The sequence below is a fragment of the Diceros bicornis genome, chromosome 15, assembly GCF_020826845.1.
Source record: "Diceros bicornis minor isolate mBicDic1 chromosome 15, mDicBic1.mat.cur, whole genome shotgun sequence".
Classification (NCBI taxonomy): Eukaryota; Metazoa; Chordata; class Mammalia; order Perissodactyla; family Rhinocerotidae; genus Diceros; species Diceros bicornis.
This window is the reverse complement of record NC_080754.1, coordinates 14465665-14609843: the sequence shown is the minus strand read 5'-3', so window position 1 is coordinate 14609843 and position 144179 is coordinate 14465665. Positions and strand designations below refer to the sequence as shown.

The 144179-nt window shown below is 39.8% G+C and overlaps 3 protein-coding genes across 6 annotated transcripts in view; all 3 read right to left on the bottom strand.

Moving 5' to 3' along the window:
* The window catches only part of TAGLN3 (transgelin 3), a 13639-nt gene extending 9313 nt beyond the window's left edge, over window positions 1-4326 (bottom strand). Inside the window, exons 1-3 of the mRNA XM_058555773.1 lie at window positions 4144-4326; window positions 3662-3843; window positions 2376-2550 (exon numbers count right to left, since the gene is read on the bottom strand). Of these exons, the coding sequence (XP_058411756.1) occupies window positions 2376-2550; window positions 3662-3841 (355 nt within the window). The 5' untranslated portion in view covers window positions 3842-3843; window positions 4144-4326. The remainder of the gene's footprint in view (window positions 1-2375; window positions 2551-3661; window positions 3844-4143) is intronic.
* A 6261-nt stretch (window positions 4327-10587) lies between these two features.
* Window positions 10588-24442, bottom strand: ABHD10 (abhydrolase domain containing 10, depalmitoylase). The gene is made up of 5 exons (XM_058555772.1): window positions 24175-24442; window positions 21871-22054; window positions 17218-17329; window positions 16691-16828; window positions 10588-11298 (listed from the first exon to the last, which is right to left on the bottom strand). The coding sequence occupies exons 1-5, from the start codon at window positions 24314-24316 to the stop codon at window positions 10954-10956; spliced, it is 921 nt and encodes a 306-aa protein (XP_058411755.1). The 5' UTR covers window positions 24317-24442; the 3' UTR covers window positions 10588-10953.
* A 2220-nt stretch (window positions 24443-26662) lies between these two features.
* On the bottom strand, window positions 26663-132078 carry PHLDB2 (pleckstrin homology like domain family B member 2). 4 transcript variants are annotated; one of them, XM_058555769.1, is made up of 18 exons: window positions 131704-132078; window positions 112328-113676; window positions 91686-92069; window positions 86028-86171; window positions 84827-84964; window positions 73528-73656; window positions 68053-68208; window positions 66981-67091; window positions 65457-65546; window positions 62075-62218; window positions 59323-59463; window positions 58015-58114; window positions 43169-43376; window positions 37060-37150; window positions 35734-35880; window positions 33652-33871; window positions 29615-29700; window positions 26663-28677 (listed from the first exon to the last, which is right to left on the bottom strand). In XM_058555769.1, the coding sequence occupies exons 2-18, from the start codon at window positions 113660-113662 to the stop codon at window positions 28537-28539; spliced, it is 3765 nt and encodes a 1254-aa protein (XP_058411752.1). In that variant the 5' UTR covers window positions 113663-113676; window positions 131704-132078; the 3' UTR covers window positions 26663-28536. The 4 variants fall into 4 exon arrangements, with proteins under 4 accessions (XP_058411752.1, XP_058411751.1, XP_058411750.1 ...); XM_058555768.1 differs by lacking the exon at window positions 131704-132078 and adding an exon at window positions 131374-131582; XM_058555767.1 differs by lacking the exon at window positions 131704-132078 and adding an exon at window positions 116369-116390.
* Between the last annotated feature and the right edge of the window lie 12101 nt (window positions 132079-144179).

The window sequence follows — 144179 nt, the reverse complement described above, 5'->3', positions numbered from 1 at the left end:
ATGGTAACCAGCTCTGGCCTGGGCCTCAGACAGTGATCCTGGGGGATGTTAATCCCCTTCAATGCTTAGAATGAATCTCCCTGAACCTCAGCTCAGTCCTCAGTTGCCCCTCCATGGATGGGGCCACCAGGCCATGGGGCCTCTAGAGGCCATTTGGACACTCACAAGCATCTGCTTTCCTATTGCCAGCTATCCCTACCTATTGCATGTCCTCCCTAGGGCAGGTCAGCCCAGCACCCTTGGAGTGAGCCTCCTTCCTTATTTCCTTTAAAGCTCCATCCTTCTTCTGCCCTGAGGATGAGAGCCCTCAGTGTCTGCCTTGTTCCCTTCTTCCAGGAGTATTAGCCTGCCCTGGAGCCCACCTGGCCATCACCCTGTCTCAGGCTAACACAGTCACACTCATGTCCCTCAACCTTCCTCTTCCCGAAGCACCAGGGCTGGGCAGGTGGTGTAGACCTCCACTTGCTCTGTCTATCAGGTCTATCAGGGACCATTACTCGCTACACCCCGCCCCCCTCTCTGCCAGCACCTCCTGGGTGGAAAGTTCCCTGCTTGGTCTCTGAAAAAAGGGGAAAGGCAAGTAAAACATCCTCAGTAACATAAAGACAGGAAAGCACCCTCTGGATCCCCACCTCCCACCCACCTTCCAGTTCCTTCCTCCCACACACTTCCTGTACTTGGGGGGCGTTTCAGGGCCGCTTCCATTCACACAAACCCCTAGTGCAGGGGCTCTAGCCTTCTGTCCCACAGAGCCCTGAATCCTCCTCCTCCTCCTCTTCATCCTCATCAGTCGCAGTTATGACTCAACAGCACACGCATGGTACAGGGGAAGGGAACAGCCTCCCGGCAAAAGCATGGCAGACTGGTTAAGGGCCTGTCCTTTGGCAGCCGGGAGTCCGGGCTTTAGTCCTGGCTCTGCTATTACTAGCCAGCCGTATCATGCACACGAGTAATCGTGGGCAGGCTTCACTTTCGTCACCTACGAAATGGGGAAATTAAAAACACTTATCTCATCGGATTGTTAGGAGCATTGATCGGCATTATGCAGTAAAGCACTTGTACCACGCCTAGTGTACGGGAAAATATCAGCAAGCAGTAGCTATCTTTATTAGCCGGGGAAAATCATCACAGTTTTGATCTAAAAGGCAGGGAACAAGTCTCAGCTGTGACAAGACATGGGGATTTGGAGGCAAGCGTCCAGGAAGTCCAGTGGCCTGGCCTGAGGCTCTGGATATCTGAGTTTCTAAGTAATGGCAAACACAAGGTACACTGACTGGCACCTCAGCATTTTAACTACTCATCTCTGAAGGAAACAGGAAATGTCAGCTCTCTGCCTGACACAGGGGGGCGTGAGGATTAAGGAGGCAATTGTTTCTTTATAAGTTGTTTAGTAGAATGGTCCTCTGCTAGAAATCTATTTCAGCCACTATCTGAATACCCCTTAAAATACCATTGTCCTCGATCACAGGAGAGTTACCCCATTCTCGCTGTCAGCAGAGCCATTTGAGTCACTGCCTCTAAGTATTGGGCCACTGATGACAGCCAGTGACCACGAGCATGAGGGAGAAGACTCCACCTGACAGACCTGTCAGGACTGGTCTGCATCTCCCGGTACCCACGCAGGCCTGTGTGGACCAGTTGCACGGATGGGCATGCAAGTTCAGTCCCTGGGGGATACTAAGCACTACGATCGTAGGTCCCAAATTCTCTAGCAATGTCTCCATTCACATCATTTTCCCCAATAATAGTGGATTGTTAAATATATCCAGAAGTGTGACTTGATTATTATGCCTCGTAAGATTTCTTAAGCAAGTCAATTCACAAATGTGAACAAAAAAATCATTTGTCACATTCTCTGAGCAGAACACATATCTGGAAGGTATTGTCACCAAGCTCTCAGATAATAGTTTAATAAAATGCTGGGGTGTTATTTATTTCTCAGACTGAGTGACAAAATTGCACCAGGTGGCTTTGTCTATAAGCCCCACTGCTGGTGAGTCAGACGCACACATGCCCCCCTTCCCCCCTCTGCCAGTAGCTGTCATTTGTTCCTGTGGGAGGGGTAACAGGAATGAAAGGCATCCATGTAACCATTTTAGCCTCCTCTCCACGGAGGCTTCTGTTTATGTGTTACTTTGCTGAGATCCCTGCTGTGTCCTGGGCTGTGTGTTCCCTTAGAGGAGGGTACCCACAAAGAGGGAGGCTAACAGCACCCCTGGGATGACAGCTGATGCTCCCGCCCCACCACATACACACACACAGCACAAACACACCCCCACAGGCACAGGGAAGAGCACTGGGAGCAGGTTTCACAAAGAGATGCGCAAAGGGCAGGGGAAGGGGAGAACAATCGCAAAGGCACGAGGGCTGTCTACCTTCCCATAGATCCACCGTCTGAAAAATGTCAGTGGTCCTGACGCCATAGACCTCCGCAGCTTTTAGGAACTGGGAGATTTGCTCCATCTGCTTAAAAGCCATCTTTGACTCTGAGATCTTGGGAATGGGCTCTTGTCCTGGTGGGTATAGACTGTTTATCAGCTTGCACAGGACCTGAAGGGAGATGGGGAGACAAAATCAGTGTTTCACTTTGCATTTACCCATCACTAACGCAGAGTTAATCCTGCCTCCCACAGGGCACAGCTCACAGGTATGGGCGCAGGCAATCTTGTGCCCCAGAAAGGCTGGGTGGCCAGATTCCCATACTGAACCCAAAAGTTCCTGACTGCAGGGAGTCCAGGAGCCTGAGAATCCCCGTCCCTCCTTGCTCCTCCCTTCCTTTCTCTAGCTGAGGGGAAGATGTGAAGGACAGAGAGCGATGTGTGGTGACGAGGCCGTGATTCCAGACTTTCAATGGAGGCATGAGTTAATAGCTCCCAAAGAGGTATTTCTTCTACCAAAAGGCAGATCAGAATCAGGCTTCAATAACTCATCCTCTATGTGCCAGTGATGTGTAAAAGAACTGAACTGGGTACCCTCTTCCCAGATACCTATAACCCAAGTCCTGGCCAACCCCACAGAAGTGTGTGATAGCAGTTATGTAACAGAAAAATCACAGCCTGCGGAAAAAGATGGGCTCTGAATCAGCAGAGCCTGCCATCCCCAATTCCCCAAACCACAGGAGCATCCAGTCAGAAAGGCCGTTATCAAATAAGGATTCTCTTCAGTTTCACGAGAACCCTTCCATTCAACAGACAGACACTGACCACCCCCAGGGAGCATAGCTCCCAGAGGGATGCAAGATGGTTAGTTCCTCCTCCACCTCTCCCTTTGTTTTACTATGTAACCAACCTATTCCCCGGGGCGGGGGGGGGGGGGGGGGGGGAATGGCCCCAGGTGAGCTGCTGCGCCAAGAAGGCTGGAGAGATCTCAAGGAAATAGTATCTCTATTCTCACTGGAAAGAGCAAAGGGGGCTCTGGATTTGCCAACAACTCATTAGGAAGCTGCGATGTCTGGGATGGGTGGAGAATCCTCTAAGATAGCTGGGAATTGTGCGGGGAGCCCAGATCTCCCGACTCCAAGGAAATAAAGGCATTCCCGTGCCCTCCCCGGGAGACACGGGGCTTGACAGCAGCAGCTCCTCCGGCAGCCGCACGTTGACAGACAAGGCGCTGGAGGGGTTCCGGGCCCATCGCCCCCAACTGAGATCGTTGCCGGCCTTACCGTCCCGTCCATCAACCATTTCTGAAAATGGGCCCTGCCGGGGGGCGGGTGCTCTATGTCCTCGGCGCACTGCAGGATGATCCAGTCCACCAGCTTGTTCTCCAGGTCCGCGTCGTACTTCTGCTCGATCTTCTCCTGCACCTCTCGGCTTAAGCCGTAGCTCGGGCCCCTGTTAGCCATCTCTGCAAGAAAGGGGGGACACGTGCGGCATCCACACAATAGCGCAGCAGCCCCGGCTCCCTGCGAACGCGGCTGGGATGTGGCTGGGCGGCCTGGCCCAGCAGCGGCAAAGCGGGCAGAAAGCCGGGCGTGGTTTAAACCAAGGAGCCAATGAAGCCACTGGGGGCTCACCTACAAACGGGAAAGAAAAGCGCAGCCACGCGCCGGTGGCTCTAGAATAAAGCCCCTGCCGGTCCCGGGGGGCTGGAACCCCCCTCTCAGTCCCGCCCATCAATGAGACGCGATGATGTACAAGGACTCACAATCAAGGCTGAACCCTCAGGCAGCAAGGAGGCTGGGTGATGGTCGTTTCTTCCCCCTCTGGTAGCACTTTGCAAAGGCAGGAACCCTGAGATGGGAAGAGCAGGTAATTAGGCAGGGAGGAAGGCCGCCTTGCCCTTCAGTTGCTGATGCTGCATGGCGCCTGGGAGAATGGTACACTGATTCGATTTTCTCCCGGCTGAGGAGGGTCAAACTAGGGCCGTTGCTAAGAGCCATCCAAAAAGCCAGCCCTCTGCTGTGTCAGTCAAGCCCGCCCACCTCCCTCCCGCTGAGAGCCTCTTTCTCAGCTGCACAATTCTCCCCCTCCTCTGGGGGACACAGCCGGCTGTAGACAAGGCCGGCACACAGCTGCAGCGGGGATGGGGCCTGAGAGGGTCCATTCTGTCAGCTGCCCATCTGTCGGGAGTTGCCAAACCACTTTCCCCCTGCCCTGAGGTAACAGTTGTCCAGCGGGACAGGAGGGGAGGGGCTGAGAGCTGCAGCTATTAACTTGTTCAGCTACCAGCCAGATTTGTTCCGGAGACTTCCATCCTATTGGGAAACTGTTGTGCGTCAGTTTGACTTATTCAAGGAATGTAGCTTTTTAATGCTATTTTTAATCAAAAGACACTAAGAGCAAGTTTTATAAATTAAACAGAGCTTAGGGTACTAAGAACTCTTGGAGTGAAAAGTTTTGACATAGTATAAAGATTTCATCTGTTTAATTAAGGACCACGAAGACACAACCGACATGCTATCTGTGGTAACTGAATATTTGGTATGAGCAAACTAGACCTCGGGAGAAACCACTGGACCTAAGTTGGTCTGAAATTTTTATCACTTCTGAAGGCCTTGGCAGCTGGTCCTCCTAGGCTGAAAGCCGCTTGGGGGTAAAGATTGAATCTCATCGGTGTTGAGTCCATCTCTGGGTACTTTTCATGACAAAAACACCCCAAAATTTGTTCTTTGGTTTATTCAACAAATATTTTTTGAGTGCTTAATTGTGCCGAGTACCGTGCTGGAGAGGAATAAAATATAATTCTTGTCCCTGGAACAGATAGATCAATTGATTCAGGCACGTTAGATAAAGCAATTCTAGTACATGGGATGGTGATCTTTGTCCTTGTGGGGAACTGATTAGAAGCTATGCAGGAAATGACTCCTCAAATAATACATGTATTGAGAAAAATCTCCTGCATGCTGGGGCCTGGACTAGTGAAAATTTAATTACTTAGCAGATATATGGGCCATTTGCCTGAGAGAAGACTTAGTGATTGGTAGTTGAAGGCCTAGGAGAGAGAACTTGGTGAAAAACAAAGGGTGTGAGAGAATCAGAGCTTTTAGGAGAGAGCGGCAGGTTTAGAAATCAGCAGAAGGGCTGACTAAAGCAGGTCTCGATGATGTGTGGAATGGTCAGTTGAAGAAGCTCTAACGACAACAGAACTGTCTCCAGAGATGTGGAGCTTAGGGCAAGAGTTTACAGCCAGGATATTGTCAGCAGAACTTTGGGAGTCACTGAGTTGCATCTTGGTGGCAGCAATAAGGTCAATTCCAACTTGGAACTAAGAAAATGGAGGCCCAAACAGGAAGCATGTTACTTTCTCCGGGCCTGGAATTGCTCTCAGGAAGATGTTGATTTGCTAGATAAAGCCAGAAACCATTGTAAAAGATGTACATTTGCCTTCCTTTTTTTTCTTTCTTTTGTAGACTGTGTTTTGCAGATCTTTTATACCCAAAGATTTCCTCCCATTGTAAGCAAATAGCTGGGGTGCTTTAAGTGAATGATTTGAGTTCACAGTTCTGGAGAGGATACAGTGGCAAAGAGCAGGGGCCACAGCAAGGCATAGATTAGAAGGGTCCAGAGATCCACAGGAAGTCTTTAGAGAAAAAATGCTGATCCCCTGGGGGGTGACAGTGGAAATCTGCTTAAGTCGACATTTACTGAGTGCATACTTCTAGTATTATAGTTAATTTTTTTCAACAACTTTTTTTAAGGGCCTATATATCTGAAATAAAAAAAAAAAATGAATGAGACATGGCAAGATGGTCTAGTAGCAAAGTGAAATTTGTAAACAATAAATGCCAGCCAGGTGTTGTGCTAAAAATCTGCACAAGGCACTCAGGTGCCGTCATGCCTAAGGAAAGGGGTAGGGGATTAGGGAAAAGGTTTACAAATGAGATGACTTGAAGTCTCGAAAGATGAGTATGTGTTTGCCAGGTGGATGGGGTGAGGCAGGGGGGTTGGGAATGTTGCTGGCAAAGGCAGCTTATTTAAGAAGGGAAAAATGTCTAGCACTGACAGAGCATAGGGTTAAAGGGAAGAGACACACAGAAAGAAAAATAAGGCTGGAATGTGAAGCAGGCTCCAGATCATAAAGCAGTGTTCTTGCAAATGTCCATGGTTAAATTATCAGGAATTTTGAGGGCTAGTTGTTAAACTGAGCCACTATAAGCAATTAAATGATGTAAACTTATACTTAAATTGTGTAACAAACAAAGGTTAAATACTCAAAATGGATTACTTCTTAATTTATTTTGCTACATTTTACTATTACCTATGCTTTTGAGGATATTTATGTTTATGGTCTATGTATGGGGTAAATACTATATAGTGGTGTGCTACTGGCCACTTCTTTCCAGCTTCGTCGTATTCAGTGATGTCACAGTGGTAGCTTGAAACCAGCTATGATGGGAATATTTATGCCATGGATGTTGGCAAATGCTACATATCAGGGCATTTTTTTTTCCTGGAAAGCTGGTTGTTAAATATATACCGGCCTTGCCACTGGTATCATGCAAAACAGTTTGAGTTTTTCCATAGGGAGAGAGAACCATCAGATCTGATTTGGGTGAAGGAACAACAGACGGTCAGAGTGACTCACAAGTTTGACTTACGGAACAGGGGTAATAGTGGCACCATTTATTGTAAGGGGACTGGGAGGCAGCAGGTACGTATAGGGAGAAAGATAAAAGGGTTTGGACTTAATGCATTGGGGAGGCCACGGTCCATCCCAGTTCATTAGGCAGTTGGTTTTATGGGTCTGGAGCTCAAGAGAAAAATCTGGAATGGAGGAATATACTTGAATCATTTGCATGCAGGTAGCAGTTAAAACCAGGAACATGGGTGAGGTTGCTCAAGGAGAATAAGTAAGCAGCAGTGTGAAGAGTGAGAGAAGAGAGCCGAGGTCAGAACTCAAGGGAATTTAACCTTACAGGTGGGTAAGGAGGAGCAGCCAGCACAGGAGCTGATGTAGCATAGTCAGAGACACCTGGGGATGAACAATTCCGAACAAACTCCTGACCTCAGTGGTCCTGTGAGAGGGAGGCTGGCACACAAACTGAGAATTTCGAAGCAGTTAAGTTCTATTGAAAAGGCATGAACAGAATGCTGTCCATGAGAGAGCACAGAGGACCCAGCAACAGACTTCTTGGAAACAGAGATGAGGATGAGTCAGGAAAGGCTTCACCGAGAAGCCCACATTGGAGCCTCCTTTTTAGTAGAAGAAAGTTTATCTGTCAGCAAAACCCTGAAAGCCCAAGAAAAGGGAGAGCCCAAATGGGAAAGGATCATTTCCTCAAAGGACACATTTGGTTAAAAAAAAATTGCCTGCACTTTTCTAGGTATATTCTCTAAATGTACTTAAGCATCCCATCTTTTCATCAAAGCAAGTTACACATACTACATGATTATGTCTCTAAACTAAAAATTACTTTAGATTTGCATTTAAGGGGATCTAAATTCCACTCATCTTCTTCCTTCCTCCACAAAATAAGAGCTCTTTAGTTTTTTTGCACCGTTCCAAATTTAATGAAAACCTGACATATTCCCTCTGGGCACTGCCCTAGGAATGATTATGTGAGTGGTGTTCTCCTTGTGCTCTCTCTCCGTGCTTTATAAAACTCAGCCTTGCCCTAAGCTCTTTTTTGCCCCTCCTCCACACAGATCTTCCTATTGGTCACTCAGAGAACAGCATACTGTTTAGATTTGTGTCTGGATATGCCTCTAAACTCAATAGATGCAGCAAAAGCAAATGTGGACTGTGGCCTCAGTTAGCCTTCCTTTCCATTGGTGTTTGCCTTGTCCCTTCCCATTGCCCATGCTGATATTGTTTAGAGGGATCATGCCCCTTTTTTAAATAATGCAGGAGTTTCAGAGAATAAGGCACTCAGGGCAGCTTGCTGGCTGTCCATGTGTTTTCCATGTCACTGAACACAAGGCATGGAGTGGTTTTAGAAAAAAAGACCTTTAGGGGAAAATAGAAAAGAACACTAAAGTAATTAACAATGTACTAGAATATACTAAATCTGCTTCTAACTCATTTGGAATTTGTCATGTTACCCTCTCCAGAGCTAGATTAAATTTTAAAACGGCTTTTCTTATCTTTAGATAGTGAAGGTTCCTCCCCTCCCCCTTTTTCTAACCACTGAACATTTGAAAGCATATCCCACAACTAACATTGATTTGGGAACTTGAGGTTAGGAAGGTCCGACCCAGCTCAGCTTTAGAAGCCTGAGCCACTTCCTTGCCTCCACTTTCCTTCCTAAACCCCCATGAATTGTCCATCAGTTTCTCACTGGACTGTGCTCCGTGCATAATGAAAATAAAAGCAAAAAGGTAGTGACTACTATGTATCATTGTTCTAAATGTGTTGTGCTTATTTAATCCTTACACTTTATTATCTAGGTTTATGTTATGACATTTTACAGATGAGAAAACCTCAGGGAGGTTAAGTGAATTGCTCAGTCACAGGGCTAGCGAATGGTGAGCCAGGATTCAAACCCAAGCTCTAGAGTCTCTGTCCTTAACCACTACGCTGTACTGCCTCTACAGATGAATGAACCTCAAATCATATTTATTACATTTTATTATAATTATGTCCAACCCTACAAAACACTCATGGCAGGGGCCCTTTCCTCCTCTTCCTAATTGATGTGCCCAGCAGTGCCTGGGCAGAGACTGGCCACCCTGCCATCCTCTAACAACCCCCTCTAGCACCGGGCACTGTGGCAAACACAGATGATTCACATATTTCTGATTTGTAAGTGATTTTTGTTTGTTATAAGAGATAACTCATAGATTGTAGTTTTAATGCCCTGTAGGATATCAACCTGTTTTGTATCTGTCAGGGGTCCCCAAGACCACCCCCAGGTTTGCTGATGTCAGGCGGACTCACAGGACTCAGCAAATCGTTCTACTCACAGCTGTGATTTATTACAGTGAAAGGCTACAAAGCAAAATCAGCAAAGGAAAAGGCACATGGGGTGAAGATCGGGGAAACCAGGCGCAAGCTTCTAAGAATTCTCTCCCAGTGGAGTCAGAGAGGATGACCTTAATCCCCCAGCAACAAGTTGTGACAGCACATGTGAAATGTTGTCCACCAGGGAGGGTGTTGGGGACTCAGTGCCCAGTTTTTATTGAGAGCTGGTCACTGAGGCAGGCTCCGCCTGGCACCTACCAAAATTCCAGACTTCCAGAAGGAAAGCAGGTGTGCAGGACAAACCATATTGTTTGTACAGGCAGTTGAGGCAGAGTGAGCCACTTTTAGCTGTTCCAGGAATGGTGGACTCCTCCTAAAATCCAAGGTCCCAGTCGCCAGCCAAGGGCTAACACCGTAAGCAGGTCTCTCTGAGGATAAGCAGTCAGGCCTCCTACGTTAACTCTTTGCAGACAGGAATTTTACCCCAACATTCTTTCTTTAATATCTATACACGTTTCTTGAATTGTCCTTTGAACCAGGTTTACCAGCTGCTGGTTCCCTCATTAACAAGTTAAATAAATCTTTGACACATGCTCATTATAGATGTGAATACATATATATATATATATATGTATGTTGTACTGTCAACTTAAAGAAGTTTTGACAGATAACCTAAGAGGGCTAAATAAAGTCCAGCCAAACTTATAAGCTAAACGACACCAACTCAATACTATCAAGGCTGATTACCGCACAAGTTTATTTTAGTTATTTAAAATCTTTATGTTTGCGTTTCATCTTTTCTTACTCTCTCTACACTTCAGAAAGTCCTCTAATTTGGATAGCAATCCCTTGGCTATCTGTACTGAAGGCACATATTAATACAAAAGGAATGCTTCTGCAGGTAGGCAATAATAGAGAAAGATGAATTTCCTCTATGGAACATGAAATATGAAAATACTACATCATTGTTTAAGAGGAAATTTTCCCATTTAAATATATTACATATAGGCCAAAAATTAGAAATGATATCTCTTATATCACTGTAAAGTTTTGAGCCTTTAAAAAAGGGTAACCTTAATTTTAAGCTCAAATATAACTTGCAGAATATAATATATAAAGTAATATCCTTATTTTTTGAACTTTATTATGCTTCAGACATTTCTCTAATCATTTCACATTTCAATAAACACTTTCCTATATTTTGTGAACTGCACTTAAAAATCAGAAGTAACTTTACAAATCTCCATATACAATGATATCAAGCAAAAAATTCCAGCTTTATTAACAATTCTAAGTAGAAGAGAACATAAGTAAGAGCTGGCATGGTTAACATAAGCATTAGAAGGTAAACATCTCCTGAATAAAAAAATAGGAAATATTTTAATGAAAAAAAACATCAAAGATCGAAGGAAGGAGAAAATTTTCCAAACAGCAGCTGGTCCTTTCTTCACAATTTGTATCACTTGTGCAAATACATCATTAAATAAATACTCACGTGATATTTACAAAACAGAGATAAGAGGAAAAAACTTTTTAAGTATCAGGGTCTTTCATTTGTTATCCTCTTGCAATCTTCTGGGTCCATTAGTCTACATACCAACTAAAAATGTGATTCTAGTTAACTTCAGTTGAAAGCTTATCAATTAAGTCATCAATAGTGTACACAAGAAGCTGAATGTCTGCTTTTTCCTTCATTCGGTGATCACTGTGTTTTCGGAGGATGACATCCACATCTGTGCTGATGACTCGGTCAGCAACCTGCACAGACGTGTGCCAGGGGATGAGGTCGTCCCTCATGCCGTGGAGCAACCTGATAGGGCAGTTCACAGGAATGGGGCTGTGCAGCAAGCAGTGGTGCTCAGCCTCCTTGATGAAACTGTACTGAACGTGATACACCCCTTCCTCACTGTACTTGGATGGCATGCTCCACACGCCTTTCATCTCTATTTCCTTTTTTACCTATTGGGAAAAATGAGGAAAATAAAAGTTTTTATGCAACATTAACCCATGCAATAGTCTTAATCGAAGGAAAGCAGTCCCTGAGGAAGAGGAAAAGAGACAACAAAAATGTAACAATGATAATTATAATTAAATACTATGTGCAAGGTACTGTGACAAGTATTTTACACATAGCATCGCATAAGATCCTGATAATAATTCTGTTATTATTTCATTTTTACAAAAGAGACTATTAAAGTTTAGAGAAGTTAAGTCACATGTTCAAAGGTGAAAGGCAGTAACTGTTATGGCTAGGATTCAAACTTAGATTGATCCAACTGTATCAGGTAACATCTTCAATCAGGCGTTGCTTCATCCCAACCGAAAGCAAAATTGAAGGGAGAAAAATACAGTAATGTCTGGAATCAGTCCAGGTATCATTCATATTACATAAAATCAAATCTTAGCAAGAAAAACCGTTTAGAATTCAAAGTCATAAAACTAAAAGCACCTCTACGAGAAGTTACGAAAAAGGGGCGGGGGCAGGAAGAGAAGAATCATCAAGCACAGAACTAAAAACGAAAAATAAGCCGGTGGTTGCTCTGGCACAACCAAACACATGCAATTTCAGGCTGACTATAAAAAAAATGTAGTTTTTGCCTTCCAGAATCTTACGGAATGAGAAAAAAATTTTGTTGTTGTTTTGGATGACAATGAAGTCTTCCAAATACTTCCTGAAATCTGAGCAATGATATCATTTCTACTTATTTCCTTAAAATGAAACACTGGGTATCTTTTGATTCTTGAAGAATTTATGTAGGTGATAATTTGTCTTAATTTTTCTAATTAAAGTAACATATACTCATTATATCAAACATGGGCAATATAAAAAGTATAAAAAGAAATAAATCACCCATAATCCTACCTCGTGGATATAACAACCATTAATATTCTGGCTTATTTCCTTCCAGTATTTTTTATATGTATTTGGTTTTTATATATATAATATATAAAATGTTTTTATATATATAATATATAAAATGTTTTTATATATATAATATATAAAATAGATATCTTTTACACATTCATATATAGTTTTCTATGCCACTTTACTTATTTAATACATATATTTCTGCATTTTAAAAAATTCTATCAGGGGGCCAGACCAGTGGCGTAGTGGTTAAGTTTGCACGCTCCACTTTGGTAGCCTGGGGTTCGGATCCCAGGCACAGACCTACACACTGCTAGTCAAACCATGCTGTGGCATCCCACATACAACATAGAGGAAGACTGGCACAGATGTTAGCTCAGCAACACTCTTCCTCAAGCTAAAAAGAGGAAGACTGGCAACAGATGTTAGCTCAGGGCCAATCTTCCTCACCAAAAAACAAAACAAAAAAATTCTATGAAAAGATTTTAAAGGCTGCATAATAGTCCACTATAATTGATCTAAGATAATTAACTTGACTATTCCTGTACTGCTGGATATGTTCATGAACATCTTGGAGCATAAAGGTTTATCTGTTTATAATAAATTCTTTGAAAAGATTCTCAGAACTTAAACTATAAATCAAGATGTAAATAGTTTTAAGACTCTTGCAACCATATAATATGAAGGGCATTTCAGACTAGAAAAACAGGTGGACAACTTATCAATAATAAAAAAAAAAAATGAAAAAAAGCCACATATACCATATTTGAAAAATTCTGTATTTAAGTTTTTAATAAAGATATTATTTTTCCATGTTTAAAATTGTTAATTTATTGCAAATATGAAAAAGAAAACAAGAATTTAAACAGTAAAATATGTACATTATAATCTATATATATCTGGGCATTTTAATGTATTTTTTAAAATTCCAGAAGGATTACTGATTCAGTGAAAAAGCTGTATATCTGAAAGCTATACTTCTAAATATGTCTCCAAATGATTTGAAATTAATGCAATTCTAAAAAACTATAAAATGTACATCTATATTAACATCATGGGGTTCTCTGCATTAAAAAACAACGTGTGAACCAAAAATTTAAAGCAAAAATGATATTCATTCATATATCCTCAAACTATTCAGGATTGTTCTTGAAATTTGTAATTTCAGTAATTAGAATTTAGTTTCATTGGTTATTAGATGAAGTGGGAACTATGCTCATTACTGGAACACAGTTCATAGTAGTTGTATTTTATGCATCTTTGCCCCCCAACGAGCTGTTATCTGCCATTGAGTTGCATGAATATTGTCCATTTGAAGAAAAAACTTAACTTTGCAAAATGTTATATGTCCCAAAACCTCAAAAACAAAAAGTTCAGAAATAGCAAAAATAGCATTAACCAAAGAAAATACACAATACACATAAGCTCTACACCAAGAAGAAACTGTATCAAGGCAATGTGGTTGAGAAGTTTAGGTTCCAAACAGCTGCACATCCGGGCTGCCCCAAGGCAGAGTGGTTAAGTGCTCGCGCTCTGCTGGCGACCGGGGTTTGGATCCCAGGCGCACACGGAGGCACCTGGGGCTAGGTGTCAGGCCAGGCTGTGGTGGCGTCCCATATAAAAAGCAGAGGAAGATGAGCATGGATGTTAGCCCAGGGCCAGTCTTCCTCAGCAAAAAGAGGAGGATTGGCATGGATGTTAGCTCAGAGCTGATCTTCCTCACAAAAAAAAAACCCAACAGCTGCGCATCCTGTCTGACGCCCTCTAGTGTCCAAAGGAGACAATGATTAGAGTCAGTCAACAGGTAAGTCAAGTTCCCACACAACGATAAATGCTGGGTCTTAACATTCCCACGGCTCAAGAAGATAGTAAAAAGTCTCCAGTTCTGCTCCCTTGACACTGTTGGGGCTAGCTGTTTGTGTGGAGAAGAAGAGTCCCTAGGGTCCTCTTTTCTTACACATGCTTTTAAGTTAACAAGGGCTCAACATGTTTCCGTTAACAACCACCTGCTGGTCTGATTTAGGATTAGCAAAGATATGCCCTGATTTGCAGGCTATAGATCTTCTCAGTCACTTGGGGGTATCTACCATATCCCCCCCCTCTAAGCGATGTGGATACCCGCACATAAAAAGAAATGTACACAGATCTTGTCACTTCCCAACAACCAAAAAAAAAAATTGTTTAATCAATTCCTTTCCAATCTGCCATGTTCTTGAAATAACTTCCTACCATGAGAAGCACTTGAGTTTAGAGGATGGAGTAAGGGGTCCAAGGTGTAGATGCAGAAAGACAGAAAGACACAGTGGTAGAAAAATTTAGCAGCATGAGGACACTGAGCAACTATGTATGAGAAACAAGCAACAAAGTGAAAAAAATTCAGAAACAGGAGATAAGAGCAAGGAACACCAGCTTTGTAATTTTAGCCCTGACAGGAAATCATATGAAGAACCTGACTATGCAGACAATGCCGTTGCTTAAGGAGCTGGGAAGAACGTGAACTAAGAATAAACTTAGATAGAATATATGGCACTGGATGCAGTGCAGACCTTGAGGCAAAAGTTAATGACATTCTACTGTTCAACACTACCTACGCTTTTTTCTTCTATTTATTTCTTCTCCTCCTCCTCCTGCTCCTCCACTGTCTAGAGCAGTGGTTCTCAAACTTCACCTGAGGGGCTTGTTGAAACAGACTGCTGGGGCCGGCCCGGGGCGGAGTGGTTAAGTTCACGTGCTCTGCGTCAGCGGCCCAGGGTTTGCAGGTTCAGATCCCGGGCACGGACCTACGCACCACGTATCAAGCCACGCTGTGGCAGGCGTTCCACATGTAAAGTAGAGGAAAACGGGCATGATGTTAGCCCAGGGCCAGTCCTCCTCAGCAAAAAGAGGAGGACTGGCAACAGATGTTAGCTCAGCGCTAATCTTCCTCACAACAACAAAAAAGAAGAAAAAAAAACAACCCAGACTGCTGGGCTGCACTCTCAGTTTCTGATCCAGAAGGTCTCGGAGCAAGCTCAAGAATATGCATTTCTAACAAGTTCTCAGGTGATGCTGCCACCTGGGGACTACATTTTTTGAACCACTGCTCTAGACCGTTTTTCTTTCTTTAATTTTCTGGGCCTCAGGCTTGTCAGGATCTAGTCCCACAGGTGAAATTTAGAGACCTAGGAAAAAGATGCCCAAGAAGAACTCAATTGAATGCAAAATACAAAAATTAACATATACAAGAATAAACAGCTATTACCCACTATTCCTTTATCCTTGCAAACAACTGAAGTGCTTAAACATATGTCCAATAATAAAGTATAATAAATTATTTACTTTCTCAGTTATTTCAGAAACCTCATTTCTACCATGATTTGCTGAAGAACACGCTAATAATGAAAAGCACTTTTTTTTTTTTTTTTTTGTGAAGAAGATCAGCCCTGAGCTAACATCTGCCAATCCTCCTCTTTTTGCTGAGGAAGACTGGCCCTGGGCTAACATCCATGCCCATCTTCCTCCACTTTATATGGGATGCCACCACAGCATGGCTTAACAAGCGGTGCATCCGTCCACGCCCGGGATCCGAACCCGGGATGCCAGCAGCAGAGCGTGCGCACTTAACCACTATGCCACCGGGCTGGCCCTGAAAAGCACTTTTTTTTTTAAAGGTGAGAATTAGGAGTAGAAAAAGAATGCCAATTAAGTGTGTAAGCCAGGAATGTGTGCTAATTCTCGTTGACTGAGAGTATGTACTTGGAGAGCTCTGCTGAGACAGGATCTGAGGCTTTCAGGCTAAAAAAAGAGGTTCATGGGGCCGGCCCAGTGGCGCAAGCGGTTAAGTGCGTGCGCTCCGCTGCGGTGGCCCAGGGTTCGCCGGTTCGGATCCTGGCCGCGCACCGACGCACTGCTTGTCAAGCCATGCTGTGGCTGCGTCCCATATAAAGTAGAGGAAGATGGGCAAGGATGTTAGCTCAGGGCCAGTCTTCCTCAGAAAAAAGAGGAGGATTGGCATCAGATGTTAGCTCAGGACTGATCTTCCTCACACACACACACACACACAAAAAAAGAGGTTCATAATCCATTAGCCAAGTCTAACGTGCTAAAAAAAATAGGTACGATTTCCCACACGCCACAAAATAAGAATAAGAAATACAAAGAGACATCATGATGTATAACCCAAATAAGTAAATGTGATTAATAAAGAAAATGTTACTAAAAAAGAAACTAAAAGTGTGATTTCATTAATGTGGCTAATATTTGCCAGAATGATTTGAAGGGACTGTGAAGAAAAGGAAAGCTTAAATAAGAGACCTAATAGTTAAAGGCAAAGAGATACACACAAATAGTTACAACAAGATACAAACAGTTACAAAAAGATACATAGTTAGAAAAAGGCAACTTAGAAGATGGGCCAGCATAAGTCAAAGGACAGATGACACTTGAACAAATATTCAAAGAAAGAAGGACAGGAGGTCGACCCTGAGGTTGCCTGTGACGTACCTCAACAGGAAGCTGATTAAACTGTGTCACTAGGCTATCTACAGCTGTAGCTACACCAATAAGGGCGACAACCTTCTGTGGCCGAGCGATTGCAGCATGAAGCATAAGCCATCCACCGAGGCTAGATCCAACTAGTATCTAAAAATAAAAATATGTATAGTTTTAAAGAGGCATGTCTTCTTTTCTGTAAGGGGAGTAGTTTAATAGAATGTATGTACTTTTTTTCTTTTACATTCAATGGCTCCCAGATTTTTACTATTTTTCACAAAATAGAATTAAAATTATGATTACTTTTTGCTAAAGTATTAGGTCTATAATAAAGAATTATAAAAATAAAATTTGTAAAATGAAAGGTAACATGGTACATTTTATGAGAAAGTGAAAATGATAGAACAATTTTAACTCAAATATCAAAATTGACTGTTAAACATTTAAAATATTAAATAAATTTTTGTATCTAAAGAAACAGCTCAGATATCATGAGGTTATAGCCAACAACTGCCATCATATTGAACAAAAACAGTCACCTGTGGTCCTACAGCTACGTCATCAATTATAGAAAGAACATCTTTTCTCCATCTTCCCACTGTGCATTCTTGGAAGTTACCATCTGAATTTCCAACTCCTGAGTAATCGAACCTGGAAAAAGGGAAAATATAGACCTATGTCTAGGTATCTATGTGTTTGTTTCTCTGATTTTGAAGGAAGATAGCACATTAATCATTATTACAATGCCTAAAACATATTAAAATAAAACACTGCAGGGGGCTGGCCCGGTGGTGCAAGCGGTTAAGTGCGCGTGCTCCGCTGCGGCGGCCCGGGGTTCGCTGGTTCGGATCCCGGGCGCGCACCGACGCACTGCTTGGCAAGCCATGCTGTGGCGGCGTCCCATATAAAGTGGAGGAAGATGGGCACAGATGTTAGCCCAGGGCCGTCTTCCTCAGCAAAAAAAGAGGAGGATTGGCGGATGTTAGCACAGGGCTGATCTCCTCACAAAAAATAAAAAATAAATAAATAAATAAATAAATAAAACACTGCAGTCAATATATATTTCAGCAAACCCTTAGCAAAATCCTACTTTATTTTCTTCATAACGAACGTTGCTATTCATTTGTGGTCTGTCTCCCACACTAGAATGGAAGCTCCATATTCACACAGACTTTGTTTTGTTCACCACTGTTTTCCCAGTGCCTAGATGAGTACCTTGCAAATATAAGTGTCTAGTACATATTCACCGAATTAATGGAAGGGAAAGAGGAGACCAGAATCAAATTCATCACTGGCCTACCCGCTTAGTTTGCTTCTCTAACTTCCTAGTTCTCCAGGCTCAGAGTCTGTCTCATCTCTGAATTTCACCTCTCCTTCAAGGTCTCAATTCAGTAAATCATGAAGCATCCTACCCCTCCTGCAGATGACCCTAAACCCTAGTCACAGGGAGCTACTCCCAATTCGTGGCGAAGCCCTGTCATAACTTTGAGCCTCTGCCTGCTGCTCCAGCACCTAGAAAGCCTTCCTTCTCCACCCAAACTCCTGGTCATCCTTTAAGCCATGTCACCTCCTTTGAGGAACTTTCTTTGACAAATATGCCTGTTTGGTACCAGTCAGTCACTTTCTTTTGTACGTACTCAATCAACACTGCTCATATGGTGTGTTGTAATCAAGTATTAAATATCTGTCTCCCTCTGTCTAGAATGTCAGTTCTTCACGGGCAGACCGTTCTATTCAAGTTTATTTTTCCAGGGTATAGAACACTGCCCGCTCTGTACTGTCCTCATTCACTCTCACTTCTCACATTCATCCCTTTCTCCTCAATTAGGTAAGACCAGTATCTTGGTACAGGTCTTTGTCGTCTGAAACTCAGCCTATCTCCCAACCGCATCTCCATGCCTCTATTCTCTCTCCAAATGGGTCCACTCTATACCTGTCAGGTTTTCTTCTGAAACATTGTATTGATATGGCATTAACTTCAATGGCTCCCTGTGACATGCAACATAAAAATTTAGTGCTTTAGCCTGTTTTTTTAGACCATTATATTCTGGTCATCTCAGACCAACCTTTTATCATTTCATCAGAGGAAACTACTGCTTGAGCCAAACTGATCAACTTGTTCCTAAAACAGGATCTTAGTTTTCTGTCTCATCTATTTCCTTCACCTGGAATACCTTCTCCCCTCCCCCTCATTACTAATATCCTCTGCCTAGAGCTTAGTCCAAATGACCTTTTCTTGCTGGAAAGCCTTCCCAGATAGGTTGAAAAAAAAAATCTATACCTAAAAATGAATCCTATAGACATTTCATTATCAGTCACAATCAATTTATTATTTATTATCCTGCTCTCTAAGACACTCTGTGTGTATATATGTGTCTCATCATTCCTATGAGACTGTAACATCCCAGAGGGGAAATACCATTATCCTACTTTTGTCTCCGCATTCTTCATGGTGGCTAGGCATGTAAACCTCACACACTGAATATTATAATACACACTGAATATTATAATACATATTAAATGAATATAAGTGAAAGGTAAAGGTAAAAAGAATTACTTTATTCAAATTTAAAGCTTTCATGTTTTTCTGATTCTTAAAATCTGGTGAAAATTAATAAATCCTAGTGATTTAGTGTATTTATAAGAATATATATGTGATATATAGTGTATACGTATTTTCTTAGAGATATGAAGTGAAATGATTTTGGATCCTTGGGAGATAGTGCAACAAGGCAGCTGCTGAAGTCTAAATCAGTTATTGTTTTTCCTCAACAAGAGGATGTAGAAGATGGACTGGGGAGAATAAGGGAGAAAGACCCCAGCTAATCCTTCTTCCCCCCCTTTAGTGGGCAATTGGGTATCTCTATTTGCTGCATCTTTGACAGCTGCCTTCCAAATATATGGCGAGGATACAAAATACACGTAAAGCTCCTTTAAAAAGGAAAATATAAACATTTAGTGATATTAATAGGCTACAAGTAAAAAATATAGTTCATTCTTGCTGAACCCTAACCAACAAACAAAGATAATTCAAACACATTCAGCAGTTTAGGACTTTTAAATACAGTCACACAACTCTACCCTAGCAGCCTCAATACTCTGCGACATATTCCCAAATCCAGAATTTAAAATTCTATTAGAAACAACTATGAGAGAATACTAGCCCCAAAACGACATGTCATATTCCTGAGCTCTGACTCAATCTTATTTTAGGCATGGTGACAGGACATTAAGACACCACTTTCATACAGGCATACGTATTACATCTTGTATAATATACAAAATTAACCATTTCCTCATTCAAAATCTACATTTTATACCCAAAATCACAACAAAAGTTAACTGAGAAATTGGAGTATAAACAAGATAAAGTCTCTTATAATAAGGTAAACTGCAATCAACAGTTAATAGTGATTAGATTGCAATGAAGTTTGATAAAAGCAAAGAAAAAGGAACTTGATCAAATAAAAAATTGTAGTGAAGGGCTATACTTTATAAGGATTTAGAAAGATACACTTAGGCTACATTTTAATACAGCACTACTTAATAAGTCTGCACATATTATAATTTCATCATGATTATTTAATACATCTTTAAAAAGAAAATGTATTTTCACAGCATCTAAAATGCAGAAAACCCACAAATGTCTTATAAGGGGACAGGAACCGGTTATAGCTCTGGTAGTCTCAATTTAAATTCACAACCTGGGTAAAATGGCAATTTCTTGATTCAAATTCTTTTGGGGACAAAAAGGAGAATGATGGCAATTTTCCTGATATTATCACATTCTGCTCAGGGTAGTCCCCCTTTCTGGATAGCTCCTCCTTCTTACCCAAATCCTAATTATTTTTCAGTATTCCTTTATTAAGTTTTTTCTATCCACTTCAATCCCCAGTTTTCTCTCACCATATACAAATAAGCATACCGCTCTTTTGACACAATCCCATTCTGACGAGTATTTTTGCCTCATTTCTCACATGTATTTTATCTTGTGTTTTCCCACCCTGATTAAAAGATCCTTAAGGGCAATGACCATGTTTCACAATTCTTTGTATATTTCACAGCACCCAGTATAGTGCTAGAAAGTCTACTTGCAAAAGATACTTTGGTCTTGAGAATAACAGCTCAGAACAGATTTTTTAAGAATTCTAAGCATGAAAATAAAATAATTCAGTTAATTTTATAAGAAGAATAAGACTAAATCCATAAGTGACATAATTTATGCTAATATACTGAACAAAGTCTAAAAGTTTTTTCTATTTATATTTATTTATTATTTTATTTCTAAAAGTTGTATTTTCTAGATCTATTGAGTGAATATTAGTGAAACTCCTCTTCTAAAAATTTGGATGAATAGATTTTTAGGCTGTTAGTGCTGGAATAAGAATTCAGATTGTCTTTAGTTCAACCTCCTCCTTTTTTATGATGAAGAAAATAGGTCCAGTGTTTATTAGCTGACTTATCTTGTCACAGTTATTGCTAGAATTGATTCTAGAACCCAGGTTTCTTGAATTCCAGGCCAGGGCTCTTTCTATTAAACCATACTATTTCTTCTGGCAAATTAGGTACTAAAGAAGTGATTGTTCTAAGTAAACAAACCTAATAACAACAACGTAAACTCATTATTTTACTAAAATAATTACCAATATGAAATATTAGGAACTGCAAAATCAAGTTTTATTTAAACAACACATATCTCTATTTATGCTTATACCCATTCAGATTACAGGAGTGAGGAGGAAGAGAAAACTCAGTAGAAACATGAATTATACAATAATAATTTTACAATACTTTTAAATACATATATTATCTTAAACTACATATTTTTAAAGTAAGAAAATAAACAATGGTCAAATAAAAGTCCTTAAGTCCCCAATGGAAAACCGCAATATAATTATAAGAAAGCCAACCAGTATACTGGTTTGTTCTCATATGATTGTATCTAAAGAGCTCAGTTACCACTAGTTTCCTTTCCTGCCAGCATTGTCAGTGTGGCACAAAGACCTTTAAAAAAGATCTTTTAAAGGTTGCATTTACAAGAACCTTAAATCACAAGATGCAAGTTTACAAACCATTAAAATAAATTAATCTATAAAAATGCTGGCAGTTGCTTCAACTGGTTAGAGCAGAAGTAATTCTCTATTGCCATGCTAAACGGTAGTAATATTGTCCGTGAAATGTGTTGTTCCTACCTTATATAGGCGTGACCTAGAGATTTACAAAAATCCTCAATCGCCAACGCTTTTGTACCATTCATATTAGAAATATAGCCAGGGATGAAGATAATTCCTGGACTTTTGCCTTTTAGCCTCTTATAAGCCAAGTTTGGAAGGTCCGGTCGACTAAGGAAAGAGATGGACGTCTTTTGTCTGCAAGCTAAACAAAGTACACAAAACATATAGTTTGCAAATAGAGTTTTTGGAAAACCATATTTATTTTCAATCTTAACTTTCTTAACTCGTCAAATTGATGTCAAATACTATTTCCATTTAATAGGAAAAACACAGACAAAGTATTCAAGTCACAAGTTTGTGCATGATATCTTTTAAAATCATGGCAAAATCTGTACCACCTTTGAGCAAGGTCCAATCTTGATTCTTCCAAAATACACAATGAGGTCAAGGCAAAAAAAGACAGAGACTCGTCAAAGATGTTTTCCCATTGCTGCTGTATCATCTGTCCTAAATAGTGTCGTCAATCAACATTCAGATTTACCTACACTAATTTTAGCCCTCTCTGGTGAGATTTTTGTCTTTTTTAAAAATTTTTTAATGTTTGAGGAGTTTCACATCCTCAACTTTTTGGTGGGAGGGGGACAAACAAGTTTGATCTGCCCTTGGGAAATTGTTTCAAAGGAGGATGTGCTGTAAGCCTTTTATTACTGACTCCCTCTGCACCCACAAATCATGGGCCATGGTAATAGCCGATCATGATTCTGTATCAGCTGAGGTGGGTTCGATGAGCAGTTTCTTTACAAGTACCTTGAATAGATATATGACAGTACCATTTTTGGAAAAAGATTTCTCAGAGGACTCTGCAATCACTGTGTTTTATTTGTTGGTTTGGCTTTTTGTGAATTGCACACATAAATCTTAGTGCAATTTAAGTACAAACAGCACAACTGGTAAACCTTACAAGGTTACTCCATTTCATTGTGTCTAAAGTTCTTTCCCTACTATAAAATCAATACCTGCTCTTAAAAAAAAGTAGAAAAATATTTTAAAAACAAAAAGTCATTTCTAATCCCACCTCCTCCCTCCAAAGAAATTAGTTTGTGTATTTCCTTACAGTCTTCTTCCGGACCAACAAAATCTCTTCTTTTATATTACATGAAACTTTCCTCCATTTTATTGTGGCTAATGAAAATTTCTGTCTCTTCCATGTGAGCTGCTAAAGTTTTCCTCATTTTGGATTTGAGAAGTTGATTTTTTAAAACTGGATTGAAGGCCTTAAAGCTATCCCTTTTACATGTAAGCTTGTTTCAAAGTTTCAATGTAGAGGGAAATATGCCAAATTTAAAACTTTTAGTGAAAAACAGGGCTAGCAGGAGCCAGTTATGTTGGTTGGCAGATTATATCAGCAAAAATGTTCATTTCCTATTTCCTTAGCTCAGCAATCAAAAAATCCTTCCTATCCTCTTCTCGATATTACTTCCAACACAGGAATTTCTCCCTGAGACAATTATAATTTATTTAATCTTGATGAGTTATCAAGTGCTTACGGTCTTAACATTAGCTCAGAGCCTGGGGCATTAAGTGCTCAATGAATGTTTGCTAAATAGATGAAAGAGTATTATACTCTAGTCAATGAATTGACACACTATACTTTGCTAGAGGAACATATACATAACATGCCTTTTGGTTGTGTACAATTCAACATAAGTTAAACTGATTACATATGTTTAAAATTTTTAACTCAAAACAAGAGTATCTGCAATGACAATTCCCATTCTATGCATCTGACAGCTGTGTGGCAAGGGTGTGAACACAACAAAACCCAAAAATAAAAAGACATAATTCAGAAAGACTATATATATGGGGCGGGGGGGTGGGGGGAGTAGGGTGGGACGGGGAAGAATCAAACACAAGATAAACAAAACATTCAGGTGCTCTGATTTTTGCCTCAAATTCTCGTTTCCTTTGTAGAGTAATGATTAAGGTTTTCACTGGGCCGGGAGCATCAAGAAGGCAAAACTAGACATTAGGCTTAATGACGGTGTCTACACTTTTACAAAGAAAATGTTCATATTGTAAATTCCCTCAAGTCAAGGGAGGGTAGGTCTAAGCATCTTAACACAGAGTTACGATCTGTAAACCCCTAAGAACCCGCAGAGGAAAGAGCCCTCCACCAGAACTGCCGACAGCGCCCAGAACTGGGGTACTGAGAAGGGGCGAAGAGCATTTCTGCACGGGGCGCCAAAGAAGCCCTGGACAGGAACGGACGGAACCCGGGATGTTCGACAGAACGCGTCCTACTCCCGCCTTTCGGACACTGACCTGGGAGCCACCGTGGCGCCCGCTCGGGCTTCTGGGCAAACAACGCGCTGACACCATGGCGGAAGCCGAAGGAGACGGCCGCTCGGCCCAAGCTGAGACAAGGTATCCGAGCGGCCACGGCCGCCGTGCACGCCCCCGCCATCTTCCCAGCGCCCCCTGCGCCCCACGCCGACCTACAGAGACGCGCAGAGCCCACAGGAACCCAGGCTGCGCATGCGCCGCCGGCTGGAAGACGGAATTCGCTAAAGAGCGCCCAGGACCATTGTCAACACCCGGGAGAACGCGCCTGCGCAGAGCGTCGTCGCGCTGGCTGGCCATTTGCTGTTGGGCTGTTGGTTCTCCTTCTAGGGAGTCTTTGCCTGTGACAGTTTGGAATGTTCTTAAGTGGCCTTGGTAGGCTACTTTCTCATTGGGCAGGCAGATATTCCAGGGCTGGAGGCACGGAGAGGAACTGTATCCAACGTTCCTAGATAGGAAACCATATCATCATCCCGAGGACATTAGGGAGCGGAAGCATACAATACCAGCCTTGCTGCGTTACAAGCGGCTCTCACCCCTCTACGGGTTTACCTGTACCGGAAATGCTTACCAGATCTGACCTTAATCCTGCTTGGACAAATACCTGGAATGGAATCGAGCATTCATCGCTCCTTCGCCCCCTTTCGATCTGTTTTTGTTCTAGCTTTTTGTATGCCTGACTATTGAATTCAATTATTCTGATCTTGCCTCATGCTATATGCAAAAATAAATCCCAGTAGATAAAAGATCTCAACGGAAGAATAAATAAATTAGGAGAATATTTTAGTCTGGGGATAGAAGTGACTTTCTTCAGCAAGATTTGAAATCTCAAAATCATAAAGAATAAAAATATGTTTGACTGTATACGAATTTAAACTTGTTGAATGGCAAAAGTCACCTCGGGTCAAATGAGTGTCTAGAAAAATTGATTTTACAGCATAGAGAACAGAACATTAATACTTCTATTCAGCCTGCTCCTAGAAATGATAAGAAAAAATATATAATTCCAATAAAATTGGCCAACAGCTGTGAATAGGCGGTTCATATTTGTAAACATGATGTTCAACCTCAGTTGAAAAATGTGAAGTAAAAAAATAACATGCCATTTTTCCCGCCCACCAGATTGGCAAAAATTAAAAAGAGCAACTTTTGGCGAGGATGCTGGGACACCCACCCTCAGGTAAGGTTTGCGGGACCTTTTGTCAAGTAATCTGACCACATCTATTACAATTTAAAATATGCATCATTTTCAATGCCCTTTAACCCAGTGTCCCCAGTTTGTGACTATCCTATAGAAAACAATACTAGTTCATAAGGATGCATATTATCTACTACCACTCTTAGAGGTAAATAAAAGAAAAAAAATGGAATGGCCAATAATAGAAAAATCGTTGAATAAACTGAGGTACAAGGGTTTCTGGATTCCAGCTCTGACACCCTTCAAAGTAATTCCTGGGGGCCTCATGCCTACAAGTAAGGCCTTATCTAGTTGGTTTTCTACATAAAAGTTACTGTGGCTTGTATAATACTTTGAGTAAAGCCACTTTACTATCTTGGTAATAAATTTTGGAGCAGTGATTGGTGCTGGAGTTAAAGGCAAAGGTTGGATATGGTGAATCTAGCGCATCTTTGGAGTCTTGAGAACCTGTTCTCTTGGAAAACAATGGAAAAGTTGGATAAATAGAAACTGAATAGATCTCTTTCTTGAGAGGTGTAATGCCAGAAGCAGACAGCAAGGATAGCTGCTTGATTTCAGGTCATACTCCAAAAGATGCTGAGCTGTTTTGCCAGTTCTCCATTCGGCCTGTGGTAGACTCCACAGGGACTAAATCACTAAGGTGATGCCCAATGGACATCACTTCACCATCCCTTATCTCCTAACAATAAACACTTCTCCCTGTGGTTTTTGGATAATTGCGGATATTCTCAATCATTCTTGTCCCTATTCTCTCCCTTTGTTTTTGCAGATCTTCCTACATTTTATGTGCAGCAAAATGAAAAACTCTGACTTGTCCTCATAGTGGGAAAACCACTACAGAAAGGGCAGGGAACCCATGGATCCTTCTCTCTATCCACTCCTATCAGTCTAACAAATCAGGGAAAATTGTGGTTAGTGTCACGTGAGGGTGCTTTTACTGACAGTGAGGGGCTTGAAATAGACAAATTTGTTTTCATTGATCTAATGTTGCCTTCATTAACAGGAGTGAAAGGACATAGTGTTAAAAGGGCAGTTTCTTTCTCTGAAATCTGTGGCCTTAGTTCGGGGAGACAAATGAGTTCCCCACCAAGTAAAGCCCTAGAGCGTTACTTCACACCCAAATGATTCTTTCCCTATCAGATAGAAGGGTAAGCAAACACAGTCCTTGCAGTCCCCGATAATAATTGTATCTGTGCAAACAGACAGTAAGATACCAGATTTTTCAGGGGTTATCTCATTTTGTAAGCAACAGAAATGTGACCAGAGATACTGCTAATTACTTCAGTTTATAAACTACAAATCATGTTAGCACACAACCTTTATGTAGGTTCTCCTATCACATTGTTGCTGATTAATCCATCCCCCATCATGTTACCAACAGGTAACTTCCTAATGAGAGATGAATTTATTTTCAAATGTGAAATCTAGTCAACATTTTAATCCAAACTCAACATATTTTAACATACATATTTAAAAGGTTTGCTACATCATGCAAGATATAAAGTTGATTAAAATATCTTTATAAATTCCTATGAAGAAAGTAAAGTACAGTACAGAAAAGTTATATCTTTACATTAACCAACAAAATTTTAGCAATTGCATATGTCTCTCTTAGATCATTACAGAGTTTAGGGGTGATCTCTGAAAATACAGATTATAAAAATATCTTCTGCAATCATGATTTTGTCCTTCACTGTTCAAGTAAAATCATGTGTCATCCAGTTGCAAAATCTTATTATTGGCAACACGCATACATGTATACAAACCACACTACAAATTAAAAAAAAAATTGTACCCAGTCAGGCCTGACAAAGATTTTATAGACTCGTCTAATCTAATCATTTCACCTTGTACTAGTAAGTAACATCATTATTTTCTACTTCTATTCATTTACCAAGTTTTAGGAAAGAGTTCATTCATATTTACAAACACACACAACATGACAAACCAGGATAAATGGCATTTTGAAAAACTGTTATAAAAGAGACTTGCCTGAAGTCATTTCATTCAACAAAAATTAATTTAACTCTAAAAAACAAAGGCTAATTATAAAGAAATACATAATACAATAGGACATTACAGAGAACATCAAGTTGAACTTCATTTGCCTTTTTATAGAACTATACCACTTCTGTAAATAAGCATTTTAATTGGTCTGTTCTTTGGTGAAAACAGAGCTCTGATTTCATAGTTACATCATGTGAGGCTGCGATGAACAGGTATGCTCCACAACAAAGAGAAAGCAGACAATCTAAAGGAAATCGACTACTAGTTGCCTTTACTTTCAGCACTGGGAATGGAGAAATCTTCAGCAAAACAAGCTCCTAACACTAAATATTCTCTTTGTGTAAAATCGCCCAGGGTGACAGAATGTCTTTCTAAGACTGCTTCTTTCTAAAACACACAGCTTTTTCTTCTTTCTTCTGTTACAAAAAGTGGTTTGCTATATATGTATGTAGCTTATGCCGGTGGCAACTCTTCAAAGTCAACTTCCTGCACACTTGATGGCATCAAAATATCGTTTAGATGTAGAGTAACACTAACTGCAGTTCATCACTTGAAACTACTACTATTAAACAGAAGTCATGTCAAGTCTTTGGTTTTGGTGGAGTATTTAAAAATTTGGGCAAAACTCCTCCTAAAATATATTCCCCTCCAACCCTTTATTGCTTATATTTATAAAATAACCTTCAGTAAAATGCTCCTTTTTAAAAAAGCCAGTTGATTACCAATAATGTCAATGCCAATGACTTGGGTGCTAAAATAATTTCATATTTCCAAGTACATATGCAGATATTTTGTAAACTGTTTAGTTTATTTCACCAAAATCAACAATTGATAAAAAATAGTTTATAAGAAATGTTCCTATAAGTGATGCTATTTACCAAAATAGTGGGTTTTTTTCTCATAGGCACATCAATTCTTTTGCTATTTATGATCAAGCTTTGAATTATTTATGCTCAAGCTTTGACTTAAAACCCTTTCTTCCTCTTTTACAAATGACTTCTGTTAATATGAAAGGAGTTCTGAGTATACACAGTTAAAAGAATGGGTCTGTTGCGTCTTTCCACCTGGGATTGAATATGGCTTCATTCTTCTAAGAGATTATTGCAGTCTGCCCTGAAGTGGACTGTGGTGCCAGTTCACTACAACAAGAAGTGGGTATAACCTTCTGCCCCAGTAACTATAACATCCATCCAGATCCGCATGGCTTCCGGTGATGGGGCCACCATATAGTAGATTCTGTCATGCGTCTTGACGCTAAAGGTGAGTAATGGATTAGGACTCTAAAAATCAAAAAAGGAAAAGAATGTAAAACAAACATCTTGAAATTATGACATTAAATAAGACAGACATATGCGAGGGCTTCTTCTTCCTTAAAAGTTCCAATTTATAGAAATGTACATAGGCATTACTTTTGCTCCAGTATAAACTGTATCCCTGCCCCCAACATCTTTTCTCTCAAGGTTGACTATCTTTCTGGCCTTGCTGCACAAGAAATCTCAGAGAGAGCTCGTCAGTCCTCTTGGCAGCTACTCTGTAAAGCTGTCGCAGGGTGCCTGGCTGATGGTGGGTGCTCCATAAATAGTAGCTGTAATTCTCAACCCTGCCAAGATCCTTCCTCATGAGCCTCCTCATAACTAGGTGTAACTCCTTCTTAGAGCCCCAGCAGAGAGTCACTTGGCAGGATCTCCCAAACCAATATGTCCTCACTTCGACATGACTTTTTTTTTTTTCACGAAAAGATCAGCTGCACTAATTACTTTACTTCTATGTTTACTTTTCCAACACCATTCTAATCATATCTATCCATTGTCAGAACAACAAATCTAAATTGCTTTGAAGTCAAAAAATATCTTTTCCGGGTCCGGCCCAGTGGCGTAGTGGTCAAGTTAGCACATTCTGCTTTGGCAGCCCAGGGTTCGCTGGTTCGGATCCTGGGCGCAGACCTACTCACCGCTCATCAAACCATGCTGAGGCTGCGTCCCACATAGAAGAACTAGAAGGACCTACAACTAGGATATACAACTGTGTACTAGGGCTTTGGGGAGAAAAAAGAAAAATAGGAAGATTGGCAACAGACGTTAGCTCAGGGCCAATCTTCCTCAAAAAAAAAAAAAAAACCGGCAAAGAAGCAGTTAAAAAAAAAAACAAAAACCCATCTTTTCCCCAACATAATTAATTATGCATTCAAATTGTAGGAATCTGAAAATCAGTGTTTACCTTATTAGCATTCTTGAGGTGATCATAATATACTTCTTCAATGGCTTGAAAGTATATTACGCCTTTTAATTTAGCTTCATGCTTGTCTGCAATGATAGATGAGTGTTAAAATAAATACTTTATGACCACTGATGGACAGGAAAAATTATAATTTCATTACAATCATCATCATCAAAATATTAATGTAATATTTAAATTATCTACAATTAATTCAGGTAATCTAGGTTAGTGCATTAGCCCCATTCTATATTGGAAAAAGAAAAAAAATGGTTGGAATTATCAGCCCCAAACCAAAGGGACTTTGCCCAAGGCTCTTCAGCAAATTAGCAGTCAAAAGACAACCCAGAACTACTGTGAGGTTAGCACACACAATATAAACACCATTGACATGGATACAAATTATTGCCCCGTGTTCTCCAAGACAGTCATTGTAATGGAAATATTAATATGTAGATCTGTTGTAATGAAATTTGTAACAAGTGTTTTTTTGACTCATAATTTAAAATAATATTCTATTTATATTTCTTTCGTATCAAATTTCTTGTCCAGCATGCTTGATTTTTTATCCTGTTCTCAACAGAGCTTCATGTCAGTAATTTAATATCCTTTCAATGCATCATTTTCCAAACTGTTTCCAAAGATTTCATTAGATTTGCATAAAAATCAAAAGAAAAACAAACAACCAAACTGTCAACCAAATAAACAGCATCACTCAGTGATCTAATAAGTTCTTGAAATATTTTGTAACAAACTCTGCAGGAATCATAATGCATGTGAGTATATTAAAGTATTTCAAAAGCGTGGATGAGGATACAGAGAAAGAGACTCTATCATACCCTGTTGATGGAAATGCAAACCTCTTTTGGAAGGCAATTTGGTAACACAAACACAATTATAAATGCAAAAATCCTCTTATTCAGCAATGCCACTTCTAAAACCATATTGTAGAAGAGCTACTCAGGCATGTGCACGTGGATTTGTGTTTGTTACAGCACAAGGCTGCAAAAGGTCTCCTTAAGCTTTAACGGGGAACTGATTCAATCATAGACCAGCCATACAATGAACTCTACACAGCCACTGCAAAGACGGTGTGTAGATCGGCACGTGCTCATTAGAGAAAAATCCTGAAATATTGCTTTGTGAAGAAAGGTATAAACAGAGTGAATATTTGATCCCAACTGTACTAAAAAAGAAAGAATACATATACATACTGAAACATACATAAAAGTGAATAGAGAAAATCTGAGGAGGATATTTCAGGCTTCACAGTGTTGAAGAAGGTCAGAAATTTTGTGATGGGAAAGAGACTTACTTTCATTATATATACTTAGTTGTATTTTGAATTTTTTACTAAGTGAATGTCCTTTTTTTCCAATAACAATAAAAAGCTAGTCTGAAAAATAATGGCCCTGAGAAGTTCAGCAGAAAATAAACCTGTTTAATTGCACTGAACCCAGCATTTCCGTAACTTATCTGACCATGGACCATATTTGTGTTTGTTTTTGCTCTTCCTTGGGAAACATTGTTTTAATTAATACCATGTTCAGTGGGTTTCCACCAGTTTCTCTAAAAGAGAAGGTCAGTATATCTCTCAAAAATTTGCTGGAAAGGATTCTGCAATATTCACGGGAATACAATAATACTTTGTTTTCTGAAAATAGATGTAAAATAAAATCTGGAGATAAAAGTAAGTCTTGTCAGTGTTTCCAGCAGGCAGAAAACTGGGGAATGAATTTTGTTTGTAGGACACTTCATATATGAGAAAGAACTGTGGAAAATACAGGCCTTACGAGGACGTCGTGAACTAAGAGAACCAATAATGCTATTGTAAAGTGATGAGATAATGCTATTCATTCTGTCTCAATAACATTATCCCATCAATTGACATATTTTCTCTGCCTCAGTTTCCTTTAGAGACTCTTCTAAGGTTACCCAGTTAATATGTAGGAGGCCAAGCAAAGGAGCCAGGGTCAGAGTCAACAGAGAGACCTGAGACTCGAGCTTTCAGCGCTCACATTCACAGCTGCTTCACACACACCATGTCCTGTTACCTCGCTGACAAGCTGAAGGGGCGTGGTGCCTGTGGGATCACATCCAGCCTGAACTGCAATCTGCCTGACTGCCCGTGGGCTGATCTACTGCTGCACGTGGTGCTGCTTTGGGAAAGAGTGGGGGTGCGGGACAAAGCTGATGATGGCTGTAAACAGAGCCAAATGGGGAGCGTTTGTCAAACTAGGTCTCACTGGTCAATTATATAATATGTGCATATTAAAAAGCTGAATTAAATATAATTTTTGTCTGTTTTATGTATTAGGGTTCTGAGTAATTGTTCATATACCAGAAAGGTTTTGGTATTTAAAAAACAAATTGAAAACTGATCACAAGAAGTTGAAATTTGGAAAAATGCATTTACATGGTGAGGAGTGTAGGTTCTGATATGGGTCAGGAGGAAGGGGCACTGAACCATTCACCCGACTGACAGATGAAAGAATGAAATAGGGCTCCCAGAGAGAGAAGCAGAGAAGAAGAGTGAAGTTGTTTTGTCTGAAGTTATTCTAAAATTTTATTTTTGGAAAATTCTAAGTGAGCACACAGCAAATTTTGTTTATGTATTTTGCAGACACTAAGTTGGCATTTCTTATTAAATAGGCATCTTTCCTATTGTACTAACCAAAGAGAACATCTCTGGATTCTTATAAAACCCAAGGTCAGAAGCCCTAAAGAGGCAAGCAGGGAACCTGAGAAGGTCAGGCCATTTGCTTCAGGCCGCTGGCCACTGTAGTAACCCCACCCGAAGAGCTCCTCACTTTCCACGCGCCCCCTACCTCTCCTCACCCCAATTCTGCGGCTCCAGAGCCTTTCTTCCTTTCCTTTCTTCCACATGCTTCTTGCTTTCTCACACCTCTCTTCATAAACATATCCTGACCTCACACTATAGATTAAATGACTGGACTGTTACTTTTATTTATTACATTGATACACTTTATGACAATTCCTGACAATGCTCATAAATGCTGATACAGTCACCCCAAACCAGCGTCTCATCATAACCTTTTGTATAAGACTACACTTCCTCAGCAGTTGAAAAGAAAGCAGAGCTATACTCGTGCTGATAATGGACACAGTTCATATGTGATCTAAGAGTAAATAAGAGGCTTCTTAATAAGTACATCATTTATACAAATATTCTTATATTTATATAGTAAGATTCAGTAGGGTATGTTTCTCATAATCCCTCATTCAAAGAATCCAAAAATATTTCAGTCACTTAATAAATACTTATTCACTAGTTCACTGATGAGCTTTACTCTCTATGCTTAAATGACCATTCTAGTTTATAAACTATAGTTGAATGACTGTCAGCCAAGGATGCCTAACTATGTGTGACTTAAATAGGGCATATGGCCATAAATAAATAAGTAGAAACCTTTTTTCTGGCCTTGTGGCTTAAAAGACAATACTTTGGTCTTAAAATAAATTCCATTTAATATTGATATTCAGATTATAAATCCACATGATATGAATTTCCTCTCTAGAAATAATAAAAATTATGTTATTTAAAAATTATATCAGTCTATTTAAAAATTATGTTAGTCTATTCTAGTTGTGATGTAAACTCAAGTCCAAGTAAAGTAATATATATCTACAAAGTTAATATTACCATTAATTCTATTACTTACCAATCTACCTATTTACACTGAATTTTATTGCCTTTGCTCTTTTTTTTTTTTTTTTTTTGGTGAGGAAGATCAGCCCTGAGCTAACATCCAGTGCCAATCCTCCTCTTTTTGCCAAGGAAGACTGGCCCTGGGCTAACATCTATGCCCATCTTCCTCTACTTTATATGGGACGCCGCCACGGCATGGCTTGACAAGTGGTGCGTCGGTGCGTGCCCGGGATCCAAACCTGCGAACCATGGGGCCACTGAAGCAGAGTGCGCACACTTAACCGTTATGCCACGGGGCTGGCCCCTGCCTTTGCTCTTTAACAAAGGGTTCTGGATTTGAATACACCGCTTAGATTTTTTTATCACCCACCTGCATAATAAGAGAAGGTGCGCTTATTCCGATCAAAAACAAACCAACGTTTTTTCCAAGTTTTAATTTTTCCACCCATTTTGATGAGGAATCCTCGGCAGGTCTTCTCTGTGATCGATACGTGATAACAGGTATCAATATTGTGGCCAGCAGTCTCCACATGGCTCCGTAAGTCAAAGTCTTCCTTCCGGATGGGCAGATAGCGTGTCAGAGGTCGAGCCTGGAAAAGCGCAAACCCATCTCATCTATAGCTAATTATTTGTTTCGTTTAGGTCACAAATGTTTAGAAATGGAAATGAACTGAAAGGCCTACGTGCTACAATGCCCATGTGATTTTGAGAAGTTAAGATAAACATTATCATTTGGAGTCTAAAAAGTGGATAGTATTTTAAGAAGGATGCTACAATATGGGGAGAAAAGTAGATAAACTCAGGCCAATAGATTCTATTTCTTGAAATATGCAGATGAGACAATGGAAAAATGTCATTTATCTTAGCTTTCAAAGATGTATTTAGCACTTAAAAACACAGGAAAATGAGGCATGAATTTATCTGGGCTGCTTCCTACAGATGAGGACTCCTCCACTGTAAAGTTTCCAGAAGTTCTCTCTGCCAGAGAACTTAACAGTTCTCCTTAAATAATCTCAGACATGACATGATTGATTGAACATTATTTACTAAGTACAACCCCCACAAGATCTCGCAAAGCTGTACACATCAGCTTACACACTGTCTGATAGAAACTGAAGGCAGAGATGTATGTATGTTTTCAAAAGCAAAGCTAAAATAAGGTAAGAAGTGGAATCAAAGCTGTACCCAATGAGCTATCCAGGACCAGCCACAGAAAAGATGTACACAGACGTCTTTTATCTTACTATGGCTGGAGTAGAGCTTCATCTAATCTAGGAAGCACAGATCATCATGGGTAATATTTCTAAAATGGTGTTTTATTTTATTCTGTTAAATTACCCCCTACCCCTTTGCCCTGGGGAAAATGACCTAATCATATACTTGGAGGCAAAACTTATAATTAGGATTAAAATAAAATTGTGCTTTTGGGTTTGGCTTCAGATACCAAACAGGCCTGGATGACCTTCACTGCAAATCAGAATTTGGCAGGGGTTTGGCATTATGAAATAAAACCAACAAATTTTACTTTGTATTTTTCCTTCAATATTTTGCCTGATGCTGTGGTACTTTGTAGACAGATGTCACAGACTTACTGATCCTTCAAAGCACACAAAATCTTAAAGACAGCCTCTCTCTGCTGTACTGTCAAACTGCCAGCAACTATCGAGAATAAGGGAAATAGTACCTTTTACCTTTAAGTCTAGTAAACCTTGGGGAAACTGATTTGAACTTTAAATTACATGGTACTTAACAAAATTTTATTTTAGTTCATCAGAAAACATACATTATGTAAATAGCTCTGGTGACAAGAACAGAGAATCAAACTCTATGATGACCAAGATAGGAAGTTAAACAAAATGGGTGGTTTTCCCGAGTTCTGCTTGAGTCCAGTAATCTTGTGCACGTGTGTGTGAACTGGTGTAGCATAGGGGACATGTGTGACAATACAGTGGTTACCACTCCCAAGAACTAACGCTAACACTATCTAACACTAACACTACCACCAAGAAATTGAGCTGGTAAAAGTATCCTGTTCTGGAGTGTTTGCTTCCAAAAGATGGCTTAATCGGACCTCTTCTCTTCCTCAACCAAAGGTTTTAGTTTGGGTGTTGCATTTGTTTTCAGTAGTGAACCCAGCTGCATCTTTCAAAGCTGCTCAACAAACATTCCCCTTTTAAATATAGTCCAAAAATGGGTAGAAGAAAAAGTGCCTTTCTCATCAAAATGTTGACTAGAGAAAAGTGTCATTTGGTTAGTAAGTCTCCAATGAATGTGTTTATTTTGAAATAAACACACATTTTTTTTCGCTCACTAACGCACATCTTTCTCTTAGCCATGGCGTGTCAAGGGCCAGTGCGCAGCGCAGCAGAAGGCATCCTCACGGTGTGACTATCTTCTATAGAATGACCACCAGGGGGTAACCTACTCTAATCGATCCGGAGTGACAACCAACCTGTGCTCTTTGTTTCTCCCTTATTTTTACTTCCTTTTCAATTAACTTCTGCCTCTGGCTAGTTTCCTCCTGCAATCGTTTTTCCAGGAGTTCTCGGCGTCGTTTTTCTTCTTCTAGAGCTCGTTTCTTGGCTTCCATTTCCCGTTCCTACATATCATTATGCAGAACAAATTTTAAGACACATTGGTTATACTCAAATGAGTCCAACTAATAGCAAAAAGAAAATTCTCACCGGCCAATTCTTGGTTTTAAAGCCGAGGCTCTTACAATATACAACCTAGACTAAAACACCTGTAATCACCACTCACCGAGCTTTCAAAATCATCCCATGCAGAAATGCAACCACTACATTTAATTAACAATTGAACATTAAGTGAAAATCCAGCTTGTGACTAGGTCCAGTCATTTCACATTGATGACCACAAATCTCTCATTTTAAATAAAAAGCCTGAAAAACTGTCACCCAACACTAGTCACGACATTGAGTCCTTCTTTCAATGGCCATCTTCTAACTGAAGGCCATCAGTCCTTCCAATTCCTGTTGTTGCTCTGCGGATTCCTGGCCGAAGGTCGCAGAGGAAGCACATGGGGAAGTTACAAGAGGAAAGGAGGTGCCCATTAAGGCAGGATGCAAAGGCATTTGGGGGGATTCCTAAGGAAGTTCAGATTCTGCCTTGAAATACATTCACAATAACGTGGGATTTTTACTATTACAATAGTGCAGTTAACACAAGCTGGCAAAGAAGGGAGAATGCATAGAGACATGACATTCCTCCTTGTTCCTTGGCAGGCAAACAGAGTGGTCATCAAAGGGAACATACAATACAGGGCATTCATTTCAGTCTATGTCAACACTATCTATATTTTAAATTACAAAAAACTGTAGTGCAGTGAAGAACCTTAGAAACATCTCTCCTAGACCCTTACTTTTCAGATAAGACAATGAGGGGCCGCCCCGTGGCGTAGCGGTTACGCGCGCGCGCTCTGCTGCTGGCGGCATGGGTTCGGATCCCGGGCGCGCACCGATGCGCCACTTGTCAGGCCATGCTGTGGTGGCGTCCCATATAAAGTGGAGGAAGATGGGCACAGATGTTAGCCCAAGGCCAGTCTTCCTCAGCAAAAAGAGGAGGATTGGCATGGATGTTAGCTCAGGGCTGATCTTTCTCACAAAAAAAAAAAAGAAAAGAAAATGAGGCCAAGAAAGGTTGAGTGAGTACTCCAAGATCACACTGCTTATTGAGTCCCAAGGGCAGTTTCCTGGTGTCGAGTGCAGGGTATCTTGAACTACTACATCACTGACCCTTGGCGTAAAGATATTAAGCCTACCCTGGATTCAAGCAGCCGTGTCTTCTCTGCATGAGCCTGCTTCAAAAGTCTCTCCATTTCTTCTATTCTGGCAATATTTGAAGTGCTGGCACTGAATAAAACACAGAAGCCTTTCAAGAATATTGTTTCAGATTGATGTTTCCTCAAATACACATACACACACATAAAGTGCTTTACTCATAAACAAACAAACCAAAACCAGATCTTACACAGTGTGTTCTCAAAATGCTTCCTCCAAAGTCTAAAAATTACAGCCTATGGGAGGCCTTCCTGTTAGTTTAATTATTCAGAGATGCCAGGCCAACAAGACTATCACCAAAGTTCTACGTAGGTGACACTTAAAGTTTAAAGTCACTTTATTTGGTTTGGGAATATGTGTCACCAGCTGCTTTTTTTGTGTGCCTTTATATATGTGGACATTTTATTTTTTAAATGAGGAAGCCAATTTAAAAATGACTTCTCTCATAGGTGCAATAGAAAGGTGGTAGCCAGTTTTGTCAATAATACCATACCATACCAGTGTCCACCACAGCAATGAGGAAACCGTACTAAGGATTCAAGAGCTTCAAAAGAAATGCATTTTGAGAAAGACAGCACACAAACAAGTGAAGAAAATAACCAAAGGGAGTGAAACCTGCAAGAACAGTTAGAATAACTAAAAGAGAAGAACTTGGAAAAGTTTAACACTAAAAAAATTTTACTTTTAACCTGTTTACATTTTATTTGACTATTCCGGGAAAAAGCAACCACGGCCTAGGTCAAAACTTATTTACTCTGACGTTCCAGCCATGGAGAACCAGTGTTATTTCTTATGCATGTATACTTGTATAGTCATTTAAATATATGTCTTCTTTTCTAGACTCTCTTGGGGACAAAGAGGCTTTTGTGCCTGTATCCTCCACAGCATAGAGACAGGCACACAGTAGGGATTCATGTTTGTTGGACACATTCATATAAAAATGAATAAGATAATTTTTAGCATAGCCTCCCAAAATCATATTGTTGGTCAACTCAAACCTAGGATGTTTCAAACACAGGGCAAAGAGTTCTTTTGGAGAGATAAATGACTGCAGTAACACAGGACATATGGTTTATCTTAAGATCAGTACTGTGCACACAGATGTTTATAGCAACTTTATTCATAACTGCCAAAACTCGGAAGCAACCAAGATATCTCTCAGTAGGTAAATGAATAAAACGTGGTACATCCAAGACTATGGAATATTATTCAGCACTGAAAAGAAACAGGCAATCAAGCCATGAAAAGACACGGAGGAATCTTAAATGTATGTTACTAAGTGAAAAAAGCCAATCTGAAAAGGCTCAATATTGTATGACTCCAACTATATGACATTCTGGAAACGGCAAAACAATGGAGAAAGTAAAAAGATCAGTGGTTGCCAAGAGTTTGAAGTGGGAGGTGGGGATGGTGGGAGGGATGAATAGGCAGAGCACAGAGGATTTTTAGATTGATGAAAATACTCTGTATGATACTATAACGATGGATACATGACATTATACATTTGTCCAAACCCTAACGTAAACTATAGACTTTAAGTGATAATGATGTGTCAGCATAGGTTCATTAATTGTAACAAATATTTTATCACTCTGGTGGGGAATGCTGATAATGGGGGAGGCTGTGCATGTGTGGGGGCAGGGGGTATATGGGAACTCTATACCTTCCTCTCAATTTTGCTGTGAACCTAAAACTGCTCTAACAAAAGATACATCTTTAAAAATCAGTACTGCTAGCTCAATTATAAAATGCATCCATCAGGAGAGGAACAGTCTTACAAATGTTGGATCCTTAGAAGCTTAACCATAAGGCTGTACTTTGCAGGGTTACCTTGGGCCAATTTTTGGCCAGGTGTTTTCTCCTGAGAAAGACAAGAATACCACAATTTCTTCTCATTAGTTCCATGAACTGCTAGGGGAGGTACAAAAGGGTAAGTTCTGTTCTCTTCAACCAGCAAGAATTTATATTCCTCTTTATTGAGAATACCCGACTTGATGGATGGAAAAGGGGCAAACTTCATCAGCTCAACTGAGAAAGGCTAAGACAATCACACAGACCATATGATAGCACAAAATTATGTATATATTCTACAGTGTTATGTGTGACATCAGATATGCATGTCCTATGTCTCCAATTAATTTGCAAATAAGTAATTTGAGTTTCACTAAATCTCAGGTCTTAAAAACTCACTAATTAAAAACAAAACAAAAAACCGGGGCTGGCCAGGTGGCGCAGCGGTTAAGTGTACGCTCCTCTTCAGTGGCCGGGGGTTCGTAGGTTCGGACTCTGGGCGCACACCGATGCACCACTTGTCAAGCCATGCTGTGGTGGCGTCCCATATAAAGTAGAGGAAGATGGGCACGGATACTATCCCAGGGCCAATCTTCCCGAGCAAAAAGAAGAGGATTGGCATTGGATTTTAGCTCAGGGTAATCTTCCTCACACATACACAAAAAAAACCCACTCACCAATAGTTTAACCCCCATCAGTCCCTTATTCTTTCTCCCACATCCCCATTTTGCATCTAGCTTGTGCTTGAATATTGTAAATTACAGGAAACTCCCTATGTCCATTCCTTCATTGTTTGGACAACATTGTCAGAATATTGATACATTGAATCAAAATCTTTCTTTCTACAGCTTCTATTCACTGGCCTAAGGCTGACCCTGAAGCCACGTGAAACCTATCCAGATGAATTGGTTGGAAATAACTTGGTTAGAAACAAATGTTTTCGGTTCACGGTTTTTCATATATTTGTAATTTGGGCATATCCTGGGGGCATGTTTTCAAACATCTATCCACCTTTAAATATTTCTGTTCACTTTTTAGAACTTTTCATGGTGTTTTCTATTTATTTTATGATATTTCTAATTAATTTTCTGCCAATTATACTCAATCTGCTTATTTGGCAATGTTTCCATAAACGTCTTAATTTTTGCTCCAAATGAACTGAATTTTCTGAAAACAGTTGATAGAAAGTACATGTTAACATTTACCACTTCATGTCTTCATAACTTTTAGGTACCTAAAGCAACCTATATTTTAAACTATACTTTATATACTTTAAAAGCTACTTTGGTGATTTTGTTTAAAAAAATTAATTTTTATCCATGGACACCTACTTGTTTTTTATAGCCAGATTTTTGCTATTGTTAATTTTAATATTTACTTGATATGTAAACCACTTTTATTCAGCAAAACTTTTGCTGCTTTATGATACTATGTTGCCACCATTTGATATTTTTTTGTCCTGACAGAATTGCACCTACAGTGAAAAGCAAATGCAAACTGCAATGGAATTCAGAGAGAAGTCTAGGCTTATCAATATCACGGCAAGTGAAAGTGTCAACAAATGAAATGCCATTTGGCCTAGTACCTCCCATGCAAAGGGTGAGTCTGAAGTCACTAAGATAAGCTTTATAAGGCATTACCTGTAGCACAGGACACTCATCACTGCTTTCTCAGCCCATCCAAATTACTAGAGCAGTAATGCTTCTTTCTAGTGCTCCAACCCCTGACCTTCTTCATAAGGAAGGCACAAATTTCTGATCTTCTGTGTGATTGCTCCAAGAATGCTGATGATACTGAGTCATTGGGCCATGAATGGGACAAAGATGACGAGTTTTGCTACTTTCTCTACTTAGTCATGTTCTGCTATTTTATCAACCGATGATTTCTTTTACATCTGACCAACTTTGGTAAAAACCACATTCATAAAGAAAAACAAAACTTCCATCAAAGTTGAAGGAATCTAAATAGCAGATTTGAGGTTTTCAGTGCTGAAAAATATTATCTTTCAGCAAAATTTGAACTTCTTTTTAGAATTTTCACTTTGGAGGCAAAAGCAAAAACAGAAAAAGGACGAAAGAAGAGCAAACAAGAACTCCATCATATCAGAAATAAATAAGCAAAAAACAAAACATGCAGCTAAACAAAATTCTCTATAAAGACACGTCAATTTTTTCCAGTCTGCCTTCAGTGCACCAAGATTGCCACTAAATGAAGAGCCAGTGTCCCAGAATATTTATTTTCCATTAATCTTCTCAAGTATTCTTTTCAGCTTAAGCAAAGTATTGCTCCTTATAAAATGTCTACTCTTTCTCTATTCAGTAGTTCCTTGAGTATTAGAAGAACAGAACAAGCCCTCTCCTCTCTAATATTCTGTAACCATTTTTCACATGGTGTGACATATCTGGTCCCGTTGACAGTTGGCTGCCCCCCTCTGAAATCACTCTAGTTTTCAGTATCTCTTCTGAGAGAATTTTCTGGAATAAAATGCATACACTGGATGTTGGCTGTCTAGGGTAGAAATCAGAATACTAATCTTTGCCTAAAATGAAGGGATTGGAAGCATCTGAAATTCTGGTTAAAGAATCTCTTAAAACCAAGTTCAACCACGGATTGCCCTCAACCCCACACCCAGTCTTGTTCCCCCTCCGCACACACACGGCTGGTAGTTAAGCTATCACGAGAAATCAGCTTCCTCAACATTTTCTCAAAGTATGAGCACAAGGTCAGGGCTTAGTAAATTAATAACTGCCATATTAATAATAAAGTATGATTGTAGGTGGTATTCAGAACACTGCCTTCTATACCCCAGTTCAGTGACCTTAGCAGAATAGAGATTTTATGCAGAATGGATAACTTTTGGTTGCTGTTTTCTAAGACCCAAGACCTGTTTTCTAAGCTTCATGTTTGTTTACAGTGTAAGTAATGATGCTGAAAAAGCAAAAGCATTGACTCCAGTAACTTTCTGGTAGACACAAAAATGATGTCTCAACAAAAAGTGAAGGGCAAATGTACCCACAACTCTGAGTAATTCTATAATTCTATGAATGGCTTTTTGTGACATAATAAACCACAAGACTAAGTTTCTGTTGCTAGAATTTCAGCATGGAATTACCTCTTTAATATATGTATAATTTCAGGGTATTTTAATACATCATTTTAAAACAATCTTAAAAAGAAAAAAATTTTAGTCTTTTATTTCTCTATTTATCTTCAGAAAGTTCCCATTAAGAATGTGTTGTCATAATACACATTCCAAAAATTAGTTCCCTATTACTCTCTTGCCTGATGTTTTTCATATTACTTTCCATCATAATAACGGGTACAAACTTATCTTAGGGTAGCATGGATTTTTTTAGGGTAGATGGTAGCACTCCCACCACAGCCAATTTCAAGCTACCAACATGATGTCACTTATCACAGAGTGAGGAGCGGATGTGCACATTTGGCTCTTGCCAGCCAGTATGAGTATGAGCTAACTCCAGCCCACCATTGACTGAGAGTACTCTATAAGCATTTGTGAAATGAAGGAGCCTCTACATGAATGAATGAACAAACTATATGATTCTAGGGCTAGGACCAATATGGTCAAATGTACAGAGATCTGAGACTTCATCACCCACTCAATTAAAAAGAAGCCCTATGGGGTGTATCAAGAGGAGAGAATGAATAGGGAGTTGGCTGGATCTAGAATGCCAAGCTCTGGGGTCTGACTTAATTCACAAGGTGGTCGGGCATCATAAAAGCTTTGGAAGAAGAAGAGTACTATGACTAGATCTGTATTGTAGATGTGCCTTTAGCTATAATTCCCTAAGATCACCTGTGCTTGCCTCAAAGTATGAACACAAATGTGAATGGTTAAATCCTTGCAAAAATTTTAATATGCAGAACAGCTAAAGCCTTCCTTTTAATGAAACATAAGGGCAAGAAACCCTTCAAAGTTCTTACTCCATTGTTGGAAATTATTTCTTTATTTAATCAAAAGCAGTCTTAATGAAGCTTGGTGTCAACCAACAGAGGCAAATCAATTTTGAAGCAAAGTATATATGTGAACTCAAATAAAAAGAAATAGAGTAAATGAGAAAAATGGATTACAGGGTATCTGAATGGCTAAGTGACACAGGTTACAAAGAAATTACTTGCAAAGGCCACCATGACAACCAACCTCTTCTGCATAATAGACTCTTTATGTCTCAGAAATTTGGGCTTGTACATATACCTTGCCCTAAATTGATGGTTTTACTTTTTGAAACCAGTAGATGCTTGTCCAAAACAGAAACCTTCCCCATGAATAAATCTTACCTAGAGATATTGTCAGGTGAGCAAGCAGAGATGCTAGTCTCCATGCTATCAGAGCTGTCTAGGCTCAAAGTATCAAAGGCCTGGTCCTTGTAGCTGTGGTCTGGGTAGTGGAAACTATTCAAGTAGACGTTTGATTCAGATGCTGTGCGGTTGTAAAATTCAGAAGATTTCTGCCTTTGTCCTTCGCTCATCTGTTGGTGATTATACCCTAAGAAAAGAGCCATAAATATGTTAGTATGCCTCATTTTTCAGTCTTATAAGACTCAAACCAGCAACCCAAAACATCTGCCTATGAAACTCGGGCCTTGGTTTAATTTGTTTTGAAGCCAAGAAGATCAAAGAAACAGCATCATGCTCAATGCACGCAAGAGTTTCAAAGAAGTGGTCTTGGGAGTGACCTTTTTTGTCAGAGGATCACTTGACACTTTCTGATGTCATGCCTACATCTCAGCACACCTGATAATAATACATCAGCATTCACAGAAACACACACACACAACAAAACAGAAACACATTGAAAGGCTCTCAGAATCCTCTCAAACTAGCTGGGCTCATGTGAAGCCAGATGACCCCTAGAGATAAGCAACCCCAGGGTCCTAGGGCAGCCACTTCTTCAACGGTATTCAAATTTAAGGAGTATTTGCTGTGGTCATAAAACAGCAGGTGGATCATCGAGGGGTAGGATTTGAGAAACTTGTATCTCACTCATATCATCACTAACAGTTTTAATCTGGTTAAGATCCAAACTGCACATTTTTGTCATGCTTTGTTTCAATTTCTCTTGTCTGCCAATTACTTTTTTAAAACATTCATAGTCAACAATCCTCCCAATGGCTGTACTCCTCTTAATTACTATATATACAGCTCTCTTCTTTTTCCACCTTAGCTGTCAGCTTTCAGCTAGTTGGTGATACTAATTGTATGAAAATGTAGGACTTGCATCAATAGGAGAAAAAGTGCCACTAATAAGAGGTGTTTCCTGACCCTGGGACTTGGTCAGCTGGTGCATTAGGTCATCTGCTTTAGTTGGTGTTATTGCTATGGCTTGCTCTCTGGTAGCTGATTTTGGGCATCACAATTTGAATTATTCTTCCTTTCAACTCTCTGTTTACCATATACTCGGGAAGCAAGGATTATGCTGATAAATAAATCCCTTAATTCATTAAAAAGATGTTTCTCTAGCCAGTACTGTAGTTTGCAATCTCTTTCTCCCTGAGCAAATTACTACCAGATCTATTAAGAGTTTACCACTGGAAACTCTTTTCTTTCCTTTCAATTTCACCTCTTTTCTTGTGCTTTACCTAGGAGGCTTTCAGTGAGGCTTTTAATTGGTAATGAAATGGCCAAAAAGCAGGCCAGAGGGCAAAGAAGGCAAGTGATTGCAAACAGCTTCCCCAGCTGTGGATTAAACATTTCCATTTAAAAACAGAAGCCACATCCATGACTCTTTAACCAAGTATTATACACCAAAAGTTTCTGTAAAATGATTTTAGTTCCATGAGGAGTTTGCATGCCATTAGTATTTGGAGCAGTTTTAGATATCTAAGTGAAAATATGTTAGTTTAGATGAAGACATTTCTGGGAAAATAAGTTTTCTTAATATAAGCTGTAATTATAAATTATAAACACACACACACATATATGTCAAAGCTACATATCACTTAGCTAAGGGAAGATGCAAAACATAGAAGCACCCTGTGAGCCTTTAGACAGAATATCACTAATCGTCATGGTTAATGTATAAAGCATGACACGAAGCCAGAACATACATAAGCATCGAGCTTGTGCCTTTTTTTTTAAGAACGGCAAAATAACTCATTACTCAAACATTTACCTTTGATACTTGAACTTTTGGAATTACTAATTGCTCCTTTTAAATTGTTTCCAATTATTCATTATGAAAAGGACGGGGACAAAAAAAAAGAACACCAGAAATTATTTGAAAAGGTCACACACATATCTTTCCTTATGCTTTCAAAAAAGGCTTGCTGGCAAAGAAAACTTCCACATTGGTACCAACTCCATGGAAGACATTTCCTTGTTTTAGTATGAAAAACAAATCCCTAAAAGACGTAATTTAAAACCTACAAGAACTGCCTCCTTGGCAATGACATGTAGACAACCTCCCTCCACCTTCAGTTTTTCCTAACGAGGAAAAGACAGTCCCTACGATGCAATTAACACTTTCTCAGAAAAGCAGAAAAGGGGGTGAATATATTTCTTCTTAAAACTGTATGCCCTGCTCCTCAGATCTTCCAGGACTTTTTTTTTCCAAAAGTATCACAGAATAAGAAAATGAACTTACCATCTTCAGGTGAGGGAGACAGTAAACTAAAACGACTCAAATTTTTCAGATGCGGGCACAAGAAACAGCTGCATAACAATGAGTACTGTGCTAAGGATTGTGAATGAAAATTCCCAGATCACCTCGCTATTTGTTGAGGTTTGGCTCTATGTCCGAGAGAACGCTCCATCCTTCCAGTGGTAGGATAAGCACCTTCCATGTTCATGGCAACTTAAATGAGAAAGCCTGCTGCTAATGAGCATATCTTTCCCAATACAGGCTTTTTGTTTCCTGGGGATCTGAGTGGAAATGTTCTCCCTTATGGAGCTGCTCGTTTCTCCCAACTGGCAACACTTGACTGATCACAGTGAACTCAACTGTCACCTGACTTAGCCTCCTCTCTCCTGAACAATTGCAAAAAACAAGTTACTCCTGCGATTACAAATAAGGGCATCAGCCTCTCCCCTGTGACCCTGGAATTGCACAAGTGTGATTCTGGAGAGCTGGTTTTGGGATTCAGGTTACGGCCTGGCCATCCAAAGGTACAGATAACACTGACGGAGGAAACAGTCCTTGACTGAAGGAGGGTGCCCTGGTAGGAAGCCCAAGAAAGAGTGCTGGCGCAGTGAGGCAGCCCCAGAGCAGGTGTAAGCTTTATCGGGGAGGGGGCCACGTATGTCCTGTTCACCACAGCATCCCTATTTACTTAGCATACAGATGTCACAAAATAGTCACTGAATGGATTCACTTTCTCATCTATAAATTCCAGCTGAATTAGTGGCTAAATAAGGAAGTGGAATGTATCCACTGTGTGGGGTGGGGCAAAGCAACCGGATTGGGAAAAATGAGACTTTCCCAACCCCGGAGACTACTTTTTTGTTTTTGTTTTTAAATTATGTAGCAAGAATAACATTCAGCAGTGGGGCAGCAACTAAAAAAGGCCTTGTAAATGCTCTAGATCCTCCCTATCCAGCCAGAAATAGCTGTTTGCAGGGGTACTTTATAAAGTGAGACCTGATAATATCTAAGGCTTGTCACTAAGCATAGGACATATACGGAACCCAAACCAACTCATCTCTCTCCACAGCCCGGGAGACCCAACAGACTGGATGTACAAGGCCCATTTATTATTATTATTTTTGGGGGTTTTTTTTGGTGAGAAAGATTAGCCCTGAGCTAACATCTGTTGCCAATCCTCCTCTTTTTGCTGAGGAAGATTGGCCCTGGGCTAACATCCGTGCCCATTTTCCTCTTCTTTATATGTGGGATGCCTGCCACAGCATGGCCTGATAAGCGGTGCGTAGGTCCACGCCCGGGTTAAGAACCTGTGAACCTTGGGCTGCCAAAGCAGAGCACGTGACCTTAACCATTATGCCACCAGGCCAGCCCCTATTATTATTATTTTTTAATGCCAGTCTCCATAAATTCTGGCTAATTGGACCTGAAAAGTTCTTAGTGAGTTGACCATTGAGGGATATGTAGCCTTGCCAATATCTTGCAAATGTGTGTTATATACTTTAAAATGGTTACCTAGGCCTTAATATACAAAATGAGATGACTTAAAATTATAACCTGGCTTTAAGAGGATAAAATTATTCAGTATTTCTGACAATTCAGCCTTTCATAGCTCACCTGCTGAGAAATTCATTCTTCCTAACCATAGTCCACAGCCGGAAGATGAAGGTACAGGACAAGTCAGGAATGAAGAAGGAGAATGATGGAGAAAGGGAAAAAGATACAAGATCAAAAAGGATGACAAGGGGACAGGAAAAATATACAGCACTTCCAACATGCAATCACTGATGGTGTGGGTAACAATACCAGGTTAACAAGGTCAGATGTTCACAGTTTTAGATTAAATCTGAGTTTACAGAGAAGAACTCAAGAAGTTAAAAAAATAATAAGCTTATGAAACATGCATACAGTTAGGATAATTATATACAGTTAGAATACAGGGAGAATAAAAACAAGATTATAGCTATAAAACAATCCTTTTTTCCAAACAGACAGTAACAAATAGTTTTTAAGAGCTAAGGTTTATAAAAGGCCATTCAATTATTGGAAGCACAGTTCATCAAACTTTATAACAAGTCAGTCCACTAACATCCTACATCTCTACTGCCTAGCCACAGTAATAAGCATCTTATTTATTTAAGCCAGTCATTTAAACTGTTCTTTATTCTCCACTGTCTGTCTTATAAAATAGGCTCAAATCGAATGAATAAGTAGGAGTCTCCCGAATCCTTCCATCCTCCCACCACTAGCCTCCTTATTTATACCTGGCCTTTGTTAAAGGAGAAACATCATGTTTTACACTTAGCCTATATACATCACAATGCCCACTCTTTTCTTTACCTAGATCCTAAGTCTTACAAAGCAATGCTTCTAAAGCACTCATGTTTCCTGCATGGTCTGACCTTGTAATAAAAAACCAAAACAAAGAGGGTCATGCAGCTGCCTGTGAATGAACAGCAGCTGCACCCAGCAGTGCGTTTCTAGCAAATGTACAACAATTTCTGTCTATTGTGTAAAAGGAATAATCATTAGACTGAAAATCCACCATTGTACAGTTTTAAATCTGATCGTTTCTTAAAGACGACTTGACAATGACCTTTCACTATTTGCAGGAAACAAAAGCACCACACAAAGAGGCTGTCATACCTTTCTTGGACTTCCCTGCATTTAAGAGAAGACAAAAGGACAAAGATTTCATTCATTCTAAAGCTTACAAAGGAATCGTTCACAGGTTGTACAAAAGCCAATAACCATTACAACTTTAAGAGTTGAGTTCCTGGGCTCTCTGCTTTAAACTCTGCTCTTGAAGAGCTTCGTTTGCACTATTCACGTTGTCAGTTCCATTAAGACAGTGCTGATTGAAGGAGGGCTTGTACTTACACCATTGTCCTTGACGTGTCCATTATGAAGAAGCAGCAAAAAAACAGTTCATTTAAGTTAATTGTATAAGTCAAAAAAACTGATAAGATCTATTAAATTTGAGTTAACGAAAATGTGGAAGGTCCAATTTTTTCAAAACCGTGGAACTTTACTTGCATTTGCTATTTTAATGAAGCTAACAAGTGCTAGTGAAACAATTCCAAATGAAATTATGATTTATCCTTCCTGGTCTTTGTAGTCCACCTGTATGAGCTTAGTTAGCAAGTCCTGTCTATTTTACGTTCTATTGTGGCTCTAAGTTACCGCAGTCCCTGGTCCCTTCTCCTCTGGGTGGGGGCGTCAAAGGTGGCAGGCTGGCCTCATAACACACATCAGATCTGCTTAGATCAACACACACATGATGGTTCTCTATTTCCTCAGAAGCTGTCTCATCAGCACCACATGAAACACTTTAAGAGGAATACCTCTTTAGAGCTACAGTCTTCTTGGGTGTACAAAAGACCTACCAGTGAAGAAGAGCACAAAAGATAGGTCAAAGACAATAGATTTTGCAGAGGGTACGTTCCTAAGGTGACCTAAGGGAATTTCAGTTTTCCTCTATGAACCTAGCATGGGGATTCCCATTATTTGAGGGGAAAATGGAGATTAAAAAAAATAGAGATCAAATATCTCTTCAGTTTCACCATAGTCTCCCAAGAATCCTCTTACATGATAATGTTAACAGCTCTTGATTTTTACAAATCTATCCATTTAGCACAAAGGTTTACTTTTTCTTACTCTCTATTTTAAGAAAATGCTTCCAACATAAAGTATGGTGTTGTGGCCAATTTGAGCTTTGATATCTTCAGCCAATGGGGAAAATACATTTAAAAAGAGGTCTATAAATATAGCAGAAAAATGCTTCAACAGAAAATAGACTTTGACCCACAAGTGAACACTGGTAAATGAGAGCCAAAATATAAAGACTTATTTATATTATTTATAAATCATAAGAGATATTTTTATCTTATTGAGAAATTATGGTAAAGAAAATGAAAGAGAAGTTCAATCAAATGCATTTGATTCAAAAGTTAGTATTATAAACCTCTCATACATTATAAATTTATCTTATATATACTACAACCTCTATTAACTCTTTCTATTAAATTGAGGTATAATTGACATATCTATTAACTCTTAAATCACTTCTAGTAAAGATTTGAAAACTTCATTCAAGTGATATATATATGTATATCACTTATACACACAAATATACACGTTATATACATACACCAAAATATATATATATTTAAATATATATAAAATTTTTCCTTTTCTTTTTTTCTGATGGGAAACCAGTGATTATCCATTAGCAGAGAGGCTGAGCAGTCAGAATTGAACCCCAGTCTACTTGGAGGGAAGGGTTTAAATCCCACTAATGCCTGAATGAATGCCTTGAGAAGCCAAATATCCACCATTCCATCGCATCTCCTTTTACAGCCTGGGCATACCTCCATCACTGCATTTACCACATTTTACTGAAGTTGTTTGTTATGTGTCTTTATTCTTCACTAGACTATAAACATTTGAAGGGCAAGGATTGTGTCATTCATTTGCATTCTTGGCACCACGCTTGCTCAAAAGTCAGGGCTAATATAAATTGTTGACCTAAATTATCGTGTTAGCACAATAAATCTGATCCTCTCAATGAGAAGCTCACTTCTGGAACTGCATTATAGTAATTTCTTCTAGGCCCACAAAGACAATTCAAGAACCCCATTATAGAGTTTGGAAGATGGTGGCATAGCAGGTCTCTGAACTCACCTCCTCCCACGGACACAACAAATCTACAACTGTCTGTGGAACAATTTCCTCCGAGAGAGATCTGGAAACTGGATAAAAAGAACCCCCACAACAAGGGACAACACTGACAGGAGTGGAAGAGGCAGAAATACAGCCCCACTCAGGAAAAAACACCCTAGTTGTGGTACTTCACAGCCAGGAGTGATCTCAAAAGTCTGGAGCTTTTCCTGGGGGCGCAGGGGATCTGAGCTCCCCAGTGGGCATCCCAGCACAACCGAGGTGAGATCCCATAATACCTGGCTTTGCTGGCTTTGAAAACCAATGGGGAGTACCCCCAGAAAAACTCTCTTCAGAGAAAGATAGAGAAACTTCAGAGAAACAAAAACGTGCTCTTAAAGGGCCCATGCACAGATTCACCTGTTCCAGATACCGACAGAAAAACACCAAATAGAAAAGTGCACAGTCTACTGGTAAAAGAATCTCACTTACTAAGCTCGGAGTGCATGTTGGAGAGACAGGAGGAGGCTGGGCCCACCCCCCCAGGGACTGAGACACTAGTGGCAGCCATTATTGTAATCTAGTTGGGTTGTGCTGACACAGACATTGGAAGCCACCATTAGGTTCCCTCCTCTAGCCTGTTAGTTCAGGTAGGGATTTGTCCCATCCCTAGAGCACCATAGACAATCTAGGGACTGGCCCCGCCCACCAGCAAGCCCGAGGTGAACTTGTTGGCCCAGGTAGGCGGGGAAAGTTGTTCCACATCAAGGGGGGTGTATGTGCGCAGAGGCCTGTGTTGGCAGGGTGTGTGGGCCCTCAGGCAGTGGGGCATGTTGGCCGCGGCAGACTTGTGCCGCTGGCCATCTCAAACAGCCACACAGGGGAGATGCCCCACTTTCCAACACCTGAAATGACTGTGTGCTGCTGCACCTGGGGCCGGCCCCACCCACGTGCACTCCTTAGAGAGCTGACAACAGCAGCATGCTGCGGGGAGCTGCACTGGAGGCCTGAAGCAATTGTGAGCCCCTGAGCCTAGCAACCAGCCACACTGGGGGCCTGACTCACTTAACAGCAAAACAGCAGTAGTTGTGTGCTATTAAACTTCACAGCCAGCCATGTTGGGGGATGCTCTGCCCAATAGAGCCACTGTAGCAACCACACACAGCTGAGCCTTAAAATCATCCAGCCTGGGGGCCAGCCTAGCCTACCCATGTGCCTGCAGCAAGAGCAACCCCACCACAACAGAAGGGCACGTGTAGCCCACACAGGGGACACTCCTGGGACATTTGGAACTGGTGATGACAGGGGACCACATTGTGGGGCCCCATAATGCATCTCTTACATAAGACCACATTTCCAAGATCAGGAGACATAGCTCATCTACCTAATATAGAGATATAACCACAGAGAAGTAGGCAAAATGAGGAGACAAAGGAATATGTTCCAAATAAGGAACAGGACGAATCCTCAGAAAAAGAACTAAATGAAACAGAGAGAATCTACCTGACAAAGAGTATAAACTAATAGTCATAAGGATGATTACTGATCTTGGGAGAAGAATAAATGAACCCAGTGGGAACTTCAACAAAGAATTGGAAAATATAAAAAAGAACCAATCAGAACTGAAGAATAAAATAATGGAAATGAAAAATTCACTAGAGAATCAACAGCAGAGCAGATGACACAGCAGCACAGATCAGTAAGCTGGACAAAAGAGTAGAGGAAATCACCCAAGTTGAAAAGAAAATAGAAAAAAGAATTAAAAAGACTAAGGACAGTCTTAGGGACATCTGGGACAAGATTCAAGCACACTAACATCCATCTTATAGGTGTCCCAGAAGGAGAAGAGAGAGACAAAGGGGCAGAGAACCTATTTGGAGAAATAATAGGTGAAAATTTCCCTAACCTGAAGAAGGAAACAGACATCTAGGTACAGGAAGCACAGAGAGCACCAAACAAGATGAACCCAAAAAGGCACACACCAAGACACATCATAATTAGAATGTCAAGAAGTAAAGATAAAGAGAGAATCCTAAAAGCTGCAAGAGAAAAGAAATAAGTTACAAAGGAAACTTCATAAGGCTATCAGCTAACTTCTCAGAAAAAACATTACAGGCTAGAAGAGAGTGGCATGATACATTCAAAGTACTGAAAGGAAAAAACCTACAGCCAAGAATACTCTACACAGCAAAGTTATCATTCAAAATCGAAGGAGAGAGAAAGAATTTCCAGACAAGCAAAAGCTAAAGGAGTTCATCACCACTAAACCAGCATTACAAGAAATGTTAAAAGTACTTGTTTAAGTGGAATAGAAAAGACCACAAATGGGAATAAGAAAATTATCAAAGAAAAAATATCAATGGAAAAGGCAAATATACAGTAAAGGTAGTGGATCAACCACCTAGAAAGCTAGTATCAAGGTTAAAAGACAAAAGTACTAAAACTATCTATATCAATGATAGGAGATTAAGGGATACACAAAAATAAAAGAGGTAAAATATGATATCAAAAACATAAAACGTGGGGAGGGAGTAAAAACTGAAGGGCTTTTAGTAACAGGTCAAACTTAAGAGACTATCAACTTAATATAGATTGCTATTTATATATGTTATTACATATGAACCTCATGGTAATCACAAACCAAAAACCTATAATAAATATGCAAAAAATAAAGACAAAGGAACCCAAGCATAATACTAAAGAAAGCCATCAAATCACAAGGGAAGAGAGCAAGAGAAGAAGAAAGGAACAGGGAAAGATTATAAAAACACCCAGAAAAAAAGTAACAAAATGGCAATAAGTACATACTTTGAACAGCAACTTTAAATGTCAATAGATTAAATGCTCCAGTCAAAACACATAGGGTGGCTGAATAGATTAAAAAAATAAGACCCATACACAGGCAGCATACAAGAGACACACTTCAGACCTAAAGATACTCACAAACTGAAAAAAAGGGATGGAAAAAGATACTTCATGCAAACGGAAATGAAAACAAAGGTAGGGTACTTATATCAGATAAAATAGACTTTAAAACAAAAACTGTAACATGAGACAAAGAAAGGCATTACAAAACGATAAAGAGAAAAACCCAACAAGACAACATATCACTTGTGAATATCTACGTGCCCAACAAAGGAGCACCTAAATACATAAAGCAATTATTAACAGACATAAAAACAGAAATTGACAGTAACACAATAATAGTAGGAGGCTTTAACACTCCACTTATATCAATGGGTAGATCATCCAAGCAGAAGATCAATAAGGAAACATTGGCCTGAAGTGACACATTAGACCAGTTAGACTTAGTAGATTTATACAGAACATAACATCCAAAAGCTGCAGAATACACATTCTTTGCGAATGCACATGGAACATTCTCCAGGATGGATCACGTATTAGACCAATTTATTCTTCAATAAATTGAAGAAGACTGAAATAATACCAAGCATCTTTACCAACCATGACAGTATGAAACTAAAACTCAACTACAAGAAGAAAACTGGAAAAGCCACAAATATGTGGAGATTCAACAAAATGCTCCTCAACAACTATTGGGTCAAGGAAGAAATCAAAGGAGAAATAAAAAAATACCTGGAGAAAAATGAAAATGAAAATATAACATACCAAAATTTATGGGATATAGCAAAAGTGGTACTAAGAGGGAAGTTTGTAGTAATACAGGCCTACCTGAAGAAACAAGAAAAATCTCAAATAAACAATCTAACAATATACCTAAAGCAACTATAAAAACAAGAACAAACAAAGCTCAAAATCAGTAGAAGGAAGAAAATAATAAAAATCAGAGTGGAAATAAATGAAATAGAGACTAAAGAAAATAGAAAAAAATCAATGAAACTAAGATCTGGTTCTTTGAAAAGATAAAACTGACAAACGTTTAGCTAGACTCATCAAGAAAAAAAGAGAGAAGGCTCAAATAAATAAAATCAGAAACAAAAGAGGAGAAATTAAAATGGACACCACAGGAATACAGAAGACTATAAGAGAATACTATGGAATGCTATATGCCAACAAACTGGATAATCTAGAAGAAACGCATAAATTCTTAGAATCACACAACCTTCAAAACGGAATCAAGAAGAAATAGAGATTCTGAATAGACTAATCACTAGTAAAGAGATTGAAATAGTTATCAAAAACTTCCCAAAAAACAAAAGTCTAGGACCAGATGGCCTCCCTGATGAATTTTACCAAACATTCAAAGAAGACTTAATACCTCTCCTTCTCAAACTCTTCCAAAAATTGAAGAGAAGGGGTGCTTCCTAACTCATCCTATGAGGCCAACATTACCCTGATACCAAAACCAGACAAGGACAACACACAAAAAAAGAAAATTACAGGCCGATATCACTGCTGAACATAGATGCAAAAATCCTCAACAAAATACTACCAAATTGAAAACAACAATACAGCAAAAAGATCATACACCATGCTCAAGTGGGATTTACTCCAAGGATGCAAAGATAGTTCCACATCTACAAATCAATCAATGTGATATACCACATTAACAAAATGAAGAATAAAAATCACATGATCATCTCAATAGATGCAGAGAAAGCATTTTACAAGATACAACATTCAATGATGACAAAAACTCTGAATAAAATGGGTATAGAAGGAAAGTACGTCAACATAATAAAGGCCATATACGCCAAACCCACAGCTAACACCATACTCAATGATGAAAAACTGAAAGCTGTCTCTCTAAGAAAAGGAACAAGACAAGGATGCCCACTGTCACCACTCTTATTTAACATAGTATGGAAAATCCTAGCCAGAGCAATCAGGCAAGAAAAAGAAGTAGATCCTAATTAGAAAGGAAGAAGTAGAGGCCAGCTGGTAGAGTAGTGGTTAAGTCTGTGCCCTCTGAGTCAGTGGCCCGGGGTTCACAGGTTCGGATCTCGGGCATGGACATACGCACCACTTATCAAGCCATGCTGTGGCAAGTGTCCCACGCATAAAGTAGAGGAAGATGGGCACAGATGTTAGCCCCGGGCCAATATTCCTCAGCAAAAAGAGGCGAATTGGCAACAGATGTTAGCTCAGGGCTAATCTTCCTCACGAAAAAAAAGGAAGAAGTAAAACTGTCAGTATTTGCAGATGACATGATTTTATATATAGAAAACCCTAAAGAATCCATCAAAAACTATTAGAAATAATAAACAAGAACGGTAAAGTCGCAGGGTACAAAATCAACATACAAAAATCAGTTGCATTTCTATACACTAACTACGAACTAGCAGAAAGAGAAATTAAGAATACAATCCCATTTACAGTTGCAACAAAAGAATAAAATACCTAGAAATAAACTGAACCACAGAAGTGAAAGACTTGTACTCTGAAAACTATAACACATTGTTGAAAGAAATCCAAGAAGATACAAAGAAATGGAAAGACATCCAGTGCTCTTGGATTGGAAGAATTAACATAGTTAAAATGTTCATACTTCCTAAAGCGATCTACAGATTCAATGCAATCCCTATCAAAGTCCCAATGACATTTTTCACAGAAATAGAACAAAGAATCCTAAAATTTATATTGAACAACAAAAGACCCCGAATAGCCAAAGCAATCCTGAGAAAAAAGAACAAAGCTGGAGGTATCACACTCCCTGATTTCAAAATATACTACAAAGCTATAGTAACCAAAACAGCATGGTACTGGCACAAAAACAGACACACAGATCAATGGAAGAATCCAGAGCCCAGAAATAAACCCTCACATCTATGGATAGCTAATTTTTTACAAGGGAGCCAAGAACATACAACAAAGAAAGGAAAGTCTCTTCAATAAATGGTGTTGGGAAAACTGGACAGTCATAAGCAAAAGAACGAAACTGGACCATTATCTTATACCATGCACAAAAATGAACTCAAAATGGATTAAAGACTTGAATGTAAGACCTAAAACCATAAAACTCCTAGAAGAAAACATAGTCAGTATGCTCTTAGACATCAGTCTTAGCAGTATCTTTTCAAATATCATGTCTCTTCAGGCACGGGAAACAACAGAAAAAAATAAACAAATAGGACTATATCAAACTAGAAAGCTTCTGCACAGCAAAGAAAACCATCAACAAAATGAAAAGGCAACCTAACAACTGGAGAAGATATTTGCAAATCATATATCTGATAAGGGGTTAATATCCAACATACATAAAGGAGTCATACAGCTCAACAACAAGAAAACTAACAATCCATTTAAAAAATGGGCAGAGGATCTGAACATTTTTCCAAAGAAGAGATACAGTTGGCTAACAGGCACATGAAAAGATGTTCAACATCACTAATTATTAAAGGAATGCAAATCTAAACTACAATGAGATATCACCTCACACCCATCAGAATGACTATAAATAAGACAAGAAATAACAAGTGTGGGAGAGGATGTGGAGAAAAGGGAACATTCATACACTGCTGGTGAGAATGTAAACTGATGCAGACACTATGTAAAACAGTATGGAGATTTCTCAAAAAATTAAGAATAGAAATACCATATGATCCAGCTATTCCACTTCTGAGTATTTATCAAAAGAACACAAAAACACTAAGTCAAAAAGATATTTGCAGCCCTATGTTCATTGCAGCATTATTCTCAATAGCCAAGACTTGGAAACAACCTAAGTGCCCATCAACAAATGAATGGATAAAGAAGATGTGGTATATATACACAATGGAATACCACTCAGCCATAAAAAAGATGAAATCTTGCCACTTGTGATGACATGCATGGACCTTGAGGGTATTATGTGAAATAAGTCAGACAGAGAAAGTCAAATACCATATGATTTCACTCATAAGTGGAAGATAAAAATAACACAAACAAACACATGGACACAGAGAATAGAATGGTGCTTACCAGAGAGGAAGTGGGGAGGGAGGAGAGAGAAAGGGGTCAATAGGACACATGGATACAGTGATGGATGGTAATTAGTCTTTGGGTGGTGAACATGATGTAGTCTACACAGAAATTGAAATATAATGATGTACACCTGAAATTTATATGATGTTATAAAGCAATGTTACCTCAACAAGAAAAAAGAACTCCATTATAAATGCAATGTATTTTTACAAAGAACTGAAATATGCTGCAAGTCAAAGTCTACCTGCAACCTAACAACCACACAGAATAAAAGCTCAAACCAAGTTAAAAGGCTGAGGGAATTCTGTCCTGGGCCACTAGTTCTTCATTTACTGCATCAGCCCCATGAGTCTTCAGCACATGGTTCAAGAATCGCTCAGCCATGAACCAGGTGAGTGACTTAGTTAAGTGCTCAGGTAATCTCTCTGGATCTCAGGGGTCTCTCTTTTCTTTCTACCAATCAAATAAGAAGGTTAATAATTCTCCAGGTGCTTTTCTGGTTTGACAGATCTTTTGAATTTATAGAGTACAATGGATATGTTTAAAATGTATGGGCCGGGCCGGCCCCGTGGCTTAGTGGTTAAGTGAGCGCGCTCCGCTGCTGGCGACCCGGGTTCGGATCCCGGGCTCGCACCTACGCGCCGCTTCTCCGGCCATGCTGAGGCCGCGTCCCACATACAGCAACTAGAGGGATGTGCAGCTATGACACACAACTATCTACTGGGGCTTTGGGGGGAAAAATAAATAAATAAAATCTTAAAAAAAAAAAATAAATAAAATAAAATGTATGGGCCTTATGTATTTACAGGAAAAGTTACCTTAGAACAACAACGAGGAGACAGATATCCCTCCCCAGTAGGGGGCACGTTAAGAGTAAAGTTGAGGACCTTGGTTGATCCTCTCTCTAACCATCTAAGCATCCTCAACCCTGCTCTGACCCTCTCACCCTGAGGAATTCTAAAGCTTAACAAAAGACATGACATTTGATTGAAAAGGCACATACCTCTGAGCATCCTCCGAGATTCTGAGTCTTTGGTCATGGTCGCCAGCGAGTGGGGAAGCACACTGCCACAGCTGTTGCTCTGTCCCAGGGCCAGGTGAGCCTGTGAGAACCAGGAGGAACACTTCAGGCAAATGGCAGGCCCAGTGGTCCTTCAGGACAGGGCCACATCCCTGTTTCCATAGCTCCTATCTAAGCACAGAGGGCAGGGAAAGTAGGCCTTTGCATCCTGTTTATTGATGCTAAATGGTAAAGGCCAGTCGCTGTCCCTCCCAAGGAGCTCCATGGCAGTCTCAATTTCACAGCAATTCCTCCAGTGGCAGCAATTCCAAAAGTGAAGACAGATGGGGAAAACACTGTCCAAAACCACGGAGAGAACAACTCCAAGTTCTTCATGCATAAGGAGCAGAGGGCGGATGCAGGGACAAGAAGGCATGCACATCATGCACAGGGGCAGAGAAGAGCTACACTCGTTACAAGGGCACCAGGTCCATCTACCCCTAGTTATCCAGTTGGCTGAAAACTGGAGAAACCTATAAACGCCCTGCTGGTTTTAGCACTCTTTTAAAATAGCAAAATCCTCAATGTAAAATATACTTGGAACACCGGTTTATAAAATAGATTAAAACAAAGTTACTCTGATTAAGGGCGAGGGAAGGGCGCAAAAGTCTGTCCCACTCAGAACCTCCTTCTCACTTGCCTCTCCCTCTCTTCCTTCAGTGACCCCTCAGGCATGTCAGCAGAACAGGAACGAGGTCTCAGGTGTCAGACCACAGGGGTTCATATTCCAGCTTCACTGCTGACCAGCTGAGGGCACTTGGGCTAGTCACTTAGCTTCTTTACACCTTAGTTTATCCATATGTACAATGGGGATAATAACTAGTACCTCTACTGAAGTGTGTTGCCGGATTTTAAAATGAGACAATTGACGTAAAGGGCTTAGCCCAGTGTCAGGCTCATAGAAATGCCTCAATAAATATTTGTTGCTATTATTCCTGGAATCCAGAGCTTGTATCCCCCAATTTCCAGATCTGGGATGCAGCCATGGGAGTCTGTCACATACGTGAATGCCATCCACCATTTGGTGTGGTGGTAGAAAGTACCCTGGGCCAGGTTCTTTGGTCCCAGAGCATACAATTCTATATGTCCTCTGAATAGGATAGAAAATGCTATTTAGTTACAACATCTGTCCAATAAGCAAATTTAATGGTTTATTATTTCTCATTTTCTTTAAGGACTTTTGCATGTTGGTCGACATAAGGACAAGAAGGCTCCCTGATCGTGAAGCCCGTGGTTCTCCCCATGTCCTACCTTCGGGGCGGTGCTTCTCCCCATAGTAGCACTGCTGAAATGTGGGGATATGGAAGGTGTGGTTTTCTTTCGAGGCAAAGTGTCACTCAGATAGAGGCCTTCTTTATGCTGTTTTTTCCTTTCTTCCAGACTTCTAAAGTGCTTTAAATGCAAATGTAAAGCAGAATAGCAAAACTTGACTAATTGAAACAGGTCACTGAAGAAATTAAGAAGTATGCATTTACAAAGAAGTTTTGGAACTTTAACACAGAATTTAAAAAAATATTCAACTTATACTTGTGTTCACTAACAGACTTGGCTAGCATTTGGTATGATACATAGACACTGGAAAAATTCATTACTGAACCTAGAAACTTAAAAAAATAAATCCACCTTTCACTTTCATCGTTAGTGCCTGCTGCCTTGGGGCCTCAGGACAACTTACAAATTATTATGACGTCGCCATGTGGATGGCGGAACAGCCAGTGGACAAAGCAAGTAAGTAGTTTCTCCCCTTGTCTGTCTGGACAGTTCTGTGTGATGGCACAGATCCCAGTGTGAGGAGAACAACAGAAGGGAGAAGGAAGAAGACGAAGAGAGAGAGAGTAAACAGGGAAGTTGTTTTAAAGTTGGAATAATATTTTAACCACATAAACACACTCCAAATCTACATAATGTTTCCATATAAGGCATCCTTCTAGGTTACCCTTTTATTTAACAAAGATCTTGGCCAAGAAGCCCCTATAGTAATCCCTCACATTTAAAAATCCTCCTGTTGCCTATATCATATTTTTTCAAATTCCTAAGGCAAAATTTTTGCCAACTTGAAATTTATCCAAATTTTTCTTGGCTTCCCCTCAAAAATGTCTTTGATAGTACAGTTTTTCCTTATTGAAGGTTCTTTAGGTTTGATCATTTTTATACTAAGCTCAGGCTTTTGAGACATAAAAATTAATGCAAATCTGAGTTACCAAATTTATTATCAATCTTCAAACATGCCAATCATGAAAAATATCCGCATTTTAACTTTACAATTATCTATTTTTATGAGCTAATATTTATTAACCTAAAAGTAGGAGGAGATATAGTCCTTTAACAAAAGGTAATAGATAGCAAAGGTATCTTCAAGAAATGTAAGGTCTGGGCATAGCAAACCAGGGCTTGTCTAATATGGGGATCTAGTGACCACGACTTCTTAGGATCTTCTGGGGCCAAAATCATATGGGAATTTGATAATAGTTGAAAGGAGTCTCAAAACAGATTTTTTTAATGAATATCCAAGGACGAATATGCACAGAATGTACTAAAAGGAGGGCAACATTTAGAATAATACATTATTTACTTAAAAATCTGGTCAATAAAAACTGTTATTCTATGGACCAAATCCACTACTTGTCGTGTGACCTTGGACAAGCTAATTACCTACACTGAGCTTCAGTTCCCTAAATGTCAATAGAGTTAATTCTTATTTCACTAGATTGTTAGAAGGAAGAAATGAGATGTTTATTTATAAAATATTTAGCAAATTTTGACACATAGCAAGGGAATGATGTCTATTATGATGGTTTCAATAATGTGTCAGAAAAAGATTTTGTGTTGACACAGCAACTTTCTATGCTATGGATTTTATGGAAATAATTATTATTACTTTGAAAAATATCTGAGATAAGTTGGTTATCTTTTGGTTGAATGGGAACTGAAGCATGAGGATGTGACACTAGTTCCAACATATCAAAAGCCAGGAGAGGACAATCAAGGTCTCAAACCTTATAATAATCCCAACTCCCTAAGAATATAGTAAATGTCCTTTAAAAAAACAGAAACAAAAAAAAACAGAAACAGCAAAGGAGTATGTACCTTGTCTTCGTCTTTTTAAAAAATACCTTTGGAAAGTTGAAGAAAAGATTCCACATAAGTAACTTTGTTGTCAAGGTAAAATTCCCAGACTCTGAACACCAGCCCCTAATTACCTGTTGCTGCTGCTGCTGCCTTCTGTGTTTCTTAGCTGGTAGAGGAGGAGGTGTGTCATTTAAAGGGAAAGGATGGACAGATGGAGCCATGACTTCAGGCCAAGGGGCTGATGGAGGTTGAGTGACAGGATGAGGAGAAAGAGTGGAAGGAAACATAAATCCAGAACAGACAGGTGATCTTTGCTTTATAGGAGAAAGAAAAAGTATACATGTCCACATGAAATGAAAGAAGAAGACAAAGAAATAAAATCAATAATCTGATTGTTCTGTTTTCTTATATTTCAATCAAGAAGTCACAAATGATGGGCAGTATCTTTCAATTTAGCCTCTCGTTAAAATCCCACACTGTGACCACCTGGGATCAGTAGAAGGTATTTTAATTCACTGCTATTTGCTCCTCCCCAGATGTTTTAAAAGGTCATAACATTAAAAAAAAAAACACCCATACTGCAAAACAAAATAGTGAAATCAAACTGGAAAGGTGATGCAAACCAACAATTTTAGAAAGGCTTTTAGTTTCTAAGAAAACTAGGTTGGCTTAGAGTGCTAAGATGTACAGTTTATTTTTTTTTTGAACTTACTTCTCCTAGTACTCTACTCTGTACCATATATTTCATGATTTCTAGTGTTATCATTGGTAGAGCAGTACCCCCAAACTGGTATGTTTTTCAAACTCAGCATCACTCTGGCCTTCTGGTCAACCAGAGTTTTATTTGTCACACAGACCCTCGTTTTTGGTTAACCATGGGTTAAGTTTTGACGTGAGGAAAGCAGTGAATGAATGAAATGTCATGCCAACACACCTCTTTATTTTGCGGCTGGCTCACCAGCACAGCTGTGGTAGGCGCAGTGGCGACAGCATCAGCATCAGCAGGGAACTGAGTGGAAGGGGATAGATTCGTGGAATTGCCACATGGCTCATTAATTTCATTTACACTGATATAGCCCTAAAAGGAGGAATTCAGAAGTTAAACACAAAGAGAGCAAAAGCTGAGGCATGCGAGAGTATTAATGCTCCCAGGACAATGAAGTTAGCTTTGAGCGGCACGGCCAGATATCTGTGATATTATCAAATGTTTCATGAAGGGAATAATCAGCAATTGAAATGGATTTACAGTGCTTAATCTTGAAAAATGATATTCCAAACATTAAAAATAATTTTTCTGGTGAAATCAAGATGATTGTATTATAAATAATCCAACACGTTTGATTTTAAAATATCCAGAGGTATCAGCATTCATTCTGTTGACTGAATGAGATTGTTCACGACACAACATTTAAAATAATCACACACACAAAAAATCTGAGATATGAAATTGACGATGCAATCATCCACTCCCTAATTCAAGAACCTTTTCCACAAATCTTTATTTTTAGATTTTCCCCTCTTCTTCTGTTTCCTGACAAATTACAGTGAAAGTAAAAGTGGGCTGAGAGCTTCTGGTTTTGCACTAAGGCATTTATAAAACGGTAATCTATTTGTAACAGAATCTAGCTTTTAGGCATCTCAACCAAATGAGAATAAAAAGGACACTGTTCTCTCTCGTGAACCTTCTCTAGCAAAACAAATGTGTGCACACACACACACACACACACACACACACACCCCTAAGGTGGAGTTGCAACTTAATGGTGTTTCAGTTCAATGCAGCTTCCCCAACCCCCAACTCTACCCCCAGGACAGAAAATTTCCAGTCACTTTTAAATTTCGTAATTCAGTTCTGGCTTCAGCTTAGAGAAAATACCCAGAAATCAAAACCTGTGAGAATCAAAACTCCTGAACTTATATTTGAGGAAAAGGCACTTGTAAATTTTCATGGAAAGCAATTATACAGACCAGTCATGATTTTTACCACACCAATAAAACAGTATGAAAAAAAGAATAAAGGGTATAAAATAATCTCTCTTTTAAAAGTAAAACTGAGTTAAACTTAACATTGAGTTCTTCTATTATCACATCAATCGTTTCAAAAAGTGGCTTCAGGAGAGGCAAGATATTGTTATGCTGATGAAGCAAAAATTCCAGACCGGAAAGAAAGGTTTTACTGAAAATTTATAATTATGACAAAGAGGAGAAAACTAGAGTTGAATGTTTATAAAGTGGAGGTATCAAAACGCTGCTGAATATAGTCTTGCACTTCAGAAAGGGGCAACAGATACTACAGAAACTTCTGTAAGATTAAATTGAAGAAAGGAAATAGACAACTGGGTTGTCAAATTTCATTTTATCTTTGTTAATGAACGAGAATGAAGAGAAACAACTTTGAGTTATTCTTTTGCTCACTTGATAGAATGTTTCAAAACCAAGGTTTGATTCCTTATATGAGTCATAGACCATATAACTTAATTGCTTCAAAAATGTATGCCATTTGTCAAAAGTGGGACTTGTTTAAAAGAGTTAAATATAAATTCAACACTCCTTAAAAAGAAGAGAGAGAGAGAGAGAGAAAGACAGGAAGAAATACAGAAAGAAAGAAAATCAAAACACCTCGTAACTCACGTTTGCTTTGTACATGATAGAGAACACATAGCTACTTAACAGGCAAGAGTTGCAGACACATGAAACTAGCCAAAAAACCAAAAGGGCTTTTGATACCCAGAAGTCTACAGAGAAAAAGAATTCATTAATAGAAAAAGTAAGATTTTACTCTTCTACTAGGAGGTGAAGAGACTTAGAGCCTATCAGTTCATCTGGATTCCACAAGTCCTTCACACACTGTTCAGATCTTCCTTCTTATGCCTGTTCTTTCTCCATTCTTCCTCATCTCAGTAAAATGCAGTCACTATCCACCTCATTCTTCAAACTAGAATAATGGCATCATTCCTGACACCTCCCTTAATTTACTTCATCTCCACATCCAATCTATCAGCAAGAACTGTCAACTCTACTCCAAAATATATCCTTATCCAGCTGATTCTCTCCATCTCTCTGCCATTGCTTGAATCCAAGCCACCCGCATCTCCAGCCTACACTATTGCAATCACCACCTACTCATAATCTATGATCCACAGGGCAGCCCAGAGTGATTTTTAACAAATGGACAAAAGATAATGTGATAATGTCACCTCCCTGCTTAAAACTACTTGCTTGTTTCCCATCCACATAAAATAAACCATATTTCTTTAACATGACCCACAAGGCTTGGCCCCTGTCCACCTTGCTGACATTATCTTAGTCCACTATACTCCATTCACAACCACCATCTGTTCACTGAATCTGCCAGTTCCATGTTCTGAAAAATAGAGAGAGACTATGAAACTGAATGATCTAATAAAGTTTTTGCAGAAATGTTTCATAAGGTACATATTAGTCACACCTATTATGTGAAAAGCATTTACTTCACATACCTACACACACACAAAATACTTTCTATGGAGGAATTCCTAACTCTGCTATTTTTTAAAAGTAATTTATAAATAAAGGGTTTTTTTGTAATTATGCAAATTTTTATGCAGAAGCAACCTTTTTCTTTAGCTTTTTGAAAAAAATAAATTCAAAGAAAGCTATTTTCTTTCTCAGTCATGGTTATAATTTTCCAACCTAGAGTTAAAATATTCTACCATTGTAGCAGTGTAGCTCTCTAACAAGATATTTGGGAAAGAGTGGTGATGGGGACTGGGGAAAGATGGATGTTTGGGATAAAGAGTGCGTATAGCTTAGTATAAATAGGATTTTCCAGTTTAGGGAGATAAAGAGCAGAAACAACATTAGGGCAAAAAAGAGATAGAGAAAAGAAAGAAACCAGACTATCTTCTCAAATATTCCAGGGCATTTTCACATTCTATAAGACTTAGGAGAAAGAGAAGTAAAGTAAGAAAGAGGAGAAACTGAGAAAGGAAATTGCAGGAAGGAAAAAAGAGAATTTAAGATAATCTTGGTCTGGATCCTAAATTTTTTGAAACTCCAAGTTAACCCACGATGTTGCTGTCAAGCAAAGTGCACATACACACACACACACACACACACACACACACACACACACACAGTGCCTCTGCATTGAACACAAAGATAATCCCTGAAATCCTCAAAGTATAAATAATGAAGGCAAAAAAACCATCAAAGCATTGAGTACTTTCGTTAAGTCCTTTAAGTTACTTTTTTTCCTATTCAGCTAATCACATAAAACGAAGGTACATCTCCTGATTTCTAAGGTGATATGAGGGACATGTAAAATCATAGCTTACCTCTTTTAGAGTATTGGGGTTGACAGGAAACCCTTTCCCCCCAGAGAGGCTGGAGTATTTCTTTTCCAAATTACAAAGATTTTCCTTTTCCTGAAGAAACACAAAATCTATTAAGCTTAGTCAACTTGGATTTCCCTAATGACTAATGATGTTGAATATTTTTTCATGTGACTTATTGATTCGTCATATATTTTCTTTTGTGAAGTGTTTGTATTCAAGTCTTTTGCCTATTTTTTAAAAAATTTATTAATTGGGTGTTTATTATTACTGAGTTGTAGGAGTTTTTAATCTATTCTAGCTACAAGTCCTTTGTCATTGCCTCTTCAAGAAATCTTTGTTTACTCCAAGGCCATGAAGGTGCACTTGCATTCCCATATTTTCTTCTAGAAATTTTATCATTTTAATTTTTATGTTTATGTCTATAATCCATCTTGAATTCATTTATATGTATGGTGTGAGAACGGATGGTGTTGAGGTTCATTTTTGTTCATGTTTACTCGGGTGATCCAGCACAATTTGTTGGAAAGACTTTCCTTTCACTACTAGATTGTCTCGGAGCATTTGTCAAAAATCAATGGACAGTATATGTGTGGGTCTAATTCTGGATTCTCTGTGTGGTTCCATCGATCTACAGAGGCACCTCGAGTGAACTCATAATTCTACATGAAGGATAATTTTCTCTCTCTTCTCACCCTAAAAATAGCTAAGTAGCTAAGAGGGGAATACTCCAGCTACATTTATTCTAGGTGGGACCATGCTACAACCTCATCCTTTAATCCATCACTCTGGATTTGATTTGTCTCCTGCACCCCGTTCTGGGTCCATCTCATATTTTCATGATCCCAAGAGTCACATTCCTAGGTAGTGGCCTGCATGCAAGGTTCAGTCCTGAAACTAGACCCATCAGCTTTAACTCTTGATGTCTTATCTCTGAAATTAGGCCAGGGACTATGTCATAAAATTAGGCTGCGGGTTGGGCAAAGGAAACTCTTTACACGTAGCCACTTTAGGTTCTGGGCAGATGGAGACATAGTTCCTTTGGTGAAGATGACCTTGCCACCCACTCAGGGGTTCTATCTAGCCAATTAAGCCAAACTAAATCCAATGTTGCATTTGCCAGGAAGAATCACAAGCAAATAATTGGAGTTCAAAACACCAGAGCAGCTGAGCCAAGATGTTTGACAGCAGTCAAAAGAGCAGAATATATTTTACCTATTTGATGAAAAATATAATTTTTTTAAAAGAAGAAAATCAGAAAACGTATAGATTTTCCACAGTTTGTATTTTCACACTGTGGAAAAAGCATGAAGAAAACATCCTTGCTTATTTTCTGAATTATAGTTAATCATTCACAGAACAAGAGCTTATTAATGTGGAGGATTAAACAAAAATGTGTATAAAAAAGTCTTCCTTAAATTATAACTCACTATTCATTATTAAAATGCATTTGCTTTGAAGGAAGCATCTTTCCTCAAGTTGGAACCTGTGTTTTATTGTGACCAGCGCTGAAAAGAAAATACTTACTTTTTGCAGCATCATTATTAAATTATTCTTTTCTTTCACAAAATGGTCTTGTTCTCTCTGAGCCTGCTGGACAATGTGATTGGCTTGCTTTTTCAATGCAGAAATTTTTTCCTGGAGTAAAAAAGATGATCATAGAAAGAGGCACGTTAGACATTCAAAGGTTTGCTAGTCTGTCCTGGAAAAGGGAGAAGAGGTGTTTACAACTGGAACAGCAGGGACCCCATTTTCGTTGATCGTAGGCAGTGATTATTACCTAGGGACTGTGAGGCAGTTTCTTTGACCCGCCAATGCTTGTACCTAAGTCCAATACAGTTCAAGTGATTTAAAAATCTATTTGAAGAACCCATAAATCAACAGGAAATCTTGCTTTAGACTATAAATGAATTTTTGACATCATCTTGGGAGACGCCTCATGGGAAAAAAACAATGGAATTTCTTACTTAAACTGAGAGCTTTAGTCACCTTCTTCATCTTCCCTTCCCTCAATTTTATCAGGTTAGTACAGAGCACTGGGGCGTGATTTTAAACTCTGGAACAAGAGCTGAATTCTGGACATCTGGGTGGTAGGGTTTGGGTGGAGTCAGTAATCTGCATGGCATTCCACAGGGCTGTTTTTCTAATGGTAATAAGCTGTAAGCCAGCTTTGAGAACTATTGAGCAACGGAAACAGAGAAAATTCCAAAATAGACTTTGTTCAGAGAATTACTCTAAATCTAGTTACTATGATTGCAAAAGGAAGTAATTTAAAACACATACATAAATTTCTGATTTTCTCTTCTTTGGTTTTCACACGAAAGAAAAAGTTGGATATTATTCACAAACACATCTACAGCACTAAGTAACAATGACTCTAACATGTCTCAGTTTATCTAGTTTGGACCACCATTTGGCATATTGATGGCAGGCTCGATAATCTGCAAAATGTGATATGTGATTTAACACACAAAGATATTCAGACATAAAGATAGGCAGATAGACAGACACATGCTATAGCTATATTAACGATTATTACTGTCACATAACAAGGGGTATATTTGGAATTTTTACATTGAACCACATCTGGCAAAAGTACCTTTCTAGTAACAATGTTCCGTTGATATTCAGCCACTTCACGCAGGAGCTGTTGGGTCAGGTTCTCCTTTTCCTCATCCAGACGGCTCTCATGCTCAAGCTGCTGGAATTCCAGGTCTTCAAAGTGTTTGCTCTCTACATCCAACAGGTCGGCATCCTTTGGAGAAAAAAGAAGGAAAACAAGACGCACCAAAATGGCTGCAGCCTTCTCAGTGTGAAGAAAAAATTATTAAAAGCAAATAGTCCAAAATATCTTTCCAATTACAACACTAACCAGAGTTAGAACATGATAATCCTCTCTTTTGAGTTAAACTCCAGAGCAGTGACCGTTAGAATGGAACTGAAAGGGACTGTTGGGTGGGGCAGCACTCATTTCATTATTGGCTTTAGACTGCTCTGTGGACGTAGGAATTCTTGCTAAAATCTACTAGGCTTTAAAATGGATCATGAAGTAGAAACAGAATTCAGTAAATAACTTATACATTATCTGCAGACCAAAGGTGTAACATAGTTTCTTGATAAAATTCCTATTTTCCATAAATTTTCAAATGAAATGTTACTTTAGTATAGAGATTAAATTAGAGATTCCAAAGTTATTGACTGTAAAAAAAAAAAAAGATTCAAAAATTGGCATACGTAATAGACCAGTGGTCTCTAACAGGGATATGTGTACCCCAAATGGCACACAACACAATCCACTGGTAGATCTTCTTTAGTTTTTCCTTTTCTTTTACAATTTCTCAATAAATATTCTCTAACGTACATACAGGCAGAATAGTATATGTACAACATTTCAAATAAATATATATTTTTGGGGCATGCATGCAGTATATATATTTGTAATATAATAAGACCTATATAATACATACAGTCATGCATGCTCAAATAATTTTATTGAAGGGAGAAGGCATCAAAAACATTTGAAGATTGGGGTTCTTAAATTGAACTTCTGTGAATCCCTTAAAATTGTTTACAAACCTCTTTACTGGAAAGAGTGGAACCACAGCATTCATCAGGCATAAAGAGTGACTCAAAAGGTTAAGCACGGCTACTCTGGGAATAATCTTTAGGACATTTAAGAAAGATCAGATATCATAAAAATCAAATGGTCTGGAATAAGCATTCTCCAACCTATGAGATGTCTGAAGACAGGAACAAATCCGTATCTGTGCAGAGATTGGTGCATGTTGTATAAATTATTCTCCATTCTATTTTTTTAAAAAAATCCCTCCTTATTTTTGGAGCCTTTCACAGAACTATAAATGTGGTATATATGGAAGATTTTTTAAAACAAAAATTCATAAATAATCTATGGTCAAAAAGAAGAGGCAGCTAGGGTCTTTGGCTCACAATTTTACATAGGTAAAAAGAGCCAGGACTTTTTTTTTTTTTCAATCAAAACATCAAAAAGAGATGGATATAAATATATGATAAATTAGATCTATATCAGCATTTAAACCTACCACCTCCTCCCCTAGTTTTTAAGTGATAAATTAGCCTTTTAATCAAATGGAATACATTTCTATCTCTGGAATGAATTTTATCCTGGGAATGATTCACAGAAGGACTATTAGCTACCATGTAATTACAACCAACACTATAGCAACAAGATTATTATGTCAACACAGACAGTGGATTCTCAAAGCTTAAGAGCAGGAAAACAATTTGAAAAATATCTTCAGCATTTCTTAACTCTTCTTTACACTTTAATTGGCCACACGGAAAGTGGTCTTGTTTTCAAATTATTGGCTGACGTGTCAAGTTTATCAGACATTTCATGCTTATAACTTCTAAAGGAATTAATGAATTTGGACCAAAGCTAGTCACTACTGAAAGAATTAAGAGATAACTCAACTGTTATATCTTGAAACAAAATATCTGCAGTCTTGAAACAAAACATCAGCTGACATATTTACTCATACAGGCATCCATACTAGAGTTTTTAACGTCTTTCAACTAAACTTGGTTTGTGGCTAAAGGTTATTGAGATAAAAATTTTAATAAATCTTTTTTTTAGCTTATAAAGCATCTTCATTCAAAGTGGGATATGGCTCACAAGATATACACCATGCTAATCAGTCGCTTACTCTACATCTAGTTCATATGCAACATGTGCTGTTTTAACTGCATGAAGGTCACAGAGTTACTCATTTATTTGTAGCAAATATTTAAACCACTGCATGAAAATAATAGCTCACTAGGTAGGAAAGTTGAAAATTAAAGCTAAGCTCGGCACTCAGATTCCGCTGGTGTAATCATCCGATCAAGTCATCTAAACCATTAAAATGTGTGTATATAAACTTGTATTGTGAAAGAAAAACAACTTGAAAGGGGAAAAAAAACTTTTAAAAGATTTTAGATAAGAATAAGAATTCAGGGGATGGAATTTGGGGGCAGGAGTACTTTAATTGAGCACAGAATAATTCATACAGGAAGCTGAAAGTCAAGTGTATGACTAGTTGAATGAAAATTTTAACTAACTTCACTCACTAAAAGAATAGTACAAATCTCTCCTGGCAGGCAAGCTCCAAGGCCAGGTGTGAAAGGAAAGAAAGCAGCTGCACTAAAGAAAATTGAATGCAGGTCCTTTTTTCTTTCCAATAACTTTTTGAGAATGTATATGGCAGAAGTTTACGTGTAGATCGTTATGTTTTCTTTGCCTAGCAGAGGAACAGAAGGAAGAGAGTAAATGTGGTATGGCCAGGAGAGATTACAGTAATATTTTCATGACAGCTCAATGCCAACTCGGAAAGCAAATTGAAACGGGGCTCAGGGTTTGTTAACATTTCTCCATCTTAGGCACTATGATCAAACACTTTAAATGCATACTTTTGGAATCTGGAAAAAGACAACGGAAACCACCTAGTACAACCTCCGCATTTTATATACGAGGATATTGAGGCCCATAGAGGGTGAATGACTTGTCCAAGATTAAAGGATAAATTGATTGTAGAGCCAGTGAGAAAAAAAGTTCTCCTAAATTGTATTTATCACTGAATACAATTAAAAAAAAAAATCAAGAGACCAAAATCAACCATTCAGCTGAGTAAATATCAAAAGCACAAGAAAATTGTCCTAGCCAGGTGTCTCCTCCATTTAACAGTGGAATCTATCCTGGCAAATGAAAGACACATTTAACTTCTGCTTTCTTTTTCATACTCTTTTTATCTCAGGGAACAATTTGATTGGTGAGCCCATATCAACTACATAGAACCACAGGCCCTGAAATCATCATCAGATGAAAACTGAATTCTGACTCTAAAGCAATGATTTACAAGTAAGAAGCCCAGTCATAAATCCATAGTGTTGCATGCACAAAATCATTCTACAATTTCTGCTTAAGTATTTGAGACAACATACAGTTTAAGAAAATGATTTTCTTCCTAGTCATTTATTTTCTATTTTGTATGACTTGTCACCTAATGAAGTCAGTTGTAATAAAATCAACTTTATTAAATCTAGTTTAAATGCCTTGGGGAAGCTTTGTAATGAAATGGTATTCTGAAGTGTTTGAAATCCGATGGGAAATGAGTTGTGATAACACAGGAAGTTCCTAGTATGAATGGCCTTCTCATGAAACCAATGAACTTTTTACTGATTAAGCCAAGGACTTCATGAAGAGTTACTTTGGTCGTCATCCCTGGAAAACAGAATTAGTAGATCTCTTAATATCAGGTGAACAGAAGCTACCACAAGCCAGCTTTCTCTCCTAAGGAAAGGGGTTTTATGATAAGAATTTTCCACTTTGCTGGGAGAGGAAGAAGAAGGAGTCTTTGCTTTCAATTAGTGGAATAGGCTGTCTGCATCATTTCCTTTCCTCTTTTGTAGTCAAAATCCTTAGAACATGTACAAATTTATGAGTTATCCTATAGAATCTAGATTAAGCATACGGTAATTATTTATATCAGTCTGAGTCTAGGTTATTAACAGAACCTACCAATATTTATTTGAAGCAATGTTTATAAGGAATACAAACAACAACTGAATAACTAAAGGAAAGGAAGAACAAAATATATGAGCATGTTTCTGACTCTAAATGAAGTATTATGACAACTGTATAAAATCTTTAGCAATAAGGAGAATTGAACACAGTATACAAATACAAAAATCAGTTTCCCAATCTCTTTTGTGAACTGGCATAAACACAAACAAATTATAAACTAAAATAATTTTACAAATACTATTATTTTCCAATAATTTTAATCACAAGATTTCCAGAGAATTGTGACACTGAGGGACATGAAGTTTTACCTTCTTACAGCAAATTCAGCTGTACACAATAAAATTAGTAAGGGGAAGAAACATTGTTGGAACTCTCTTTGAACATTGTAAGAAATAACAAATATTAGAATTATTATGCTGCAGTTTAACCTGTCTGCATTTGGGACTTATTATTAAGATGCTTTCAACCTTTGTAACACCGAAAAGTTTTAACTGTATTTTTTCATAACCTAGTGATAGTCAAAGTATCAAATATTTTTGTATTAAATGTTATCTTAAACATTTTCGAGGGTGTACTATCTAAACTGATTTTTCAACTTGCCCTTTCCCAAGAAGGTACAGACATAATAACATGAATAAAGCTAGCCTTCCTTTCTACTCGATGTGGAATCATAAATTGTTAATCATTTGGGACTGGTTACTACCATGTGACTCCTCTAGACATCCAAGACTGTTCATGACCGTTTCCCCAGGGTCACAGTTTATTTGGGCTGCTGTTTAGGGCAAACAACCCAGTTGTCAAGAGGCTATGAAATATTAACACTGGCCTTGCCAGTGTTCATGAAACTATCCCCTTGGGAAGTCATATTTTCAGAAGATAACCAGTGTAGTCACGCTTAAGGATCAAAGAATAACCTGATAAAGTTCAGCTAGAAGGTCCATGCTCCACTGTGTTTTTAAACATTATAAGCTTGTATGAGAAGATGTTGAGGGCATTAGGAATGCCCTGCATCCTGGATCTTGGTGTTTGATTCTTGTGATTGTGCTAATGAGTTCAATGTCACTAAGAAGCAGAAAGAAAAAGAAAAACAAAAGGATGAGTGATGGTGTGCAGCAAATAAGAAAACAGAATAATTTTTGGACAAGAATATAAAATCAAGCATAGAAAAAGAGGCATTCAAGGGCAAACAGTGCTCATGATGCAGCAGAGAATGCAGGGAAAGATGTCAGTGGATTTAAATGCTACAATCTTGGTGTCGGTTACGTGTCAGGAATAGCTCTCTTTTGTTACAAAGAACCACCCCAGAAATGTTTTTCCGTTATAAATTAGGTAAAGGAGTCTAACAAGGAATTTTTTAACTAATTGGCATGGAATAATATGTACTGTCAGCATGCATATTTCTATTTAAAAAGTATCTAATGACCAGAACGTACGCAAATTTATGCTATGGGAAGTAGGAAGTCACAGATAAGTGGAACTTAATTGAAAAACAAAAAACAAAAAGCAACTGGTGCATTCCTGTTTGCTACTGACCCTCTTCAGTTGTTGCTGTAACTGTTCCCTCATGGACTCAGGACAATTGTCCAGCTGGGTCTTCTGCTCGGAGTAAAGCTCCTGAAGCCTCTCTAGTTTTTCCCTTTCAGCATCAAGCTTTACCTTCTCCTGAAGTTCAGAAATCAGAAAATAGAAGAACAGAAATTACCTTCACACCCCAGGCAGGCGTTAGTGAACATTTCTCAAGGATAACACAAACAAACAAGCATACACAAACTCTAGTTATCCTATGAGTGTAGAAACATGTCTTGTTAGTGACTAGGATGAAGGGGTATAAATGGAAGTCAAGACAAGGAGGCCCCATTTCTTCATTCTCAAAACACGGTCCACTTCATTGGGTACTGGCAAGGACCCCCATCCTTCCTTCCTTCCCTCCTTCCTGCTACCATGTTACAAAAGCAGGGGAAGCAAATGTAATGTTGGTTAATGGTCAACAAAGAACAAAAGAAATGCCAACCGAGTTCACAAGATAGCTTTGCAAAGAGTCACTTGGCAGAGAACTAGACAAAGAAAAGCAGGCATTTACCTCAAGTACTGTGGTAGTCCAATTTGCTGAAGGCATCTGTTAGGCAAGCTTTGGAAATTATCGAAATTTTGTTCTCAGGTCAGAGGCAGCCTAGGTGCACTAGTTCATACCTCAGTCATCTGAAACAGTTCTACCTATTTGGCAAACTTCAGAGCTTAAGCAATTAGAAAATCTGATTCCAAGCAGAGCATCTAATTCAGGGGCTGAGAGAGCTAGTAAAAATGCAAGACTGACAGCAGCAAGGGAAAGGTGTATTAGGCAGCTCAGATACACGGAAAGTGTGACATTTACGTGGAGATAAAGACTTCCCTACAAGGACTGACATAAAAAATAGCTGAAACACAGACTGAAAAAAAGGAGAGGAGAACACTCAGGAGTCAGAGAATAAAGAGAAATGAGAAGATAGCACTAAATCCCTCTCAGGTCACATACTCCAAAGTGACCCTGGACAGTCTCCAGGGTACAACAGACAAACTCTGTGAAACAGGGATTACATGGCCTCACAATCAAGAAACAAAACTTCAATCTGTTTACTGTCGGTCTTCCCAACTTCTGTCCCATTGATGGTACTCTGAACCCTTAGACCTGCTTCTCTCCTGTGTAACACTCTAGGCCTAAACAAAAGTACGCTATGAAGTGCTACCACGACTTGACCCTCAGTAACCAAAATGACCACCACCTTACTTTCCTTAGTTCACTCTATGTCAATTGGTAGATATAAGATTGGCTTCTAAGCATTAAACAGAAGGATTTTTTTTTAAAAGATGAAGCTCTGAAGTAGTCCTATTAAAATTATACTTTAATTTCTTCATCCAAAAGGCCATGACTTCCTGTGTAAACATATATTTAGATTCTTTATAGAAGATGTATGGTTTAAATCTAATACTATATGACATCAATACCTATACCAGTTCACATGAGTCTCCATTTTTGGCTTAAATTCTAAAATTTCAAAGAGATTTTAGAAATGTATATTTGGATTTAGAAATGCATTTTTTTCCTCAAGATGATTAAATCCAGAAGTCATAAAACTGAGAATCCCACCTCATATATTGATCTAAAAATGATTCTACAACTTAACTTTTAGCTGACCATAAAGTTTCTCCAGTCTTGAATGGCAAGGTTGCTCACTGTGCACATCTATTGTGCAGGAGCTGGAGAAAGCAACAGCATCCTTCACAGAACAAAGGATTCTCAAGTGTTAATTCATAGTAAAACTGAATATACTTGTACCAGTTAGATTTAGTTTTTAGTTTCAGAATTAATATTATTTTTCCCTTAATAAAACCAGCAATACAAAACACCTATTGTCTTTTGGATAAGAAAATGTGTTATTTCCTCTGTGTTTGGATCAAAAGTTGACCTATTTACACAGCAGAAGAAATTTATCCAAAAAGAGTTCTATTTCTAGCTACTATATCACCAGATTTTGCAGCAATTCCAGTTCTAAACAGAAAGTTAAACAAATAAGAAAACTATTCATTCGAATTAAATAGCATATGTGCAAAGCCCTAAAATTTAAATTTATACTTGATAGAAAACATTGATACAATATTTGATAATATGGAAAGGCACTGGCCTAAAACATAGGTCTCAAATATGAAGAAATAACCGAATTACTCTTCCAATGCTTCAATTTTTTTACTGTTTATAATAAGCACAAATAAACAACTAACAAAAAATACCTTATGTTTACACAGTGCCTTCTTTCTAAGGTGCTCAAAACGTTTCCCAATTCCATACAAGGGAACAGTTAGACGCATTACACAAGTAGGCACCATCAGAACCTTGCGCAGCTTCTCTGTGGTTTATCAGTAAGGCTGTGGCCACTACCTGGGTCTCGGAGCAAAAGCTCAGTGGGGTCAAAATTGGGGCAAAGGAAGTAAGGGGAGGGATCAAAGAAGGACTAGTGGCAGGTGGGCCCGTCCATAAATCACAGAGGACCACAGAGGTGACATCACTCCTGTAAGAGCCAGAAGTAGAACTTTGAGCCAGAAAGAAATTAATATTTAATACTCTTCTCATCTATTTATTGCCCAGGAAGTTTTAATATTCCTCTCTTCTATTTATTGCAAAGGAAAATTAGCTCTAGGCAAGCAGTTAATTAGAGCTGAAAGTATCACCTTCTACAGTGAAGATAAAATAGATGGATCTAAGTTAGGTGGCATTCCAGGATTCAGGGACTCTTGCTTTTTACACGTAAAATATTAACACTAGGTGTTATTCCCTTTCTCTAGACTTAAATTGGTAGAGTCACCTATTCTAACTACTATAGGTACAGAGATATTTCTAAATACCAAATAGGGAGAGAGTACAACTTTTTTTTAAAACTCTTGTATCTATTTTCAGGAAATAAATAAATTACAATGCATTTTTAATAAATTTAACAAATTTAACTTTGCTGAAAAAATAAGATTACAAGGAATTGGAACATTCCAGGAAAATCCAGATATACAAGGGGATGTTTATAAAACCAAGAACAGAATGTGACTCCTCTGGAGACATGGCTGCTTCCGTTAGCACTGTTCTCACATTGACTTGTCCTCTCTTGATGTACTGGTAAATCCATTTGGGTCACAAATTCATTGCCAGATTCTGCCTATTTTGTATATTTAAGACAAAGTTCCTAAAGTGTATATAAGGCCAAAGGTAAATTATTCACAGGCAAATAAAAATAGAAATCAATATATAAAATCGGGCTTATATTTGCTTTGATAGTGAGTTGTCATTCACTCACTCAATAAATATTTATAAGGAGATGAGAGGTAGAGAAAAGATGGAACTTGATCAGTGTGCTCTTGAAGCAATCTATTTAGCTCTGTGGTTCTTGGCCCTGACCGTACAACAGAATAACCTGGGGAGCTTTTAAATACACTATTTCCCAGGCCTCCACTTAGTCAGAAATCCAGGGACATAAGGCTAGCAAACGAGCATTTTAAAAATCTCTCCAGATATTCTAATACGCAGCCAGGTTGAGAAACGTGATTTAGCCACCCAGGACAACGGGAGAGGCTAAGTTAATTAACTACAATTTGATTTCTCTAATGAAGACACAGGACGTTAATCCAGGATCCCCCAAAATTGTTGTGAAAACGTTTGACTTCAGCACTTTTACTTCACAGTATAAAAGGCCTCTCTTACAAGTAACATTCCAATTGTAAAATTTTTACATTCGGATTAAATGCCTCAAGGAAACCAAATGAAAAATAATCTGTGAGAGATTCCAATATCCAACATGCATTTGCAGAGGAATGATGCATTTCAAGTTCAGATGCAACATGATGCTCTTCTAATCATACCAATAATCAGGAGTGGTTATATGTTTACTCTAAATAATTTGAACTTGTACACAAGAGTTTCCAATAATCTTGAATGAATTTAATAATCCAAAGCTCATCACAGGACCACTTATTTTGCTAGATCTGTGGTTAGAAGACAACAACTTTCTCTCTTTTAAGTTGTATTATTGAAGAAAGGAACTGAAATTTAACTTGCTGGCTGTATTTGAATTTCACTACTACACAGAAAATTCTTTAATAACAATGAAAAAATCATTTACTCTACCAAAGTGTGAAAAACTTGGTAAGTGGATGGTTCAAGGTTACCCTGAAAAGATGCTTGCTTTATCAACTTGTAGGGCTTCCGGATAAAATAGAAGACACCCAGTTAAATTTGAATTTCACATGAACAACAAATGATCCTTTAATGTTAAGTATGTCCCAAATGATGCATGGGACATCATTATACACACACAAAAAATTATTCTCTGTTTCTCTGAAATTCAAATTTAAAAGTAAGCATCCTATATATATATGTTTTTTGCTAAATCTGGCAACCCTATTAGCTTGATAAAGATTTTCTTAAAAATTAAGATCCACCTTTGTAAGTTCCAAAATGTTTAGCACAGAACCCAGCACACACTAGGTACTCAGGCCATGTTTCATGAAATACTAGGTCAAGTTTGGAATTGATGGAGAGATGTGTTCAAATTCATAGTCCCTAAGACAACATTTTTAAGGTTGGTCCATCCAAAGTCCTCTCCACACACCCTGAGAATCCCTTTCCTTCCGGTTCCTAAACTCTGTGGGGTTGTCCAGGAGGCAAACATCCTCATAGGTTCATAGATTAGGCAATTGTTTTAGGCCCCAAATCACTTATCTGAAATTCTTAAGGACAGATGTGTTCCAGATTTCAAAATATTCTGAATTTTATCGAGGTAACACAGTTCATATAGCATATATTATATGGCATTTCCAGTGAGGTCTGGGGCAGTACCCTGTAATCAAACCTGTTTCTCTCTGCAGTTACTTGTGAATATTTACACCAAGTGTGAATATCAGTCAAAGTGAGGTTTTGCAACCAACTAAGTTTTGGTGCCAATCTTACAAAAGGACTTTTTTTCCCCACAAAACTTTTCAGACTTTGGAACTGCAGAGGAAAGATTATGGATCTGTGTCAACAAATGCTGACTGTTGAGAACTCATTCTCTGCCTGCCTCTAAAGACGCACATCCTTATATTTCTTAGGATTTCTTTTCCTTTTGCTTTGACATTTTAATCACACAATTGATGGATACTTAGTGTAGGAAAAAACTGGAAAATCAGAACACTAAGGATTTATGTAACCAAAAAACCACCAGAAAAAAATAACCCTAATCTGGAATCCTGTTGATTTAATCCCCAAATCCCCCGATATATTTCCTCTTCCTCTAACCAGGGAGCTGCCTTTGAAATGTAAGAAAGAGGCTCGGGAAGGGCTGGGTCCCTTCTGAACACCAGCTGTGACTTGGCCTGCGCTCTGCACTCAAGAGGCATTAACACTTTGCTGAGGAATTCAGGGCCAGGCTCTCTGTCCTCCCCTGGCTCTGAGGGAAGGATGGGGAGGAAGTAACAGGTACTTTGGCAGGATAATAATGGAGAATAAAATTTAACCATTTAAGATACAATGATACACGCTTATTGTCAAAAAATTAGTCAAATAAATAAAAATTTCACTCAGGAACATATTACATGGCATAGAGTGATTTAAGCTTCAGGTCACACCTTTAAGTGTGTTTAGCTATAAAAGTGCACAGGTCAGGATGGCTACAAAATACTGTAATTTATCTATGTGAGGACAGATCCTTAAACAAAAGGATGGTTTGAGCTTTATGATTACCATCTGGGTAAGGGAAAGATTCTTCAATAAGACTACAGAAGCGGAGCCTTTCCTTAACCATTTTACTTAATTTCAGTACAACTGACTTCTCATTTTTTTATATTAAGGAACAGAAGTGAGAAACAGATAACGCAAAAATAGAGGAAATTAAAAACTATTTTTAGTTTTGATTTTAATATAGCCAAAAATAGACAAAGACAGAAAGAAAATCCACATAAACAAATGCATATGTCCATACTTTCTCAGCAATTGCCCCAAACTGGGCTTTGCCTCGAGGTGGGGGAGTGGAAGGGAAGGGAAGCCAGTTCCACAACCAGCCTTTGCCCAAACTGAGCTTCATGGTTCTGCGGCTTCCACCATCTCAGTCACCAAGCCCGTTAAACTAAAACAGTTTACTAGAGCAGAGGTCAACAATCCTCTCTCCTTTCACTCACCCCAAGAAAACATGATAGCCTCTTTGCCTACTGCTTCATCAAATAAACACCCACTCTGGCCTTACGCTCGAGTCAGATACTCATATTTGTTCAGAGTGTATCTACGTTCACAGAGACTCTATCTGTGATGTGGCTATTGTCTGAGAACACAACAGGCAGGTGGCTTTTAGCTCAGGGCCAAATGGAAACAGGCTTACTGCTGCTTTTGACAGCGGTACCCATAAGGGCAGTGAAAGGTCAGCCCAGGGAGCTGCTGCAAAAATGTTCAATAAATATATAATTGAATACATTGTATTTCATGTTGAATATATAATTATGTGTATAGTTTATATGGTAACATATGACAAATGGTAGTCATCTAAAATATGTATTAATTTATATATATATAAAATATATATATAAACTTGTATAAAAATATATGTAAAATATGTAGTAATTTATAATACATAAAATAGAATCATAGTTCCCCAATCAGCTAAAAGAAATAATACTGAAGACTGGTCTTGAGAGCCAAGGAAACGACGTCAGTAATTTCACACTAGGATTTGAACTCTGAGGTGTTGGTGAACCTTCTTCCCGTGGCTCCAGGCCTTATTTCCAAAAAACCAGGGCCGGGCCCACAGGATGTGCTATCGACATGTGAATCGGAGCTTGACCACCAGGGATATCTTTTCAGGTTTTGGTTTTCTCATTCCGAGGTTTATATCTGATAGCAGCAACAGGTGTATGGAAAAGGAAATGAGATCCAAAAGGGCAGAGGCCGCTTCCTCCTTCTGTCTTACGCTCCGGCTGGCCTGGCAGTGTGATTACAAGCCCACTGGCATGTGTGCTTGGCCAGACCACCCCAGCTGTCCTGAAACGTGGCCAGGCGGAGCTCTCGGGCAGGTGTTTGGCTCAATGTTTCTGTTAAGGCTCAGCTTGAACTCACCATTAGCAGGAGATCCAAGGACAATATTCCCCAAAAATACTGGGCAGTATTGTGGCACCTACTATGAGCTGGATAAACAGTGGATAACAGTGCCTTCCTCTATTTCACAGGCTAGAAAGGGAAATAAACATCTAACGAGACCAAAACAAATGTAAATTATAAAATGTGATTTGTAAAAGGACTAAAAGAACAACAGGGAGAACAAATCTGAACCGGAAAGGTCTGGAGGGGCTTTTCTGAAAAACTAACACTGAACCTCAGCCCTGAAATACAGAACCAACAGGGCATGGAATATGGGGAAGGGAACTCCAGGCACCACAAACAGATCTGCAAGGGACCTTGGTGGGAGGAGGGGAGGACGGATCTTTAAACAGATAGGAAGAAGGTCACTGTGAGAGTTGTGTGTAGAAAGGGGAGAGTGGTGATAGGAAGGCACATGCTGGGTAAGGAATTTAGATTTATATAAAATACAGTGGAACACAAACCACGGTGATATGATCTAATTTATATATATTTTTTTTAATAGGGTTTTTTTTTTGTGAGGAAGACCAGCCCTGAGCTAACATCCGTGCTAATCCTCCTCTTTTTGCTGAGGAAGACCGGCTCTGAGCTAACATCTATTGCCAATCCTCCTCCTTTTTTTCCCCCAAAGCCCCAGTAGATTAGCTATATGTCATAGTTGCACATCCTTCTAGTTGCTGTACGTGGGACGTGGCCTCAGCATGGCAGGAGAAGCGGTGCGTCGGTGCGCGCCTGGGATCTGAACCTGGGCTGCCAATAGCGGAGCACGTGCACTTAACCGCTAAACCACGGGGCCGGCCCTAATCTATGTTTTTTAAAAAACCACTCTGGCTGCTACGAAGAGAGTGGACTGAAAGGAAGTAAATGAAAATGGGACTAAAGAACAGATGTTGATTTAGAAGAGAATCTGTTAGGGGAGATGCAGGGAAGTTGAAGTAATTGGGAAATATTTTCGTAATCAATTGGATGTGGGAGTGATGGAGAAAGAAGTGTCAAGATCTACTTCCTGTGTGTCCTGTTTGGACATAGAGGGGGATAGAGGTGCCATTTCCTGGACGGGGAAACTGGAGGAAGAATAAGACTGGAGGCGGGGAGGTGTGTGGAAGGCAAGGCGAAGGGTAAGCTCAAGAGTTCAGTTACGGAGTGTTCAGTTGGAAACGCCTGTGAAATATCTGAGTGGAGACATCAGGTAGGCTACAGGATATGAGTCAGAAGTTCAGAAAAGGGCTGTGGGCTAAAAACATACATTCAACAGTCACCAGTATGTACAGGTTATTGGAAGCCCCGGTTACAGAAGAATGTGAGGATTACAAGAGAAGAGGGTCTTCTTCTCAACAAGAGTTGACAAGTGTTAACAGACTTATTGTGGTGATCATTTCGCAATGTATACAAATATCAAATCATTACGTTATACACCAGAAATTAATATAATGTTATATGTCAATTATACCTCAATTTAAAAAAAAAAAGAGTGAATGATTCAAGGCATATATCTTAATTCAGACCAATGAGAGCAAGCAGAATTTTCCTGTCCACTTCTGGGCAAGTTTAAGCTTGCCAAAAAAAGAAGAGAATTCAGATCAGAGATAAACACTCCAACAACTGATTGGATAGAGGCAGAGGAACAAGCAAAGGAAACTCTTTGATGGAAAAGTCAGAGAGATAACTAAGAGAAAGAAAAGGAAGCCAGAAGAGTGTGGGACATGAGGCAAAGGGACTGGTGAGGGGGGAATGCCAAGAAAAAGATTTGTTCCCTGTCTTGAATGCTGCTCAGGGGTCTGATCACAAGAGGACTGAAAAGGAGCCAATGGGTTAGGCAGCAGTGAGGTCTTTAGGAGTCTTAACAGGAGCGAATCTCAGGGAGGGGTGGGCCTAAGACAACTGGAATGGGAGGAACAGTTAACTGGGAACTGAGGAAGAGGACACACAGCGCACTAAGAAAACCGTTTGAAAAGTTTGGCTGTGATGAAGAGAAGTGAGATAAGGGAGTTTATTTTTAAACCATAATAATTTTTAAGAATAGTAATGTTGGCACGCTGACAGTAAAGTCCAGTAAAGAGGGAGAAGTTGGGTGGAGTGGGGTACAGAAGGACTGAATGCCTTGAGATGGTGGGATGAGATGACACCCAGAGCATATCCAGAGGGACTGGTCTTCGAGGGGAAGACAGAACCTTCTTTAGTTGTCAAGAGATGGGATGCTTCAAATTTCTCAGTGAAGTAGGTGGTGAGATCATCTTAGAGCCAGTGGGAGGAAAGGGGACCAGAGGTTTGAACAGAGTGAAGGTATGAAATAGCCATGTCATAAAATGGTAGAAGTTGTTTATTTGAGAAACATGAGTCTCTATTTGAGTTTGGTTCAAGAATATGTAGCAACGTCATCTAGCCCGGTCTGTTTCCATTTCCCTCATCCTCCTCTGGAACCCCTCACCAAAGCCAGTTTCTGCCATTTTTCACACCATGTGATACAGACAATAATCCCACCTTCCAAGACCAACTAATTCCCCAACAGCTGCGGGAGCTGGTCCTATACTTCAACACCCGCCATCCTCTCTCCTATGCAGAGCCTCTGTCAAGCCACAAAAATGATTATAGAATGATGGAGGTGGCCTCCTTGCTTGTTTCTGCTGTGTTCCTGGATTTCCACCTCTACCTTAGGTCAGAGAATATAACACAGCTTTCCCTGGGAAGTGAGATTCAGCATTGACTTGCTTCACTTTTGTGTAGAATCTGATGCTAATGGGTAGATGACACGTGGGCCATGCCATATGTGGGCTCCACACAGATAAATAACTACATGGATGAAGAAGGCAGAAAGGCTCACAGGGAACACGATACTCCATCCCTATGTCCCACAAGTTTTCCAGTATGACATAAATAGTAAAATACTAATAAGCACCCCAAACGAAGACATCTGATGCCTCCAACGAAAGCTTCTTGCAGTATCAGTGCAGAATCTTGGAAAAGCATAATTCTCCTGTACTGCAGAACTAGACAATCAATCCTCTGACTTGGTTTTGAGCTTTTCAAGAAGAATATACCTACTACTCAAATGGATTTTTTACTATTTCAAAGTCTGGAGCTAGAAGGAACATACATAAAATTTAATACGGAAAAGCTGTGCAGTTTAATCTTGATAAGCAGGCAACCAAGAAACTGATGTGTAGCTTTTAATCTGACTTGCATTTCTGACAATATCTTTTTGAGCTCATTCTCTGGCACCGAGATCAAATGCCCTTATTTATAGGTCTCAAACAAAGAAGAGCCTAAAAAGGAAGCCATGTTCAGCAGAAATCCTTTCCACATATTACCACGAGAACTTAAACTGAAATTTTTTCTTTTTCTCAGCTTAGCGGAGAACGTGGTAAGCAAGGAAGAATGTGTTAAAGTTCGTTTGCTTTTTCTTTCCCAAACTGGAATTTTATTTTTTATTTTAGGCTTTGTTCAGTTGTAACTAACTCAGAATGTGAGAGGAGAGTAAGTATAATATTTCCCAGAGAAAATAAACAAATAAACAGACAAACAAAAAACCCAACTATCACCCTGAATTCTAAAAACCACAAGTAATTTTTCATACTTTCCCTAGTAATATCAGCTAACATTCAGGTTATGGGCTGAACAGAATAAGTCTGACCTTTTCCAAGATGAGTGTCAACTGTGTGTCACAGACAGTTTGCACTTGGCAGTGAGAGGATCCCCTGAAAACTTCAATGCATTTTCCAGAGAGCTATGCACTTGCATTGAAAACAATAGCAAGGCAACACAGATGAGATGAATGGCTCTCATTCATCTTTTTAATAAACAGAAAAATGAAAAGAAATGAGGCAACCATATTTGAATATGCTTAAGCCATCTCTAGAAGGCACCAGTGGTGAAGCTCAGTATACTAAAATAACTCTTTAAGAAACACAGTAGAATCAGAGGAGCAGAAAGGCTGATGGAAAAAAGGAATTCACTCATCTCAAGGAGGATAAGCTGCCTCAAATATCAGCTTGAAAATTCTACAGGCTCTCCTCTCTCAGCATCCACTGCTCAGTACCTGACAGTTTTTAGTTTGTGACAACTTACCTCATCTTAAGACTTTTCTCTAGTGTAACTGTCTCCAGGAACACGACACACAAATCCAAAACCATGGTAATTCATACATTTAAGTTCAATCAAATAGGACCGCCATATTGCCCATAAAAATGGCATGCAAATGTAATTTTCTTTTACCTTGGTCTTTTCACCAACAATGTTCTTTTCCAGTTCTGCTATTTTCCGGTTTAGATGATCCAAAATCTCCTTCTCTTTCATAAGTTCAGTTGTTTCCGATTTCTGTTCTCCATCCAAAAGAGCACATTCCATATCCAACTGAGGACACAAAACAAAGCTCAGAGTCGCTTCACCTCCAGGGAAATTCTCAGCTCCCACTGCAGAGGTGTATTTTTAACAGCTACAAATTTCAAAAAGTACTACTGTATCAACCAGATTGTGGGGCCTACAGAATACTCCAGAGAGCCCATGTGAGGCTCAAGATTCTTATATAAGAAAGCAGAAAGCCCAGAATATATTTGCTAAGAAAACTAGTTATCTTGTTTAATTTTTCTATAATAATCCCTTTTCTGCTTACTTCTCAAGGAGATTTTGCCTATTTGCTTAGATTCAGGCTCAGGCATAAACCATCTTGGGAGCAGCCACGTCTTTGTTTGTTTGTCCCTGGAACACAGGAGTGAAAATTACACTTAGCCAGCAGGCAAGTTCTGCATTCCTAGCAACGCCAGCCGGAGGGGTTTCCAGGGTCTGTGTGTAAGATGACAGGTGAGCAGTCCCCTTCCACTTACTGGGCTATCTGCATCATCTGTGAGTATAGACACACAAGTCTTTCCTAGGCAGAATTAGTTGCTCCTCCTCACTCCATTGAAGTCATATAAAAATTGCCCCTTTCTTGAATTATAGTTATAGAATATGTCTGTCTCCTCCCTGGTTTGCAAGCCTCTAGAAAGCTAGGTCTATGTTTGATTTATTTGTAAATCCCCCATACTGCTGATGTGACACCCAACTCCTAGTCAACAGGCTCAGAAAATGTTTGCTGGGTTTGAACTCAAACACGTAAATACACGGTACCTCAGCTGATAGATCTTGTAGCAAGTCAGAAAGTGTATACCAGCTAAGAAAGTCAGTTATACATAAAGTACATTAAAAATGGCTTCATATGCTTATCTCATCTGATTTACAAAAAAAAAAAAAGAACCAGAAGGAAAAGAGGAATGTAAAAGAAGGCTTTTTTACCCTACACCTGTACCCTACACCATCGAACAAATGTTTGCTCACGTTGACTTCTATGCATTCTGCCTCCTGATGGGCATCAATATTTTTAAGCTAAAGGACAGAAAGAAGAAAGGGAGAGGGTAACAAGTGAATTCGTGCTGTATACCTCTCTGGAGGATTCATCCATCTGGTCATTTATATCTTTGATTTTTTGTTCAAGTTCCTCAAGGTTGTTCAGAATAGCTATCCGGGTCTCTTCCATTGCAGCCAGCTCTTGCATCTTTTGTTCTTCACTTATACCCTCTGGCGTCTGCAATTAATCAACACAGAAAAGGGCTATTCACACTTCAATTCCAGAATTTCCCAATTAATAAACCAGTCGTAAGTCTAGTGTTTCACAGTCTGCATGTCTGCTCCGGTTCTAAAAGCATCCTTGTGATCGTTTCTTTGGAACTCTGCTTTTTCCCATAGATCCTCAGCAGACAAGTTCTTAGGTTAGCTCATACAAACCAACTTAAAATTACAAATTCATATCCTTTTAAAGCTGAAATAACCAAAAGTTTACACAGATGAGGAAGCTGTGGTGCATAGAGATCGTAGTGACTTCTCTAAGGTTATAAAGTTCGGCACAGCAGAGACTAGAATCTAGACTTTTGACATCTTCCTCAGGGATCTCTTGGGCTCACTGTCCCCTTCATTACAAGCTCCATATTCTCTCACATCTCCAAGTGAGTACATTTTCTACAACAGTCTCTTGAATCTCTAGCCATATTATTGGGTCCCACTGCTAGAGTTATCTGTAGATGAGCATTCATGCTTCCAACACAAGGTAGAAACACAAGAACACATTGCACTTGGCCCCCTCTCGCCAAAATGTTCCAGAGTTAATAACCAGGACAATATAGGCTTTATTACTTGGGTGACCCCAAAATGATTTAAAACTACACACAATGTTAATTTATGTTTCACTTTTTGTGTCAGCACACTACTTCCTGTCTTTATCCTACAGGACTTTCTTCCTCTATAATGTTTAAGACAGTAACTGGGCCAATGGGCTTTTGTGACACGAAAGAGGATGCTGGCTATCATTCAAAACATTACTTCAGGGAAAAACTGAGTTCCTTAACAAGGAATGAGAAAGTCAAGAAAGAAATTCAGTGAGACGGGGCATACTTACTCCTCTGAACAGAGTTATGACCAATGCCCAGGGAAGAAAGGAATATTTTAGATCATACACATAGCCAAAATGTGACTGACTGTTATTTTAAGAAGAGAATATAATGAATTGAGAACAGCTTCTTCTTTCAAGAATTTCAGGTTAGTTATATCAGATGTCACCTGGTAGAGACCAGTCTTTCTGCAAGCCAAGGGATACCGAGACTGATATATTATTCAGTTAATCTTTATCTCTCTTTGGAAAAGAAGTAATTTCTTTGTATCGGTAAGTCAGTAATTATACAATTTCACAATTGGAAATTGAAAATAGCAGCCCAGCTAAGTATACTATGGAAGACTACTCACTAATCACTGAAAAGAATATTCAAATAAACCAAAGAAACCATTAAAATGTGTCTACCTCACTAAGCTCATTTAATTTATTTAAGAATCCTAGAAATTACTTTAAGAAGATAGTCATCATGTCATATTCTTTATTCATATTCTTTATTCTTTACCCTTCTTTGCTGCTCTTTAAGGAGATTAAACGATTGAGAAGTCACGTCTCTCAGGTTGATTAGAACAAAGGTGTGCAGGCCTTCCGAGCTTTGACATTTATCTTTTTAATTGTCACCTTAAATCCAGGATCTCATCGACTAATCAAACAACTGCTGCCCTTTTTACGGCAGACAATGACTCCGACTGTGCTAAGACCTAGGTGCCTGTTGTAGGGCAGAGGAATGCCTGTACAGTGAACGGCGTTCCAAAATCACTGATGAGTAATCCCAGCAGGAAAGCCACAACAATGCCAGCATCCCGTTGGGGCAACATTTCTTCTTAAGTTTCAACTTCCAACATGGTTTAAAAATATCTCTCCCACTGGTGGAAGCAAAGCATTAAGAGAAAAGAAACACTGGACAATCTGCAAAACTATAAAGATAGGTAATAGTGGCAATTATAAGTATCTGTAAAACTCAAAGTTTCTACAAAATCTATAGGTACATATAGATATATTCAATATAGAATAGGTATATTTAATAATAGACAACTTGAGAGGCTGTTTACAGCAATAAATCCTATCTAGGAAATGACTGTTTTTACTGTTATTTACGAAAAGCAAAATCATCAAAAGGCATTCTAAAACTCCAGTTTGTGATAAAATAGGGTGAGGATATTGTAATTTCATTTATATCCAAATTAAAAAAACCAATAGAGAGCCAAGGGTGTGGTACCCACTGAATAGCTTTAGTTTTATGGTGACAGAGAAAGCTGAAATTTTAATCTATCTGGGATTTTTTTTTATAGTAATGGATAGGATTCCACTGAGAGTGACATGTTTTAATAAGCCCATTAAACATACCACCTTTGAGGTAACTTGATCCACACAGAGAAGGGGAGAAAGTAGGGAGGGACAGGACACTTTGCATCTGCCCTTTTTTTTTGCAGATCTCTTCTTAGAAACCTGTTGCAGAGGAGGGTGCAGATGTGAGGGCTTTCCACTGCAGACAGAATGATTACTTGAAAGAAAAGTGTAAAAAAGGTCTCATCATAAGGAAAAAAACTTTTTTTTGTAACTATATGAGGTGATGGATGTTAACTAAATTTATTGTGGTAATCATTTCACACTGTATGTCAGTCAAGTCATTATGACGTACACCGTAAACCCAAACGGTGCTGCATGTCAATTCTATCTCAATAAAACTGCAAGGAAAAAAGAGAGGAGCGAGCTACTCTCAGCTTTCATCTCCGGTGGTAGTACACAGGTTCACAAAAGCCAACTAAAATTAGCATATTTCCAAGGTCATCTGCCCCTTTCAGGGTTAGGTAAAGCAAGTTCCAGAACGGTACATCTCAGGTTTCCTAAAATCTTTGTTTCCTTAAATCAGCTTAGAGTGTTTTTCAAATTCCTTTCTTCTCCGTCAATCCTTAGATCGATTAATAACAAACACTGCACTTTGTTAAGTAAATAATTCAGTGAGCAGATTACTCAAAGAGAAAGGGCATCTAAAACAAATAGTCACGACTTTTTTAAAAAAAAAAACATTCTTCTTGGGGGGCTGGCCTGGTGGCGTGGTGGTTAAATTCACATGCTCCACTTTGGCGGCCCAGGTTTGTGGATTCAGATCCCGGGCATGGACCTACACCACTCATCAAGCCATGCTGTGGTAGTGTTCCACATACAAAATAGAGGAGGACTGGCACAGATGTTAGCCCAGGGCCAATCTTCCTCAAGCAAAAACAGGAAGATTGGCAACAGACGTTAGCTCAGGGCCAATCGTCCTCACCAAAAAAAAAAAAAAAAAAAAGATTCTTCTATTGCCTGTCTCAAGGTAATATTTGTCTGTCTTCAAAAAGCAATAAATGAAAAATTGGCTCCGGGGAACCCATCTCCCTCTCACTTGCCCTCATCTAGGCAGCTGTGTGGTACCCAGAGGTGCACTTGATGTTTTCTGCCTCTAAAGGAGGCACAGTCTTATATCCCTTGCCACAAGGGCTGCTGCTCCAAGCTTCAGAGGCCTCCTATTCCACAAATGCATATTTGAACAATGAAAACAACTGTCACGATCTGCTCCTTTACACACCAACAGCTCTCATCACAGCCCTCTTCAGGAAGAAAGCTGTCTCCCAAAAGTTAGTCCTTAGAGAGGCACACAGCTCACCGTTTTCACAAAAATCTGGCAGACCTCCATGAAGGAAGACATGTGAAAGGATTAAGATGTAAAGGTAGTGAAGGATTTCTAAGTCCAGTGGCTGATGACAACAGCTCAAATTTTCAAATGATGGTCACGTACTTTGCCCGAACATCAACAACGTTTGATTCCCCCCGACAGATGCTAGTTTCTAACAGTTGCAACTTTCCGGCAATAGAGACAGATGTCCTATTCAGAATTACTCTCCACGGAGAATTAGTAAGGTAAACGTGGTTATCAGGAGAAAGAAGGGATTGAACAGTGCAGAGTCCTCATGTATACGATGGGAGAACTCAATAGGTAGGTAAGGACTTCTGACTAGGAACACTCAGTGAAAAAGTCTTGTTGCAGCCAAACAAACAAAAATAAAAACAAACACACAAATTCCTCTGAATAATACTCCAAGTGATAAATTACTTCCAGAACTTAGCTCCTCAATGATGTCTTTCCCTTAAAGAATCAGTATGTGCCCTTCTCTTACAACAAAAATTTAACTAATGTTATCTTTTTTATTTTTTGGTTCTTTGGCTATAATTGCCAAGAATCTCTGAGTTGAACTTAATGGTCAGAGTTGCTTAAATAAATTAATTAATCCTAATAAATAAATAAAGAATTAAATAAATTTTATTTAATTTCTTAAGAATTAAATAAATTCTTGTGACTATGGTACATGCTTTTCTCTCCTCGGTGTTCTAATTTTATTCTAATAAAATTTATATCTTTTATTGTAAGCTTTCTTAAATTTAATTAAATTTTCAATCTTTAAATCCTTAAAATTAAATCCTTTCTAGAAAACAGGTAGGGGAATAATCTTTTTTTCAATTTCATAGAAAAAACTTCTTAACTTGTGTGAAAAAAATAACATCAAAAAGTTTTCCTTGAATTCCATTTAAGAAATCCTCAAATTTGGAAGACATTTTTAAATTAGCAGAGAACCAGAAGACTAAGTAATAATTATGACTACATATAAACCTTAAACTCCTATACGTCCAAAAATATCATAAATGAAGTCAAAAGGAAGACCGATCACGATAAAAGACTAATTTCCTTACCACAAATAGCTCCTACTACTCAGTAGAAACAAGACAAAATATTTTTAAAAAATGGGCAAAGAACATGAATAAGTGGGTCAAAATACAAATGAACAACTAAAAATATGAAAAGATGCCCAACTTTATGCATACGTAAAGATAAACAAGTTAAAACACCTAGTAACTTAGCAAACCGAAAAGTTTTTGGAATACTCAGCCGTGGCAAGTGTATGGAGAACGAAGTGCACTCATAAACTGTTAGTGAAAACGTCACCTGGAGATACAGTCTTTTGAGAGTATAATTCGGAAATATTGGTTAAAGTGAACAATATAGAAAATCTTTGACCTAGCAATTCCACTTTTAGTAAGTGATCCTACAGATACATTTGCACAATTGTGCAAATATATATATTCCAGAATATTTGCTGCATATAGATTTTATCAGTAAAATACTGGAAACAATTTAAATAGTATTTCCAACCCATAGAATACTAGTCAGCCATTAAAAAGAATGAGGTAGAGCTGTGTGTACTAACATGCACAGATGCCCAAGACATGTAGTGAGGGAAAAACAGTGCAGAACACAATGTGTGTGTTTATGTGTCTCTGTACCTAGAATATACGGCCGTATATGCACAGAAATATTAGGAAGGCATGTAAGACACTTTAACTGTTTATCTCTCAGGTGTACAACTGGAAGGGGACAGGGAGAAGAGAAACTTTTATTTCTTTCTACTTTTCTGTACTGCTATATTTTTTACAGTGCAAATTTGTTACTTTATGGTAAACATCTAATTTGCTGCACCTTGTTTGGCTAATTACCTCTTAAATTGAAGCTTCACAGAAAACATTTTGGAAAACAAGCATGATAACACCTCTAGTCTCTAGGCCAACCAGACGCACAGTCCTAGGCCCTAAGTCCTAGCCTCCGTGCTCCCTCGGCTGTACCTTTGGTAGGATGCTTAGATAAGCAGACTCGTTGGAAGCTTTCAGAAAGGCAGAGGAGGGTGGTGGGGGAGTCCTGGTGAGGTCCCTGAGCAGTTCGTCGTTCCTGACGCTCCTGGGGGAAAGGAAGCTGGCACTGCTCTGACTGAGGGTCCCGAAGACCGCCAAGTCCGCATCGTGGACAGAGCCTTTCCGGTGGCTCCTGTATCTGGTGTCAGGGCTCACCAGGGCTTCTTCAAACACGGACTCCTCGTCGGAGAGTTGCAGCTTCTCCAGCTCCTTATTGATTTTCTGCACATCCGCCACGGTGGTGCCAGCGGACAAGCGGCTGTCCGGCTTTGTGTATTCAGCACAGAGACTGAGGATCGTCTCCAGACGCTGTCTCTCCTGGAACACAGAGAGGAGGGGAAGGGCGGTGAGTTTGTAGGAAAGGAGACTCGAAATAAAAAGACTGAAGAGGCTGGGACCACTGGTAATTTCATCCCACACAGAAATCCACAGACACTCGGCTGATGATGGTTTTCCATCATCTTTGATGGATAGCTTTAAGGATCCAGATGAAACCCAGGTTAACAATGCCTGATTGTCCTCCCAGACTCAGTTCTGGCTGTCCCCTTCATTTATGCATCCCAGTGCCGATCCTAGCACACAGCAGCACTCAGTAAGCCATTTCTTGATTTATCAATTCTCCAAACACTTCAAAGGTTTTCTTTTGTGAGGAAGACTAGCCCTGACCTAACATCCAATGCCAATCCTCCTCTTTTTTGCTGAGGAAGATTGGCCCTAGGCTAACATCCGTGTCCATCTTCCTCTACTTCATATGGGATGCCACCACAGCATGGCTTGACAAGTGGTGCGTCGGTCTGCACCCGGGATCCAAACCTGCGAACCCAAGGCCGCCAAAGTGGACCGCACAAACTTAACCTCTATGCCACCGGGCCGGGCCCTCAAAGGTTTTTGTAATCTCCATTTTCTAAAATCTTTATTCTCCCTTCCCTCTCTCTGCCTACCTTCAACAATATCTAGCTCTTTCATCAATATAGACTTAATATTTGTGCTTAAAATTAATTCTGCAACTTCCTATAGAAATATTATTCTACTGTTAAACACACAAAAGGATAAATGCTACTTAAAGAATCTTTTAATTTAAAAGACATAACTAGGTCTTCAATTTTTTCTTGAAATGCTTTAAAATTTTCAAAACTTTTTATGTCTCATCAGCAGGTAAAGGTCTTTTCCACCAACTTTTCACATGAGTAATTAAAATTATAATAAAGTAGGAATGTTGTGGGAAAATGAAAAACATTTCACATCATGTCCAGATAGAAAGACATCAACGTATTTCAAATACTGACATCATTAAATCTTTGATTCATTTAGCTGGAAAATAAAGTGATAGTTCATTTGTTTAAAAAAATCAATCTATAGGCCATTGATGTTATAATGGTACCACTTACTGACACTTCACCAAGCTCCCCATGCAAAACAGGTAGATATTTATGAGTTTTGACTTTAAGTAAATTTACTATATATTCGTGAACAATAGGATATAATTTATGAAATACTTATCATAAGCCTAGACAGCACTGTTTGGGATGGGGAACCTCAACATCTTCACCTCCCACATTAATTCCAATGCCAAAGTGAAAAGAAAAATAATAAAATAACAAGAAACATCTGCTGTGATTACATCTACCACATTGAAGAGAGAATTCAAAAGCCTTCCATAGAAAAACATCACTAACAAAATAGAAAGTTTTTAAACAGCACTGGACTGCCGTTTTTAATTTCTAATCGCAGCTAATTTGTAAAGACAAAATTCTGAAGGCAGTTAGCTCTGTATTCGTTGAAGGAGTATCAAATAGAAACGGTAAATAGCAACAGACCAACATAATTTCCTGGTTTCCCTTCAATACATTAATTAAATGACAAGATAGAAGTGATCTAAGGTGTATCTGACTTTTATCTGTCCTCTAAAGCAGCCCTCCCCCCCTAAAAATGCAATAGTTTGATCAAAAGCACAGTTCAAGTGGTTCCTATAGGCCCCACCTCCCCTTCGCTGCCTGAACTTCCGCACTCCAGCTGCAGCTCGGTCCTCATGGCCTCTCCCCACGCAGGCTCGCATCCCAGGAGCTTCTGCACCCTGTCCATCCAGGAGCTCTGGTGTTTATTATCTCCGCAGCTGCTACCAGCTGCCAAGCCCTACCCACCTCAGCTTTATGGGGAGGAAGTAGGGGGGACACAGTATTCATTGCCTTATTTTAAACTTCTCCAACAATCTAGAAAAGTCTACATGGGAATATGCAAAAACAGCCTGCAAGGGCATACGTGAGGGGGACAGGAACCAGGTGTTATATTTCACCCCTTTTCAACAGCATCTGCATTAAAGGCTAATGTCCAAAGAAAAGTTCTTTCCACCATTTAGGTGAAATAAATTAAAGCATCTAAACTCAATCTTTACTAATCTTTATAGATCACAGTGTGTATGCATTAGCCTTGACATTAATTACATTTGGGATTATCTGAAAGTGATCAATTTCCATTTACCAGGGCTCCAATGAACAGTGTGGTCTTCAAAAGCATGAAAGGTACTTCTGCCAAGCCTGTAATACATAGCAAAATTCCTCCCACATCTCCTTCCCAAAATAGTCGCTTTTGCTGCCAGTGCTATTGCTTAATTCCAGAGGGAATAAATGATCCCAGCCTTAAGATGAATGCTATTTCAGACAGTGAAACGCAGTATTCAAAGGCTTGTGCACAGGAAGTTTGGTCTACTGGTATGTGTTTCTCCCTATTCTTATCATCCCATTCACAGCCAATCTGTCCAGGCTTGAATCACACACACATGCAGCACTGCTGCTCACGAGTCTAGGAGAAATCCATGCCACCCCGAGACACACTGGCCCCATAAACGCTGCACCAAAGAAAAATAAACTGATGACGAGAAGTGCGTCAGAAGAAAGTCTGCAAGGCATTTCAGAGAGCACAAGAAGCCTTTTAAGGAAAACCCTGAACAAAATTTACCCTCATAAAATAATTCTCCCTTAAGCCCTCTTCACTCTGGAGTCTTGTTCCTTCCCATTCATCGCTCCAATATTCTCCACTCTGCGTGACCTAAAACCAGGGCGACCGCCCCCACCAGGAGACTTTTGAGAATCAAATAGGGCACTATTAAAAATTATGCTGGAACATCAAGCATAAACTGGGATTGGCAAACTGAGATGTACAGCTCCCTAACTAAAACTCAATTTTCTTTGATGCTTCACCTGGCATCTGCTGAGCTGGGAGGCCCCCTCTTTGAGATCTCCAATTCCTACCCATTTTTCCAAACCAGCATTCTACTGTGCATTTTCTTGAAAAGCCACCAGTATAGACTCTAAATATCAAAATGGACCAAAGTAGAGATTTACAAAGTAGGTCACTTTGAATCAAATTATTTTAAATACCTTTTCATTTTTTTCTCCCTCTCCATTTTCCCTTTCTTCCATCTCTATATACCACATATATCAAAGAAAGTTTTGAAGGGAACATAAGATCTTAAAAAATATACCTGAAGAAAATGGTGTGCAATTCTTTTTTTTTTTTTTTTTTCGGCCTTGAGCTAACATCTGTGCCAATCTTCCTCTATTTTGTATGTGGGACGCTGCCACAGCATGGCTTGATGAGCAGTGCGTAGGTCTGCACCCGAGTTCCAAACCCGTGAACCCCAGGCTGCCAAAGCGGAGCACGCAAACTTAACCACTAAGCCACTGGGCTGGCCCCCGTGTGCAATTCTTTCCCTAAGCAGTTAAAAAAAAAAAGTTGTGGGCTGAGTATATGTTTTTTGCCCTCAGAACTTGCTTTCTTTTTCAGAGGAATGTGTCTGGCATTGCCTCACTACAGTTCACAGCCCGCATCAGGGACCTCACCCATCTCCTAAACCCATCCAGTCCCCTTGTAATCAACAGCAGCCAGTCTAGGCCACAGGACTGCAGATATGATGCAGAAATAGATCATGTAGAAAACCAATGGCTGATACTTAAGCACAGGTGAAATCTTTGTTAAAATCTTTCTGTTATAATTAAATACACTGGGTCACTTATTACATAAAACAAAGGGTCAACCTTTAATGGTTAGAAATAATTTAGTTGAAAGGAGATTTTTTCTTTTTAAGAGGCCCTGTTGTAACTGATAAGTATGGCTTTACTTCTCTCTTCTGCTAATTCTAAGGACTCAATGTCTCCATAATCTTCAGTAAAGATCTATTAAATTACTCTCTGTCCAGTAATATGCTGGGGATACAAAGATGAAAAAAGACAGCATTTCTACTCTCAAATTTTTAACAGGAGGCACAAATGGCAATCAATTAAAGAAATAGTGATAACAGAGGTTTACAGAAAACCTATGGATTCACATATGAGGAAGCAATACACAAAAATTACAGAAAAGGAAATTTGAGCTGAGTGCTCATAGATAACTATGAGTCTGCCTGGCCTGTTGGATAGGAGGGCAAGGCATTTCTGAAAAGGAACCACAGAAGCAAAGACAGAGAGTGGTGGATTATCTTAGCATGCTTACAGACCAGCACCTACTATGTGGCTAGAGAGATTGAGTTCTTTGGAAGAAGAGGGACGAGGTACATGCAGAGAAATGAGCCAACTTTATTGCTCTTTATATCAGGACCCAAGAGATCTTGTTAGCCCTAAGTAAACTTTTAGAATAAATTCATGGGGTGTACCAGTGAGAGTCAGAGACCCTGGTCTAAAAGTGGATGGCAAAATGAGAAGAGCTGGAGCTGACAGCAAGTAAGCAGAATTTCCAGGACTCCACGAACAAATTCTGATGTCTCAACTAGGTCAATCAGGAGGAAAAACAGAAGCAATGGCCATAAGTCTTTTAGGTAGACCTATTTGTTTTTAGAGATAAATCCCTTGGGGTAGTAACTGGGACTTTTATGACCAATTCTACTCTTTCTGGGCACAGAATAAAACATTATTCTCTTCCCAACCCCCAAAGTGGATATGACTGTCAAACTCACATCAGCCAGTGAAATGTGAGAAGCAATGTATGTCACTTCCGCCTGAACAGGCAGCCCATGATTCATTGCACACCTTGCTTTGCCATGGCAGAATGACACTCCAGATGGTGTCTGGCTCCACCAGCCTGGACCCTGAGCGAGGAAACACATGGAGCAGGGGCCTCAATCAACCCATGCTGGCCATGGACTGTGAACAAGTAGACCTATGTTGTTTTAAGCCTCCGAGATAAGCTTTTTTTACACCCCCAGAAGCCATTAACAAACCTTGCTTAATTCAGGCAGGTAACTGGCCCAAAACTTGGAGACGAGGGACTCAGGGATCCTACTAAAGGAAGCTCATTTACTTACTGTGTAATAAAGAATTTGGTCTTGCCCAAAGAGACGTCTGGCCTTGGCTGTTGGCTTCTGGAAGGTAATCTATGTCATACTCAATAGAAGTGCTGTTGTTTAGGGCAAGGTTGGCCATACCTGATAATCTTAGGGTGGGGGCTTGACACTCCAGAAAGAACAACCATGTGGCTTAGTGTGGGGGCTTTGGGTCACATGGTATCAATTACCCTGGAGACAGAGATTCACATGTGGACAATCAATCAATCATGCCTATGTGATGAAGTTCCAAGAAAAACTCTGGACACTGAAGCACAGGTAAGCTGCCCTGGCTGCCAGTACTCCATGTGTGTTGTCACAGCCATGCGGTAGGGTAACACACCCTGACTCCACAAGCAGAGGACAGCGGCAGCTTCACCTCTGGAACCTCCTGACTCCGCCCTATGCGTCTCTTCCTTTGGCTGATCTTTAGCTGTAGCGTTTCCCTGAAATAAACGATAATTGTGACTATCATAGCTTTCAGTGGGTTCTGTAAGTTTTTCTATTAAATCATTGAACCTGAGGGTGGTTTTGGGCACTCCTTGAACTTGCAGTTGGTGTCAGATGTGAGGGCAGTCTTATGTGGAGACAGTGCTCTTTAACCTTGTAACTGGCCTTCACACTTACCCCATCACTGCCTCAGTATTGTTTTTGTCAGCTGAGGACAAATGATCAGATTAAGAAATTGTATATACAAGTAAGGAGTTTTTATTGTTTGGTTTTACAAATTATCTTCATGGAAGTCAGTTTAATGTCTAGCTAAAAATATTTTATTTTATAGACTGGTGGAGAAGTCTACCTTCAGGCTTGTGGTCAGGAAAGTGCTTAATTCTGCCACTCCTAGTTTAAACAGATGTGCAAGTGTACCCCATCAGAAAGGCTGAGCTGGAAAGAGGCTCGTCTGACAAATGAAAGACTAATGGCTTTGTGTGGCCGTATTTGCTCTGGAGGCAACTGCAAGTTATTTGGAGAGTTACTAAGAATGTAATAGCTACTAACTAATCGATAAACATTTGTTATGTGTAAATTACTATCAGGATATTGTATCACATACACCTAGTCTCTCTCCATAGTAGTGGATAACCAGGTATGAGAGAGAGTAAGACATATGCAAATAACTAGAACAACATTTACCCCTCAGGGATTTTCCAGTACCCGCTCCTCAAATACACTCAATACACTCAAATACACAAACACACTGCCTACGGAGATCAAGGCCATCCTGTTTAAACCCCCCAAACTTCCCTCCTCTAACTGTCTTTATCTAGTCCTCCTTTCTTACTTCAATGTACCATGGTGGCTAAGAGCTTGAACTCCAGAGCCAGACTGCTTGGGTTTGAATGCTGGTTCTATAGCTACTTGTGTGGCCCTGGGCAAGTCATTTAGCTTCTCTGAGTCTTAGTTCCTTGTGTATAAAACAGTGGATTACTGGAGAATCCACCTTATAGGGTGGTCATGAGGATTAAAAACACAAAACATATACATATATATGGGGAAGCAATACACAAAAATTACATATACATATGTATATGGCTGGCACTAGAATGGTGTCTGGGACACAGTAGACACAATATAAATGTTGGTTCAGTTATCTAGGGAGAGTCCCTCAGTCTTTCCAAGGCAAAGGCCTCTGCCTGCACCATTGCACCCATATTCCCTTCCACCATCCTGTGGCTTTGGTCTATCAGTTATCCCTTCTCGTACACTCTTATTTTCTCTCTATTGACTCCTTCCTCTCTGTCTGAAAAGGTACTCAAATCCCCTCCTTCCCTCAATAAAAAACTAAACAATAAATTATCCTTATCAGATTATGCAGTAAATCTGCTCTTCTCCTTCCCCATTTTCCTTCACACCCCCACACTTCCAATCTCAAAGAAGTTGCCAATGCTTGACACTTCATTTCCCATCATTCCCAGCCGCTTGCAATCTGGGGCAGTATGTCCTGCCTTTGTGCTGATAGGACACCCTGTAAGAAAAGGGGCACCTCCCACTTCTCCAGAAAAATAACGAGTAAAGTGACCAGAAACAGGAGAAGCACTTTGAAATAAAGATATCAGGACTGTTCATGAAAAAAGCTTAGTGCCTCTCTCTGTAACCTTATATCTCAACGATTTGTGGCGTAAATTGACTTCTCTCTCCCACAGAACCACTGGACGTTCAGAGAAGAATCTGTGTCTAAGTTTGATTAAGTGGAAGGAACACAGATTTGGATTTGAAGTTCTGGCACTTACCAGACCTATAACACAGACGTTCTTAACTTTAACTTTTCGAGTCTCTACTACCTGGTCTGTAAAACAGAGATGATAATATTAGCGCCTACCCTGGGGCTCTTGGGAGAAATCAATGAGGGAGAGTGTGTGTGAGAATGTTTTATATACTTTAATTGTAAAGTCTAAAATGGGTGCCTGTCACATAGTAGGTGCTCAGTGTTTGTTAACCATGATTAGAGACGGTTTCCATCAAAAATTCAAAGGGAAATAGGTAATCGTCTTGTGGGTCCTGGGGAACCATCTCTAATACTGGTTAACAAGCAAACCTAAACACCAAACCCAATTATTTTCAGGCAAAGGAAATACAGGAAAAATATGTAATGTGGCCAAATGTCTCCTTGAAAATTCACAAATCTATGAGGTTCCTTTGCCAGTCTGGAAAAAGAGAGAATTCCCTCACTGCCCCAAATTCCCTCCCCAGTGGGTCATGTGCCTGAGCCCCTGGCAATAGAGCTCTGCCCAGTCGCCATAGTAACTGAAGAAGGAAGGAATCTTTTCTGTCTCTCACTGCCTTTTGGTCCCTCCATCCCCACCAATACAGAGCAACATATATTCCCTACGGCATATTAAGTCAAGTGGAGTAGGCTCTAGAAAGAACTACTTTCCAAAAAATCCATTCTCCTATCCAGTGCACACACTTCACCCTTGACATAAAACCTAGGTTTCTATTTCACATGGCCCCTGGCTCCGCCTTCAACTCCAGAGACCATGAACGTCCCTGCCCTGTGAGTACAGACATCATTCAAATACCTGAGGAGCTTATCACATCCTGCCTTGCTCATACTCAGACAAAGAAATTCAGTTCTTTTAATCTCATTTCATAAATCAATTCCTCACATTCCTGATCGTTTCTTTAAAAATTACTATTACTCACCAGTGTGTCAACATCTCCCTTAAATCCACTTGCCTCTACTACTATTTCTAGCTGTGTCGCTGCTTTAGAAGGAGCTCGTGCTTTAAAAAAATATATAAATATAAAATAAGTATATATTTAATTCTTCACACATTTACTAAATACATTTATTAACATATTTAATAACATAATATTTTATAATATATAATTATATAGATTATATATAATACATATATATGCTGAGGTAATGTTTGTTTTTATTTTCATTTACATCAAACCCCGTGTCCTAAAATATTAATACTTGATTGGATTAATCCTTTTATGTTTTAGCCCAAGAATGTTTTCTCAACTTGCTTTCCCACCTCCAGTTATTACTTGCATTTGTTAGGCAGACTCAAGTTAATCTGTGACCACAACGACCTAACAAAGATCTAACAAAGACCTGGCAAATCTCTAGTTAGGATCTTCTGTATTGTAGCCCTTTTCCTGATGCCTTTTTGCATCATTTTGCCACTTAAAATCAACTGGCAGACATGCAAGTTATGAAAAGTTTTACTTTTATAAAATATTAGGCTTGAGGTAAACTATTCTTAAAATATTAAACGATATCATTTGAAAGAAAATGCCCATTATGAATGACTCCGTAACATTACTGCCTCAACTCAGATAATTTAAGGGGGAAAATAATGCACTTCTCTATAGACTGAAAAACACTGGCTATCAAGAAAGGAAATTCATGTGATCAGGATAATCATAATTTCCACATAGTGTCTAAGAAAAATATGCCAGATGTTTTTCCTGTTACGTGCACAGTGTTTCAGAAGGCAGTCGACAGGGTGCCTGAACTCTCTCTGTTAAAGAAATTATGATATTGCTCCACGTAGTTAAAGAAAACAGAACAAAACAAAAATCCAATAGTGCTGCCATTCGTTTGCATTTTCACCTTGGCTTAACTAAGTTCCAGAGGATCTTTTTGTTCGTTTGTTTCCTCTGAAAGATCATAGTCTGTAAAACACAATCCACTGAAATACTTTTAGAATTCTACGTAATATTTTATTTTGTTCAATCAAAACCAGCGCACGAGAGGTATTAAGACCTTAAGCTAAATCTTCACATTTGAAAATCTATCTTAAAAAATATAAGGAACTCTTTTTTTATGCAAAAAGAAGTTGGTAGTGGGTCGGCCCCGTGGCTTAGCAGTTAAGTGCGCGCTCTCTGCTACCGGCGGCCCGGGTTCGGATCCTGGGCACGCACCGACACACCGCCTCTCCGGCCATGCTGAGGCCGGTCCCACATACAGCAACTAGAAGGAGGTGCAACTATGAGGTACAACTATCTACTGGGGCTTTGGGGAGAAAAAGGAAGAGGACTGGCAATAGATGTTAGCTCAGAGCTGGTCTTCCTCAGCAAAAAGAGGAGGATTAGCATGGGTGTTAGCTCAGGGCTGATCTTCCTCACAAAAAAAAAAAAAAAAGAAGTTGGTAGAGTAAAAAAGTAGGAAAGCCTACACGTAAAAAAAGGAGGGTGACATCACATATCAACTGCAAGTATTATAATACAACTATCTATGAGAGCTACAGCACATGGAAAATACTGTGTTAAAATTTTAAAAGCATGCTACTAAATTTTAGTTATAGAAATGCAAAATAAGCAATGATACTTCTTCTTTCTATATTTGAGATGTTAAGAAAGTAGCTACATTTTCCTTTCTCCTAGGACAACTTTGAAAATTATAATCTCTGTCTAACATGATATAGGTCTTGGTCTTCGTGATCTGATAGAAAAGACAACCTTTCAAAGTTCCAGCTCTGTTATTCTAAAATCAAAATGAAAGAATACTGAATGTCTGAGAAACTTGTTCCTTTTAATTCCACTTAGCATTTTCTTAAAATTGTCTTTTCTCAAAATCTAAATTACAATCCCAGAGCTGGGTATGGTCTTAGCAATTTTGAGTGAGAAACATCAAGTCTTCCAAACCAAAATTCTTCAACAGAACATGTCCCCCAAGAAAGATTTCCCCATTGCGGTCAATTAGGCTTCACTAGAGCAAAGTTCTTGGCTGTTCTGAACTTCGAAAAACTAACCTCACTGACTTCCGCCTCTGGGAAGACGGTGGAGAGGTACTTTTCCCTGGTCCTCCCACTAAGTCCAGCTAAGAACCCTGGATATTTTATACATAAGATAAACAGAAGAAAATTCTGAAAGATGGAGAGAAGGCAGCAGATCAGCTAGGAAGCTAGGGACCCCAGGAAAAACACAGAAATGAGTTCTCTAGGATTTCCTTTTGCCTTATATATCCCAGACTCGGAGCTGAAGAAGAGGCGACAACCTGGCTCAGTCTAAAGAGAACTATGCAGAGTCAAAAAAGCCAAACTCAAAAGGTTACCTGGCATATGATTATATTTCTGTAACATTCTTAAAATGACAAAATTATAGAAATGGAGAATAGATGAGCGGTTGCCAGGGGTAATGGAGGAGATGAGGGTAGGAGGAAAGTGGGAGTGGCTATAAAAGGACAACAGGAAGAACCCTTGAGGTTTTAGAACTGTTCCGTATCTTGACTGTATCGCTGTCAATATCCTGGTTGTGATATTGTGCTATAGTTTGCAAGATGTTAGCACTGGAGGAAACTGGGTAAAGGGTACTCAGGATCTCTCTGAATTGTTTCTTATAATTGCAAGTGGATCTACAATTACCTCAAAATAAAGAAATTAACTTTTTTTAAAAGTGCCTTCCAATAGGTCGTAACCTGCACATTGAGAAGGCTGAATCAAAATTCTTCCACTGAAAAAAGGGATGAATGTGTTTGTATCGTAATACTTGTTTTGGACTTTTTTTTTGAAAAATCAATCTCAAACTTTAAAAATATTCTTCACAGCATATAGTCCCATAAACTTTTCCAGAACTGGAGAAGAAAAATTCACATTATAAGAATTCACCAGCACAGTCACTAAACCTATTATTTGATGAGAAATTTTTAAAAGGTAGATCAATAAATGGATTTAATGTAGATATACTAAGTAATTTGACAACAAATATGGGTATCACTTTTCCTATGAAGACTCAATAGGCCTCCCTTATCACCCCACTCCCATGTACCTGTTGGTATTGATATACTATATTTTCAATTTCCATCTAGTTTGTACCTTTTCCTATGAATTTTATTTATGAGCTTTATTTCTTATTTAACCACAAGACTTCATGTACTGATTTATCATTTAAAAAAAAAGATGCGACTTTCTCCATAAGTGACATAGTGGCATACAGGGCCTCCTTTTAGTCTGAGTTGCCTTCTCTATTTCAGCATTTAGCCCGAGAACGCTCAACTATGCTAAATAAGATTCAAAACACAATTCTGAATCCCTCAGGTCTGAGGAGGGATTTTTAAATGTGTGGCACCATCAAGAGGCAACAGCTTGTACTGCCACTGTAACAAAAACCTGGGGTTTGCTCTCAGGTGTAGAGGAGGCCGCTTTTAATAGCAACTGTCACAGACTATTGTAACACAGAATTACACTGAGACTTTGGCGCTGTTTTCCAGTATGGAGTGACTGGATTATTGCTAAATGCTATTTTTTCCCCTCCCCATTTCCCTTCCACCCATCTAGCCCTCCAACGGAAGAAGAAACAAAGATGTGACAGCTGTTTTTATTCTCAGTTAACTGGGGACAGTTGGCAATCCTAATTTGCTAATGATTAATTCCTTTAATATTTACTGAACATCTACATATATACCAGCAATTTGCTATTTAAAAGGTATAGAGAGGAAGTCTTCACTCTCTAATGACAAAAGGTGATCTGACCATAGACAAGAGTCTTCTTTATATTACCCACTAGTCAAAGATTTCCTCTTATTTTATTAGAAATGAAAGAAGTTAGCTTAGAGAACGGATAGTTGATTTAGGCAGTAGACAGCAACACCAATCTAATCCTGTGCTGTCCAATGTATTATTTCACCTTTTGTTTTTTTTTAGTTTTTCTTAACATAAGAAAATTTAAAATTACGTGGCTCACATTTATGGCTTGCGTTGTATTTCTTAGCTAGACTCTATAAACCATTCAAACAAGGCATAGCAGTGAAATAAGGCAGAGACTGACGGAGAATGACTGGCTGTTTTAAACACTAGAGCTGGGCCGGCCCCGTGGCTTAGCGGTTAAGTACGCCCGCTCTGCTGCTGGCGGCCCGGGGTTCGGATCCCGGGCGTGCACCGACGCACCACTTCTCCGACCATGCTGAGGCCGCGTCCCACATACAGCAACTAGAAGGATGTGCAGGTATGACATACAACTATCTACTCGGGCTTTGGGGGAAAAATCAATCAATAAATAAAAATTCAAAATAAAATAAAATAAACACTAGAGCTAAGGAAAAACAAGGCTCCACAGAAACAAATCAGTTTAAGGCTTATGCTAAATCTGAGGATTAAATCAATTAATATAACAATGGACATTCTGACTCTGACTATAGGAAGAGAGTCATAATTTCTAAATAGCCCTTTACAAAGTCTGAGCCACCAAGTTTATTTGGTTAGTAAACCAACCTCTCACCCCATTTGCAGTTTTAACTGGCTCACTTCCCACTAGTGCAAACTTTTTTTTTTAAATTAAAACTACAGTCAGGATGTAGCAAGAGGAAGGGCCACATCAGGAAGGAGATGCCTTTCAAGTCAGCCTGGAGGACAAAACAGTTTTCAACACTTAAGCTTGCCTTCACATTTCAAACACATTCTTCTTAGGGAAAAAAAAGATTAATATTATGGCTAGGCAACAATAGGCATTCTTTTAACATTGTCCATTCTGCTCCCAACCAAGAAATGCTGTCAAATTTACAGTACAAAAATGTCTGAATGCCCAAATAGTCTTTTGGAGTCAGGAGTCAATAGGCAATAGAGACAGCAAGAAGCAGGCAGAGGAGCAGAACACATCTACAGATAAAGTAACTTTCACCTGACCAGGCTCACTCTTCTTGGGTTCCCAGACAATTTTTCCTAATTACAAAACTAAATTATAAAACCTGTTTACTCTCTGTTGGTTAAAATGGTATCTGTGTCTTACCACCTTAAGGAGATTAGAGAACATACATATTTGTTTTATAAAATTTCATAATCCCTTAAATATGCTCAATTATACTTGTACTTAATTTTAGAAACATGAGATCTATGGTCTACTCAACAGAGTAGGTTTTTGTATGAACCTGGAGAGCACAGCGCTTACAAAGAATGCTACAGAATTTTCAAAATAAAGAAAAATAACTCATAGCTCATTTTCACCTTTTCTTTTTTTTGTTTGTTCTTTTGGTGAGGAAGATTGGCCCTGAGCTAACACCTGTTGCTAATCCTCCTCTTTTCTGCTTGAGGAAGAGTGGCCCTGACATAACATCTGTGCCAATCTTCCTCCATGTTGCACATGGGACGCCTCCACAGCATGGCCTGATGAGAGGGATGGAGGTCCGTAGCTCCATGCCTGGCATCCGAACCTGTGAACCCCAGGCTGCGAAGCAGAGAACATGAACCCAACCACTATGCCACTGGGCCGACCCCCTTCACCTTTTCACTTTTAGTTGAAAATTGGAAGGGAATGTCTACATTTCTGAAAGTAAAAAGAATGCATTTATGCTGAGATATTTGCATTCTTTTGTATAGAGCTTCCCTGTACTCTGGAACTAAGAGCATAAACTTAAATTTGAGGTCTCTGGGAACTAGAGGTACAGACTACAGCTGCAGAAGAAGCAAAGCCAGAATGAAGGTCATGAATGGGTATCAAAAACATTCATTTACTCTTTTCAAAAACATATATGCAATGATTCCCATACTCTAGTCATCTGGCTAGAAGGTGGATGCACAATGGTGAGCAAGACAGACCTGGTCCCAGCCTCATGCAACTTAAACTTTTTCAGTTATAAAATACTTTCAGAGAAGCTATCAGAACAAAACACCTTCCAAACAGTAGAGAATTGCTGACCCAGACATTTCACCTGTTCAAATAATAACTACCATGGAAATATTAACATGTGTCTTGAAAGAAAGCCAACCTTATCTTCAGGGTGGTGGAGCATGTGAAAAGTTAGAAAGCCTTATTCCATGGTGCCTCATGACAGCTGGCATCATATTACAACATGTTTGAGAAATGAATACCAAGTGTGGCCCTACATCATTCTAAATGGCGACAATGCTGTTTATCAAGGCACCACAGATGACTGTCATCAGCTGGAAAGAAAATATTGGATTGCTACAGAGCAATTTGTGGGAATCTATTGGTTCTCCACAATAGCATACAGACGCTTTTGGCAACACAACCAAATGAATACTCTTAACAGCAGTAGGGTTTGCTTTAAATTTTTTATTTTCCCCTTTTCTTTTTAAAATGACTTTAACTGCCCTGGACCAAAAGATGAACTTGATGGCCATCACTACCTCTGTATTACTGGGAGAGATGCAGGTATCAAATGAGATGAATAAAAGAATATCCTCTCTACTTTATGATGATTTCTCTAGCCTCTTGAATATCTAGTTTGTCTAAGGATCAGCATCCCAGCCCACTAGAGACACCTTACCTATTACGCTTACTTGGAGAACAGCTCAGAACCAGGGAATTTAAATGACCACTGAGCAGCCCACAGGGATGTCACAAGATCTGTGAACTGAAGTTCACACACTTCACACACACAGGACCCTCTTAAGCCCTCACCTGCACCTAGTAACTCTTAGTTTGGAATATTTCTAAACAAGGCTTGATATCTGTTTCTAAAATCATAACAACAACAAAAAAAAGTCTGGCATAATGACAAAAGCAAGAATTGGCAGCTGAGAGCAAGAAAGAAGAAAAATTATCAAAAACTAAACATCTCAAATAGCACAGCAGTTGGAAGCTATTTAAGGTAGACTCAAAGAGAATTATTAGACCTCATTAATAGGTCCTTGGAAGTTCATAATTAGGATTCAATCTTTAATACTCAATGTAATTACCTTGAGTTTTCAAATAAAGACTGAACAACAAAAAAAAATCCAAATGAAACACTGGTATAATCACAGCTAAGCTAAAAATGACTACAGAAATTATACTTAGTGAACCAGCTTTACCTTGCTTGGTTTCCTCATTAATGAATTCAATAAATCTGTGCCATCTTTTCATTCTACATATGTATTAGAGTCATGTTTATTTTTTGAAAATTATGCTTGGACAATTTGGAGGTCCCAGTGAAATGTCCAAGTGGACTCATCCTGTAGAGTCAATTAAACTGCATTGCTCAAGCAGTGCGTCTCATGGGCTGGAAGCCCATGCACAGCTTTCCCTGGCTCCTGGAGCACATCCCAAATGGCTGTAGAATTTCACCTTCATTGTCTTGCCATTCTCTGGAGTTTTTGTTTTCCTACTCTGTCCTCATGCTTTTGTTTCTGATTCTCGGCCACGTTTGATAAGGGTTCTGGTTTGCACACAACCAGCGGTTGTCTCCACGGGCGGCAACAAAGACTGGGAATCTGGTTTCATGGTCTGACACTTGGTGATCTGTCAGGTAGAATTGGAACCCAGCCTTGCTCAGGTGACAGATGACTGAGCATTTGTTTGTTGTTGTTTTTAATTTGTTTATTGTTTTTCTATGTGTAAGCTCAAATCAGGACCATACTGTGTGCCCAGTGGAAAGGCAACCAGTCTTTTGAGATCCGGAACGGTGAGATTTTCTGTTCTAGTGTTCGCTCTCGATCTGCAGCTGAAGCTGTAGAACTTGCATTGTAAGTTCTTTAACTGTCTGTCTCTGTACCTGAGAAAAAATTCACTGTGTGTGCGTGAAATATTTTCCTAACTCCTGAGGATAATAATAAGTTAAAATAAAGGACCTCTGTTCTGATTGGTTTATAGAGACCAATAAGCATTTAAATAAATCTAACATACTCAAAATTCCAAGAAAATAAAATGAAATTCTAATAATTTAAATGTGTTCTCCTTTTAAGAGAAAGACTTTAGAGAAACTGCTGACTTCAGTAGTACTTTTTTCCCTTAGAAAACAAGTTGACATGATTAAAGTGCATCCTTACACCAATTAGACTGATTTGATAATTTGGTTTAAAAGCTGTATGTCTTTGCCTTCTTTTGTCAGTGTATAGTGTAATACAACTGTAATTTCATTTTTTAAATAAGTTTGGATTTGTTTTATCATAAAAAGATTAGTTTATATGAACATCTTAAATGTCTTATATTAGTTTACTGAAAAGATAAGCTAAGCTTACTTCCCTATAATGTTTAAGATGAAGAAAAATATAAAATTTGTGCTCAACTAAACTGAATTATAATTGTGACAGACCATTTTATATCAGTAGTAATTATGTTCCCTGATGCGTCAGCTTAAACATAATTTCTAACATCTTTAAGTATTTCCGTCTTAAAGCGTCTAGTTGTTCCAGAATGTGAAGGAAGATCGTGAAGAACAAAAGTTGATGGAAATTTAAAAATTGTAGGTTTGCAGAAAAGGAGCTTTATTTGACTTGGTTTATAATGCTTGCAAATAGTTAAGTCTATAAAGACATAATAAAATGTTAAAATTTTGGCAAAGTTTTCACAACCTTGATGGGTTTATTTATGAAGTATTTTTTTTTAATGTAATGCATGACAAGTACTCTATTAATGTAAGACTAAAATGCAACTATCTCTACTGAGATGACAGATCGATCTTGGAGAAATCAGCCTATGCTTACAAGAGGGAGTAAAAGGTCGTTTTTCTAGATAATCTGCCCATAGAATGGAGTTTTGGTATCTCACAAGAGTAACTTTTCATGGCTTGTGTTAACTGGGATATATCCTTGCATAGCTAAAATGACAAAAAATAGTTCCTCCTTTCTGAATGATTTAAGATTTCTTGTTTATTATAAAATAACCTACTGTCACTTTATTAGGTAACCAGACTGCAAACATTCATTGTTCTCAGGCATTCACAATCCACTATTACTCAGGTGATGAAATATCTGATTAATATTTGATTTTGCCTTTCCAAGATTAGACTCTAAATTCAGAAAAAAAATTTTTTCCAAGGTATTTTTTATACCTGAACTATCTGTAAGTTTCCCCCAGAGGACCCCTGGGCAATCACAAGGATTTGTTTGTTAACCTTACAAAAAGAAGGGTGCTAGAAATAATTATGTTTGTTTACCACGCCCCTTATTTATAAATAGCTTAACATTTTCAAGAATCGCATAGGAAGATTTGTCAAACCAACTGAGAGGCTCAGCCTTCCCTAGGCTAATTTTGCACAGATAAAATATTACAATATAAATAAAGTTCAGAGATTGCCTACTTTATAGAAAGGCCCTGGATATACGTCAATGTCCTTACTCTGTAACCTGTTCTTACCCTCAGGGGAAACATTGATTAAATAAGACCAACACCTTACATCCTGATAGAAGATTTTAAGTCTCCTTCTTGCTGATACTGTCTGTTAACTACAGATTAACCACAGACACTTAGTCTTCCTCAGGAAGTAGTCTCTGCTTCCCTCTCATGCTTACCTCAAGACTCTGCTTAAGTTACAGACTAGAATGTACCCTTAACAAAGAAAGACAGTCTCCGAGCCTTGTGGATAGAACTTTACCAGGCACTCTTCAAAGAAGAGACTTACGGGTAGAGGCTTCAGAGCTGACATTATGTAGACGGTCCTAGGCAGCTAAATCAGAATTTCAGGACTTTTTTTATTCCAGAAATAGATGACTTCATGAAATCAAATTAATGAGCCAAGATGCAGAGGACTAAGAATTAATTACATAGAACTGGTTGAACTGATACCAGAAATCTCCTTTCTAAATGAGGATATGTGTTTTGGAAAATTATTGGTATTATTTTTAATGTTCTATTTTCTGATGGGAAAAACCTTTTAGTGCTCATCTTGATCTATTTCTAACCCTTAATTTAGTTGATTCTGATTTTGCAAATGAAATGGAACATTCTTTTAATGGTAGCTTGTTCTCCTTGGTCCCTCAGAATTCAGGAAGAAATATTTTTTCTGAGTCACTTTACTTTTTTTTGGGGTCAGGAAGATTGGCCCTGAGCTAACATCTGTTGCCAATCTTCCTCTTTTTGCTTGAGGAAGATTGTCCCTGAGTTAATATCTGTGCCAATCTTCCTCTTTTCGCTTGAGGAAGACTGTTGCTGAGCTAACATCTGTGCCAATCTTCCTCTAGTTTGTATATGGGATGCAGCCGCTGCATGGTCCGAGGAGCGGTGTAGGTCCACGCCCAGGATCCAGGCCTGGGAACCCGGGCTGCCAAAGTGGAGTGTGGGAACTTAACCACTAAGCGAGTCACTTTACTTTTAATGGCAATAAGATTATTTGCACAGGCTCAATAAGAATCTGTCCTCCCTTTTACTGGGATGTAGACTACACAACAGAGGCCAAACCTAGAGTGTCATATTTAAAAATAAGCCTCATTTCATCAGATACAAGGCCATTATTAAGGAAAAAGGGTCATAACTTCATATTTGGAGCCAATATCTGCAAAGGCTCTCCCAAGAAGTTGAACTAGGACCTGTTTGTAGCTTACAGAGTACCAACCTTACAGGCAGTAAGGAAGGTCACTTTTTGGATTGCCAGGAACCTTAGCATATTTGAGGAAACTAGAGGAAAGAGAAATTCACCAACACTTATATGTGCTAAAGATGAAACCTGGTGGAGATGAATTTCTTGAGTTTGGTTTCCTATTCTTGGAACAGAAGAGTAAATAAGAGCATTTAAGGAAGATCTCTGGAGTAATGGAAGCCTTTGAAATGCTCTCCTAGATTCCTTAATAAATTATCAGATAGAAGTTAATTCTCTGGCTTTATAACAACAGTTGTTCAGCACAGTGTAGTGCTAGATTTGCTATCTATACACACGAAGGCTTTTATATGCTAATTAAAACTTTTTCTGAACTTATGTCAGTGAATCAAGCCCAAACACAATGCCTTTTTGTTACCATGAAAAATCTTTGGAGATTATTTATGACAATAAAGGGAACTGTCATACTGGAGCACTGTCTAACAGACCCACCCATGGAATACTGAATTCTCTAGGGGTATGCACATTAATTCACTATTATTGATTAGGATATTTGGAAACTCTGTAAGGATAGACATTAACTTATCAAAAACTATGAGTGATGCAAATGATTCTTTCTCTAAAATTTTAAATAAATTTTGTCCTGTATAGATGCAAATAATTTCTGTTCATTATGATCCAAAGGTTACAATTTTGTTGTCCTGTACAGCATTAACTACTTTTGTATGTGACTCAGCAATCTTACTCCAGCATACTTTGTTTTAGTAACTAAAATACTTTTGATACTCCTATACTTCAGTAAACCAGCTTTACCATCCTGCTGATTCCTTCATCAAGGAAATAATTAATCATTAATGAATCCAAATAATCTCTGATATGAGTTCATCCCCCCCCCAAAAAACAAAAAAACCTCTGCTTAAAAGAGAATAGAAAAATGCATCAGTTTGTTCTCATTCATTAGTGGGACTCATGTTTCTTCCTTTCTTATTATTTTCAATATTTCCCACAATAAGCATAAATCCATTTTAAACAGAAAAAGATAACTCAATAAATTTTGTGAGTATGTGTGGTTTGGAGTCACTGTATGTACTAAGACATGGGTGAAGGTTTGTGGTGAGTGTGTAAAGCGCAGAAGAAAGGTTGAGCATCACTGAAGCAACCTTTCAACTTTCTAGACAACTTTCCATACAGAAAAATTTACTGCCTAACTCCTGATGAGTTGTGATTTCACTGATTATTTCCATCATACGTTTGCACACGCAAATTTGATGATATAAATAATACAAATGAGTGTTTCCTCATAGTCTTAAAGAAAAAGTCTGTAAGACATAAGAAATTCAGTAAAATTCACAACTACCTTTGTTAGGTTTATCAAGAATTTATACTTGTGAGAACTCTGCAGAGCAACTTATTATAACATTAGGCACATGCAGGCCCTCAAAATACCCACACGTGACTAATAATATCGATCTGGGAAGAGGAGGAATAGCAGGAGAAAATCTAGGAAGGAACACCAGTGGCTGGTGCACATGGAAATTCTACAGGCCCACATATATCTTTGGAGTTTGTCTCCAAGAAGCTGTTCAATGAAACAGTGAGGTCAAGTCGGATGAAGATTACCAATCGCTCCATCTCCTGCTCCCTGAGTCTCTCCTCCCTCTGCCGCCGGTGATAATCCATCAGATCCTCGCGTCCTGAAATGGAGCTAATGCTGCTTTTCCGTTCCCGAAGGACAGGCTGGGGAGTTCCTGAGGCCTGTCTGAGGCTGTCCAAATCTGCATCATCAAACTCGACAGATCCACAAGAGAAGTTCCTCCTGGCCACAAACACTCTGTCCGGCTCTCCGGGAGGAAGTGAATGACCCGGGCTGGTCCCCGAGTAGGGAGCCCTATCAAGGTCATCAGAGGTACAGGAGGAGGTGGAGGCCAGAAGCATCTTCCGCGCCACTCGAGGACTGGCAGGGATGCTGAGGGTGGAACTTACATAAGGACTGCCCTCAGACGCAGAGGTTTTATAGGGTAAAGCCCCTGAGCTCAAAGAAGAAAAATTCAGGTAATTGTCGTTGTCTACTATGCTATGAGGTAGATCCTTTTCCCCCAGTTTCGTTCGTTTGGAATTGCCCAGAGAGTTTCTCGGAGGCAAGCTGAGAGGCGTCAGCTGGTTCTCCGTGGCCCTGTGCAACCTGGGGAGAGACCGGCTATAGGCTCCCATATGGCTCAGGCTGCCGCCCGAATACTTCCTCGTTCTTCCACTGATGTTTTCAGACGTCAGCTCTTTGTGTCTGGCAGACCTGGGCTGAAGCATCAGGTTGTCCTGCATGCTCATTTTCCGGGCTTGCTTTGGGCTTGACGGCATGCTTGCCGCCCCTGATCTGCTGATGGGAGGGGGGCCAGTGTCACTCAGCGAACTGCCATTCCACATGGCCAGGAGCGAGCCAGACACTTTTCGGCCTTCCAGCCCTCCGAGAAAGTAGACATTGTCATGGGATTTATTCCTTGAGCTGTATTTGGAATAGGGGGGCTTCTCTGAGAGCCTCAGGGTCCTTTCACTGTCCCGGCCAGTATAAGGATCAAAGTCCGCTCTCCCAAGTGGATACCCACTGAGGGAAGGCGAAGTGCTGAGTAAAGGAGTGGGAGGTTTCATGGAAATACTTTTGTCAGTTCCATCGCAAGAGAACTGCTTGCTTCCCTGGATTTTGGCCAAGGAGGGGCTACTTCTGACACTGGTTCCCAGGGGAGAAGGGCTTCTCTTAGCAGGCACAGGTTGTGAGAGGGTTAAATAGGAGCCGGAATAGTCTCCATTGGCTTTAAATCTCAGACTGGAAGAATATTTCTTTGGGCTCAGGCTCTCCATCATGTTTTGGAAATCGTTCTCGAGGGAATTTGCCGCCAAGTCTGCCTCTAAGCTACCATTCTGTAAAGCCAGCTGCTTTTGCATGTGGCTGTGCTCTGCCATAATCTTGTTGGAATCTGTAAAGGAAAATAAATGAGAAAGTTTTACTTAACAAAGAAGATTTAAAAAGACCAATCACTTGTCAGCCTACATCTGAACAAACAGCCCTGCAGTTTGACCTAACGTAATGAACAAACACAAACTCTGTTTGAGTCATAAACCTGGTAAAAGTCTACTGCAAAATGAAGATGAACAAAGTCCACAGATTTGGGATGTATTTTGTACAAAAGAAAAATAACCCAACCGGACATCAATGATATTTGAGAGGAACAAATCCCTATCCAAGTACAGGTGCAGGACGAGGCTGGTACATAAAAAAGACAATTTCCCTGTAGTGTTCTAGTCCTGGCGGACCGGACCACCTGCTTCCTGAGCACTTAGCAAACACCCAGAGGGGGAATGTAATGCATCTGCCTTTAGATGCCCCTGCTAGAATCATTAACTGCTCAGAAGCAAAATCCTGAGGAAACAAAATTCACATTCTGACAGAGAAAGAAAATGTTATGTTAGACACTGAATAATAACACGAGAGTTAGAAGATGGATTTTTAAAAGGGGAGTTCCCTAGGAGAGTTACCTTCTCAACAAGAAGACTTAATAAAGTTCCTGCAGCCATCAGAAAAAGGAAGGCAATCATAGAGGAAAGAGTGCTCCCCAAATTACTGCCAGAGTCAGGGTGGAGCATTTAAAAGCCTGAAACTGATGTATCCTTCCATTGCCGGGTACCCCAAATGCATCATGCTCATCCGTGATCTCAAACTCCCCTCTCACAGAAACATCTTTCTCCCTCTTCTGTACTCATCTGAACCTACCCATTCTTCATGGCTCAGATTAGGACTCTATCTTCCATGATGAAAATCTTTTTAAAAATTTATGCAGCCATAAGAATACGTTTTGGACTCCGGTTTGAACAACATTAACTTAAGAAACTAAAGTTTCAGTCTATGAAAATGTCTTTTAATTACAAATTATCACAGCAAATGAGAAGGTTTATATTTCTAACCTATAAAAAGATTTCTTTTTAGATTACCAGTAAAGCAAAAACACAATTGGACTCATGCACTGCTAAAACTGTTCTCCACCTCCTCAGGCACCTCAGATGCTAGTTATTGCATCTCTGATCTATGCATAAACAGTGTCATTTACAGTTAGGAATTAATTTCATAATGTGCTTGTATCCGTAACTGCAGCACAAGTTTAAGGAAGAGGGTCATGTCTAGTATTTCTATCTCATCTCCGCCTTCTCCTGACTCCTACTGTCCCATAGGTGAGACATTCAATGAACACAGGTTTTCAATCACAGCCTTCCCCATTCCCTCCCAGCCACAGATAAGGATCTTCACCTTGCTTGCTCAGCCTCACAGACTTCCTGGGCAAATTCAGGCAGCCTAATAAGGAACTGCTTCTTATCCACACGGTGGGGCCAAGAAACAGTCTGGCTGCTTAAATCCGAGGGATGGGCTGAGCACCCATCACCCCGTAAAGCTGCAGCTCCCCCCAACAAGATCTGCCCTGGGTTCCCTATCCTCCATTCCAGAGCCCTGCCCTAATGGATGAAAGCATCATTTATCTTTTGAAGTGGACCTCAAAAAAAATTGAGGTTCTCCATTAAAATTGGCTCCCAGCTGGGATCTGGTCCTGCCATTTGGCTCTTGCTGGGTCTTTCATTCCTCAAGGATGATGGCTTGAGGAAGCTTATCTCTACCCTCTCCTATCCCTCTCAGCATTGGTCTACTACTACCAAATCTGACCTTGAAAGCAACACAGCTGGTTTGAGACATCTCTCACCATGCGCCCTTGGAGGACTGAAACCAAGATGACCTCTTGGTCATTGGCCTTGGTCTATTCTATTCCCAACTAACTTCACCTCTGGTTGGTTTCCCACATTGAAATTCCAGGAAACCTTGGCCAATTCCCTCAAGTTAAATATTTTTGCATTGAGGAAACAAGGAAATAGGTGGATTCTGAGGACATTACAGTGTTATTTATTATGGAGGAGAAAACACCCAAATGCCCCAACAATCGGGAAAAGTTAAGCTACTTCATAGCAGTGAATATTACACAATGATTTAAAATCACATTTTGAAGTATATTTTACAGCATAAAAAGTACAATCATATAATATTAAGTAAATTTTAAAAACCATATATACAATGAGTGCAATTTTCTTATACAGTCATGCATCGCCTAATGATGGGAATACAAGTTCTGAGAAATGCGTCGTTAGGCGATTTCATCATTGTATGAACATCATAGAATGTGCTTACACAAACCTAGATGGTACAGCCTGCTACACACCTAGGCTGTATGGTGCTAATCTTTTGGGACCACCGTCATATACGCAGTCCATCACTGACCAAAGCATCATCATGCGGTGCCTTACTGTATACACACCCACCCATACGCATGGATTACATACCAACGCTCAGGCCAAAATCTTGCAAGTTATCATTGATCTCCTCTATCACTATCTCCTCTATCCTACCACCTCTATCACCTCTATCACCTCTGTCCTCATTTTATCCATCAACAAGTCCTATCAACATTGTCCTTTAAACACATCCTCAACGTGATCATTTCTTATCATTTCCACTGCTATCTCCCTATTACAAGCCAACATCTTCTCTTGCTTTGTCTGTCTATATGTCTTTTCCACAACAAGAACAATAACAATGGAAGGGGGTTCCTGTTCTGAACACAGTCCACCCACCGGGCATGAACTCGAATCCTTCCTAATGGCAAAAACGTCTCTTGGTGGAAATCTGGCCCCATTTCCAAGGAATCCATCTCCTTTTCCAACTTCCTCAGAGTCATTTGCTTCAATCCAGCACCTTTCCTTGCTGGTGCTCATGACATAAGCATGGCTTCTTTTCCAAGAGGGATGAATCCCACTGGCACAGGTGCAGTTTTTGTTTTTTGTTTTTTTTAACAAGAAAAAAACAGTTTATTATCAGGTTCAGTGCACATCATGGGGGAGAAACCTAAGCCAGAAGTAACTCAAAATGGCAGCTCAGAATTCCACCTTCTATAGCATCTTCAACAAAGGACAATAAAGTTGTAGAGAAATGACAGGACAAAGAAGAGCAGTTTTAGGCTTCCAAGGCTGACAGACTGTGGGAAGGGAAATATATGAGAGGAAAGTAATGGAGCAACGTTTGTTTGCAGATTAAACAAGAATAGAATACAATAACAAGAAATCACACCAAAAAAAGTTAGTAGCGGTTTTATCTGGGTGGTATTACTAGTGATTTTTAATTCACATCTCCCAAACTAGTTTGTATTTTCCACATTTTATACAATGTATTTGGCTTGCTTTGACAATTAAGGAAACATAAGACACTTAGTGTAAAATACTAGAATACAATCTGTAGCAATACCTCATTTTTAAGTTGATTAGACTCTCATTTTCTCTTGGCTCTTGCCCAATTTTCAAGCCAGATACTAACTCTTCCAAAAGAGATAAATTAAAGAACTTCTTGATCAGACTAACTTAACATGTAAATATTTGAAGACTGCAACATTTTTCCGACTCTTCTAAATGACTCAGGCAAAAATGTTAATGACGCAAATTTCCCATTCCATACTTTATGCATCTGAAAAAGGCAACACAAAATCAAACACAACACCTTCCCCAATATGAATAAAGTGAACATGGTGGTTACAAAAAGTCTCGGGGGGGGGGGGGCGCCTGGTGGCACAGCAGTTAAGTGCACGGGCTCTGCTGCAGCGACCTGGGGTTTGCAGGCCCGGATCCCGGGCGCACACCGACGCACCACTTGTTAAGCCATGATGTGGCGGCGTCCCATATAAAGTAGAGGAAGATGGGTATGGATGTTAGCCCAGGGCCAGTCTTCCTCAAGAAAAAAGGGGAGGATTGGCATTGGATGTTAGCTCAGGGCTAGTCCTCCTCAGAAAAAATAAATAAATAAATAAAAGTCTCCGGATGTTTGCTGAACATAGCTTAGACAATAATATTAGTATCCTCATTTCTTAAACAATGTAGTTACTAGGATATTTCATTATTTGAAGTAGTTCTGCTTATTTCATAGAAAAAAAAATTAAAATCTCAACTGGTAGTTTTAAGTACTTCATTCATTAACCAGGTCTTAAGTGCCCACCACGTATCGGACATTGACTCAGCAGGCATGTGCTGTTCATTAATCTTCCTGTTCTTCTCCTTTCAGAATCACAGTGGTGTTGCTCTTCCTCGTCCCTGTGACATTAGGTGTGGCTATGTCTCTTGCTTTGATCAATGACATATGAGAGAAAGTGAAATGTCAGGTCCAAGCTGAAACATGAAAAGCCAGAGCATGATTCACCATTTCCAGCCCTGCTAAGATGACTAGCACGCATCCAAGTTTGTGTAGGCTTCGTTAGCCTGCACCCTTCCATGACGGCACCGTGGAAGGGGGCTCTTGCCAACCCAAGGCTGTCTTAAGCCACTGAGATTTAGGAGTTGTTTGTTACCATGAAGATGTTAATCTTCATTAAGTACCATAAACCAGGTTTTGAGCTAGGCACTGGGCAGCGTGTGGACAAAGGCACTATTTCCTGCCCTTACATAGCTTACAGGCCAAAGGGAAAGATGCACATATGAACAAATGCTACACACTGTGATACACACCTTCCTAGAGGATTGATTGACAGACTGGTAAAAGGGCATGGAGTGGGGCTAACCCTCTGAGAGTGGTAGTCTGAGGAAGTTATGGCAGAAACAAACGACAATGAAATTAAGTCCCATTGAAGGAAAGGGTATCTGATGGATATTATCCAATGGTAGCATAAAGTCACTTCTATACCTCAAATGCTGTGATTTTAAGGGTATAAACAAAATTCCAAGCCCATGTGAAGTCTGACTACTGGTACATCCAGCGAATATGCTGTCTCTGACAGAAAAATTAACAAAAATTGTGTAGGAAAAATCAACAGTTATTTTCTATATCATGGTCCTTAAAAATCTAGGATGTAACTCTCCTGAGAAGAACTGTATTCAGTAATCACGCACTTCTGGCTCACAGTTATCTAAACCCTTTCCCATCTCCATCATCATGTAAGATATGCTCTCTAGGCCCAAGCCCTACACCTACTCTGAGAGTGGTGTAAACTGGACAGCAATCCTCCAACCATTTAGGACATTTTAGACAAGGATACAAAAGGATATCCATAAGTGAGATGTTAGAATAGACAAGAAAAGAATTAAAGCCAGTTAGTGGGGAAGTCTTTGGTTTGAAGATAACGCATGCAAAATGAAAAACAGAACTAAAGTTAAATGGAGGAGTATTCCCACAACATGCAGAGACAGCGACCCAGAAAGCAAGCCAGAGCAGAAGTGATTAAACAGAAGTCAAAGCTAAGCACTGAGCCCAAACTCTGCATGTTAAATACTTACTCTAACAGTACAGAATTGACGCTTAACATCTCAGGTCAAAGGATACCTAAAAGTTTAATTTTTGACTCAACAGTATAAGATATTGATGTCCTTTTAGATGACAAAATGTATTAATATATTTGAATCTGTTTGCAGTTGCAAATGCTACTTACTCATCCAAGTGAAATATTACCAAACTCAGTTCCCACTTTATTTGGGAAATAAAACTACAGAGTATCCAACTACTACAGGTTTCTCACTATTCTATAGGATGGTGACACTTGGCCATCCTCTCCTCCTCACATACACTTTTTTAAAAAATCAAATAAAGTGTAATTACTGAAGCAATTTGGTTGGCCAGACAAAATACAATACGAAAATATTCCAAAGTAGCATTGCCTGAAACAAGATCAGCTTCACGGTCTCTAAGTGAGAGACAAGCAGGACATTTGCAAATAATAAACCACATCTGAGAAACAGCCATGCAACATTTCTCCGCCAGACATATTTGTAGAGGAAACAGGATGTACAGATGATTTGAATGGAAGGGCCTTCCAGAGAATATTTAAAGGGATATTCATGTTTGATATCCCAATTTTTCAGTTCAACCTTATTAGGTCAGTTAAGGGTGTGTATTTAAAGATTTATCAAGTACTAATGTGGAATTCACTCATTTTCCTGAAGCTTAGTGTATCTTCCATAACTGAATGCATACGTATACTTGTTTCAACTTGACATCTCGTAATCACACAAATCCATTCGACTCAAAAGATGAAGACTCAGCCTCACAGGTGGCCTCTCTGACCCCGGGAGTGACAATAACAGCTGTTGATACCTCTTTTCCTTCCCCACTTCCAGAGTATTCTTTCCATTGCAGGTGAGATCACAAGAGTGGAGGCCTAGAAGTGGAAAAAGCATAGGGAAATATAGAACAGTAAGTAACCAGAGGATGAGAGTGTGGGCAAGGAGAGCAGAGGCAAGAGGGTAGAGAATACAATGGAAGAGTCTGGGTTTAATTCCCCAGCAACGAGGGAGGGAGTGATGTGAGGGAGCACTACAGACAGAATGCATCAGAGACACAGTTGAGTTTAGGAAAAGAAAGAAGAAGGAGGAGCTAGGCTGGTGGGAGGTGACTGGAGCACAAGAGGTGTTGCCAAAGTGACAAACAAGAGGGAGGGCGGTGGGGAGAGAGGTCTGTGTTCACATGTGTAAGAGAGGGGGTGAGGAAGACTCCAGGGTCTCCAGCCTGGCTTCTTGGTCTACACTGCTGTGTTTATTTTGAGTTTCCTGTAGATTTTATGTAAACAAAAAAGAAGTCTTGGTGAAATGATAAAATCACTGCATTATGTTTTTGTGGAAGCAGAACAGTCCTGAGGGCTTTAGTGGTTCCCTGTGTTACACACACAGCCCCGGAATGGGCCTGGAGAGGGGAAGAAGGCATCTGGTGCCCATCTGAGAGAAAAGACAGCAGCGGGGAGTCTAAACAGGAAAGAAGTTAATGTGCGTTGAAACATTTGGGCTTACTTTCCAATCCATAAATTTAATCCCCCCAGAGCTCTTGTTATTTTATCACCTGAAATGTACATCATCTCATTGTCAATTAGGAAATGCCAGAAGTCATGAAGAGATCTCTGATGGACACCACAGAAAGTCACAGGACTTTTTCCCTAGAGACGAAAATTACTCGAAAAACTAATCTCAAAGATCATGTTTAAAAGTTTCTCGGTAGATTCTTTTCTCTTTGGCACAATTCTGGCATCTGTTTTAAACTATAATTCTCCAGCTCCGTTTATACCAAATAACACAGTGAAGCAGCTCCATTCAATGTGTAAGTCACCAACAGTGAATTTATAGCACTGTGACTGCCAGCGCTGTAGTGATCTTGGTTTCAAGAAAATGAAAACACACCCAGGGAGCAAAGTTATAAAAAACAAACAAATTAAAATGAAGTGTTTGCTGTGTTGTGTTGTGTTGTAGGAGAAGGACTTAAAGTCTGGCCTATATAAACACAACTTTCCAGGTAATTTATACCAACAGAGTTTGGAGGAGTCCTAAATTACACAGCATGTTACTTGTCATTTGACATTGCCACGCAGAGACACTTCTTAGGATCACCCAATATAGAACGAATTAATCAGAGGGAGACTGCAAGAGCAAGTGATGGAAAAGTGGAAATCATTTCATATTGCTGGGAAAATGCGAGGGATGTAGATTACAGAAGCAAATTCAGGAAAAATGTTCTCAGAAAAAAAAAAAATCAGGAGGGTATAGGTTAAAATTTCCACTTTATAATGAAGTTTGAGTCTCTACTGTGTCCTGCAGAGGCGCTTAGAGCTGAGGTGCTGGCGCTGGGAGCATACTTTGTCACAGACAGTGGTTGACGCCTGGAGTTCAAAGGCCTTCCAGAACACTGGTGGTCCACAGGCTGGTCTCTTTCAGCACTGATGTTTACACTACGGCAATGTTGGAAATAAAGCATGTACTGATGACATGTAATTGAATTCAGACACCAGCTTAGAGCAGTCCCTCAGAAGCAGTGCCATTCTGGGAGGGCATTTCTGCAGCGACCAATGGAAGCAGATGGGGCCTGAGGGGAAGCTTTTAGAGGATGGAAAGGGAAAAACTAAGAAAACTATTTCAGCCCCAAACTTCAAACTTCAGAATGGGGAACAATGGACACAAAACCTCCCTCTTTTTCCACTAATTCCAACATGAAAACATGATGGGAGGGGGGCTAATTAGAAACTTCTGGAACAACCACATCCTTCTCTAGCAATATTCTCATTTCAGAAATCCAAAAGCAGCCTATTTTCCCCATCCTCTGTTATCCAAACACCATCTTTAGTTAAACCCTCAGTGCTGTCAACTCTCCCTCTGCAAACATACCATCCCTTTTCACAAATATTTCCTTGCATCACTAAATCCTCCTCGGCCTCCTCCATCTCTGCAAACAAGCCTCAACCCTCCACATGGCCCCACACCCATCAGCAAACACCTCCTCCCAGCAAATATTCCCAGATCCTCTCTCCTTCAAATATCACCTCCCACACACAGTTTCTGCAAGCATCCCGAAACCTGGGCCTTCCCATTGTCTCAATGTCCATCTCCATAGAACTTCCTCGTCTCTCACTCCTTCATCCCGGCTTCCCAAACTCTGTTTCTTTAAACTCTTCCACGACACTCAAGATTTTAAATCCCAGTGCAAAGAACAAAAAAAAAACCTCTGTTAGTAGACATAGCAACCCTATTGTTCTTTTTGCAAATAAACATGGCAGCAAATGGATTCCCACTCCTCTTCCCTTGTGCCATGTTCTTTGTCATTTAAAGGTCTGCCTGTTTGAACAAAATAATTATTATCCACTAGATACATGTAGGTAGGTTGATAATCTCCAAGGACTATATTTTCATCTCTCAAAAAGATCCAAAAAAAGCAGTTCTACAGGAATAACTGTAATTTCATGGCAGAATAAGAAGGCTGTTTTATTCTTGCAGTTAAGCCTATTACAACAGATGGCTGTAAATCTTACTGTGTGTAGACACGTGCACACACACACTCACAGACAGATACATGCTGCCCACATGCCCAGAGCAGTCTAAAATACACGAAGGCTTTTTGTGACTGCCAGAGGAGGCGCTTCAGAAGCCAGGCAACCTGAGGCATCCTCAGAATTTGCCAGGTGTCAGACTGAGGTGTGGCAAGGCTGGGGAGGAAGGTGAGGGCCACTGGAAGGTTGATAGGATGTCTCAGGACACTGATTACACAGTTTCTTTCTTGGTTGTCTTCTGTTTTCTCTTTTAAATTCTTACTTTATTACATTCTGAAAATATCTATAAGAAGAGGTAAGGGAGACCATTAAGAAAAGAACAAAAGTAGCAGATGATGCTGTGGGGAGGAAAGGAGCACAGAAGGGAGTGGTGAGTGATGGCGGATAATGAGAACTTTTGATTTAGATGGAAGAAGTGGGGACAAAAAGCAAAAAAAGTTTCAGCTTCTTCCTATCACAATAAAGGCATCTAGCCCCTTCCCCCCACCTTCCCTTCTGTCATCTCTAGCTGCATTGACATCTAAGCTCTGTCAAAAAGAGAACTCCAGATGGTACTCAAAGGTTCCAAAAGTAATCACAATCAAGAGAAATAACCATTCTTCAAATGAGGGTCTTTATCTCCAAATGAGTGATCAGAGGCTAGACTGTTTTGTATTAGGTATTCTTAATAATTTTAGAGGACCCTTGGTGAAGAGGTAAGACATCAATTACAGAGATTTAAAAAAATTTTGTACTAGTCCCTTAAATAAGACTTGTCTATAGGAACTTTAAATATTCTTTAGACTATCCAAGGAATTTGGCTGCATGTTTCCTGTGATAACTCTCTTCAGCCAGTGAGGAAGGCAGGGGAGGGAGGAGACAGAGCAGAAGCAACCTCAAAAAACAGTTGAGTCATTAAAATTCTCTTCCCACGTGCAAAATTCCTAATTTCTCCCTAAATAATCAAAATACGACTTTTATGAATTGGACGCACATTTGTGTTTATATCATTATTAAAGCAGCTTTAGCAATATTTAAGGAAGAGACAATATTAATTCAATAAGTATTTACTTATATAAATTGAATTCAACACAATGATGTGGTAGGAAAGGTCTCAAATTAAAAGCACACTCTCTCCCATTACAGAAAGTACAAGGGACAGAGGAATATATTAAACACCACCACAGAGATGCTATCACCTAAGTCTAGGATATGGGAAAGTCTACAGAAGAAATAACCAATGTCTTCAACCAGCAAATGGCAAGGAAAAAAGAAGACAAAGAGGGATTGTTCTAGATTAAAAGAGACTCAGGAAATATAACAATTAAATAGAATGTATAGACCTTGTTTAGATCCTGTTTTGAACAACCCAACTACTAAAAAAAAATTTATGAGACAATCACAGAATTTGAACACTGACCGGAAAGTAAATATCGTAATTCCTGCTATTTTTAGGTGTGATAATGATATGGTTATATTTTTTAAAAATCCTAATCTCTTAGAGTTACATTTTAAATTATTTATGAATGAAATACTACAGTGTTTGGAATTTGCTTTATAACAATCCATGTTTTGGGAGAAAGTAATGTCTATAGATGAGAAAAGATTAGCATATGCAGATAATTGCTGAAGCTGAGTGATGAGTACATGGGATTTCACTGTATTAATCTTTTAACTTTTGTGTATGTTTAATTTTTCCATAGTAAAATATTAAAAAAATAAAAGATGTATGCATTCTGAAAATCAATATGAATAAAAACATATGAATATATACTGACAAAAATTATAGTAGCTCACTTTACAAAGAAGGATGGGGTCATATTACCAGCTCCTAGATGACTTTTTTTTAAAGTATGATATACTAACCCTCTATCATATTGAATTAAGCTCCTAAAAGCTTATATTTTTTTCTAAGTACCTGGGAAAAATGTGAAAAGAAATGTATTGTCCAGATTACAAGTATCAGGCCTTATACTATACACTTGCAAGATAATGCTAGATGCGGTAACTACATTTCACCACTCTGTGTGCCCAAATAAAAACCATCTCTTCAGAAAGCTGAAATGCAAAACTATTCACAAAGCCTGGCAAATCTTCCATATCCCGAAGAATTTCAGCCTCAAAAGACATTAAAACACACATACCCCTTACATATCTATGCTAAGGGAGACACTGATACACTTTGTAGATTCTTAAATTATGTTACTGCTTCTCTGAAAGTGGGAGAGTTCGTTAGGTAGGAAATTATACACTTATATTTTCAGGGTTCTTTACAGAATCCTAAAAGAGTTGTAGTTCAGGATAAAATTTTCCCAAAGAAATTAAATGTATCAAGATGTTTCTTATTCCTGATCACTGGTGTAATTTATCCCTGGGTTTAGGTGATTCTGACCAGTCCCCTGTAAACTTGGAAGAATCCTCCTTTATCATGTGATCACCACAGGGAAGATAAAGCCAGAGAAGTGGAGGGTCACGAATAACTAAATTGGAGGTCTTGAATAGCCACCTCCTGAAGCACAGGGTACCCCAGGAAAAAACACCCCTCAAGCTCAAAGTCCATTTCAAGCAAGAAAAATATTGACCCTGGGATCACATGGGAATAAAGATGCTCTCTCTTGACTCTGAACTGCTTTGGGCTTGAATTGGAAGCTGAAAGTCTATGGCAGTAAAACCCTGATCTTTCCACCATCTTGTCCCCACTCCACACTACAGATCAAAATACACTCTCTTAAGAGTCACCTTTTATTTTTCCAAAGTAACATTACCTAAACCCAAACATACTACGTTCCTCATTACCTTCCCCAATATTTGTGAACTGGGAATAGTCAGAGCACAAGCAGATTCAAGAGAGACGCAACAAACACAACTTGACCACATCTTCCATGGTCATAATATTTTCCCCTTTAACTTTAAAATTGAATGGATGGGTTTTAAAAATACTATAAACAAAAAAACAATAATTGTACCATCTCTTCATTACTTAATGGTTGACTACGCAGAATGAGTGTTATAAGACACTTCATTTTTCCCTTTCCTGCTACCTTTTGATCACTTATTGCTTGGAAGGAAAAGGGAAAAGAGTGGAACCAGCAGAGATTAATAAACAACTGACTAAATTAAATTTAATCAATGCTGTTTTTTATAACTCTGGCCAAAAGACCTAATAAAGGAAATGGTTACAAGAGGATGTTATTTTTATTGTAATGGCCAATCTAGTACGAAGAACACTGGACAGGCTGCCAGGAACATGAGTCAGGAGACCCGTCCTAGGCCTGGTTCTGCCAAAACAACCAACAGAAGTAAGAGCTGGGGCAAGCCACTTTGCCTGTCTTCACCTTGTTTTAGCAGAGATTTCCCCATGTTTAAAATGGGGAGAGTGAACTAGATGTTCTTCCTGCTCCGACTTTCTAGACTCCCAAAGATAGTGGTTAAATAACACAGGCGTGCCAGTTACACCACGCAGGAAATGGAAATGACCACAGAACAGAAACATGTTTTAGTGATAAGGTGGCAGCTACCTAATTGGGAAAAGACTTCACCGGCACTGTTACCCGTGACATTCCAAGGGCATAAGAAATTGTTTCAGCATAACATAGCGGGAAAAAGGCCTAGTCAGAGTGATGTTAATGCAATATAATATGGGTATTTGATTCAGCATGATGTATAAGAAATATTTTGTCTGCATTCCCATGGCTTGTAATTTCCTTAATAAATCTTACGCTGTTTTGGAAAACCTACTTCTGCAATGACATAAGGAGAGTGGCAGCCAGACATCACTTCTCAGTCCCCTCTGAGTATCTCTTGGCTCTGAAGCACTGCTCAGGCTGGGTCTGAACTGGTGCAAAGAATGCAGGAGCCGGCTTTCCTGTGCTTTTACCTGCCCTTGTCCTAGCAGTACTGTGGTCAAGAAAGAAATCTAGGACAAATCTTGTAACCGTTAGCTTTTTCGCTATTCCATATGCTAATCCCACCAGTATATTGTCACATGCAATGTGCAAACAAAATATTCTAAGATGATCAACACCAAATTTCCATGGAACTCGAGTCTTAGCAGCAAGTCTTGGAAAAGGCTGACCCTGCTGGAGGTAACAATATTAAATACTGGCATGCACAATCTTTTTCTTCCTCTTAATTTGCAAAGTAAGGAAAAGCAGTTCATCGAATACATCAACCTTCACACACTAAAACACACACTAAACAAAACAAATATCTCCTGTAAAAACGTCTCAAAAACTTTCCATGTAACTTAGCCCGTTACTCTGCAACTTATTTATCTGCTTCTTTATATAGCAAGATTCTCCAATGCCCAGCTTTCCCACCATACCCCAATAAAATGATTCTTATGCTTGGGTTGCTCTGATTGACCACCAGCTGCTATAGATAACAATCTTGCCTTTAAAGCAGATACAGCTCAAAGTTTCTTTTCAACATTTCAGAAACATCCCTAAATATGAACACAACTGCGTGGAAAATATTCAAATTCCTGGGTGACAGAGACAAGTTCTGCCTTACGAAATGTTTATTTTGAAGGGATTTGAAAACCTGAGCTGCCCTTGTTGGTTGTACTTTCAAAAGACAAAAGTCACATTAATCAAATGCCAATAAATATTTCCAGCCAACAGTTATTAAATAAAACATAAGTCAACTCATGTCTCTTCTCCCACCATCTGAAAAAAAAAGTAACGAGAAGGACTCGACGAAAGATGATACTGAAAAGGCTGCGACATCTCTTTCCTGAAGCACCTACAGGGAGCAGCCCCTTAAAAAAGTCATCACTTTCGAATCATTTCTAAATACACTTCTCTGCTCAGCTGTGAGGGGCACCCATTGGCTGGCTGTCAAAATGATAAGAACCTACCTCGGCAGAGTTCAGAGCTCTGACCTCTCCCACAAAAGGCATACCAAAAAATTCTCCTACATTGCCAGAACCTCCCAGACTTGAAGATTATAACTACCGTGGCAGGACCACTAAGCACACAGAACCAGAATCCATAATCACTGGGCTAATGGCTAATCGTAGTAATGTAAATGTGAGAGTACATGTATTTGTAATTGATCAGGCCATACGTGCACAACTTTTCTGATAACCAAAAACTCCTTGAGATGACTCCTTTTTATAAACAGAGCCATTCACAAATGCCATGCTTTTTAAACTCGCCTAGGAAATTAACAAAGACTTTTTATTACTCTCATTTTCTTCCCCATTAGGTAAACAGATGGAATGGTAGAGACTGTGGGGTGTAAGAGAAAGCGCAATGGAAGAGGAGTTAGGAGATGTGGCCTGCAGATTCTGCACTGTCTAGCCAAGTGAGTGGACTGTGGGCAAAGGATTCAGACAAGAGGATTTCTGAGGGTCCTTTTACCCCCGGACTTATTTTGTCCTATGTGCCCAAATAATAGCCAAACCTGAATTGTCTTCAGATTCCTAACCCAAGTTCTATGCAATCACATTTACCTTAGACATCCACTCCTCAGCTTATGAATTTCCACCACAATTGCCCCAATGCATGCTCATTTCCTTATATGTCAGGTATCTTTTTTAATTCCATACTCAGGAGGTCTCTCTCATTCTCCCTTCTGTCCAAGACCCCCTATCCATTCACACACTCTACTCGTAATCCATAAGGCAGGGAGGAACAGAAAATCTCAAACGTTCTGTTTTGTACCTGGATTCAAAAGCAGCATCTGCTATGTATGTGGAACCATCTGTTGCCCACTTTGCCACGGGAAGGATGGTGCAGGCATCAGATGTAGGGTGTCACAGGTCACACAACGGAATTATCCTCTTCTTGGGTCTGACACACCCGGGCATCTGCTCCAGTCACCACGGCTAATGCCACCCTTCCCCCATCAAAGAGTTTATTTACTTCCTCACAGAGAATGGTACCTCTAAACTCTCACAAAAGGTCAGGTCCAGTTTTTAAAAAATTACATTTGCCTGAACATCAGTTTCTAAATTCTCTATCCTAAATTGTACCAGGAACCATGACTGCCACTGAGACTTCACGAATCACTCATCTCTGGGTATCTCAGTCTTTACATCTATAAAATGAAAGAGTTGAAGTCAGTGATCTCTGAGGCTCCCTTGCACTCTAACACTCCAAAATTATGTGATTTTCAGCCAATTCAAAGTCCTCAGTGAACACAACAAGTTCCTTCACATTTATGGTACATTAAGACTCTTAACCCCAAGGGCAAAAGAATCTGCTGCAGACAAAAAGGCTTCTGTGACATGGTCTCTTTGTGTTGAGCAAGAACACAGTTGATTTCTTGAGAATCCAGATTAGATTAAGGTCCCTAATCTTGTTAACATACGCCCATGAGGAAGTACTCTAGTGAGTATCTAGAGTTTGAGGCTGGATAATTCTTTGTCTGTGTGTCCTGTGCATTGTAGGATATTACACAGCATCTGAGGCCTCTACTCACTAGATGCCAGCCCCAATTGGCAGTGGGGTTGTCCCCTATTCCCAATTGGGATGACCAAAAATGTCTCCAGACAGTGGCCAACATCCTCTGGGGGGTACAATCACTCCCTCTCCCCCACTGAGAACCACTGCTGTAATGTATTTTAAAGGGCTTTAAAATAAAGCATATCACTTAAAAGTTGTTTTTGTTTCAAATGGGTGACATTTACACAGTTAATAAGTACACCAAGACCTAACAGACACTCAGATTTATAAAGCACATGTATTCCACTTGGAAGATGTACAAAACCACTGTCTTTCCAAGTCATCCATGGCACGGCCTCCCTGCTAAAGATTGAGAATTAGCACACAAAGCCATAGTCTCAACTGCTCTCTAAAAGTATTTAAAAGGAATAACATTTTTCACATTAACTTCTCTAGGGTACTCCAGAATCAACCCTTGCTTACAGACATCAAATTAGGGCTTTGAAGAAAATAATGAAAACCAGCAGTTGGTTTAATCACTTGCCTTTTTCTTCTCTCTCTTGTGCAAAAGCCAATAAATAAAATGTTTCTGATAAGGTTGCTAGAGTTCCGGCTTGGTCCGGGTTCTTTAAGATAGGAGTGAGCAAGCTCTTAGCCTAATTTCCCAAGTATCTTTTCCTCCCTCACTTCATAAACATGGATCCAAGAGTCATCACCTATAGTGCGTCCTCAGCCCAAAAGAACAGCAGCTGCTGCATGAAACAGACTGAAGCCTGCCAATGGACTGAAATGATGACTACTCTTAACCAAACATCTCATTTTTCCATTTGTGAGAAAGGCTGGGATTTGCAAACTTCTGGGTCTTGGGAGGTGAAGCCTACACTAGTCAGCTAAGAGCAAAAATTCAACTCCCCCTTTGCTGTTAAAGGAAATGCCAGTTATAAACGTTTTGGGGACTTTACAGAGTTTCTTAAGTACATATGTTTAAATTTCCATCTTAAATATGTAAGGCAAAAAAAATCCCCAAATCCTCTTAAATAACTAAGTCCAGGATATGACAAGGGAATCCTGAATAGACACAACTGTTACTTTTCAAGGAACCCTAGCTCTTTATTCAAACAAATATTTACACAATTGAGGGCAATGGTACCAGGGATATAAATAGTGGACAACTCTAAAGGTTTATTTATCCCAAATCCAACTATTCTGTTGCTATCCTACCAGGAACCAAGAATTCAAGTGCTCTCAGGGCAAAAGTTTAACCCTCTGAAGCTGTGAACTTCATTCAGTCCTCTCCCAGCTAAATTCAGATAATGGCAGAATCTCAGAGACGTATCTCAAACGCCCAAATTAAACCAAACTCGGAAGCTTAGAGTTACAAGTCCAATATTTGAAAATAAATATCTGTAACTTACACATTCATATAAGCAAGGGAAATGTGGCTGACAAATATTTACACTAAAAGGACTCCACATTTTTACGCCTCTTCTCCTAGTTCCACACCCAGCTGCGTCTGGCTGTTAGACTAACTGTGCATTCTAGAACTCTTGAGAGCTACTTCAGAGCAGCAGAAGGACGACTTCTAGCCATGAGGGCAGGGCCAGCAGGAGGATTTCCAGCCCCGGGCACGTCAACCAACATAAAAGGCTGCGGGCGCAGTTCCCTCTTTTACATGAGAAAGGTAGATGGGGAGGCGCTGGAAGCAGGTTCGACTTCCGAAGCTCTTCCAAACAGGAAACCCCAACCCTGGAAGTGACCGCCTGTCAGCCTTTTAATTTCCTGGCGGTGGCGGGAGTTAGCCAGGTTCTCGGCACTTTGATAAGTGATGACTGCTAGAGCTGAGTTATTAAATGTACCAGCAAACATTTCAGCAGCGCCTCCCCCGTGCCGGGCGCGGGTGAAACGGCTTCAAAACACTCCCCAACACTTTCCGCCGCTATCTTTAGGGGTGCGGAGACCGCCATAACATAAACTTTTGGGTGGATCCAAGGTCAAATCGAAATCCGAGGCTCTGGGCGGTTCAAACTCTGGAGCCCCACTCTTGAAACAAAGTGGAAACAGAAGCGCAGTAGCCAGATATTTGGGGCAGGGGGGTCCTCCCTGAACCCCGCGCCCCACACCAGCCCGCCGCGGACCTTCTCCTTCCTCCGCCACAGCGACAAAGCAGCTCTATCCCGAAGACCCCGACCCTCTCTCCTTGGGTATTCCAGAGTTCTCCGCGAAAGTTGCCTCCGGTCCCCCCAGATCCCGCCTGTTCCCCACAATCGCTCTGCGAGCGTCTCCTCCACCCCGACGCTCCCTCCCCAGGAACCTCTCACCCGGAGGTCCACCCTTCCTCGGGGGCTCCGGGCCCCCAACGCCGCGCAGCCCGGGCTTTTGTCCCCACAGCCTGCAGGGGAAGCAAAGCAGCTCCGCGTCCCCGGCGCCCACTCACCGCCTCATCTTTCCTCCGCGCCGCCGCTCTCCGGGGGCCCCGCCGCCGTCTCGCCCGGCCCCGGCCCCGGCGCGCGCCCGCCCTCGGCCCCGGGCCCGGCCCCGCCGCAGCTCCCCCGCAGCCGGCCGGCCACTCCGGACTCGCCGTGCGCAGTCAGCGCGCCCCTCCTCGGCCCGGGCGGCCACTGCCTCCTCTCCGCCCCCAACCCTCGGCCGCGCAACCGGCGGCGACCAACTCGGCGGCGGGGGAGGCAGCGCCCCCGGGGAGCCGCCCGGACGCGCGGAGTCGGCGCGGCCCCCTCCTCCCGGCCGACCGCCGCCCCCTCCTCACCTGGCGCCGCGGCGCGGCCGGGTCAGCGCGGCCAGGGACCAAAGGCGCGCTCGGTGCGCCCAGCCGCCCGGTGCGCTCCCCCTCGGGCCGCGATGGTGGGCTCCGCGCCCCCCGGTCCCGTGCCCCCGGCCCCCTTCGAAAGCACCGCGGCGGGCACCGAGGGACTTGGAGCAATGCAGTCGGCGACCCACCCAGCGCCCGGGCAGTTTGTAGTTGGGACTTTTACTGCTGCGGGGGGGGCCTGGCTGTTCGCCCCATCACCGGGCGCCGGCTTCTCCAAGCCGCGTTCACGGCCGCACAGTGGAGGCTTTTGTGGCAGGCTTTTCTTATGAGCTGGAAGAAGGGCGGGAGGGTACACGTCCTGGGGTGATGATTTCCTCCCCAGACGGTGCAGTTTCTTCTGGGAAACTCCAGGTGACCGCACCTCCGCCCGACCGTTCGCCCGCGGGCAGGTACCTGATGCGTCAGAAAAGCAGCTTTGCAAGATCGTTGGGGAACGGCCTCCTCTAAGGGCTGAGGATTTTAAAATAAGTTACACTGATTTCCTTTCGGTTATTTCTCTTTAAAGTTTCTATTTTTTCCAACGTATATTTCTGAGTTGCTGTAACCAATGAAAACAACGTTGATGTGAACGCCCTCCAACGGGTGCTTCCGCGGAAGGCAACCCAGTGGAGCTCGGGCGGCTCGCAGACTATCTTGGCACGCGGGAGTGTGAAGCTCTGCCAGGTTCTGAGCGAGAATCTGGGGTTACAAAGATGAAAGCCATCGGCCCTCGAGGAACTCACAGCAGCAAGAAAAAGCACAATGAAGTGCAAACTAACTTATGATCAGTATGGCTTTGGGCCAGTTGTTTTACCTCCCGGCACCAATTTCTCCATCTATAGGTAGTAACAACGATACTGATGTTGCAGGGTGGTTAATTAAGCCTCCGGACAACGTATGCAACGTACCTGAGCAGGAGTGGCGCTCAGTAGGCACTCAACAAATGACTTATTTAATACACTTTTCATTTGTGCAAGTAGAAGTCTGACTTTTCATTTTTGGGAGAGGCTAACCTATGAGCTGTTGGTGTTTTATAGGAATTTCTTTTCCTGTCCTGGCTCTTTGCCCCACAGAAACATACAGGGATCAATCCAGGAGTTCTCTCTTCTCTCCCACACCATCAATTTCCCCATTTATTGGATCATCTCCATCATCATAAAATCATGTTACTTGTCCCATCTCAAAAACAAAAAATTCTCTTGAATCCACTTCCCCCTCCAGCCACTTGCCCTTTTTTTCTGCTCAGCCACAGCAAAGCTCCTTTAAAGAGTTGTTTTAAAAAGTCGTCTCCAAGTTCTCTTTTCCTATTTACTCCAGTCAGACTTTGGCTTCTACCCTGTCCGTGGAACTCTTCTTATCGCGATCGAACTACTAAATCGGAAGGTTTCTTAGTCCTCATCTCACTTGAACTATCAACAGCAATGAACGGTTGACCCCTTTCTCCTCCTGGAAACCATTTTGTGTGACTTCCCCGACATTTTCCCACTTCCCACCCTGCTGGTTGCTCCTTCTCAGTCTTCTTTGCTGGTCCCTTCTCTTCCCCTGGCCTCTGAGCAGTGGAGTGCCAAGGTTCAGACTTTGGACCTCTGTCTTATCTGTCTACACTCACTCCATTGGTGAGCTCATCCTGTCTCATGGGGCTAAATACCTTCTATGTGGTGATGACTCCTAGATTTTACCCCCAGCCTGGCCATCTCCCCTGAACTGCAGGTTCCAGGCAGCCACCCCCTGCGGTGGCTGATAGGCTACTCCCCCTTAACATATCCTGAGATTCCTCCCTCCGTCCCCCAACCACCCTGCCCAACTGCAGTCCTCCTCATATCAGGCCTAAAACCCTGATGCCGTCCTTGACTTTTCTCTCTCTCTCACATTTCAAATCCAATCCATCAGGAAATCCTTTTGTCTCTACTCTCAAAATAAATGCAAAATTCAAGTACTTACCAGCTCCACTGTTGTTACCACCCGGTCTAATCAACCATCACGTCTTGGCTTTGATTACCCTTGTTTCTGCCTTTGGCCCCATGCTGGCCTTTCTCAACACAGCAGCCAGAGATCCTTTTAAACATTAAGGCAGCTCATATCACTCTTTTTGAAACCCTGCAATGGTCCCCATCTCAATCAACAAAAGCCAAAGTCCATAGAAAGGCCCTGAAAGACAATATGTGATCTGTTGTTCTCTGAGCTTAGCTCCTACTTCACTCCCTCAGCCCCTGCCACAACCGCCCCCTTAGTATTCCTGGACTAGATTCCTAGACAGCTACGCTTCCCTCTCAGGGCCTTTGTGCTAGCTGCCCTCTCTGCCTGGAGCCCCTCCCCACCCACCCCACCCCACCCCACCCCACCCCACCCCACCTAAGTATCTGTATGCCTTGCTCTATCACTTCCTTCAGACACTGCTCAGATGTCACCATATTCCTCAGGCCTACCCCCACCACTCTATTTAAAATAAAAAATAGGTTCTCCATACCAGTAAGCTTTCTTTATTTTTTGTTGACAGAATTATCCCCTTCTATCATATTATGAAATGTACTTTTTAGATTATGTTTATTATCTGACTCTCCTCACTGGAATGTAAGTTCTCTGTAGGCAGAGATTTTTATCTGCTCTCTCCAGTGATATATCCCCAGTGCTCCTGGCATGTAGTTGGTGCTCAAGAATGAATGATGGCTTTGACCCAAAGCACTACCGTTGCAAACATTTCCTTGCCCGGAACAACACCAGCAATACTCTAGACTAGATGGACATCTTAGAGACAGTTGTTCTCCCTCAAAAGGTCTGAGGAGTATGTACACCAACACAACACACCTAGGATGGCCATAGTTAAGGTGATGATACTCATGTCTAAGAAAATATAGCGAACATTTATTGAGAACAACAATTACTGTACGTACCAGGCACTCTTCCAAATATAATACAATATTAATTAGTTTAATCCTTATGACAACCTTATGTGGTAATACTGTTACTACTCCCATTTTAGAGGTGAAGAGAGTGAGGCATGGTGAAGTAAAGGGTCACTCAGCTAATAAGTTGGTAGAGGCAGAATGTGAACACAGGCAGCATGGTTCTAGAGTTCATGCTCTTCAATGCCCCCCCCCACCTCTTCTCTAAGTAGAAATGATATCAGGGAATACTTCTGTCTGATGAATAATTCCTAATCACTAGGCAAAAATTGATCCTGATTGGCTTCCTCTCGTGGTCTTGTTTTGTCTGTTGACATCTCTGTCTCTTTTGTGATAGCCAGGCTCCTTGAAGGATAGAGGGATCGTTTTATTAATATTTGTGTGAGCCATCCTCCAAGACTTGATACATGGAAGGGGCTCAAAGAGTATTTATTTAATGTGATTTTTTAAGAGACTAAACCCAGCGAAGCATCTCACTGCTGATGAGTTAGGATGGTTTTTAATAGCTTTTATAATGCCATAGCCACTTGGAGATAAGAGATCAACAAGGATGCAAGGGTTACATTAAATGTGAAATGCAGACCCCAACATCTGAAAATGTATAGCCGTCACTCAAAATTTAACACATCCTTATTGTAATAATTATTATTACCAGACTTTCTTTTAGTTATGATGACATTTTAAAAAATAGAAAGAAGAAAAGATGAGCTCTTTCCTTCTACTTTTTCCATTTCCTGAGTTCTTTAAAACAAAGTCCTCTATTGAATCACAAAACCGAGCCACACCTCCCTCTCTCTGCCATCCTGCACTAGGATATTCTGTTGTGAACTATACAGCAGAACTTCCTTCCCTGCTCCCTTCCCTAGGATATGTAGTGGTCACGGTGCCTTAGCTTACCTTTCTGTATCCTTCTCCCTTTCAGGTGGGGAGAGGTGAAGTGTTGCACAGTGATATATGAATTATTTATGGATTATGTCATTTGGAATTAATTTTGCTATTGTACCATTTCATTAACAAAGACTGGTTAGTCTTGCTCTTGTGTCCTGAATCTGTACATCTCTTCCTCTCTCTGCAATGATAGCCTAACAAACCTTTGCAGCTATTAACTTGGTCCATTCTCAACTCCAGTCCAACTCGTGGAACAACTGTTTGTACTGAAGTTCTCTTTAATATTATGCCTATGTAAAGAGTCAAGAAGTTTTTATTTGCAGGGTGCCGTGGAACGATCATTGATTTTGGAGTCAGGCAGACCTGGGTTTAAACTCTGACTCAACCTCTTTATGAGCTGGGTAATTTGAGTGCATTGTTTACCTTCACCGAAAAACAAACTTTTATTCTGGAAAATGGGACTGACAACACCCAACTCATATTTCTATGAATTAATGTGATAAGGTAGGCACTGTTCTTTGCACAGGGGATAGATAGCGCAGGGAGCACACCAAAGTGTAGTTTCTTTTTTAAAAAATAAAAATGGTAGATACTTAAGGTGTGCAACATGATGATTTGATGAACATACACATAGTGAAATGATTACTACAGTCAAGCCAATTCACATATCTTCATGTAGTTACCTTTTGTGTGTGTGCGATGAGAATACCCGAAATCTACTCTCTTATCAAATTTCTAGTATTTAAAACAGTATTATTAACTATAGTCATCATGCTGTCACATTAGATCTCTGCACTATTTATCCTTTAACTGCAACTTTGTACCCTTTGACCATCACCTTCCCATTTCCCCACCTCTCTGCCTCTGGTAACCATCTTTATATTCTCTGCTTCTATGTAATTGACTTTTTTAGATTCCATATATAAGCGAGATCATGCAGTTCTTTTTTTTTTTCTTTCTGTGTCTGGCTTATTTCACTTAGCATGGTGTCCTCATCAAAAGAGTGGTTTCCAACCACACTTGCCTTTTCCTGTGGAACAGTTGCCAATGACATCAACCATTCTGTTGTACTGCCCTGTACAAGTTGAGTTCCTCATCCTGAACTCCTTCTAGAATTTAGTTGCCAGGATAAATTTTCTCTCTCTTAAAACTCAACGTACCTTCACTTCTTAAAAAAGCTATCTTCATCTATTTTCACATTGGATTTGCAATCGTTACAAAGGAGAACTATTTAAACAATATTTCCCTTTGTAATCTGGTTGCCAGAAAGTTTAAAGTCAAATTACTATTAAATTATTGTGCTATGGAAATAAAGATTTTGCTTCCTACTCCTTTTCTTTTTTTAATATCTTCGATGTATTTTTGTTCCAATAACCTTATTGGATATTTGATTTTACAATATGTTCTCAAATATATATTTAAATATATAAAGTATACATAACACATTAGCTCTTCAAATTAACACCAGAAAAATAACCAAAATCAAAGTGGAAATTTATCTCCACATGCTGCTTTACGTTCAAACTATTAAAAGATTGGTTCTCTAATTATGAGAATAATCTAAATATACTTGGAACATCTGATTAATTTCTGCATCAAAATGTTCTCCTTCTGCCCTGCCTCCAACCTTTTCTGTGTGTTTGTATTGGAATCAGGCAAGAAAAGGATGCTCTGTGTGTGTGTGTGTGTGTGTGTGTGTGTGCATTTGTCCCCTTTAGAGTAACATATCCCAGCCGGGTTTATCTGGCCCACTTTTCTAATCACTTGAAGACCCTGAATTAGTCTACTTTTCCTGCACGGCAGACTTAAAACAAGCAGTTTTCTTTGTAGCTTATCTCCTTATCACAGAAAAAAAAAAAAAAAAAAACAGTACTCTTTCAGAAGTATTGGAGGGAACTCAGCTTCTCTTCTCTGTTGCTCCTCTTCACTTTTCCTTTCATCTGACTTTCACCATCCCTCCAGTTATCTCATACCTTGATTTCAAATTCCCCCGTAATAGACTAGACAAGAAGAGAAGAGAAGAGAAATTTCTTTAGAGCCACGTAGGGCAGGGATAAGTGTTCCAATTGATGTGTCAGATATATACAGACCTCACTGCACTAGAGACTTCTGACAACTCAGAGCAAGGGCCAGGATTCAGAACATGAGGAAGGTTAAGCACAAAGACAAATTTACTAAGCATCTCCTCTGTTCCACACCGTGTACTTAGATGGGTGGAAGACAGAGATAAAATAAGACATCTGTGTCTATATATAAGAAGTTTACTGCCTAGCATATAACTGTAATGTGATAATGTAATATAAAACATACTATAAAAAAGTGATACAAAAGTGTTCAGAGAAGGGGATGTCTCTGCCCAATGGGTCTATCAGGGAAGACAACATATGTGACCTTCATATTGAAAAAAAGGGCTTTCTAGGCAGAGGAGATAGCATGAACAAAGCAGGGCAACAATAAAGCCAAGGCGGGTTAGGGAAGAGGGGACTAATGCAGCCTGCCTGAGCCCACAGTACATGGAGGGAGGGTGGGAGATAAGACAGAGGGAGTTGGGGCCAGATTGCAGGGGAGGGGAGAATGGGGCTTTGAATTTTAGATTTCATGTCTAATACCATTTTAATTGTGTCATTTCCTTGCTCTAAACTTGCACTGGCTCCTCCTTGCCTGACAAATACAGGAAGAGCCAGTGGCTGTGTAGGAAGTGGAAACTGATTATATAGGGCTAGGATGAAAGAGAAAGATGAGCTCCAGTCCCAGAATTTAAAGAGTCCCATAAAGCGGTACCGGTTCTGTTTCCTACTATGTTAAACAAAGATATTGGTCCAAGTCAAGACTGTTCAATTGAATATTCATTGAGGGCCCACTTAAAATACGGCATCTCTCTGACCACTGCTGACTGCCATCGTTTTTTTTCACGTTATATTGAGTCCATAGTCACAGATCCTAAGATTCTCACAGAAATAAGTATGAAACAGGTTCCTTTTGGCTGTTGGGTCCAGTGCTGATCTGGAAATTCAGTGGCTTAATATTCCAATGAACCGGTTGTGTCACCAGGGCCTTGGGGTTATTTGCTTGACCTTCTTTAATATTTCACATTATAGGGTTAATTGCACTGTTTCTCTCAGGGGAGTTGTTAAGTGAGCTAATGAAAACATTATTATATAGCACCCAGCTCTGACTAGAGATTTAGTGTCAGTGCTCGAAAGTTCTAAATGGTTGTTTAAAGCATTTACTTCTGACGTACAGCTAGTGATGTTTGTGACTAGTACAGTTCTCTTAGACTCATTTAAATTTCTGGCTATTTTCAAGAAACAGGAGTTTCTATGAGTTACAAATATGCCTAAAGAAGATGACCGAAATTCATTTATTGTGTTTTTCAAATGGAAAAAGAAATTCTAGTTAAAAGTCTTTCTCTTATTGTTCATTTCAAGAGGCTGATTCTCAAGGTATTAGTATTCTATTTACAAGATTGACATAAGAATTTCCAGAACTTTAACATAAGTAGATGGATATACTGTACCTTTAATATTGATATTAAAGTTAGCTTTATTAAAAGCTTATCAACCCAACAATGCACAAGAGGAAAGTTACAGATATTGGCAAGGATTTGACGTCAAGAAGGCAAATATGGACATGTTTACAGGGTGCAGTTCCCTTCCGTATCCCACACTTGCTGGTAGAGTTTTCTGTGGCTCTCCCTCTGGTTCCTCTCCAAAAAACCCAGATACGGTCTGAGGACCCCCAACACCTGGAGTGCTGGTGGGGGGAAATCACCCAAGTGCTTTTCATCCCTCTAGTCTGTTGAGCGTCGATAGGTAATACAATCAAGACAAGCCCTGATGTGGTTTATTGTTTTCCTGTTGCACAAGCTAGTTTTGTCCCTGATCCTTTCTGGCTCCTGAAGTTAATCAAAGCGACTAGCCAGGTGGAAAATTCCTTGCACAGGCAATTTTGAAGGATCCATGTGGGTGGAGGGCAACATCACCCCTAATGAATAATTCGTTGGGAATTAGTCCTCAAAAGAAAGTTTTCTCTCATGGGCTATTAACATTTCATGTTAAATTCTCTATGACTTTGTAAATAGTTGAATGCTTTGATCCTATTGGAAATACCAGTCTCTTATTTTCCATTTCAACTGCTGCCATCTTCAGGACCAGAAAGAAGGAGGGCTGAGGGGTGCACATGGAGGAAGGAGGTAATCCCACACTGTACACCTTCAGAGGGCACAGGGGACGTGTGTCTCCTTCCCCATGTGCACCTGTCAACCCTCCTTTTTTGTTATAGTCTATAATTAAATAAAGGTCACCCCCTATATTTGGTCGTTCAACCCCCAATTTGGAAAATTTTTTCAGTCTCTCATACTTTCTCAAACCCTATTACCAATCTATGGCCAAATATATTATTTTCACCTCTTAAATATCTGTCAACAGTATTCTTTTCTCCATCCTCTTTGCCTTCATTTATCATCTGGTATTCTTAACTCACTCCTAGAGAGGACCAGGAACAAGCCCGGTGTCCAGGGGGAGATGAAGTTTCGTTAGGCCTGGGGCTGGAGGGATGTTGGGTGTGTGCCAGGCAAGGCTGACCCAAGGCAATGGAAGATGGAAGGGCCTGGAGGGAAAGCTAAGATCCACACTTGGAGAGAGAGTCAGGAAGTATCAATTTCAAGTCCCTGTGTATTTGACCGGGAGAGGGGATGGGGTATAGGGCAGTTGCTGAGTGATTGCTCAGTATTTGAAGCTTGCACTTAATGCAGGGGTGTGATGGCTGGTTGGGACAGGAGGAGGCAGACATTGGAATTATAAGCTTCTAAATCAAGCCTCTGTGCTCAATAGCACTAATTAAAACATGTAATTATTTTGTCTTTTTTTTTTCTTATCCTCCCACTAAATACTAAGCTTTGTGAGGTCAGGACCCTTCTCTGTTGTTCACCAGTATATCCCCAGTGCTGTCCACAGTACTTCATGCCAGACCAACACTATGAAATATTTGTTGAATAATTACATGAATTGGTCTTGAATACTGAATATCTCATTTCATCACTTCAATGCTTAATAATTCTTCAGTGACTCCTCCAAGACTTTAGGATAAAATAAATCCAGAATCCTCAGTTTAGCATGAAACCAATAAAGTCCAGGTTGTTTTCACACCTAGTAACGCTTACCATTTCCTCCCTCCTCTCCCTGCAAGGAGAGAAAGTTTCAATCATAATAAACTACTCGCAGTCATTCCCATGTGTTGTAGTCATTCACCTCTTCCCTCAAATCCACCTACGGTCAATTCAAGAATCACACTCTCCAGAAAGCTTTTTCCAACTCCATTCCCGGTCTTGATTAGATGCCAAAGGATTTCATATTATTAGATTGCAAATTTTCTATTTTATCTTCTATGTCTGCTCAAGACATAAAATCCCTAAGGTAAGAGGGTGTAATGGTTAATTTTGTGTCAACTTAGCTAGGCTATGGTGCCCAGTTGTTTGGTCAAACACCAGTCTAGATGTTGCTGTGAAGATATTTTTTAGATGTGATTAACATTTATATCAGTGGACTTGGAGTAAAATAAATTACCCTCCATAATGTGAGTGGGCCTCATCCAATAGTAGAGACCTTAAGAGCAAAGATTGAGGCTTCCCGAAGAAGGAATTCTCCTCGAGACTGCAACACAGAAAGCCTGCCTGAATTTCCAGCCTGTTGCCCCTTGGAATCTGGATTCAAGAGTGTAGCATTGGGCCGGCCCGGTGGCTTAGTGGTTAAGTGCGCGCGCTCTGCTACTGGCGGCCCGGGTTCGGATCCCGGGCGCTCACCGACGCACCGCTTCTGCAGCCATGCTGAGGCCGCATCCCACATACAGCAACAAGACGGATGTGCAACTATGACATACAACTATCTACTGGGGCTTTGGGGAAAAAAAGGAGAAGGATTGGCAATAGATGTTCGCTCAGAGCCGGTCTTCCTCAGCAAAAAGAGGAAGATTAGCACGGATGTTAGCTCAGGGCTGATCTCCCTCACAAAAAAAAAAAAAAAAAGAGTGCAGCATCAACTCTTGCCTCAATTTCCAGCCTGTGGGCCTGCCCTGCAGATTTCAGACTTGCCAGCCCCCACAACCACGTGAGACAATTCTTTAAAATAAATCAATCTCTTTATATATATATATGTATATACACACACACATATACATATACACAGAGAGAGAGAAAGAGAGATGGAGATTTATTTTATATATGTATATATTTCCTATTGATTCTGTTTCTTTGGAGAATCTTGACTAGTACAGGGGCTTTCTATTTTAACTCTTGTGTCTAGAACTTAGCACAATGAGTAAATGAAAAATTAAATCGACTTTGAAACCACTCTCCTTTAATAGAAGAGGACTTAGCAGTGTGGTGATGATCTACTGATTGTAGAGAAACACTAATGAGGTTAACTGACACCTGGTCCCCAGCAGATCCCTGAGCACCCCTCCCCTGCCGCTGGTTATTTGATCATCTGAGACACAATAAAAAATAATGAGGAAAATATACATTTTATGAGTCCATTTATTCTGTTTTGAATGCCAGGGAACACATTACAAAGATTCAACCAGCGCCACAAGCCCTGTGAACAGAGTAGTTGGGTTAGAGCCTTGTCCCAGGATCAGCTGCTCTTCTAGAGAGACTATAAACTTGATACATTTCTCTATGTGGTCCATCCCACCCCTTTTTGTGTGGGCTTTGATTTTTGAATAACTGATGAATCACTAGAAAAGACCTCTCCACACCAGCTGTTTTGGCCTGCCAGTCATCTAGCATCTGGTCTAAACAAAGCCTCAACATGTGTTCAGTGAGGTAAGGAAGCACAACCAAGGCTCTAAGCAAGGACTGCTGGACTCCTGGGTTTATGCTGGAAAATGCCAGATCACTCCCAGTATGTATGAGGGATAGTGGCTATTTGTAAACATTTACTGAAAATCTCTGCAAATGTAGTGCACACCTAGAGAATTCTCACCGAAGTGTTGCACGTCACCAACACCCTCCTCCTTGGGCTCTTCTTTCTGGGTATTGTCCTCCTCCATCAGAATCTCCTGAATCTCAAAGGAGAGAAACTGGGACGGAGGCCAGCCTGTAATCAGCAAGAAAATAGAAGTACCGTGATTGAGAAGCTCAAAGCTGAGGTGGCCTCTGAAAACCAAAGGATAATAGAGCCAACATCTGGGGAACACTAACTGCCCTTAAATTTGCAAAACAGACGTCCTGGATCATCCTATAATTCCACTGCTGACTATCCTTTAGAATGACAAAGTTTAAACACCATCACCACCAACCACCACCAGCAAAAGCTTACTTTTTTTGTGAGGAAGATTGGCCCTGAGCTAACATCTGCCAATCCTCCTCTTTTTTGCTGAGGAAGATTGGCCCTGGGCTAACATCCGTGCCCATCTTCCTCCACTTTATATGGGACGCTGCCACAGCATGGCTTGCCAAGCAGTGTGTGGGTACGCGCCCAGGATCCAAACCCGTGAACCCCAGGCCACCACAGCGGAGTGTGCGCACATGACTGCTTGCGCCGCTGGGCCGGCCCCCAAAAGCTTGCTTTTGGATAGAATGATTACAGATTTAAAAAAACAGAGGGCAGCAAACAAGCAATGGGCAATACTTAGATGGAAAGAAGAATCAGTTACTTGGCATAGTTGTTCTCCTTGAGGCTTGCTGTTGCTTATTTTCTATCTTTCATCTCATGCTTATTATTTACCAACCATCCTGTTAGACACTTTGCCTTTATTATTTCTTTTAAGTTTTACAGAATCTTATATTATAGAAAAGGAAACCAATGTCCTTGTTATTAAGGTCTCCCCAAAGAGCTCCCAACTTTAAGTCAGGCCTCCCACAGCTCTCGTATATCCAGTTGTCACTGCAGACTCGGGGTGCCCCAGGAGGTGATGTGGTCCCACCCACCGTCAGGTAAGGGGTCCCACTTGTTGTCACCTACTATGTCAAATATTTCTCATTTGATTTTCACAATGACTCTAATACTGTGTGTTATCATCCCCATTTTACAGATGAGAAGCCTGAGGCTCAGAAAGAATGAGAGAGTTATCAAAAGTCACATAACTTGTAACATATGTTACCTCATAAGATAACAACCCCCATCTCCTATTCAAATGCTTAAAAACTAACAAGGTTTGTTTAAATTGCTCTTGATATATTTAGGAGGATGGATTTTAATGGTGGTAGAACTTGAGGCAGAAAGACCAGTTAGAGGCCTATACAATATGTCGAGGGAGAGATACTAAGAGACTAAACTAGGGCATTTGTTTCAGATAAGATAAGGTTCAGACCAGTATATATATATATATATATCTATATGACATCATCAGGCCAAGATGATTTATTGGTACTGGGAGGTGGGTGCAGGAGAGAGTCTGGTGTGGTTTGCGTAGGTGGTGGATGATGGTGCCATTATCTAAGAATGGAAATACAGGAAGTAGAGCAGATGTGGAATGAGGAGGGGATTCAATTTTGGAAATGTTGAGCTGAAATATATCTCTAGAGCATCCAAGTCAAGTGCAGGATAGAGACCATGGCTAGAGTTGTATGTTTGGAGGATGCAGATCATGAGAAATTTTGCTTTTCCTCCAAACAGGACGGATAGAGCTAAGCTGGTTCATAGG

Coding starts and splice junctions, on each gene's coding strand:
- ABHD10 (XM_058555772.1), bottom strand. CDS start 24,316: ATGGCGGGGGCGTGCACGGCGGCCGTGGCCGCTCGGATACCTTGTCTC. Junction 22,055..24,174: donor GGCGCCACGGTGGCTCCCAG/GTCAGTGTCCGA, acceptor TACTTTGTTTAG/CTTGCAGACAAAAGACGTCC. Junction 17,330..21,870: donor CTAGGTCACGCCTATATAAG/GTAGGAACAACA, acceptor CCCTTTTTCCAG/GTTCGATTACTCAGGAGTTG.
- PHLDB2 (XM_058555767.1), bottom strand. Junction 59,464..62,074: donor GCCAGCCGCAAAATAAAGAG/GTGTGTTGGCAT, acceptor TTGCATTTAAAG/CACTTTAGAAGTCTGGAAGA. Junction 58,115..59,322: donor GGAGAAGCACCGCCCCGAAG/GTAGGACATGGG, acceptor TGGTTCTCACAG/GCTCACCTGGCCCTGGGACA.